Source organism: Ixodes scapularis, unplaced genomic scaffold, assembly GCF_016920785.2.
Source record: "Ixodes scapularis isolate PalLabHiFi unplaced genomic scaffold, ASM1692078v2 PGA_scaffold1__304_contigs__length_218370807, whole genome shotgun sequence".
Taxonomy (NCBI): domain Eukaryota; kingdom Metazoa; phylum Arthropoda; class Arachnida; order Ixodida; family Ixodidae; genus Ixodes; species Ixodes scapularis.
The window spans coordinates 200,227,723-200,371,901 of NW_024609846.1; the positions used below are offsets into that span (position 1 = coordinate 200,227,723).

A 144,179-nucleotide genomic window follows, 5' to 3' on the forward strand; every position below is an offset into this window, starting at 1 on the left:
ACCAGGCATCGTTGTGGTATATTCGTAATATTGTGGCATCTTGAAGAATCCGAACGTTCTGAAGGTGTTGCCGAAAGCTTGCGAGTGTGACAGCGCAGTCAAAGGCGACAAATGCGAGCTAGTACACACTCTGGCAAGCCCTTATTTTGACAAAGCACTTCACAGTGTCGCTCTCGCGTCCCGGTAGCTTTTCAATTGGAAAGCTACAGAAAAAGCATCTAGCCGGCGACAGAAAGCCTGTTTATTTTCTTTTCAAAAGTGGGCACATTCAAAAGAAAGTTAACAGAAAAGAGACAAAGTCAAATGAAAAGCTAATTACATTTTATATCCTCTGATGCCTCTTCTCACCAACCTTTCAATAGAAAAGCCCCACAGGTTTTTTCTAAGGGTGCATTGTCTCTTTCGCAGAGTACCACTTTTTTCCGTCCAAATAACAACTGCATCAGAGAACACTTGGCAACAGTAGCAGTGAGCTGCTCATGGCACAAACTTCCGCTGTCACTGGGTTTACAGAAGCAGTGAGTGCAACCGCCAATTGCCTCAACTGGCCGTTGCTAAACGTAAGCATTTGCGCTATACTTACCAAGATGTAAAAGTCGTTAACTTTTATTGCAGCATTCCACTAAAGCCTCAATCAAAGCAAAACGTCGCAGCGTATCGCAGGTCTTCTTGTTTTGTTTGCTCTAAGGACATAAAGAAAATGTAATTTGTTTTTTTATAATTATATTTATTTTGCGGATGAGGAAATTAAAGCTGCGAGCATTATGGGAGACAAAATTCGGAAAAAAAAAGCCCAGTAGTCAAGTTAAGTAAATGTGTAATCAAAAGTCCTCTTATAAACAAACTTCGTTTGTAAAGAGGTCCCGGCATAGACGCCGGCAATGAAGAATCTCTCAAAATACGAGTCTCGTTGAACGTCGTCGAAGTACCCTGCGTCGCGCCCGAGTCAGTGATTCATGTCAATCACACTCGTAGCATCACGTGACGTTGGTGTCAATGGTCCTCAGTGTCACGTGGCGCAGCGAAAACTTGGTATAATGTTCAAAACACAAGATGCCCCGTCGTCCTTGTTGCGTGGCATCAAGAAGGGCCTGTGAGTCTCACACAGTAGCTTATTTTCTTGGATGTGAGCCAGCTAAAGCTGTTGTCGAACCTCAGCAAATCTGCGAAGACAAGAGTGGGAAAACACGAGAAAATATCACCGCTAAATATCACATTTTTTAACGAAGGGATATAACACGCTCGTAACATCAAACATAATAGTTCTACTTCGATCGGTCGTAGGCAATGACCCGGGCGCTTACGTAATCCCTCTCGCTTCCGTACCCCAATCCAGCGCTTATTACCCAGCTAATGTTCCTCGGGTGTATTTGTTTCTGTCGTTAAAATACGTTTCTTTTTTGTCAGGAATTTTTGAACACAGATGCATTTTAGTTGGTTGTGTCGCCCAATACACGAGTATATTATTTGTCTAAAATTTTCGATCAGAATTACATTCGTATCTACGTACGTAAACAAATGACTAGTAACTGGATTGTGTAGGCATGCGTGGTGTTTCATTACGCCAAATAGAGAGACTGCGCATACCGAGAACCCATTCCACGGTAGCTCGCAGAAGGCGATTAATTGGATGGGCTATAGCTGCAAATATTTTGAAGACAAGGTTTTGCAGCCTTGGGGTTAAGACAAAAAGATTTTTGGTTCAAATGCATCAATCTCGTATCCGTTTCTACCAGAGATGACCGTTTTCTAATGCTCTACAATGTTGCCGTTAGTGCTGAAAGTGGTCCTAAAGGGAAGCTGAAAATGTTCTTGGAAAAAAAAAAAACGAGATCGAGATGAATTCTAGCGCATTTTTGTCCTGTGAATATCCCGAGCATTTCACCCGAACGTATCAATAGTCGCGGAAAACACCGAAAAACCAACTCCTGGTTGGGACGTTCTACCCAAGGCCTGCCTTGCCGCTTCTTAAGAAAGGCGTGCAGCGCCTTTTTCAGATCGAGTAAGGCTTGCGGAAAGAGCGGACATCTTCAGATCTCAGCATTTATAATACGTCACATGATTCCCTCCTCGCACCGATCGCGACGGGTGGGGGGGGGGGGGGGGGGGGGGGCGGGGGGGGGGCTTTGGCACTATTTTGTAAGCTCTGTTGTGGCTACTTGACGCATCAATCTGAAATATAATTTAGATATTCGTAACCCTGAAGGCCAAGTAAAAAATATTTAAGTGTTTTTTCTTCAAATAGTTTAGTTTTTTTTAAGAAAAATGGAAATTACCAAGACGGTCGTATTGGTCGCGTTTGCTTCATTTCTGTTAAAAAAATGCGGGTGAATGAAACAAGTTGTGAAAGAAATATTCGAGTAAAGAGGTATTTGTGTTAAATTAGAAAAACTTAGCACGCCTTGAATGTCCTTCATTACCAATGAGAATTGTAACAGCTAATACATCCACTGAACGGATCCCCTGAACTGAGACGCAGTACAGGTGAATCACTAACTTGTGCCGTTTTAGATTTATGAGCATGCGGGGCTAATAGCTGCGACTAAATTGCCACAAAATCTGTCTCTAAGAAAAACGCTGAATATATAAAAAAAAATATTCTTTTTCATACATCAACCGTGATAATCGTGATCACTGCTTCCCTCACTTGTCAGTTCGGGTTGTGCACGCACTATCGAGGTATCACCAGTGCGGAACATCCAATATTACGGAGTTAAAAAAGCTCAGCGAGGCGTCGTGCTGTTCTTGGTGTGCCACCAGTGCTGTAAACGGTACCTCAGAAATGTACCTAAGATGCAGTTACAGTTATTTATCTAAAAAGAACCTGAGCTACGTATCAAGACAATCAACGAAGAATATACCTAAGCAGGGTTTGTACAGGCTTGAAAGAAAAATATGAAAGGTATTTACAACACCCTGCAATGCCGAATTAGACCGCAGCTCTTGAGGAAAATGAGGGAAGGGTACTGAGGGGAGGGTATACCGCTCCTCCCCCCTCCTCACTTCCTCATCCTCCCTGCTACTCCTCCTCCTCCTCCTCCCCTCCTCCCTCCTCTTTCTCCTCCTCGTCCTCCTCTTCTCCTCCTCCCCTCATCCTTCAAGCTCCTCCCCTCCTCTCCTCCTCCTCATCCCTCATCCTAACTCCTCCTCTTCCCTTCCCCCATCCTCTCCCTCCCCCTCCCCTTCTCCTCCCCCCATTCTCCACTACCTCCTCCTCCTCTCCGCTCGATGCATCATGGGAAATTTCCCATAATGCACCGCGCGAGACTTTTGTGACGCCACGAGGGTGCCGCGCGGTGCATTACGGGACATTTCCCATGATGCACCGCGCGGTTACGCCGACGCCGCTCAAGCGGGAAACGGGCGCCTAAGAGCTGCGCTCTAAAACGAGTAGAAGGTCGTGAACACGCTATTGAGGCGGTAATACATTATTGCACTATCACAGTAATGCCAAAGGAATGTGCATGCCTTTTTGTTGTTATCCGAACCTTGTTTTATTTATTTTGAGGTCACGTGGGGGCGGTAAAGCATCACGTTTATTTGTTGCGAGTAGTGAGGGACGCATTTCGTTACTTCCTTTCAGTAGTACCTAAAACGCAGCGCGCAGTCGACGATCATATGCCCTCACATGCTCTAGAAATTAACGTGGTAATTCTGCGGGCACGGCAAGCAAATAAGACCACCTGAATTAATCTCCGAAGAAAGGTAAAAAGTGCAGGCGAGCTGGTGAATGATATCCATAGTAACCCTGAGACGTAGGAAAATAAAAAAAAAAAAAAAGTTGTTCTGCCCGTTTTTTTTTTTCCTACGTCTCAGGGTTACTATGAATTAATCTGGATGTTCTTTATCTCTAAATAAATGTGCCCCTCAGCTCCGGCTTAGGGCGTAAATACTTCCCAGCCCTTCTTATATTTTGGCCACAGCGAACAACAAGTACCTGAAAAAGGAACTTCAACAAGTTAGCAGTTACTGGTAAAAGTACATAATATACAAGCACAGATACAGGTAAATAAATGTACCTAGGTTTCTTCCTCGGTACAACAAAATTACGTAGTTACCGATTTACATTTACTTGTACCAAGGTACTTTACAACCCTCCGTGCCACTAACCAAAAGTACTTACAAGTTCCAGTCTTCGAACATGTGACGATTCCCGTCTCGGCAACCTTCCCAAGTCCTTTGATCCTCGAAGGCTTCACAACTTCCGTGACGTTGTCGTTGACCTGTTCTCCAGCATCTTCTTCTTGGTAGAAGACGCCGAAGATGACGTCCTCACCGAAGAACTCCCAGGTCAGCTGACTTCCCTCCTTGTCCACCTTAACCGGAACGTCCAGAGAGCTCTGTCGGTCCACCACTACGAATGCGGAAAGGGTCCCGTGGCCGACGTCCTCCTGGAACGCCGTGATGCAGCCCCCTGAAGGCTTACTGAAGGACCGGTAGTACTTTTGGGGCACCTCACCGCCGTCTACAACCTGAAACGGTTAATTCATCATCAACATCTCTCATTGCGCCGGACACCATACAGCTGTCGGCAGCGCAGGCTCAGAACCAGCTTACATTCATAGGCTGCTAAGACTAGCAACCTTAGAATGGAACGTAATATCGCGGACAATATGAGCTGAAACTGCGCTTCAGCCTGTGCACGGTACTACCTGCGCCACCTGTAGCATCGTTTCGCAAACACGGCGCACCCTGAGGTCGAGATAGATTCTCGCTCGCGCTCACTGCGCCGTTGCGCTCTTCCGGGCCGTCTGCTATAGCGAAAATATTTGCCGACGGAACCACCATCACGATACGTGTCCCGTGCAGCCCAGTGTTCACGTTTTCAGCTAGCATGCATTTCAGTGCATTTCAAGAAGGCGTCGAAGTGAAAGATGCGTTGTCACGCTCGTATCTCCTCGAGAAGCACTGCCTGACGGAGCTGCTGATTTATTTTACTTCTGGGACAGCGTCTTTCTCTTCCCACAACTCAAGTGGCCTGTTTCTGCATAATAAATACTCTTTCAGCTTGATTTTGTGAAGGCCGTACATATCGCACACAAGAATAGCAACTAAGATTGTAGTGTGAAAGGGCATTACTGGCTCGACGGCGTGTTTCTATAATTTAAGGGGGTCCTGAAACGATATCGGGTTGGAATGTTCATGATTTTACAGAGGGGTACTGGTCCACGTCTGACCCAGGAATACTCGCACGTACCGTTACTAATTTAAAAGCCTCTTGGTCGCGGTGAAATTGCCAAGATAAAAGGGGTCTATTTCTTTCAGTCTTGCCTTCGCAAAGCTCGATGACGTAATTGTGGGGTCAAAACCACCCGCCTGACAACAGTCGAGCGCGGCTTATAGACTGGACACGAGAACTGCGTGAGGGACTCGACTTCGGCTCGTAACAACCAAGGCCCGTTCACACAGTTGCGTTCGGAGCGACCACTACGCTTACGAACGAATGCGGTTGGAACGACGAGTTACCATAGCTACGAAGCGCCATACGGTCGTATCGTTCGTGTTCGTTCGCAACGCAAGGAAATGAGCCGGGCTGAACTTTTTCGTTACGTTCGGGAAGGACGGGAGCGACAGACCAATCACAGGTCGAGGAGAGCTTGGTCGAGCGCGTTGCATACCGGTCGTGCCAGGCTCATTCTGTCTGAAAACATGGCGTCGGTGGTGATCGTCGCTGTGGACGGCGTGGTGAAAGCTCATCGTTCCGCGTAAACGCGCTAGGCTTGACTGTGAATTTCTGTAGTGTGTCGCTATGATTAGAGTGCCTCAATGTTCTTCTGTTTAGGGTGATGCCATCGTTTGTAGTACCCGATGCCGACAGCACGCGCTCACTGGAAAAATACAAAGAAATTGCAGGAAACAAAATGGCGCCGTAGCGCAGTCAGCGCCACGAGCGCGTGCAGGGACACGCTCTTTCACGCGCTTCAGAACAAAAAATAAAAATAAGCGTTAGAAACAAAATGGCCAGATGTCATCACCCCAAGCAAAGTGCACATGAAGGCACCCTAGCTATGATAACCCAGCACGTACTAAAAGGAACGATCTACCTACTCGTGCGGCGATCTCGTGGCGGCACTCTCAAGACAGCAGAAACGCCCGAGCCGTCGTGTTTCTTTACTTCGACTACAGTGGTGCTTTCTTAGCATTTGTGTCCTCGAACATCACCCGGATTGCTTTTGTGGCGCATTCCATGCGTGTGCTCAAGTTCAAGGTATTTCTGGTGCGTACCGTATAAAGGTAGCGACTTTTCACGCGTTTTCATCACCCGAGAAAGGCGATTAGTGTTAGCAATCCTGAACGTTCGCAACGTCTCGCTCGCAACGTCTATCAGATCACAGAATTATATTTCTACGTTGCTCTATCGCTGCTAAGATTACCTTGCCTTTTATAATCGTAGAAAAGGCGTGTGGCGAGATTTGTACTGTTGGCAAAGTCGTGTATTAAAAGTCGTGATCGTGCAAGACGGCGTACTGCATCTTTTTTTTTTTTTTAATGCACTAGCCTGCAAGCGTATCCTGAGAAATAAAAAAAAATAAGGTTTGTGGTCATAGAAGATTGTCTGTCTGTTTTCTGCTACGCAAGTGAGTGGCAGCGCGTCCCCTTCTTTTTAGAGGCACCGCTGAAACAGCTGACGGCGGCGGAGAGGCGGTCGCCGTGCTGCCGACGCGCTGCGCTTGTTGCAGGCTGCAGGGTTGCAGGAGTGGAAGCGCGGCGCAGAGCGGTCGTTCCGGTCACAACGGACGCAGTCCTGGATAACGGGTTCGTGTCAGATGTCTGAACCAGACTTTACAAAGCTATTGTAGGCGCACAGCAGATCTTCGTGACTGTACGCCGTAGCCGAAACCTCCGGCTGCTCCGGTGAGGAGTCTGAGGACCATCCTGTTGAGGACCTCGCGTCGGGCAGGAAACCGTCCGCCATGTTTTAAGCGTAGCTGGGTTGCTTCCTATTGGCTAGGAGCAAGAGCTGAAGCTCGTTTCTCATTGGCTGTTGATTCGTGTGGTTGCATGCGGTTGCATGTGTGTGTACACGTCGCGTACAGCTGTCGTTGAAGTCGCAGCGGTTGCATTCGTTCGTAAGCATAGTGGTCGCTCCGAACGCAACTGCGTGAACGGGCCTTCATTGCCTCGGCAGAGACTCGGTATAGTGGCTCGTGTTCAAGCACTGCGGTGATGACAATAGCTTAACTCTAACAATGCCTGGAGCTCAGCACGCGTTTTGTACTTTGCCGACCCAAGCGCGTGGCTATGATTAACGTTGGCGGCATAAGATAGGGACCAGGCCACGTGACCGCTTGTTCTCGCTCCGAGTTGGGGAGAAACGATGCTCATAATTCTGGAATTTATTTGCCGACTGCAATTGCTCAGAGAGAAAAAACTAAGGCAAGCTTTTTGGGTTATTAGCGTTATGGAGTGATTCTGAGTAGCATTTAGCTAAAGTATAAAAATCGGTTCATGGCCACTTTAAAGGAAAGCTAAACTCCCTGAGAAAAAAAGAAAGGAAAAGGATTGAGGTAAATTTTGACGTATTTTTATCCCGTGAATCTGAATATCGCGTTCGTCTTGCCCCAAGATATAACTAAACGCGAGGAAGCACGAACAACCTCCTTCCAGTACTGCCGTCATAAGCGGTATCCACACGAAGGAGAACTCCGCGGACGGATGTCGTGACGTCAACAACCCGGGAAACTCCGTCCTCGGCTCCGCCGCACACTTGCGGAGCTTTCGTGCTAACAGTACGAAGCCTCCGCGCCTCCGCCACGAAGGAGGACGGCGCCGCGAGGCATCAAAAAGGGATGACGTATGTCTCACGTGACGCGCGCTCCGCCGAGGAAAGGGGCGGATTTTTCCCTTATGTTGTGGTATCCATACGAGGGAGAAATCCGTCCCTTTCCTTTGCGGAGCGCGCATCACGTGAGACATACGTCATCCCTTTTTGACGCCTCGCGGCACCGTTCTCCTCCGCGCCTCCGCCACGGAGGAGAACGGCGCCGCGAGGCGTCAAAAAGGGATGACGTATGTCTCACGTGATGCGCGCTCCGCAAAGGAAAGGGACGGATTTCTCCCTCGTGTGGATATTCCATTACTGGGATCTTTGGGCCACCAAGCGCGTGTTGCTCGTGTGGGAGCGCGTGCAACTACAAGCTTACCAGGTGTATTTCCTCGCACTGATACCAGCCGTGACGTTTCTTTCTGACCTTTTTGAAAACAGCAAGAGTGCAGGCGCATAGCTTTGATAGGCGCTGAAGGTGCGCGACAGCGAAGATTTCGGAAAATTCTAATATGACGTCACGTCCAGAGAAATACGGGCTTCGGCGGTACTTCAAAAATTATTTTCTGTTGCCGCCGTGCATAAAATTGAAAAAAATAAGTTTGATATTCGTGATCCTAGAGGCCAAATAAAGACGATTTAAGTGTTTTTCCTCAAATACAGAACCGCTTAAGTTTCCCTTTAAGGTACGTCGAGCGTCGTACCACTGACTGAGAAGGGCGGGACGCGTCTTTCGAACAACTCACAGAGTTATTTGAATGCACGCTAGAGGTTCAACTGGCGCTAGTGTGCTGTCTCAAATTGAAGCATACAGCAACCAGTCGGAAATTGACTTCCAATTATGGGTGATTTCAGATAAGATCGACCAAAGGGTGGCTGGTCGATAATTTGAAATCAACTGTTTTTTTTTTATATCCTACTGCCTAGTGACTGGTATAAACGAATCCACGCTTAGTTTAAAAAAAATTTAGGGACAGGAAAAATCGTAAGGCATGAAGAGGTGGAAAGTTGTATTTACATGCACTGATGGAGGGGGCATGTTTGAAGGGGAATAACTAAAACGATAAAATGAGAAAAATTCTAATACTTTTTAAAAAACTAACTACGGGTACAGCTTGCTTGTAATATATGGTAATTATATTTATACAAATTATATCTATTTTTTTTTAAATTTGCCAAACATGCCTGCCCGAACGACAAATAGCAGAATTGGGAGGCCTGTACCTAATTAAATAATTTAATTGCCATCATATACATTTCAGATACCATTTTACTAATATATGGCTATTATTTAAAAAAAATATATGGGGTATCTGAGTGATACGATAGTCGGTATATATTAAGGCAAGCATGGGGAAAATATCAAACCACGAAAAATTCCGATTCAAATAAAAAAAGACACTACCTTCCATTTTTTTTTAAATGTGGGTATCCTGTCATACTCTATTTCGGCATTCGTTTCTATTGAAAACATGTGGCATTATTTGATTGAGAAGGAAAACACAACTTCCCAAAGTAGGGCCCTTTTTCAAAGCCTACACGTAGCAATGCCCTATATGAGAGCCGACTCTGAGTTTCATTTTCATAAAACTAACACACAGCTTTTATATATTTTTATTCATATGAGGCCATTGATAACTATAGCAATCGCTCAGACAGTAAACGTGAGGAGAAACTACTGTGTACAAAGAGCTATCATATTACGAACTAATGATCCGAGGAAAGATCCTGTAGCCATTGGCCACTGGGAACTTTGTTTACTTTATTTTCCCACGACCACTATATGCATCTCTCTCTTCCCCTTTATCTCCATCTCTCTGTCTGTTATATATATCCCTGACCTATATCTAGGCTAAAAACATATTCAAGCATTCTCTTTCTGCATGATAGTGTTCTGTGGCTAGCAACAATCATTTCCACGCGAAGATTACGATTATGGCGCAATAGTTGACGGAAGTAGCAGGCGACACTCGTCGCTAGCTCTGACGAAACATCAAATACAATCTCTTTTCACATTTCCCTGCTCGCTGTCAAGGATGAGGGGGTTCGCTTGAACCAGCAAAATATGGCCGCCGATGCCTGTTTACTAGGGTGGCTAGAGAGTTGGGTGTGTCGAGCGCGCCGGCTCTCCCATGCATCGCCGCGGCCGGTTTGGGAAATCACCGTCAGGGGCGCTCTAATCAGCCTGTATGCTAGGCGCGCGCAGCTGGCGCAGGGATTTCCGTGCGGCAAGGCGGGTAGCGACGAGTTCACGCCCGCTTTCTTCTGTTCTTTAGCGCTTGTGTGAGTTTATTTCAACCGTTCCTGCATGCCCGTCCGTCAGGTGACACGTGAAGACCATGGGCATTGCCCCGTCAACCTCCGGCGTAAAGAAAAAGCAGAGAGCGAAGCACTGCTTCGTTCCAGGATGCACGACAGGCTACAGGTCTGCAAAAGAGAAACACACGTTGTTCATCGTCCCGAAGGGCCCAGTCCTCTTTTCTCAGTGGGACAGGAATATTTCGAGGGGATACACGCATCTTCAGGAAACCTCTGTGGTGTGCGCACTTCACTTCGACGAGCGGTACATCGAGCGATACTTCTCTTAAATATCGCTCGATCCCTTTGAGATAATGCTGTATGAGTGATGCTTTGGGGCTCGTAGCGTCCTGCTGAGCACGTCTGCGGCCAGTGTTAAGAAGTACTTTAAGTACATTGTACTTAAATTAGATTTGGGAAACTTGTACTTTACTTGAAGTACATTCTCTGAGTATGTACTTGTACAGTACTTTAACTTAAAACATTTTTTGTGCTACTTTCCGAGGAAAGTACAATTCCCGACTTCAAAGCACATTCCCCAAATTGGTTTTGTTCAATTTGTATCACGAAATGACGCTTTGTCAACGCCGAAGAAATACTGGGAGGGATATTCTACTCTCACCAGAAACGTGAGCAGACGACGCATCGCTCCGCTTGTTTGGGGGCGGCGTTCCCGTAGCTTTTTAAACTCTCGCTACTTCTCTGTCCGACAGCGCAAGCAAGGATATCAGGAGAGCAAAATTAATCATAATGTAGCACCTGAGACTGCATGTGGTGCGAAAAAATTTAATTTTCATGTCGAAGTAGAAGACAACATAGGAGGGCGTCACAATGTTTCAAGACATTCTCTTTTGTCTTTTCCTTGTATTTGAAAGTTCCTTAATTTTTTTTTCGCACCCAAATCTCAGGTGTCACGTTATTATTAATTATCACCAGCTCGCTTGCACACGCATTTCTTTTTTTTTTTTTATTTATTAAGGAGAGGACATTTTTCTATGAGAGCTATGGGGCTGACGTCATGCTCCGCCCTATTACATTTAACCCCTTTGGGTGCAACAATCCAATGCAAGGGGCGCCAAATTCAGAAGAGGGTCTTCTGAATTTGGCTCCATTTCTGAAAAAGAAAACTACTCTGTGGCTACTTGACTTTATCAAATATTCGCCGCTGTTTTTGAGGTCATGCACCCTTGATTACCCAGGGCAATGCAGACCAATTAAAAAAAAAAAATCACTGTATAGGGGAATGAAAGGGCATCATGAAAGATTGTGTTAAAATAGTCGTACTTTACCTTGAAAAGTGCATTGTACTTATAGTACTTTACTTCAAGTACGTTGTTCCCAGTGTATTTAACACAAATTTACTTAAAGTACATCACGTCTTATTTACTTTGTACTTTAATTACTTGAAGTATCTTTTAGGTGTATTTTACCGAACGCTGTCTGCAGCCTTATTTTATGAAATCCGAATTTCGGTTCAGCATGCATTTTTCAACACGACTTTATGAAGCTCGCCTATCGCGTCGTCACCAGGAAGGAGCGGGCGTCAGTGACAGATACGAGCCTAGGAATGTATGCATGCATATACAACAATAATCCTGTGTGAAAGAGGTTGTGTAAAAGACGTAAATAAAATTTAGACTATTTTTCGTCTTCAGCGGTGGTTTCCATTCGCAATCCCCGTTTTTAGAGTATGCGTGAGAGAATTCACCAAAAAGCACCGGTATTGGTGAAATAAATAAACGCCAATAAACATCCGCCGATTTTTGTTATAAATAAACACCCTATGATGTATAATATGTTACTTCGCTCACTTTCTTTAAAATCGATTTTGTATTTCATTGCTAGTTTTCCACATTGCATAAACGTGTAAAGTGCCAAAAAAGCATTGTTTGCTTTGTGTCATGACAAATTTTCGCGTTGTTTCTCGCCAGACATGTCTGCTCTTGAATCACAGGGGAATTGCTCCAGAAGTATTCAGCGTCTTCACACATGTTTTAATGTTAAAGTGCCTGCGCCGTTCAGCGTCGATTCATTTGATAAACGTGACACAGCGGCTTGCAACGCCAAATTTCGTCACGGCTGCTGATACCTCGGCGGACGTTTCACGTATTTCGAAAACATAATACACAAGAGAAAATTAAAAAAAAAAAATTGTCCCATTTTTTTAATTTTTTATATTACATTACCCCGAGAGCGTTGCGGTGAGAAGAGAACGACTTCAAGTGCGCATTTAGCTTCGTCGACGCTCCAAAATCGGGTCGACTATCGAATCCAGGTTTATCAGAGTTTCATTATGCCACACCAATTAATTTTGTAAAAAAAACAGAGCCGACAAGTGGCCGCGAAAAGGTCTGCACCCAGCGCATTTCGGCCCCAGCGCAGCCAAAACGCCACTGACGCCGCGGTCGGATAGCATACAGGCCTACCGAGGCGCCTCCTGGCGGCAGATTTCCCTTTCGGTGCCGCGCGGCGGCCGCCGCTCGACACACCCAACTCTCTAGCCACCATATGTTTACTAAGCGGTTCTGCCTTTCGCCATCCCACTCGCTGGCGTCTCGGGCGATAATATCAGGCACAAAGAGAGACACCGACAGACAGCAGAACCCCCAAATACTCGAGCCCCGCCTAAATACAAGAGAGCGTAAACACTGTCGCCATTTAACCTAGGAAAGGTTAACATGGCGAAAGTGTTTACGCTCTAGGTAAGGAAAAGCACGGCGTGTGGTATCAGCCGCATTTTTATACAAAATGCAAGGTGTGCCCTGCGAACCGGTCTGCTGCCCTAGAGCACTTCACGAAAGACGAGCTACAATGTTCGCGCCAAGGTCCCAACCAGAAGGACGTCATCTCTGTCATGCTCGACGGGGAAAAAACGCTCCTGCCGAAGCGCTTCCAGCCACTCTCAATTCGAGTGGCCTTTCGCTTATAAAAAAGCAAGCATCCTGATTCCGGCGTTGGGCTCACGAAATTTGATTCCTTGCGCCCTAGATGGGTCAAATAAATCCCTCACCAAGAAGTGTGCCTTTGTGTGCGCTGCGTCAATTATTACCTTCGTATTGCCGCTGTAGAGAACGTTACAGGCTGAACATTCAACACTGGCGAAATGAACTCAGCATTTCTGTGCGACCCAGCAACAGAACTGTGCCTTCAAGGAGACTGTGATCAGAGCCCAAAACACCCGTCTCTTACACTCGAGGAACTTCATATCCCAGAGGATGAAGAGATTGTGCTTACAACATGGGAGTCCGGCGAATTTGCGAAAAAAAGCATTGGACCCTGAGAATTTCCCAAAAGTCGTTCAGGTAACGGTTTAAAGTTGGATATTTCACAACCTTATCCGACAAACGCGAGGTAAAACGATCTACAATGAAAAGCAGTGCATGCAACACGGGAGCACTGTCTTTCATTTTGACTTTGCTGAAAACTGGACCATCGCGCTTCCTGACAAAGTTCAAGCTTACCACTGAAAAAAAAGTTACGATAGTTACATGTGTAGTGACAACAAGAAAATCTACCAACAGCTTTGCTATCATCAGTGAGGACCTGTGTGACGCCTGCGCTCACAGGTGCTTGGCTCTAGAAAAAGTGAAAGAGTGGGTTAAAGACAACGTTGCGGTATACTCGCACGTAATGCATGTACGTGACGGGGCCGCCAGTCATTTTAAGAATCGCTACCAGCTTCACCAGTTTGCACAGAATGATCGCCCCCAAGCCCAGAGGTTATTTTCTGCAACTGGACATAGAAAATGAATGCGACGGAGTTGGCGGACTCGTGAAGCACCAGGCCACGCTGAACAACCTGAGAGAACGTTCAATAAACGCAGCAATTCAGACGGCCAGGACAACGGTGAGCGTTCTATCCGAGAAACTGGGTGCGTCTTGTGTATCTGGACTAAAATAAAATTGTTCGGTATTGTCAACACAAAAAAGAAAAAAAAAAAAAGAAGAGCGGTTGACGGTGCGCGTTTTTCGAGGCATTCAGTCTTGGCACGCGTGGCGGCCGTGCAAGTGATCAACGTAAGGAACTGGTGACCTATATGTAGCACCGACAGTCGGATCTGGTTAGAAGAAACTTTATTTACTGGGTACATCAAGGAAAGCCGTAACGTAAAGTGCCGAACTTGATTCCCCAAGGACTCGTCATTTTGAATGCAGGGACATCTTATTTATCTCAGTTTTCTTCGCGGGGTATTTATCCTACTGTTTTACCTGGTAATAACTTATAATATTTATCTGATCACCATGTGAGAATCACGAAACGTTATTTTCGCGTAGGATGATATATCTCGGCTTGCCATGATGCATTCATACACCGAGAGTATCGAAGCTCTTATACAGTCCGGCGCGGTGGCACCCGTCACCTGAAATGGTTTGTCCCCGGAAATACATAACTAACCTAAACAATTTTAGTATTCTAGTTTTAGTTTTGTATGTGGAGGTAAAGTTGTTTTTTTATTATAAATATAAAACATACTAGAATGCAAAACTTCACTGCATCATCTTTTCTCGAATCACTAGTCTCTAATATGATACCTCTTTGTACGCTGTATGTAAAATGCTGTATATAGTTTCGCCTCACTTTTACTGTGTGACCGATTGCTCTAGTGGTCAGAGACCGCATCTGCGTAAAAATATATAAAAGATGTGTGTTAGTTTCCTGAAACTGGAACTCAGAGTCACTTCTCGTATAGGGCATTGCTACGTGTAGGCTTTGAAAAAAGACCCTACTTTGAGGAGTTGTGTTTTCCTTCTCATTCAAATAATCCAACATGTTTTTAATACAAATTATTGCCGAAATAGAGCATGACAGGGTACCCAAATCTAAAAAAGAAAATCGAAGGTGTTTTTTTTTTGTTTCTTTTCTATTCCCATCCGAATTTTACGTGGTTTGATTTTTTCCCCATGTTTGCCTAAATATATACCGACTATCGTATTACTCAGATTCTCCATATATTTTTTTATATAATATACATATATAAGTAGAATACTATCTGAAATGCGTATGATGGCGATAAATTTATTTCATGAAATACAGGCCTCCGAATTTTGCCTTTTGTAGTTCGAACAGGCATGTTTGGCAATTTTTATAGAAATAAATATAATTTACATAAATTATAATTATTACATACCACAATCAAGCTGTACCCATAGTTTGTTTCTAAAAAGTATTAGAATTTTACTATTTTTATCGTTTTAGTTATTCACTTTCAAACATGCCCCCCCCCCCCCCCAATTGCACGTTAATGCAACTTTCCGCCTCTTCATGCCTTACGATTTTTCCTGCACCAAAATTTTTTTTCTGGTCAAAACTAAATGTGGATTCGTTTATACCGGACAATAGACAATGGCATATAAAAATATCAGTTGATTTAAAAATATCGACCAGCCACTCTTTGGTCGATCTTATCTGAAATCACCCTTATGCTTCTCTATGTGAAAAGCGAGCGCATTTTTTTCCTGCGCTTGATTATAAGAGAACGTTTCACAAATAATTCGTGCTTTTAGGTAGATTGGATTATTTCTCAGACACGCAGACGGAATAATTGGTCATTGACAAACTCCTTATTTCAGGTTCATGGCATTACAAACGGTGCTAAAACGGCTTCGTACGTGTATTTGTGTGCACTGTCGGGAACTGTTAGCGCGAACAAGGCGTTGACGCTTTCCAGCATGGGGATATACGTGCCGAACAAACTAAGGACGTTTCGAAAACCAAGAGACAAGGCAAAAACTACGCAGTAACACTGGATTAGTAGCTCCTTGTGAACGCAGATGATCAAAATTAATTGAAGGCCACGTAATGAAATTCGTTTCGCAATAAATAAATACAGTTTATTCTTTCTGCTAATGAATATGTGCGAAAATTATTGTTCTGCATTCAAAACATGACCCGCCCGCTCAAAATCTTTGAATATTAGGAGAACCAGAGACCAGGTGCCCGATAAAAGCTCCCCGGCATAGGAAATAATAATAAAAAAACAGACTTTCATTGCCCAAATAACTTTCGTTTTTACGTTTTCACTGCTTTTTAACCGCTTGTAAAGATGCTCGACGCGGCCATTTGTTTAGTGACAGGGCGTGCATCCCAGGAATGCTGGAGAGACTTCAACACACTACGTTTGCCCGTTAACGTCGTTTTACATAACATCTGCCCGGAAGTTGACTTGAGCTTTCTGCACATTGCTTTCGGTTGTTATTTTGCCTGGAATCGTCGCTCGTTTTTACATACCTGCTATGGAACGAAGGTTTGGGCCCGAAATATAGCGAAGTTTAAAACCGTTCACTTCTAAACAAAATGCTGTAGCTAAAGCAATTACAATCTTTGCAATGTTAATAAAAGTACATACTATTCGGTACAACCCCAATGACAGAAGTCATCTGTGTTATTTTCCGGGGAAGAAACAAAATGCACGCCCGTTTTTCTACATGAATGCGCAGGAGCACCGCAAAAGCAGACTGGTAGCTGTCTGCTTTAATTTTCATCCCGGAAATTATATAGACACTTGCGCCAGTCAAACCTTTAGCGCACATTATAATAAGCCTATGGAACGAGCGGACTCCAGTAGGCGCTCCATGCCTTCCACCGAGCCATAGCCTCCTATATACTGACAAAGCCTGGCAGATCGCCACGAGAAGCGGCCGCCGAAATGGAAAAGTTGGATGCGGCAGACAACAAACTAGAGGAGAGCCCCGTGACTGGTACCGCGCTGCGGCGAGACGCGAAGACACACTTCTCCCGAGCGAACAAGTGTGTTTCGGGTCCTCGCCACTGCAAACCCTGTGCGCTGACGTCCAGGATCCCCTAGAAGTGGCTCTTTGATGCTCTGTGCTACCAGATCCTCGCGCTCCAATTCTGCGACCCGGCACTCTGTGGCTCTGTCGTCGAACTGCCAGCCTTTGTGAGTATAGAGGAGGCTATGCCCGAGCATTGCCTGGGCGCTCGAGGTACAGCGTACTAGAATACTTGGGTAGTGTTGGGACCGGAGGGGCTTGGCAACGGGAGCTCGTGAGGGCGCGTGTATTGACAGTTCGTGGCGGCGCTGTAGTCGAGTGATCCAGAAAAAATAGCACAGCCCGCTTTTTTTTTCTTTTTTTCACTTTGAGCGATGCACGTGTCGGTACCACGATTTTGTACGCTCCGTTTCACCTTATGTTGTACCGCAGCGAAGGCTAGAAGCGCGAGCTAATAGCCTTGGCAGCTGCTTTTAGTGCACAAGAGCTTGTGCCGCCGAGATGTGTCCTAGAGCAAGGAGAACGCGCATGTAGCCTTTCCTGCGGTACAACACAAGGTAAAACACAGTTTTTTTGTTTTTTTATAGGGCACATAAAAAAAAATCGGTATCTTCAATTTTTTTTTAATTCTTGCGGCAGGCAAAGGGTTAATGAACGGTTTAATGGGCCATGTTGCAATTGCAGCTTTAGAGGGAGTCATTATTAAAGGCCAACCCAATTTAGAAAGTTCGCGAACAAGCAACGAACTTTGAGCGAAAGCAACAAGGCGCTCGTTTTTGTTGTGTTTGTCCGTCCCTTCTTGTTTTCCTCCTCAAGCTTTATTATCTCTACCAACCCGCTCGTTCTTTCCTGAGATATTCATCGCTAAAATTTTGCCTTTTTTCGTTTAATTAAAAAACCGCGCTCTGAGAGCGCGAATGAGGTTATTGACGCGTAGAAGAATGACACAGGTTGTTTCTGTACCCTCGTCACTAACTCGAAAGCGTGTCTTCGGTGGCCTCGCCGGCGCCACACATCAAGACGACTAAGTCACTATTCTACGTATTATTTTCACAACGCGGTTTCGGAATCAAGCGAAGAAAGGCAAACTTTTACGATAAATTTCGCGAACCTCGTTGCCTTTTCGAGAATTGTCAAAATTGTGCTTGCCTTTAATAATGACTCATGGTAAACTGCAATTGCACCGTGGCCAATTAAGCCGTTAATAAACAAAGTTAACTAACAGATTTTGGTTAATTATTAAACATTGCAACGGTTATTCACCCATTTATTGTCCACCGAGCCGAAGGACGGTCTCCACATATCTGCCACATCCTTTTTTTTGTAAAATATGTAAATAGCTGTAAAGAATAAAACAAAAACACCGTGTATGTTTGCGTGAACCAGATACGCCCCCTGTGGAAACACAGGGGGCGTATCCCCTGTGGTTCTTTGAAGACCCAGCTCAGGCGAGACTTATCTGGTTGTTAGGAATCAGCTGTCGGTTAAATGTATTGTTATGAGCGTGTAAGTTTCAGGTGGTTTACCCTCAAGAGGATAATGCGCTGCATATTGTAACCATGTATGCGCTGCACATTTTAACCATTATTTCAATGTCGTGCTGTAAACTATTACAACTTTTTCCTTGCCTGATCGACGTGTGCTCATGTTCTCTGCTCAAAATGATGTGAAATAGTTGCTTGTTTTCTTTGAATCTTATAAAGCAGTACTTGTTCAGCCCACGTTGCCTCAGTTCTTGGACTGAAGTGCAATGTTAAAACGGGTGATAAAAATTGTCACGGCTTATAAGCCCGTGGTCATTGGATGGTCGAGGCAGCCATGAAGAAATAGAAGATTCTCACCCCTTTGCGACCGTCGCTTGGGTGGTTCGTCGCATAAATGAACACAAGAATGAGTGGCAAGTAAAGCGAGCTGATTAAGGTCAAGAAAAAGAAGACGAACAGAAAAGAAGACAGCGAAGTTAACCTGGGGTATTAAAAATATACTAAAACAATCTCGGACTTTAGTAGGTACCGTTTCGTTGCATTATAAATTAAGATAGTAAAAAAACACTGCTTCTGAGTTTTAGATATCCCTTTCAAATATCGAATGTTTGGCCTTTGCGACCAAGGAAATGGGCATTTCATTTAAAATGCTCATATATCCGACAAACCGAAACCGCTTCTTTAAAGTCGCAATTGTTTTTATGTAAAGGAAGGGTAATGTAGCTTGTACCGTCCAATACATGCATTGAAGCACCATGTTGCTAACGATCGTGCCGCAGCGTAATTGATGCCGCGGTACGACCGCTGGCAGGTCGTAGCTGTATCGGAAATCCTATGTGCACTTCACCAAAGCGGCACCAAAGATTCATATTTTCGCGCGTGCAGCCGCGCATGCGCACACCTTCTGGATAAGGCGCCGGACACGACACGTTTCACGATCAATACCACGCGCTTCAGGCGAGCCCCTCCGGTCCCAACACTACCCGAGTATTCTAGTACACTGTACTCGAGGTGCACGAGACTCCTAAGCGTTGTCGGAGGTGCGAAGCTCGCGCTAGAGGCCAGACAGCTCAAGTTCCTCCCTTACCTTCTCAACTTGCAAGTGATTGGACTAGGAGGCCTTCATGTTTTCTTTGCTTGGGGTGATGACATCTCGGCATTTTGTTTCGAACGCTTATTTTTATTTTTTGTTCTGAAGCACGTGAAAGAGCGTGCCCCTGCACGCGCTTATGGCGCTGACTGTGCCACGGCGACATTTTGTTTCCGGCGATTTCTTTGCATTTTCCCTGTGAGCGCGTGCTATCGGCATCGGGTACTACAAACGACCCGATACCGAAACGAACCTTAAACAGAAAGCCATTGAGGCGCTCTAGATTGGACAGTCTGCTCTTCGAAAATGGGCGGCCCATTCCAACAGCAACTGACCACGGCATTTGTCGGTAATCAGACGAATGATAACAATGAGCGTTGCTCGATAGACCATGAGTACCGGCGTTTAGAGTAAGGCGGGGTAAAATGAGACACGGGGCAGAATGCATCATCGTTACTATAGCGCCACCTGTATTCGAATCTTGCAATGTAATTAACTTGATACTTGGCCGACATGTGCCAGCACTTCCCCGCTTTGCGTCATGTAAAATCTGCCGCGCTTCTTGAGAAGACGCTAGCGAAGAAACATGCACAGTTATTGTTATGAGTGGAGGAACCGCCAAATTGTGAAATTCTACACTTGCGTTCTTTCCGAGACGTTCACTCCAGTTCAGAACACCTACTGCACCTATATAAGTTCTTATTTTATTTGCAGCTCACGCTAGCTGTGAATACAATTTTATCACTCCAGGTTTTGTTGTTATGGCGATAAAATTTTTTAATATGAGTTAATGCAGGGGGCAAAACGAGCCAATATCACCATCAACAGGAGTATACTGGGTTTTGGAGGGTTTAGTATTTGCTGCCGAGAAGGCACGTAGCCAGGATTTTTTTTTTTTTTTCCGGGGGGGGGGGGGGGGGGGGGGATGCCATCCATGACAAAAAGCTGTATGAGAGGAAAGGGGAGAGAAGGTCCCAACAAAATGAAAGGATATTTTTTATTTTTTTTTTTTTTTTTTGGAGGGGGGGGGGGGGGGGAGCCGGGTTCCATGCTCCCTCCCCCACCCCTTGGCTAAGTGCCTGCTCCCGAGCTTTTCTTTATTCCCTTATCGTCTAGGATGGTCAGAGGCTTCATGATGCGAAAATGACACGATCAACGTACTTTAAAGTGTGGATATTCAGCTTCAGTTTATTCGCGCTGCAATCACACTTTCCAACCAGCAAAGAAAAAACAAAAAAATCTTGTTTAGCGAAGGAGATGGCATGGAGACCGTTCGTTAACTGAATAAGTCGTAAAGTGAAAGCGTTCTGCAAACCGTGCGAAAAGCGCCAAATCTGCCTGACAGTGTCTGGTGTGCAAAAAAATATGAAGCGAAACAGAGCCCGGTTTTGTGTGGACCAAATGCACGGCGTGCAAAGTGGGGGATCATGAAGATTGCGTAGGATCATAAGGAATATTCTTCAAATCTACCAAAGCTTACTAGCTGTATCGTTCTGCCCCGGGTGATGGGGTAAAATGAGAAATTTGTGACATTTTATTGTCAATGAATATATTTTAGTTCTACTAACTCTACTCCAGTCAGTTGTACTGACCGCAATTTCAAGGCGTCAAAGACTTTCATATAATTGTTTTCTCAATTCCCAATAAGAATAAAACAATATATCTTTCTCACTTTTGTCTATTTTTACTACGCCTTACACTACATACCGGCCATAACTATGAGGTGTGATGAGGCGTTGGTGTCTTTTTGTTTCGTGTACTGCTTTGTTACTCTTTTTTATCTCATTGCAATCCGTCATGTTATGATGAGCTACTGATCATATAACGTCTCTTACTGACCATATAACGTCCCTCTCTTTATCTAACCTACCTAGCTAGCTTACAGTGTTATAATTGTGTTTACTGTTCTATTTGTTTTTGTTCTATTGCCACCCCCTTGTATAATGCCCCACGGGCCCTCAAGGAAAATAAATGATGATGATGACGGTGTGTTCCGCATGTCTCCTACTCTTGACAGTTGAGCTACCTTCGCATTTTTGAGTTGTTCATTGTGCTTTAACTATAAGGTGAGCCATTGCGTCCTATAGTAATATGACCTTTTCATTTGTTTCATTACATGTCTTCAGTCCATTTTACTTAGTCGTGGACCATCTTGGTAATATATACCAGTAAATTATCATCACCTGGCCCATAAGAAAAAGCCCTTATGATAGTCTTGCAGACGCGTACACTCGTGCTTGAAGTGTGCACGTGCCAAAACGGTTGGACATCACATATCTCTTGAAGAGATATTTGACCCACGATAGCCATATGTAGTATTGCGAACACTATGCGCTGAAACAGTTTTTCAAGATCCATTGGCGCTCCTGCCAGTTTTTAAGAGAGAGCTGTGATCTGAACTAGGGATGGAATGCGAAGTTGAGGTTCAATTCTTCAGGCTATTTGACAAATTGTCAAGCTCGCTTGCAACGTTGCGTTAATTGCATTATCATATAATAGAGCTTGTGCAGAGCACAAGTGGAGAAAAATGGAATGTGTTTCCCCTACTATTTTCCGCGGCGGTACTTCCATATAACTCATACTCACAACTGAAGGGCACCTTGTGTTGCCGTCCGGGTCAGTCATGGTACCGCCCCAAAACACCGGCAGCTGGTCCGCCGGGATTTCCGCCAGGAGGTCCTCCTTCCAGCCTTCTACAATTTAAATTAGAGACAATATATTATTTTTTTGCAAATTATATCAATATGTCCAAACTTGTGCGCTCAGCTTGGCGGTCGGGGAAACGATGGGATTCTGCGTTTTATTTATTTATTTTTTTTTCTCTAAGAAGAGGGAAGGATGAAATTTGAGATAACTTTTTTTTTTATTGAGTTACATTCACACCGAAAAATTCCAAGATCAGGAAACAGCACCAAGTCCACAAAAAATTATAGGCTTATGCACCGTAGCCTAAGAGAGGACCGGCACTTGATTTTTAAACGTTAACATTACACAGCTGCACAAACTGGATACTTCTAATGGCGTTGCATAATATGGATGTTTTCTTCGTAAATGATAAACCCATATCCCAAAGACACTCGCCAACCATCAGGGTACTATCGCGGACAAACACCGCTTCGGCCTGTGCACGGTACTAGCTGCGCCGCCTGTCGCATCGCTCCCTAAACACGGCGCACCCTGAGGCCGAGATAAATTCTCGCTTCCGCTCACTGCGCCGTTGCGCTCTTCCGGCCGTCTGCTAGCGAAAATATTGGTCGGCGGAACCACCATCACGATGCGTGTGCCGTGTAGCCCGATGTTCACGTTTTCAGCTGACGTGCATTTCAGTGCATTTCAAGAAAGCGCCAAAAGTGGAAAATGCGTTGTCACGCTCGTATCTCCTCGAGGGGCAGTGCCTGACGAAGCTGCCTTGGCCCCCAAAAGGAGCCGATCTGAATATCATCGAAAACGTTTGGAGGCGCATCAAAGTAGCCATGTCACGGCGTCTCCTCCACCGCGCCACTGCCCACAAATTGTGGAAAGCAATGAGAGGTGAATGGGGAGTGGCTTCGGGGCTGAGCCAGACTTCGTGGCCGCGCTTTTTGATTTCTTACCAGACAGGATGAGACTCGAGGTCGCGGGTCATGGGAGATTTATGCGGCACTAAATGATTTACTAAGTTTTACTGCGCCCCAGGACCCCCTGAACCGGACTTCTGCCGACTGAAACGAAGCTTGACGCGAAGTTTGCGACACGCAGTTTGACGCCGTTAACCACGAATATTTTTGTGTAGTGCCTCCTTGATCCCAATCTTCTTGTATAGTGCAGCTGAACTTCCACGCCGACTATTAATTTTTTGTTTCTGACATTCTCCTCTGCAAATATTTTTTCGATTAAGTTTGAATCTCCTCCTCCCAGCAAATATATGACTGTTTGTTGCACTTTCTTAAGACTAGGAATTTGTAAACAAAAAAAAACTGGTGTCTTGTCAGCAACTTGTTTTGTTGGAAACAAACACGTGGGCCCAGTAATACAAAAAAAAAATCTTTTTGAACCTCTTCAAAGCAATCAAGGTTACAAAACCTTCTTAGTAGCATGTATGCTTCCCATTTTTTTAAGCATATGTGATGAATGAAAAAGAAAAAGAAGTAAATACCTTGGAGCCAGGCTAATTCCGGCTTACAGATTTTGGCCTACATTTTATTATGTCCTACCTTGTGCATGCCCCTATAATCAAACAAGAACAACCTAGGCCACGTCTTCTGGTGTGACTTTCAAGAACGATAATCGCAGCTGAAATTTAAGACACTTCAATATTTTTTCTTCACCAGTCAGCGTTTTTTTCCATGGGATTCTGCGCGGTAGAGTAAAGTAATCAATTACAAAAGAGGGACGACAAGTGTAATATTTTGTTCCATCCCCGCCGCCCTACCACACACACGCCCGCTGTCGCACAAGCCGTCTCGCTTGCAGACGGCCGGAAGAGTGCAGTGGCGCCGCGAGCTCAAGTGAGAATTTATCTCGCACTCAGGGTGCGCCAAGTGTGCGGAGCAAGGCGACAGGCGGCGCAGGTGGTACAGTGCGCCTCTCGGAGCGCTGTTTCACCTCATATTGTCCGCGATAGTACATTGTTTGCTTTTTGTTATACTTCAATTAAAATAATGTATTTCTGCAAAGTATGTTTTAAATTCAAACGTGATAGTCTTTTTACGCACGCATAAAAAAATGACGAATTTTTGCTACGTGGAGACAATGCAACGTTAGGCGGTAACGGCGCTACTTAATCTAGCAGTCGCTTGCTATCCGAGTCTTCATTTTCGGCCAGTATCGCCCGCCCGCCCGCTTCCCTATCTTGCAATGTCATGCTCCATCGAAAAGCGAGGGTTCGTTATCGCCTGGCTGCGCGCGCGCTCTACGCTTCTTTGTTTTTTACGACATCGAGAAGGGGGGCGGGCGGGCGGGCGAGACTGGGCAATTGTCTGGCCCTGATTCCGTGCTTCGGCCGTCGAAGGGCAGGACAGCTACCGCCAAGATGCGCTTGGATAAGATTCCGAAACCAGAGTACGCGTCAAAATTGAAGGGGTTTTCAAAACATGGCAAAATGCTCGGCATGCTTTATGCTTGTTTAAAATTGTTGATATAGGGGATAATGGTGATGCTCAGAAAGTTTTCAATTAAAACTAGGGCCGTATAATAAACAAACAAAATGTTACGTTGTTAAAAACAAAAAACGACATTTTCTAAACGTTTTTGTTTTTTTCTAAATAGGTTCTTGGGCCTATTTAGAAAAAAATAGTCATGAACCTCTTTTCTGTGCGATGCTTAGTTTTTGCACGAGCGATGTGGCCTGCGTTTTTCTAGAACACCCTCTATATACGTGGTCAGGATCTCGATGAATAGATGGGTTTAATACAATGAAGAGAAATTGACTGTGATGGTGTCGCCAGTACGATAGTTGGAGCAACCGTCCGAGCACACCTAGCTCTTTATCGTTATCCAAAAAAGAATTGCAGTTTCTTGGCCAAGCATGACTAGTTTCGGGTGGGTGCCGATGAATGATGTAGGAAATTTAGCCTTTTTATGTTTTTTTAAAGATTTTTACGATGTGTATTCTGATATCTTCCTAACTTGTTTGTGTTGTTGCCGGTAATATATACCAAGCTGCAGCGGAAATCAAGTTCACTAGTAAGTAACGCTGAGTCTGTGTCTTCTGTGTCCGTCGTCTTGTTGCGCTTTTTAACCATTACACCTCGAGCGTTTCCGCTGCAGTACGGGATGCCTTTCTGGCCGAGCCTCACTTCGTCCTTCCTAACAGCTATCTGCCCGTTGAAGAAGGGCCGGTCCGCCGCCCAAGCAGCGAGGGGACTTGGCGGTGGTAGCGTCTCAGTCGGGCGATGCGGACGACATCCCCAGCTTTAGAGCGGTTGTTCCGGGGCGGAATGACGTTTTGATAACATAGACCCCGTTATTATGGATACCCCACCCGCTATATGAACACGGTTTTCGGGAACAAACTGGGAAACTACATGCATTTTTGCGTCGTTATGATGGACAATTTTTGGGGGGAACCGAGGTACCCATATTAAGGAGAGATCACGGTACTCAAAGACTGCGTTATTTTTGCATGTTTTACGATAGCAGAATGTTGTGATTCACCAAGAGAAAATAAAAAAGCAGTCTTCCTGAAAGTGATTCCCCTGGGGAACCATGTAACAAAAAAAAAATCAATAGAAATAAAAAAGCTTCGCTCTAATTCCGTACGCCAAAGTTCATTCAACGTCCACTCCCCTTGATCCAAGTGCAAAAGTTCCAACACGAGCGGTACAGCTTCGACCCTCATCCCTTTTAAATGACCGCCGCGGCCATGACCGACCAAAGCACTGAATATTCAGTTTTATCTTACTAGATTGTTGTCTCTGTCGTTCTTGGTGTTAAACGGCTTTGTTTATTGGCCTTGTTTTATTTGAAAGATGGGTATCTAAAGCTGGTGTAATGGCCGGAGTTTCCCATCAGTGCAACCGGAGCCTCAGTGGTCGCCCGTCCTTGCACATCGGCGGCGATATGCAACTTATCGTTCGTCAACAATGTCATTGGCGCATGGCCCAGAAATAAACTGGGTCGCGCCGAGGCCAATCGCAGGACGTCGAGGCTTTCTTTAAAAAACTGGACCGGGCGAATGTAAGATATGTAGGCCGCCCTTCGGGAAAGGAAAATAACTACCGGTGTTTCTTTACCAGAAGATATTAGCTAAATCTACACGTGTTATATATGCGTCGTGGAGAGAGAGAGAGAAAAAAAAACGTTTCTAGGCGAAATAGCAAGTGTTGGGTGCAGGTCGTTTTGTGTACCGTTTTAATAGCTTGTGGAAATCATGGGGGAACATTGATAGCGCAATTCGGAGACGTCTTACAATTTTGTTTTAGTTTTTAAATTTTACAAAAATACGAAGCTTGTTTGAGAGAGTGTCCAAATGAAGTCCCTTTTGGGAAACTTTCGGTGATACTTTAGTTAGCGCCGGAATAAAAAAAAATAGTGCACTTGTGTGAGAATATGTTTTAACAATCCTGCAATGGCCTTCAAGCAGAGCCGATAGTATTCATAAACAAAAGAATGCATGCTTGAATGAATAAATAAACACAGTTCCTCATGAACTGGAGGAGGCAATGTACAACGTCGATTTTATATAGTCATTTAACTTACCAGTCTAATATTTAAGGCGGTTCGCATTTATAGCCACAATTCAGTGTATGGTGAGGAAAAATAAGGTGATCATTGACGCGGCAAACACCTTAACTGTTGTTCTAGCTCGCTGTTAAAATGGCAAGTCGAAAAAGCGACTATTTACACCCATATAGATACAAAACAAATAAATACATATCGTACACATAGCTGAGAACATATATGGGTTGAGGTTAAGTTAAAAGTTTCTGTTTTCAAGATTTATTTTCCTTCACCAATAATTGTTTTTTCGGTGCATGTTTTGGGCGGATCCGAAAAATAAATATGGGTTTATAGTGACATACCTTGAAGGAATTCAAACACGGGCATGGGATTCACCAACCCGCAGGGAACATAGGCGAGATCAAAATACTTTGAAGATGTCCCAGTACCAATAAGAGGAGGAAACAAGATAAGAGTTATTGCCACGCGCGTCGCCCAGCGAGCGCGAGTGTGGCCGATTGGTTACCGTGCTTGGCTATCGCGCGAAGGCGCTAGGTTTGACCTCAGGAACCGGACTCCTTTTTAGAGCGCACCTCTTAGGGGCCCGTTTCCGGCTTGAGCGGCGTCGCCGTCGCCGTCGCCGTCGCCGTCGCCGTCAGCGTAACCGCGCGGTGCATCATGGGAAATGTCCCATAATGCACCGCGCGAGCCCCCACCGGGGTCACGTGACCACCCGAGGTCACGTGACCCCACGAAGTCACGTGACTCCCCTGAGGTCACGTGACCCCCTCCTCGAGGTCACGTGACCCCCTCCTCGAGGTCACGTGACCCCCGCCGATGTCGCGTGACCCCCCGATGACGTCACCGGCATCCACATCGTCATCGTCATCATCACTGATGACGTCACCGGCATCCACATCGTCATCGTCATCATCACTGATGACGTCACCGGCATCCACATCGTCATCGTCATCATCACTGATGACGTCACCGGCATCCGCATCGTCATCGTCATCATCACTGATGACGTCACCGGCATCCACATCGTCATCGTCATCATCACTGATGACGTCACCGGCATCCGCACCGTCATCGTCACCATCACTGATGACGTCACCGGCATCCACATCGTCATCGTCATCGTCACTGATGACGTCACCGGCATCCACATCGTCATCATCACTGATGACGTCACCGGCATCCACATCGTCATCGTCATCATCACTGATGACGTCACCGGCATCCACATCGTCATCGTCATCATCACTGATGACGTCACCGGCATCCGCATCGTCATCGTCATCATCACTGATGACGTTACCGACATCCGCATTGTCATCGTCATCATCACTGATGACGTCATCAGTGACGTCACTGATGTCGTCACCGGCATCCGCATCGTCATCGTCATCATCACTGATGACGTCATCAGCGACGTCACTGATGACGTCACCGACATTCGCATCGTCATCGTCATCATCACTGGTGAAGTCATCAGTGACGTCACTAATGACGTCATCGGTACCCGCATCGTCATCGTCACTGATGACGTCATCAGTGACGTCAGTGATGACACACCGGCATTGGGGGTCACGTGACCCCCAAGGTCACGTGACCCCCCCCTGGTTAGTTTAACCCCCCCACCCAGTGCCCTTCCCTCCTCCTCCTCAAGAGCTGCGCTCTAATTCGGCGTTACAGGGAGTTGTAAGCGACTTTTTTTATATATTGTTTCAACTTCACGTTCTCGTAAGTTCGAGAACCTCGTCGTCCAACCTGAGTTACGAACGTTCTGCGCCGAATGGTCCAGACACCGACGCGGGTACAGAAGGTGCTCAACGTGGCAATCCGCAGTGAGTCTCGCGGTCGCGCTTGATTGTGCTACTTCCGACGCCTCCGACGCTACCTCTTTGTATATTTGTTTTCGGCACCAGCTCGTCAAATTAGACGTTTAGTTTCTGTTCATTCGTCGCCTCATCACCTGTCATTCGTGATATGTTCGTGGAGGTGCGGGGTATGAATTGCCCATGTTAACATCCCTTCCAGGACTCGCAAGCCAAGTCCTATTTCAAGCCCGGCCAGAAGACTTCTCCTCGAAGAACCCCAAAATCAAGGAAGCCGTCGCATCCAGGGACTGCCCCCGGAGTTTGATCAACTTCCAGAAACATCGAAGAACGTCCACTCAACCACGAAGAGCCAGCCCTCGCAAACTCCGGTGACCCCTTCCGTTGTTTTTCTGCCTGTTGCTCCATGTACGCTGACACCCTTCAACGGCGACGTCCATGAAGACGTCGAAGATTGGCTTAAGCATTACGAACGCGTGGCACGCCAACTTGGGTGGAGAGGTGAACAGTGCCTGCAAAACCTTTACTCTGCCTTAGGCTTTCTCTTTGTTTTATCTCACTCAGCTGCAAGGCACCGGTTTGAGAACCTTAAGGCTTCCTTTACGTCATGGGATACCTGTAAGGCCGAACTCAAGAAGACTTTCGCGAACCAGCACCGTCAAGAGCGAGCGGAAGCCCTCCTGAAAACAAGGACTCAAGACCCCAACGAAACGGTCACCAGCTTAATTGAAGACGTCCTTCGCCTGAGCAGCCGCGCCGACCCTCAGTCCATCGAGGAGAAGAAGCTGCACCTCCTGATGTGAGGCGTGAAGAGCGACATCGGCGGCCTTGTTGTCCGCCGAAGATGCCCTGTTGTCGCGAGCGAGCCACTACAACCGACTCACAAGCACGCCTGTCGCTTCGACTTTGGCATCTTCCCGCCTCGACCACAGCGGCATCGGCGCTCACAACCGTCGTGAAAAACTGTCCGTGACATTGTCAGGGAAGAGTTCCTGAAAACCCAACCCGCCGCTGTTCGCTCCGCTTCGATCTCCACCGCCGCGGTAGTGCGGGAAAAATTCCAGAGAGCCATCCAATTAGAGGCTCCCATCAACGTGGCAGTCCCCGAGGATCCCACGCTAACTTACGCCGCAATGGCCCGACGCACACCGCCTCCTCCTCGTGTCTATGTTGCGACGCCCCGACGTCAGCCTCCTGCACCGCGGGAAGACTGACGCCACGACGACCAGGTCCAGTACGGCTTCCAGGAGCCCCGTGCACCCCGGAAGACCGGCGTGTGGCGAAAGGCCGATCAGCGCCTTATATGTTATCACTGCGGTGAGGCCGGCCACGTGTACCAACAATGCTGCTCCCGCCTGATGGGGCTGAGAGGGTCTGCGCCGAAGTACCCTCGGCCACGCCTCTCAGAGCGACCAAGGGATATCTAAGAGTACCTGCGCCGTCCGCCGTCTTTAGTGAAGGGTCCTTCCCGGGTATCCCGCTCATCATCGCCCCAACGTCCAACATCGCTCTTTCGTCGGTCCCGCCGAGAAAGCTTGTCCACCCTCCGTCTCCGGGAAAACTAAGTGCGGCAACGCCTGGAGGTGGCGTTACCGAAGACGACCGAAGTAAAGAGCCTCCAAGAAAGCCGGAGCGCTCCCACTCCCCCGATGCCACACATTGTAACGACGCTCTTGCAACGGTGCCCAACAACCTAAAAGTTTTTATCGACGGCCACGACGGATCGGCCCTCGTGGACACCGGTGTAGACTACTCAGTCTTGAGTGGGAGGCTCTCTCGCCGCCTGCGAAAAGTTACGACGTCTTTGGGTGGACCACAGATTCGAAACGCCGGATGACACCTTATTACGCGTGTCGGAAGGTGCACTGCCCGAGTCAAGATTTATGGCGAGATGTGCCCTGTGAAAATCGTAGTTCTGGATTTTCTGTGTGAATATGGCGCCGCCATCAACCTCGGAGAGAACAGATTAACGCTGCGGACACCTGTTACGCCTCCAGAGGAACCCAAAACAACGTCAGTCGCCGTCCCAGTCGCAGCCAACGACATGAACCCGCCGACGCAATCAAGTGTTGTTATACCCGTCATGACCGAAGCAGCTACTTGCAGCGAAGTTTTTTTGGAAATCAACGTTCAATTACTCCTGGAAATAGGAATAGTCGTCGCAAGGGGGGTAAGTGAACTTCAAAATGAACGCAGTGTGGCCCTCGTGACGAATGTCTGACAAGAAACGCAACACCTCGCGAAAGGTGCCACTATGGACCACGGCACATATTAAAGATCATCTTCGTTTTCTTGCCCTTCCTAGGCCTAAAAAGACGCGGTAACCCAACGTTATTAGAACCAACTCAGTTCTGGAACTCCGCTCCGAGGGGGGGTCCCTTTACGTGGCGCCTGTTAGAGGGCGCGCGCTCCGCATTATAACTCGCTGTCATCATCATTGACAGCGCGCTTTTCGGCCGTTGCACCTGGCCTATTGAGCTTACGGATATGCGTGGCGCTTTTTCTGACAGTAAGTAGCAGACGACTTTCAAATTGTTTCTGCTGCAGTTGGTAGTCACATATGGGAAATTCTGATACTTGTTTTAACCAATAAAACATTGAATCTGTGTTCATGTTGACTCTGAACCCCATTCCAAGTGTCGTCTGCTGTCAGCGCAAAATAATGATCGCGCGCGCGCGAACGTTCCTTCGGTCGTCTGCAACCGCTGCGACGGGAACGTCCGCGCGCATTTCACGCCTCGGAAAAACAACGCAGAGAAGCTCCAGCTAGGCAGAGAATCAGGCGTGCTGAACTTAGCTCGTCCGTCAAATCAGCGTGTCCAAGATAATAACGGAGACAGAACGAAAGCAATGCCCCCAACGCAATCGAAGCGTTCGGATACTTACGCTCGTATTGGTGTGCTGCGATCACGGCCAGCAATGGAATTGCCTTGGTAAGACGGCGCATCTACTATTACAGTATGTACAAAGTTGCCCTGATTGTAGCCACCGGATTGCGGCGCCGACGAATTTGGGTTGTTCGAAACGCTTCGCGCTGTCAGCACAGCTAAGGTGGCGGCGTTTTGAAATAATACAAAGCGTATGCCATCATGGTCGTACCGCTTATCATGCTCAGGTTGTATTTTTACAGGCGAAAAGGCGAAAACCAACCGTAAACCATGCTGGTCGCCGAGGAGTCGGGTTGGGACTCGCAAACAGTTGCAGCGGTTGGCAGCCGCGGAGCAGTAGCAGACGAAAATGCGCGGATTAATGCGCCGGCAGCGCCACCTCGCCGCAAAAGAATCGGACACGGTTTCGGACTCCCTCCAATGTAAGGCGTCTATGGAAAGTTCCACAACTGAGTTGATAGAGTAACGGTGGCGGTAACCATTGAGCTAGCAAAATATAGCTACTCCGAGGCTCCGAGTTTATTTCCTTTGTGGCACGAAGCCTGTAGCTTTAAAGCTAGTATTGCAAGGCTTCAAAGTCGCTCCAGCTCAGATATAAATACAGCAGCTGCTCGCGGAGTATGCCCACCCGCGTTCGTCTCAGTTTCGGCATAGTTGAAGGTCTAAATCTTCGGCGACATATGGTGAACGGGCCATACAAACGCTAGAAACAATGCCAGAAGGAGCGCCAAATTAGAGTGCTACCGATCGGACTGTTTTGGCTGAATACAGCCAACAATATTTATACTCATTTTACATGTATTTTGCTTGGTAGAGCCGGCTTTATATGTTTTTACCTTAATTAATTTTTGTAAACAAAAAGTGCTTGCTAGGAGCATATATTTTCTGTTTTTAATACATTTTTTTTCTGACTATTACGCTCGTTGGCCGCATTGGCGCTGCAAGCGGGAAACGTAAGCGCGCTGCGCTGCGTTGCGAAGCCTCTATCTTACCGGGTGTCTCAACTAGCAACCAGGTTCTTTGAATCGACTGCGAAATTCGGTTTCTTAAACTATCGCGCTACGACTTTGTGCATTGTTGCCCCCAGATGGTGCATTCTTCTTTTTTTTAACATTTTTAAAGAGCAAATTTACCCGATGAAAAAGTAAAAAAAAAAAAAAGAAAGAAAAAAATTTAACTTCCATGGAAACGCAGTGAAGCCACCGGCCTTCAAACAATACGGCGACGTTTCGTACAGGAGACAAGAGATGGCGCAAGCGGTCGAGACGACAACTGCCGAAACGAACGAGTATACGGCTCCGAGAGAAGCGTCATCAGCCGACAATCTTTTCGACTCAAAAGCAGCCCAAGTTTCGCAGCCGGCAACAGCCGAAATATAAAAACAGACGCCGTAACAAAAAGGAACTGCAAAGCAGACGACATCAGTACCCCGAAAAGAAAAAAACAGTCAAAATATCCCGACAAACCCTTTTTTTAATCGAATATGTGTCAACACATAGTGTTTTATTAGTAAGGATGATAAAATAATGTACTGGCAACTGTTATCAAAAAAGCACGCGCCGCTTTTGAGTCGAAAATATCGTCTGCTAATGACGCCAGCTCTCGGCGTCGTATGCTCGTTCGTTGGCGGTAGTTGGCGTCGCGACCGCTTGCGCCATCTCTTGTCTCCTGTACGAAACGTCCCCGTATTGTTTGAAGGCCGGTGGCTTCACTGCGTTTCCATAGGAGTTAAGCTTTTTTTTTCTTTTTTGTTTTTTTACTTTTTCATTGAGCAAGTTCGCTCTTTGCAAATTTTACACAAAAAAAAAGCACCACCCGTGGGCAACGCTGCACAAAATCGTAGCGCGATAGGTTAAGAAACCGAATTCGGCGGTCGATTTAAAGAGCCTGGCCGCTAATGGGACACCCGGTATCAGCCGTCGTCGCCAACCTTGTTGCATTTCGGTCCCCCAATTTCTTAAGGCTCTGTTATACTCCGACGTATCTCTTGGCGTCTCAGCGACGTGACGTCGGCGAAAACCCAACGCTCTCTACTCCGGCGTCGTGGCTATGGTCTACTATCGTGGCGTAACCGGCGCGACCGGCGGCGTCCGACGCTGCGTGACCGCCTCGACGCCAAAATGGAGCATGCCGTATTCCGCGACGGCCGCGCCAGCGATGCCGGACAAGGATGCACCACGTGCTGGCTCCCGGCAGCCCTCGCGCGGGAAGCGCGGCGAATACGAGCAATAGCAGACGCAGGCACCGTAATGACCACTCCGTGTGGCGTCATTACGGTGCCTGGAACGTGTCTCCGAATGGTGTGCTTACCGTGCCCAAAAAAGTGGTCCCTCGATTTCCGCCTGATGACGTCATAAAAGTGTCATGATTTCGCCGGTCGCGAACCTGGCGGCGTTCAAATAGCTGTTGTGAATGTGGCAGACGCCTGTTCTGCTGCATGTCGCTCTCCAACGCGGCAGTCCACGGAAGCAAAAGCAGCCGGAAGTTGGGACGCCTGGAACGCCTTGACAACAGCGACACTCACGTTCGCCTGTGGTTTTCACCAGCATTTCTACGGCCAACCGCCAGGATCGCGACATGCAAGAGCATGACTTTCCGGCTTCTGTGACGTCATTTGTTGCCACTTTGGGACCACTCTTGATGTATGGGCGGGATAGGACGCTAAACACACCAGTCGGAGACGCGCTCCAGGCACCATAGCGTCATGTTTGAAGAATCGGTGTCGGTCGTCGAGAAGCTGATCGAGGGAATTTGTTTTCACCCGTGTGTCTACAACATGAGGAAGCTTGAGCACCGGGACACGGACACGAAAGGCAATGCTTGGGAGGCCATTCGAGAGCTGTGCGGTCTCCGCACAGGTAAGATATTTCGCTGCTCCGCACATATCACGTACGTCTGTGCTGATTGCAGTGCTGTGTTCCGCTGCTGTAGCAGACGCGATCATATTTTGTAAATTGCTTAATGGGGAAGCTTTATATGAAAACGCTGAACTCACCTTTTGTGATTAACGTGGCGTTCGTGAACGGATAAAAAGAGAGCGTATACGCAACGGAGTTTCTTGGTTAGGGATAATTCGTCGTGGTAGTTGAGGGCTGGGTGAGCGCGGGCAGAGACTTTGCGCTATCCACTTGTGCTTGTATAGATTGTAAACAAAATGTAATGCCCCAAAGAAAACGTGTAGAGATGAAGGAAAGCGTGCGCGTAAGCGGCGGCTGGCGAACGACGAGTGGGCCCGACTTGTACGTACACCGACAGTGCAAGCGCGAGTTTTCGTCGTGCAAGATACGTCCACGCCATCGCTCGAGCTTGGCGCTCAAGAAGCGCGAGAATTCTCGTCTGCTGTTCGAAACATAGAGGTTCGAAACCAAACGGAGCCGGAACCGGCGCACTCATGAAGCTTTCGTTTGTCTTATTGAAGGAGAGCTCTAATCCGGGGTTTCTCGACTTTGCCCGATTTTTATTTTTATTTTTGGGCAAATGTTTTTATGTTTATTTGTATTTTCTGAAAACACAGAACCCTTGTTTTAATGCGCATCACATTCCGGCAGTTCCGGCAGTATAATAATGAGATAATTGTGGTAGGTTTACCAAAGCTTGTTTCTTTTTTACGTCTAACGCGCTCCAGACTTTGAAGAAACAGAGAAATATCTAGCATATTGCTTTATTCGGAAATGCTTTTAGTCCAGCGGATTGTGAGGTTACGTGTCCCGCACCATACTCAAGTTCCGCGTTCCGCGCGGAATATAGTCCTATTTTTCTACGACTTGTTTTCAAGTAAAGATTATTATTATTATTATTATTATTATTATTACTATCACTGCCATCAAATCATCGCTATTATTATTATTACTATCATATTACTATCAAATTGAAATCTGCAATGAAATAATTAGTGATTATTATTTATTATAAAAAATATTATTTACAAGCAGCCTCTTTGGTGAGGATGTCTCTTTTGGAGCGAAAAGTGCGTACGCCCTCAGCCCAATCTACTCACCTCGGCCATACAGATGCAGCTTGTTCGCAGTAGCCTCGCTCAGGAAAGGCCGAACCAACCTCCAGAACATGGGGAAGATCCGGGGAGCTGCGTTGAAGTGCAAAGAACTCTTTTACTGGGTGTCTTTGTCATTCGCCCTTTCGCGCCGTTAACCTTGTGCTTGTGGCACGAGTGGCACCTTCAGCGCACCTTTACTGTTCTTACGTGCTTCAAGTTCTTCTATCATTGATTGACTTTTGACAACGCTCAGCAAATTGTTTCAGGTTATTTTTCGCTAATGTTTTATTTATATACCTCAAGGCGCCTTCTGGGATGCCTTGCATGAGGGGGTGGGGAAAAGAACATGATACAGCAAAAATAAACATATAAACGTAATATCACGCGTTATAAGCGCCGAAGAAACACGGACCAAGATTTGAATAACAGACACGCGGGGAGTTATTAACTCGACATTGGAAACAAATAACAATAAAAAAGGCTGCAAAGTGATTCCCAGGTCATTCAAAATGTATAAGCTCTCACAGTTTCCTAAACGCCTCAATATCTATGTTGGCTAACTTCAAATTGGGTAGGTTATTCCATTTCGGAATACTGAGTAATAGAAGAAAAAAGGCAGTTTAACAATATGTATTTCTGAAGTACTGTCGTGAATTTTATTAAATAATTACAGGCGGTTAATATTTCCCCTGGAAGCTAATAAAGTGAGACCAGTATTAGCTTTTAAGACGGAGACACTCCTCACAAGCAAAAATCGTTTAGAATGTTTCGGGTTGATTTAATTTGCACGTATTCTAAATTATAAATTGGATCATCTTGATGTGGATGCCATATATAATGCTTACTTATTCTAGTTTAGGTCGAAATATTGTTTTGTACGCGAATAATTTTGTTGCATTTGGGAGTGGATAGATGTCGGTTCCGCCTTAGGAATTGACTTAATATTTTTTGTGGGCAATTCTAATGAGGATTTCGATATGATGATTTCACGATATTTCTGAAATATGAGCACCCAGGAACTTGTATATTGCAATATATTTTAGTTGATGATAGAAAAATGAATAATATAGAACAATGAAAAATGTAAACTCGAACAAGATTTGTTCGAGTTTACAATGACTACAATTTGTTTGCATTCTCTGGGGTTGATATTCTTCTGCCAATGTGAGCACTAGGCCTATAACCTTTTATAGGAGGTTATGGCGTCAAGGCCGTTTTGAAAAATATGACAGTCCATTGGGTTAGCAATTTCCCCATAAACACCACAGTCGTCCGCAAATAGCCTTATAGTTGAGTTAATTGAGGAGGGAAAATCGTTCATTTAGATGTGAAAAAAGGGGGCCCAAGAACACTGCAATGAGTAACTACTAAAAGTTTCAAGAGTAGTTGGTGGTGGGGAACGTTATCAAATGTTTTGGCGAAATCTATCAAAATAACGTCAGCTTGAACTGAGAAATGATTGGTAAACAAAAGGTTTGTGATAAACTCAAATAATTGGGTGGTAAATAAGTGATGTCTTCGAACCCCATGCTGCTTGGGAAAAAAATGCCACATCGGTACAGGCAGGAAATGACATTTGTATGAATAACATCTTCCATGAGCTTGCAGGAACTGTTGTTAACAATATGGGCCGATTGTTATTGGATTGGTTATTGAGAACGAGCCTGTTGGTTAATAGATACAAAACTTGAAAGTATAAAACAGAGAGGACGAGGACGGTTTAGATGTCCTGTTCCCGTCCTCGTCCTCTCTGTTTTACACTTTCAAGTTTTGTATTGGATTGGCTTTCACCAGATTTTAAAATGGGCTTCACTTCCGAGAGGCCCCAGGCAAATGGTATTTCACCAGAATCAAGTCTATGCTGGAAACAAGTGCTAAGTTTATATGTGCTGGATACATTATCAAATCAATATTTTTTTGGCGGGATGCCATAATTTCTAGGGCACTCTTTGACGGCAAGTGTGAGACTATTTTAGAATGTCTTCGGGACGAAACGAATTCCAAGGACACGTGGGCACTTCATATGAGTTGTGAATGCGAACGCATGAATGGTTTTCTTACAACTCGATTAATTCGTCTGTGGTGTACTGGCGTGTACGGCCACGTTCAGCTACTGCCGACGTTTCGGTCGCCGACGGCTTAGGTGCTTCAGGCGCCGCCATGTTCGTCGGCGCCGAGCGGAGCAGAAATGGCCGCAGTTCCGGCTACGCGTGACATGAGAGCGCCGGCCGAGCGCGAGCCACGGAGCACTCTTGAAACGGGGCCAATCGATTCGCTGCTACAGACTGCAGGCTTCGCTCCATTGGACAGAGGAATTTAGGTGCCGTTTGGTGCGGCTTCAAAAGCTAATACGCCGGTTCGCTCCATGGTGCAGTATATAAAAAAAAAAGAGGCATAGATATTTTGTAATAAGATGTACGGTGTGATAAGAGTGGGAACGTTTAGTCAGTAAAGACGCTGGCAACGAACGAATTCAGCAAAGTGGCAGCCTTCTCATCACTAAGGGTTTCGTCTTGTTTATTTACAAAAGTAGGGGTATTTTTGAATTATTTTGGATTAATTACGTTCCAGACGCTTTGAATATTGTAACTGCCTTTTGCGTTTATACGCCACATTTGCACAGTTTTACAAAACAGTGATTTGCTGAGGTAACCGTTCTTTTCGCGTTTGCAAATAATCTTTTCTTTTTATTTAGCATTCGTTTTATGTTGTTAGTGAACCAAGGAAATACACGATCACAAATTCGTTACATGTAACACTAACATATTTCCAGGTGTCGGAACACTCGTCAGCTCTCTAACCCCCCCCCCCCCCCCCCCCCATAGAAATAGATTTCAGTGCCTTAGTGTTCATTTATGTTATGTGGATTGTTATTTTATATATAAATATGCAAACTCCTTGTGTAATAGGTGGCATTCACTTGACGTCACTCAGTAGGTGAGCTCGCATCGGCCGCCAGGGTCGCCATCTTCGAGGTCTCTTTTTATATCACGTAGGTGTCAGGTGTCGTCTAACCGGAACTTTCAGCGTGGTTTAGCAGAGTTTTACAACTTGACTAAGGGTCTTCTTGGGCGAGACTAGGGGTTCTTTCTATACATTGGTGCTTTTAAAGCGCCGTAGGAATTTTTTTTGTGTTTGTTCTAATTCCTTTTCGTTTGTCACTATTGTACTTGTCCACCGCGGCCACGTTGTTCCATTAGCTCCATGCAGCGCTCCATGTCGCGCGTCGTGCCCACGGCAGTAGCTCTTTTGCAAGAACTGTGACTTTTCTACTTTGGTGCTTTTGTAGCAACGTGTGACTACTCTTTGTTTTGTTTTGCTAGCTTTTCGTTGTTGTTTTTTTTTTTTTAGCGGATTTTCTTCAGTACGGCCGTGTAGCTTCATCGCCTCCGTGTCGTTAAGTCGTGCCTTCGGTGTTCGTTCCTCTGCAGAAACATACCGTGCGGCTCACCGAGTGCGCAGCTAATGGAAAATGCGCCGCATTTTTCATTACCGGTTACAGCAACTGCGGCCGTTGTAACCGGAGCGACCGGAACAACCGATGTGCACCGCGCGTACACACTCCTCTAACCTCTGCAACAAGCGCAGCAGGTCGTCAGCACGAGGGCCGCTTTTCCGATGCCGTCAGCTGTCTCCGTGGTGCCTCTTCGAAGTTATAAAGCTGTCGTCCGCTCACACTGGTTAGTCACCACTTTTGGAGTGAGGAAACAGTCCACTTTCGCAAAGTTTCCGTCAATTGGCTTTTTTCGCGTGTGGTAAGAGCACCATACAACCACGCAGTTCACTATCGCCGAAACGATTTAAGTATAAAACGCATGGAAGCGATTTGGCGAGGGACGAGACGAGAGACGGCGACGCGCTTCGCTGTCCATCGGTTATTCGCGCGACGAGGCAAACCGCATGAAAGCGACGGGAGCAAGTGACCAAGGCCAAGAGCGACGATTTCTAGAAATCTAAAAACCGAGCGACGCGACGAGATACCGTGAGAAATCTCCGTCGCTTATTTGCCTCATCGCGCGAGTGATAAGAGCCACAGCGAAGCGAAGTGGGTCGTCGTCGCTTGTCTCATCGCTCGCACGCTGGCTCGTCACTAGTCTCGTCGCTCGGTAAATCGCTTACATGCGGTTCAGCCTTTACGCACAGTACCCGGCGGCAACAAGGAAATTAAAACGGCCCACCCCCGAGATAAACTTTTTTTTTTTCTGTTCAACGGATTTGCTTTAACGATATGATATTAACCAAGCTGCCCAAGCCAGTCAAACCGCGACCTCGAAGGTGGCGGATTGACGGTGGCGCTCCACGGCAAAATCGAACCTACAGGCTCAGTGAATACCACCTACACCATTTTGGGCCTTCAAGGAAGCTAAATGATAATGGTGGTTACCAGAAAGTAAAGATTTAGGAAAAATGTTTCGAATAATTTCATAAATCTATAATTAGTAACGAGCCAGGTTTCACTTGGAGGCCACTCGTTATCAGACCAATGGTCTTTGCAATTCGCTACTGCCGTCATCAAGCATTTTACATTGGTACGCAAAAAACTAATCGTTTTTTTTTTCGGAATATGTGAAGGTCGTTTTATTTTCTGTGATGTTTTGACATTGATTATCGCGTGGCCACTCATATTTTTTTTTATAATATTGACAGATATCACGTATTCGGGAACAGTGGGAAGAAATGAACCCTGGTCAAAAGCTTACTGGACAAAAGCTCACCGGACAGAAGCTCATCGGACAAAAACTCACTGGACTAAAGCTCACCAGGAGAAAATTTAATATGTGTCTTAACACGTGTGCGGGCAACTTAGGTTCATGCGTGAAACACTAAAATGCAACGATAAATTTAATCTGACAGACACATGGTTTGTTGCTTAGAGTAGGAACAAGTTTATTTATCGGTTGGTTAAAAGCGAACGCAGTCTCCCACTAGCTCCAGCAGTCTTTGTAGAACTGGGTGTACCTAGAACCCCTCGAAAATATTTTTCAGACGTTTCTAAAGGCGCAAAGGAGTTTTTCGCACACGCTTCTCTGGGGTTTCACCTCTACGGGCTTGTATCGATGCCGTGGCAACGAACGCCTAATTTTCCTGTGGGAATTCAATCAGGATCCAGACGCTTGGGTGGGCGTGGCCGACAAATTTCTGGAACCGCGTATTCCATCCTTCGCAGGTGTATGTCCGGTCTCTATCTTGAAGATTGGCGTCGTACACATTCCACCGTCCCCGGGGAAACTCCGGTCGTCGTCACCCCACAGTCAGGCAAAGGGAAGAATTCGCTCTGGGTGCCGCCGCAGAAGGAGCAGAAGCATAACGGAAGGGGCCGTTGACATACGTGCAATCAAAGTAGTCCAGCAAGTCCCCGATGCCACAGGTAGACTTTTCCCTGATGTAGGTTAGTCCCTCGGGCACCAGCTGTGGTGGAAGTAACGCGAGCCTATCCAAAATTCCACACAGCTTTCTAAATTGGTAATCTGTCCAAAGGGCCACACTCTCGTTTCTTAAAAATATTTTTAAAAAATATTCAGTGAAACAAACCTTGTATCATTTTTGGAACACACTCTACGTAAAGTCCCGTCCCGTGAGCAAGTTGATATTATTTATTTTGATGGCTCTAAAGCTTTTGATTTCGTAGATTATAAGTTATAACTCGTCAAATGTTCAGCGTTGGGCATGACTAGCTCGTTTTGCAGTTGGTTGTTTAGTTATATTGGTGGAAGACCTAACAAAGTGCTCTATGAAGGGTGTTTTTCTGCCTCTAATGTTTTAAATACTGGAGTGCCTCAAAGATTCAACCTGGGGCCGTTGTAATCAAACATTTTTGTAAATAATTTGGTAGAAAGTGTGCAGCATTCAAAGGTGCTGCAGTTTGCAGACGATGTTAAGATTTATCGCGAAATTAATTCAACTACTGACTGTATAAAGATGCAAGACGATGTTCAGGCATTTCTAAACTGGTGCTTAAAAATAAGTTAGTACTTCACCCCAGTAAGTCCAAGGTTGTTTCCTTTACCCGTAAGACCAGCTGCGTAGAGTATCCGTATACCATGTTAGGTTCAGCTATCGCGAGGTCCGATACTATTCGTGACCTGGGAGTGCTGTTTGATTCCCGCCTTTCGTTTACTGAGCATGTTTCGAAATTTGGGAATGATTCTTATCAGGTGATAGGCGTTATTTCCCGAATGACGCGGAATTTTCGTACTTACGCTAGCATGACTCACCTATTTCGCGCCCTTGTTTTGTCTAAACTTGAGTTCTGCTCAGTCATATGGAACACCATTGGATCGACTCAATCATGTATATTAGAAAAAGTGCAGCGTCGTCTCGTGCGTATTGTTTACGATCGATGGATTGGGAGGCGCATTTACTTTGAATATGAATACTTACTTAATATTCTTGACCTGGTACCCTTGCATAAAAGAAGATTAGCTCGAAACGTGACTTTTTTGCATAAGATAGTAAACGCTACAATTGATGCACCTTTACTTTTAAGTGCGATTTCTTTCAGTGTTCCCCAAAAGCGGACCAGATTTTCATTTCTTTTCCACCCCTAGGACGTTTGTGTCCAGTCCCCGATGACACGCCTTCAGCTCCTTTATAATTGCGATAGGAGGGATCTAGAATTGTTTTCACCCCATTTTAATTTTAGAAGAGCATTGTTGTCCGCTTGACAAACATCTGTGCTCTGTCCTCCATTTGTTCTCCGTAGTTTTATTTATTTCCTTTTAGCTTTTCTAAATCACGTCTTGCTTGTTTGTTGGTCTGTATCTGTTCTTTTATTGTTTGTAATATGTGCGCACTAATAAGGCCTCGAGCTGTTCGTGGGCACATTAAGCAGAATAAATAAATAAATAAAACTTCGCAACATACTGGTTTGTATATTACAGTTTTGCTTCAGTTTCCTTTTCACAAAACCTTGAGATAATCCTTGATTTCAAATACATTTACGAAGCTCAATGTTGTAATGAATTTAATCTTCCTAGTCATTAACTTCAAGTATTAGCCTGAACCCCAATAAAACCCATACATTAGTAACGAAGAGACATTGTGCCTAACCTTTATGTACGTGTTTAGCGTGACATAAGCACAATGAAAAAACGAGGTCGACAAAGGGTGACTTCACTTTTTCGATCACTCTTCGGGTTCAAAAACTTCGGTTTACGAAGTTTCTTAAGCGAGGCACAACGGTGCTTCGGCATACCACTAGTCAAGCAAGCTTGATCTTACCAGCTCCACTCAGTTTCAGTGACCTAAATTTTGGTCCCAAATCGTTGCTTTCTTTGCCTGTTGTGGCTTATCTGTATACACCTTTGCATAGAATGGGATGCCAGTCCTCCTAAATATGGTGCAATGTCCATCGCGTCCGCACTTTATTTCAGCCCGTGTTTTGCCCGGGGTAGCCGAAAAAAATAATGAGGTGAGCTTTTGTCCGGGTCTGTCAAAAAACGGGTGAGCTTTTGTCCGGTGAGCTTCTCTTCGGTGAGCTTTTGTCCGGTGAGCTTTTGTCCGGTTACCGGAAGGAATAAGCCTAGTAGAGCGTCGTTTCGTGTTGCGGCAGGACCATCTCTTGAAGGCCATACTCACTAAATATTGAAAGAAACTCCGTGCACTGCCGAGGGTTTGCGGACTCGGGTACGGGTATAAACGTTGACCACCTCATTTCAGATTGTTGAAGTCGCCAGCAAAAAGCAGTGATGATTTGGTTCTTTTTTACAGGTCCAAGTGCATGTTACAATGAAGTATTAAACTCTGTGCGACTAACAGAGGGCAGATGATAACATACACCTGTAAGTACACGGCGAACATTCAGTTGAATTCGAATATCTTACATGTTAGGAAGAGAAGAAAATTCTACTTGGAAACATGACATGTACTTCTTAACAGCAATAATCATCCCACCGCCCTAGCGAGTTTTCTATCTGTACGGAAAATATTATGTGATCTGTTTATCATTTGTTCATTACCTTCAATACCTGGAATTAACCAGGTTTCTCCACCAATAATTATGTCAGACTCGCTAGATGAAGTAATATCTTCCAAGTTTCGCTTGTTTAGATAAGATACGTCTAAAGTTCAGGACATCAAAATAAATATTAAAAACAGCAGGGATATTCGAGGTGTTGCAGTTTACAGTCAGTAAGTTATTTGGTCTAATGTCTTGTTGGCGCGTGCGAAGCGAAACAGCAGAATCACTGGCCAAGTCTGTGTACCAGTTATTTGGTCTAATGCCTTCTTGGCGCGTGCGAAGCGAAACAGCAGAATCACTGGCCAAGTCCGTGTACCAGTTATTTGGTCTAATGTCTTCTTGGCGCAGTACCTCCCGCTTTCACTTAACTGTCGGGCGAAATTCCACAACATTTGCCACGCGAAGCGCACCTCACGAACATCCTCCGAAATCTGACACTTGAGAGAATTTTTTAACTTAAAACTATTGGGAATTGCGTAGGGATTTCACAAAAATCGGCCGAATCGATCCTGGTCGCTTTCGACCCAAACGATGAGTTCTTTCAATTTCGTCCTACTCCATTACAAGAATGTCCTGTTTTAAAAGGTTAGTTCACAAACTTTAGTTAATTATTTAACTTCAAATGACGATAAGCCCCCTACATTATGTCCGCCTGGCCGTATAACTAACCTGCACAAACTGCGTAAGTCCGTCTTCAAATAGGGACTTCTTGTCGTTGCTCCGAGTATAATGACCATGACCGCGGGGGGTATCGACCTTAAGGATACGAACGAATCTAATCACTGTGGCACTCGTTGGTTGAAAGGGTGGCCGGGAGCCATGTGATCCCGTCCTGTACTTATCATCCGCCACGGGAAATTATCGTTGATTCTGGGAACTCTCGAGCGTCAGATGTGCGACAAGGGTCTAAGCCACAAGTAGCAGAAAACTAGACAGCGAGACTATGCAAAAACTCGCAAATACACGCAGTTGTACTGTGTCGATTTTTTGGCACATCGACACAGAATCCTCCGTTTTCTGCCTAAGATAAAGTGCATACTAAAAACTAGGGGTGAACGAGTAGTGCCGCTTCATTCCTAGCTTCAACACCACAAAAAGTCGACGTGTCCTGGGTGAACCACACAGTGCTATTCAATTCGAAGCACTATAGGCACACACTAAAACAAAGCCTGGGCTAGTCAATTTAGAAATAATAGAGTTGTTAACTTTTTATTAACTTGTTGGGTATAGATACATTAACAGCTTGCCATAACCATGCAGATATTTGTCAAGTCTAAATTCGTTATTGAAGTTTAGTCAACTAAAAATGATTGAATCATTAAAATTAATTCACCAAACCAGCTCCTGGTAACTCTGCAAAAAGTTTCGTGACAAGATACATGTTCTCTGGCGGGTTTTCTTTAAAATATGCCACCAAAACGTCCCGACGTATCGGTAGTTCACTCCTGAGTCTAGAACCGCCCTTATTTCACTATTTCTGTATTCTATTAAGTCGCGGGAGGGTCACCACCATGACTTACTGACTTATAATTTGTTGCTTAAAAAGTCTCACCGTTGACGACGAAAGCTTTCTTAAGCCGCTCTGGGTAGTGTGCTTCGAACGTGGACATGAGGTCGGTGAGAAAGTCCAGTACTGAAACAGACAAAGACAAAAGACACCCTGAGCATACTGCGGAAAAAACGACAACACTCCAACCCCTGGGACAGTAACCCTTGTTAACAAAGATTTCACATTTCTTAATAATCTACATTTTAGCAATACCAATTGTGAAGTTGCACCACTTCAAAAAAATATTATTTACTTAATTTGCATAACCTATTAATGGTGTTGCGTTAAATTCGTTGCGATAAAACAAGCCTCTAAAGATAAACAGAAGGTTCAGGCGCAAACGAGCCAGTGATGGTGGAACATTATTCAATAAAATCCGAGACAGGGACCACAAGGGTCAGTCAAACAAGCACGAAGTCTCAAGCACAGCTGAATGTTATTTGCCAAACGATTCTCCTTATATAGGCTTCAAGCTCCTCAAAAAATAGAAGTGACAGAGAGAAAGAAAAGCGGAATACGAAACACTCTTTCCACAATAAACAGAGAGGCAGTGACCACCGTACGGAAACGGGCGGCGGAGAAAAGCTCACCGGAGAAAAGCTCACCGGAGAAAAGCTCACCGCAAAACCGGCAGATGCGGAGAAAAGCTGATCGGCCTTTGAGCGGATGCGGAAAAAAGCTCAGATTTTTTTTAACTTAGCGGATTCTGCGTCAAACGTGGCAATTTATCACAATTCGCATTCGTCACTTCATTAAAAATATGTCATCTCTTTTGTAATAATCTTTAGGTTCATTGGGCATATTTACTAATTCCTCAGAAATTGGTAATCACCCTATCTGTATATTAATGAAGCCGCAAGTATAAAATCGGAACATCGTACACAAGTGAAAAAAGACAACAAATTATTGACATCTGAGGGTGCGCCGTCGGTAGCGTTGTCAAATAAAGAGGTTTGTTCTTTGTGAGCTAATATGAATAGCGGTGTGTGAACCGTTTCAGCTCCAAATATTGTGCAGTGCCGAATAGATAAGTAGGTATTTGTGGATGTAATCAGTGTCGGCTACGCTGTTTTCTTTATATTAATTTCACTAACAAAACTTTAGTTGCGAGAACAGCTTCGTCCTGCCACTTTTGTCTTCAATTGGTCGTCGTCGTTTGAGCTCGGTTTCTATCATGCATAACGTTTACACACTCGCCCTATTCACTACCTTACAGAAGACTAGTTCTTATATAGGTCACGAGTAACAACGGTGACAAAGTGCAGCTCTGAACGTCATGGGTGGCTCGCCGTAAAAGGCACACAAAGGCAACGTGTGGAAACACCAGCAGAAACGGCTGGAAAACGTGCTTGTCCGAGGAAGAAAGAAGCCTCAATTTCCTACTGACCGTTTTATCCTGCTTTCAAAGTTTATCAAAAGCTTCAAAGAGATTTTCAGGTACCGCGTTGTTGCGCATGCACTTTCGAATTTTCGGCATTTACAGTTTTGATTTTTAGGTTTTAGGCGGACATTATTAAGTTTTCGATCTTTTTCCTGTCCTTCAAGCTCATGAAGTTTTCAGTTAGGCTTTTGTTGCCTAGAGAGTAGGCCATAGATAACACTCGCCCGCAATAATTAATTCGGGAGCAATGTACCCTATAAGCTTAAGAAATATTACAAAAAAGGACATTTTCTTTTTTACAAAGCTGACGAAGAATTTTAATGATAATAAATTTATATATGTTACGCATGATCCAACGACCTCCATATAAACAAAAAATTGGTGAGCTTTTTCAGCATACGCTTAATGGCAGGTGAGCTTCCCTCCGCATCCGGCGATTTTGCGGTGAGCTTTTTTCCGGTGAGCTTATCTCCGGTGAGCTTTTCCCCTGTGAGCTTTTCTCCGGTGCGCTTTTCTCCGGGATTCTACGGAAACAAAGCAACACAGAAACCTTTCCATAAAAAAAAAACCGAGACGCAGTGACCTTCGCAAACTTTTTTTTTTTTCACACAAAGTTTTAAAGGTAGGGCAGAGTTAAAGAAACAGAAAACAATCTCAAATTTTTATCAAGAAACACTCAAACACGCACAGCATTTTGCTGACAGCACGAACTAGATAAAAAGAAGTAAAAAGAAATACAATAAAACCAAAAAAAGAACTGACCTTAAAAAAAATTGAACCCAGAAAATAGCAACCATGCCATACGTAGGGAGAAGTTTGACCGAACACCGAAGGATCAAATTTGAAGGAATCTTCTCAGTTTTGTGTCTAAAGTGAGAGACCCCTCTTTACAGGATTCCCACAAGTTCAACTAGAATCCTCTTTCAAACGTTATTGACAAACTTTTTTTCTGTGGGGACTATTGAGGTTGATTGCAAGAAAGGCAGATACTTATTACTCTCAATTACATGCTTTGATACTTCCGAGTACGGAACTTTGTTTTCGACGCGTCATTCGCTCCTTTTTTTATGCTCTTTTAGTTTTCTCCTTCTTATCTAGATTGCACTGTCAGCAAAACACTATGAGTACTTCAGTGATTCCAGATCAAAACTTGAGACGTGTGTCCTGTTTTTTTTTTTGTTTTACGTTGGTAACTGCTTTTGTGAAATTTAGTGTAAAAAAAGTTCGTGAAAAGTGGTGTTCAGTGGAGGTCAGTGCTTCTCGCTTCTTTTGAGGAAAGGTTGTTTTGTTGCTTTGTTTCAAAACGGTGGTCACTGCCTTTCTGTTTAGTGTGGAAAGAGTGTTTCTTATCTCTCTTCATCTTTCATTTTCTTTCTTTTTTTTAATTTTCATTTCCATTTTTGTGAATCTTGAAGCCTATATAATCAAAATCGTTTGTCAAATGAACCTCATCTGTGCTGGAGACTGTTCGTCCTTTCTCGTCCCAGTCAGGTTGTTTTAGTAAATAATGTTCCTTTAAAGATATTTAAACGTTTATTGACCTGCACCAAAAACACACACAAATGAACCATTAATGTTATTCTCTAAATGTAGCTTGAAATGTTGCTGTTAAGGCGAGACAACGTGGAGCAAATATGCTGGGAGTGGGCTACGAAGTTTTATACAATTATTGAATCAATACTTTATTTCTCAACATAATTTGATGCAGGCTGCAGGGTTAAAATGTAAAAAAAAAGATTTGAATACACAATTGGCGCGGCTCCACGTTAAAGGGGCACTCAAGTAGATTTTCAGATCGTGTATTTATGGTAATAAAGCAATTTACGGGTTCTAAGCGCACTAAAATAACAAAATTACAACCATGGGTGGTCGATATCTCTATTAAAATATATTCAAAGATTGTGACAAGCACCTCTTGTGCGCCTTGGAGCAGGCACCATCGGGCGCCGTCAAGAGACGTATTCAAACAAGAATTACTCTATACACCTTTTACACCCAGATATTTTAAGTTTTCTTTTTTTTTATAGTATAGTGCACAAGGCGCCTAACAAAAGTAATATTAGATACATTGGAATTCTCTACGCAATTGCCTATTTTAATCGGTAAAAGTTTAAGGACGTAGGCTGGACCCGAAGATTCCCCCCCCCCCCCCCCCCCTTTCAAAGGGAAAATAGTGCCCGTGGATGTCTATTGCTGTGAGGTTTGCTTGGACGTCTCTCGCCATTTAGATCTGGTCATTTTTAATGACTAAAGTCCAAGAAACATTATGCTATTAAAAACAGGCTTCTGCAAAAAGTAGCCGAGTGCCCCTTTCACTTTGCGGGCGCAGTTCACTGTCAGAGCTCTGACGCCGCGCCCCGAGCAACGAACGCTGCGTGGAGAAATTCCACGCCTGTCTGAAGTGTATCTGCTCCATGGAAACCACGGCTTGTGTTCGGGATGCAAACTCGAATATTACGTTCCTTCGCATAGGTAGGCTGAAAGCTACTTGTTTAGTGAAATAATTCAGCTAAGCCGGTGGCAAGATAATCTATGACAGAGAGTATACAGCGTGAAACCCTTCCCCTTTGCAACAGAGCTTTTTCAAAACTCCACCGAGCCAGATTTGTGGACACCGTTACTTGGACACGAAGTGTTTACTTGGATCCGAGTCCTCGGCGAACGCCGACGCAGCCCTCATGTCCAATACGTGTTCAGAGTGCGTGTCTAGAAAATGGCGGATACGGATAACTGGCCTCGCAGTTACTGGATAGCGGTGGTTTTTAAAAAAAGCGTATATTAGCGCTTGTTCGTATTTAGTACGAGCGGGATCATGGCCACCGGCGATGTTGAGGTAAAAAAAACTGACAACCCTCAAATTGCATTTTTCACTCAAGATTCGAAAAAAAGAAAGCATAAGAAGAAAAACATAATCATGAGCCCCTGTTAACATTTTGACAATTCCTATGGCCATGTCTGATCTTCCAACGATTGCTGAACAAGATGCAAGATGCAAACTGACTTGCCCGCTTAGTAAAAAAACAATTGATAACTAATCTTCTAGCGAATTAAACATAGTTGACATAGCGTCGAATTTCTATTAAACATCAATTTTCAAACTTTTTTATGTTATCTATTTTAGAATACGTGTTATAGCTATTGCGTGAGTGTTTAGAAACACAACCAATGTAAAATATTCAAGAAATTATTTATATGTAGCATTGTGCCATATCGCACCAACTATTTCGATAAAACAATGGATTCACTTTGTTCTTTGTCACTCTCTCCCCCCCCCCCCAAAAAAAAAAATTAATGTGACACGGTTTAGGCATTTATTTGTTTTGTTTTTTAATCTAATGATACATTTTAAACTATTAGGCTGGTGCAAGGTGCCGAAGATATAGATTTTAATACTGATCCTAAGGAGGTCCTAATACTGATCCGAAGAAGTCAGGTTCCTAGGAAATTTTATGCGCATGGCAAAAAACGAATTCACGCCATATGAGCGTGTCCGTAGCAGAACCACGTGCTCGTAGCAAAGTCTGTCCTCTACTCGGTTTCGCCTGAAGTCCGAACGCAATCAACGCTTCAACTAAACGGGCAACTCAAACTGCGCAAACCACGAAATTTTAAGCGGACCATGGTTTTTTTTTTTTATTTGTTCTGCGTTAATGCACGATGATCCCAACGAGCGTGGATAATCCCCTGTGACATCACTCTTTTATTTCGCATCTCTGTGCTTGCATTTCGTCTGACTTCAATTTGCGTTCTGATGTAGGAGCAAAGGGTGTACATATTGTTAGAAAGCCCTTCCTTCAAGTCCTTTCTTGGTCTTATTTGAATGTAAAAGAATGCATGATTAGCGTAACTGAAAGATGGATTCATTAAAAAGAAACAAGAAACGACACGTAATAGACACGACAATGACGAAAAGCCGTTTTGAGGGTGCATAACCGCATAATGTAAACAGTTCAGTATGAACAATGAATATAAAGAGGTTGTGGTATCGTACATCGGGAAAATGGCCCGCCTTATTTTTATTTTATTTTATTTTATTTTACTTTTTGAGGGGGGGGGAAACAAAGTTTAGTGGCGTTAACCGTTCCTATCCTAATAACTGTCTTTTGATCAATATAGAAAGCTGACATATCTTACTCTTTGGCACTGGGGAGTTAATAAACAAAACGTGTTCTAGGTAAGAAGAGCCAGAGCATCCGTTCAAGATGCATTATTCCTAGAGCGTTCAGGCTGCCACACGCGGGAATTGACGTACGACAGTGGTATTTGATGGCTGCTCGCGTCGCCCACTCATGCCCCATCTTGTTGTGCACGGCAGGGGACACTAGAAGCCGTCAATCTGAAAGGCCGAGGTAGTAACTTTGATGATTATTTAACACGAACTGTATATCTTCCAGCATTCTGGGAAGTACAGTGTCAGTCTTTATTTTTTTATGATTACCTCACATAAAAACGTGGTCTTCTGTACGCTTTATATCGCCAGTTTTCAGCTCTCCTCTCCCGAGCAATGACTCAGAATTATCTAAGGCCGTTGAAGCCACATGCACACCTGTAAACACGGGCATGCACCTAATTCTCTTTCATACTTTGGTATACTCTCATGTGCGGGTTGACAAAACGATATGTAAAACCCTTAAAGGGGCCCTCCAACAGTAATTGAGCGTCGACTTTTTTTTTGCGGTTTCTACGCGCTAGTGGACCCGGAAACCCAGGGGACAACGAAAGAGTTTGAAAATATTAGCGCATCATATTTTAATTTGACAACTCGGAAACACCTCCTCCGACGGTGGCGCCGCGAGGCGCCGAATGCGCGCGCAAAACGGCGCTCCCTTTCACTCTACGTCACATTCTTTGGGTTTCGTGATTGGCGAGAGCCGCCTCAGGAATTTTGAAGCGAAATAAAGTATATCACACGTTAACCGTCATTATTTTTCAAACAAGTCATTTTTACAGAGCTAATAAAGTTGCAAAGTAAAGTTCAAAAAGGGCGAAAACAACGCCTTGTCGCTCATACGCGCCTCCCAGCGGCGTCCGCGACGTACCATCGCGAGCAGACGACAGGTGGTCCGTGCAGACAACCCGCATCGTATTTTCACTTGTGCGCCCCCGGTCCCGGTCAACTAAAAGCAGTAAGAGGAGCGAGGGGAACCCTTATTTTCTTTTAGTGCTGTGACAGACTTTTCACTGTTCGAGTGAAATGCGGCGACGGGACCCAGCTTATATCGTGCCCAACGGGAACGCTCCCCAATTTGTACCTCCTAGTCGCCGAGGCGGCTCCGGTGGCGGAGTTGCGGGAGACGAGTCTTCCGCGGCTGTCGAAGCGGATTGAGGCAGAGACGCGGCGCTTGCGTGGAGTGTCCTCGTACGGCGCGACGCCCAGATCCGCCCTCAAAATCCGATAATCCCGGGAAATTCATCGATGATGGCAACCCGATCCCAAAGCTACGATGGTTGCAACTAGGCCTAATGGCCGACGAGCCGACCGGGCCGACGGGCTATCAACCAAACTCGCGTCCAATTGGCCAACCGCTTTGCTCCAATCGCTAAACTGTTTCATTTTACGTCATGAAGCGCAATGTTTTGCTTATTAAAAGTTGTTTTCTGCAAAATTTAATTTGCTAATAACTCGCAAAATATTGCGAATTTCTGTAATATTTTTTTTTTCCTGAGTGTTCCTGCTTTGATGGAGCTCCGTTTCAGCGCGAACTTCAAACCTGTCAAAAAAGTGTTGGTGGGCCCCTTTAATGGTCACGAGCCCTTAATTTTCGCGAATCCCGCGAATTGAAAAATCGCGCAATCCGAGGGCACACAAACATTTCGGTCCATTTCGGTTTCAATGCAGGCGCCTGGAATTCGCGAAATTAAGTGGCCGCGATAACGTCCTCTGTGACCGATTCGCAAAGAATAGAAGCCACGAAAATAAAGGGTTTTACACAATGTAAAATAAATAATTTATGAAAACTCTCATACAAGGAACGATGCATGCCTTGGTGAGTCTAGAGGAGTAAGCACATCAAAGATAAGGTGATAATGTAGTGATTGCGCAGGCGAGCTGGTGGATGTTAACCATTTTGTTCTTAGCCCGAGACTGAGGCAGGAAAAGAGGAAAGTTTCGAAGTAGAAGAAAAATGAATAGTCGAAGACACGTCTCTAACACAGCTAAAGACAAGTTTATTTGGTCACCTTCTTATATACACTCCACAAACTTCACCACAGCACCTTCCCGATCTCGAAAGTCAAAAGATAACAAAGGTCTCACATCTTTCCACCACAATTGTCAAACGACCTTGACGTTTTCCACAAAGCAATGAACAATAGCTCCCCTCATCCGGAAGACACTTGTCTGAATCCTTCGCGTACACAGTACACTCTCTCCCTCTACTCTCCGACCCATAATCACAAAGCATCCCGGTAACAGAAGATATCAACCATGTTGAATATACCTGAGACTGGGGTAGAAAAACATAAAAGTCGAAGAAACAGAACGGGACAGGACGACGTCGTCCTGTCCCGTTCTGTTTCTTCGACTTTTATGTTTTTCTACCCCAGTCTCAGGTATATTCAACATGGTTAACATCCACCAGCTCGCCTGCACCCTTACTATTGTATCTCAGAAGATATCAATCCACGTGATACACAAAGGAAGAAACCACTTACACCTTCACATTCAACAAGCACTTCACAAAACTTTCAAATCCGCAAGAATGATTTTGCGCTGCTGCTAAGCTGTAACGACACCTGACTAATGCAGTTGCCCATTGATTTCATTCTTATTGTTTCTTTTACAACCCTTTTGATGTCGTTTAACTCCCTGTGTATTATCTCTGTTTCAGACCAGTGGGGTATACAATTATTGCATTCTTGAACATGTTTCGCTATTTCCGAATTGGCAACGTTGTTTTTGACATTCCTTTTGTGTTCAGTCAATCTGTCATTTATACACCTTGACGTCTGCCCCACATATTTAAAGCCACATTCCAGGGGGATTTCATATACCACTCCATTACCACACGGAATAGACTTTTCTCGATGCGTTTTTGCGCATTCCCTTACACTTTTGTGGAAGGGTGTGAGCTTGTTCAACTTATAATCCGAACTAAAAACCAGATCTACATTGAACTTCTTGGCACAAGCCTTTAAGTTGTGAGAAATTTTGTGATAAAATGGAATTACTATAGTTCTATTTTTTGGCCTTTGCTTTGATTCTCCTGTACATTTGTTTGCGAATTAAACGGATAACTGCTTCCTTACGAATTCATCCTCATAACCAGCACCGTTTAGCCTTCTCCACTGTCTTTCTACCAATTCGGCCAAGAAATGTGTACATGATCTTTCCATTGCATTTGTGATTAAAGACTTTACAATACCCGCTTTCACTGTTTTTGAATGGCAACTCTTTTTTGACAGCAGCGGTTTTACGTTTTCTTTTCCATATTCCCAACATAGCACTTTTTCATTGTGAATCATAAGTTCTAAGAACTGCAGTCTACCATTCGTAGGTCGTTCGACCGTAAACTTCAGTTCCGGGGCTGCCGATCTGATCAATGCTTCCAGAGTTTCAGATAATCCCTCCCGAAAAGAACAGATCAAAATGTCATCGACATATCTTTTCACAAAACAGGACTCCTGTTCACAAAATCCAGGCGGTCGGTGTCGTTGATGATGTGGTTGCACATGAGAAGGGGATCAAGCCTGCTTCAGGTATAATCAATGATAATGTAGTGATTGCGCAGGCGAGCTGGTGGATGTTAACCCCTGGATTTGTCAAGCGGTAGCAGTACTGGACCGGCTGGGATGTCGACTGGCGGAGCTGGAGGCCGAGGTTGCATATATCGGCATCTGCCTTCGAAAAAGATTCGTGGACCCTTCTGCATTCAAACACCTGTCGGCATCGGGGGGCCATTGGAGCGGAAAGAAGAGGATCCTCAAGGCGTACAGAGAAGCCTCAAGTCACCGGATCAAAGAAATACGCAGCGCTTCCGAAAGACTTTGGGAGCTCCTGGTGGGAGGTGATTTCAAGCGGCAGAGAGACTACATCCTTTGGAACAGCATCAGGAGGACAATTTTCGACCGAATGTGGTGTTCTGGCGAAAGCATGTTCTGGATAGTATTAAGATGAGATCTCAGGAGGGAAGGGCTAGAGAGTCACGGTTTTATAGTTTTTTCGATCGGATGTGTGGATCGTCTGTTATCAACCCGGGTGGCGTAATGTTGTCAGGGAAGACGCAAGAAGTCTTGGAAAAGGGGCCGAAGTTTTGTATTGATGTAAAACCGTCAAGGGTGGATGTTTTTTCATCCATACAGTCGGTTGCGAGAGGAGTCAGGCATGAAGAAAAAGCGGCGTTTATTGAACAGGCTGTTGGCAGAATGGAAAACGTAATGGGGAATGAATACCCAAATGAGAAAAGGAATTTTCGTGTCGTCAACTCGGTTAGAAAGGAGTTAGAGGATCGTTCATTACAATTGCTACAAACGGATAAATCCGGTAGGTTCGCGGTTATTTCAAAATCGTCATTTCAAACGAAAACAGGCGACGCGATGGAATCCTTGTTTCATGAATGGAGTGGAAACATCGGAAAGTTAAAGAAAAATATAGTTTCCATTTTAGAGGAAGACGAATTTGAAGATGTAGCAAAGACTATGTTAAATTTGTCGAACTCAGCGTTGAGCGTAAAATTCTTCCTTAAGGATCATAATCCGGAGATGCCACTTAGAGTAGTGATCAATGCGAATGGGACTTGGCAGAAGGTAGTCTCCGTGTTTCTTCAAAAAGGTTTAAAACATGCAATTCTAGATAAGTCTTTGTCACTGAGAAATTCGAGTGAGTTGATCACAATACTCGATGATCATCATGGAAAGGAAGGAGATGTGTTGTCAATGGACATCAAGGATATTTATTACTCATTAGAGAAGAGCCGGCTGATGGAAAGGGTAAAAGGGGTGCTTGAAATGAATTTGGTGAGGTTCCAATCGCGGTCAGGCATTTCGGTGTACAGTTTTCTTGCCATTCTTGATTATTACTTGCAGTCAACGATTGTAGAGTATGAAGGGAAAAAGTATTTACAGAAAGAGGGAGTATGCATTGGGTCGAGTGTCGCACCGGCGTTAGCGGAAATTTACCTTAATTCTTTGGATTGTATTGTATCTTATAGATTGCAGGAGATGACGTCGGAGTCCTGTTTTGTGAAAAGATATGTCGATGACATTTTGATCTGTTCTTTTCGGGAGGGATTATCTGACACTCTGGAAGCATTGATCAGATCGGCAGCCCCGGAACTGAAGTTTACGGTCGAACGACCTACGAATGGTAGACTGCAGTTCTTAGAACTTATGATTCACAATGAAAAAGGGCTATGTTGGGAATATGGAAAAGAAAACGCAAAACCGCTGCTGTCAAAAAAGAGTTGCCATTCAAAAACAGTGAAAGCGGGTATTGTAAAGTCTTTAATCACAAATGCAATGAAAAGATCATGTACACATTTCTTGGCCGAATTGGTAGAAAGACAGTGGAGAAGGCTAAACGGTGCTGGTTATGAGGATGAATTCGTAAGGAAGCAGTTATCCGTTTAATTCGCAAACAAATGTACAGGAGAACCAAAGCAAAGGCCAAAAAATAGAACTATTGTAATTCCATTTTATCACAAAATTTCTCACAACTTAAAGGCTTGTGCCAAGAAGTTCAATGTAGATCTGGTTTTTAGCTCGGATTATAAGTTGAGCAAGCTCACACCCTTCCACAAAAGTGTAAGGGAATGCGCAAAAACGCATCGAGAAAAGTCTATTCCGTGTGGTAGTGGAGTGGTATATGAAATCCCCCTGGAATGTGGCTTTAAATATGTGGGGCAGACGTCAAGGTGTATAAATGACAGATTGACTGAACACAAAAGGAATGTCAAAAACAACGTTGCCAATTCGGAAATAGCGAAACATGTTCAAGAATGTAATAATTGTATACCCCACTGGTCTGAAACAGAGATAATACACAGGGAGGTAAACGACATCAAAAGGGTTGTAAAAGAAACAATAAGAATGAAATCAATGGGCAACTGCATTAGTCAGGTGTCGTTACAGCTTAACAGCAGCGGAAAATCATTCTTGCGGATTTGAAAGTTTTGTGAAGTGCTTGTTGAATGTGAAGGTGTAAGCGGTTTCTTCGTTTGTGTATCACGTGGATTGATATCTTCTGTTACTGGGATGCTTTGTGATTATGGGTCGGAGAGTAGAGGGAGAGAGTGTACTGTGTACGCGAAGGATTCAGACAAGTGTCTTCCGGATGAGGGGAGCTATTGTTCATTGCTTTGTGGAAAACGTCAAGGTCGTTTGACAATTGTGGTGGAAAGATGTGAGACCTTTGTTATCTTTTGACTTTCGAGATCGGGAAAGTGCTGTGGTGAAGTTTGTGGAGTGTATATAAGAAGGTGACCAAATAAACTTGTCTTTAGCTGTGTTAGAGACGTGTCTTCGACTATTCATTTTTCTTCTACTTCGAAACTTTCCTCTTTTCCTGCCTCAGTCTCGGGCTAAGAACAAAATGGTAAAGATAAGGTGTTTACATTTTTTTTTAATCAAGAGCGAAAGCTACGTGCGCATACTAGTCCTTTTATAAGCATATATGTCACTATTGAGAAGATCATGCAAGGGTCCAGTTGTGCAAGGTAAAATAAACTCAACATGCCAGCGGTATATACAGCTCTGTCAAGATTAGCAGCTATCTGATTTTATACACGTCCTTCCTCGTCCGATTTCACGGTTTAGCGATGATGAGCACTCATAGCTATTTTATCCCCACGTCGCGAAGCAAGATCAGATACTGTCTATTTCAAATAGACCATGAGGATGCATTAAAAAAGACATTTACAGGGGTATAAGCCATCTGCTAAAAGTTGACGTTCTATTTTTCTTTTACCACGTGTGTGACGTCTAAAAACTGTCTATAAGCTCCATCGTAAAGTGCGGCAACTTTCTTACCCGCCTTGGAAGCGATGCTCCGTAGGCTGTAGTTGTCGAAGTCGAAAATGTACGTCTGCGTTTCGATCGGCTTGCCCAGCTGAAAGCACAGAGAAGACGTTGGTCATTCAGAACTGGTTGCCCTGGACACGAGCCACTACAGTGATGCATAGACGGAGAAGAAAACACTTTGGTCAAGTTGGAGAACTGCTAGTGTACCGGGGCACGTTATTTATTTCGGCACCTCAATAAAAGGAGAAAGTATCATTTCCCACGTATTACGATGATACATTTCACCTTACAATGAACCTCAGCCGACCGGTGTGCCATCACAGCCAATCAAGCGCTGTGGCCATATCACGTAACTACGCGCCCCGCGTGTCGCTGCTCCACCTACGGAAGTCACGCGACAATCACATGACACGATATTAACATTGAAAGACCGTAGCATCCTTGCGGTACATCATCATAAAGTTGCGTTCATGCGGCAGAAACATATATATATATATGTGTGAACGGGTAACCTGGTGTATTTATTCATTTTGTTATTCTTAAGGCCAAAGGCATTACCAAGGGGAGTGGGTTGCATAGGTAAAAAGCATTAAAAAAGAGCAAAACACGCGAAAATATTGTACGTTAGTTGGGGTTTCTTTAAAACAAAAGTTTAGCAGCGGCAGTTTGGAAATTGTCGATATCGGAAATTTCGGTGATGGCTCGTGGAAGCTCATCGTTCACGAAGACATTGATTTCGCCTCATACTGTTCCAGAAAGCCCGAACTTGACTTTTTTTATCAGGATTATGCTTCCAAACCCTGAGAGACTCAGTTGTGAGGGGAGTGGACGCCGTTCCTGAAGACATTTCTGTCATCAGACCCCATTTCAGAAAACACATTAATTATGTCTTAATAGGTCCTTTTCAGAGGTCTGCGCCATCCAAGCACCTGCTGCGAAAACTATCAAAGTCCACCATCCTTTGGCCACGTACTCTAAGCTTGTATAGGAGAGGGGGGTTGCGTTAGCGTTCCGTGTCAACTCGGTTCAGGACGTGTCAAAAACGAGTGCCGCATCAGCGTTCAGCGGCGACTCTCATTGAATCACACACCTCGTGCCCAGGAAACGGCGATCGCAAATGTTGCTTGATGGGGTGATGAAAAGTGTCTATGAGGTTCATCGACGGATTGGACAACGTAATCCCCACTCCCTCGAAATGTCTGTCTTCATTGAAAAGCTATAACAGCTAAAAGTATACGTGTTCATCTTTTTCTTTGCGTTCCCCTCCTGCCTTCAAATTTTACCAGCAGAGAAACCACCCGGACAGAAATGTCTTTATACGCCACTGTTCCGCGGCGTCCTTTTATAAACCTACGTGTCACCGGTGACAAGACCCACAGTTGACGAACCTTCTCGGACTGCGCCTTGAGGTCTTGCTCGATTACCTCGAAGGACCTGATGACGTGTTTTATCATGTCTGTCTTGGTCACACTCATCAGCATTCCTGCGCAAGGGTAAACATCGTACGCTGAAACGTCATCTTGAGATTACTAGCATTGGCGATTCAATGCAAGAACAGCTTTACTATTTTGTTAAGTCGGTAGGAGTGAATCTTAGCCGCAATACCATCACTCTTGTCAAGCATGTGATAAACGGTGCCCTATATTCTTCGCATCAATGCCTTCATTTTGTTGCGGGTTTAGAATAGCAGGACAAGCTCGATCCTTCCACAAATTCCTAGATTCTTTCGACCTTACCAGAGCTAGTACTGGAGAGGAGATAGCCACCAATCACGGAGAACAGAGAGCTTTCTGGGAGGGGCTTTGGCTATCCTTAACCGGTGGGACTAGATGGTAACCAGTAACACGCCTCGGTTTAAGCTGGTAACCGCTTAAATAGTTGTTAAAACCTAAGTGGAGAGCAAATCGTCTGCTGCTGGCGCAACGGTTGCGGTGACGTCAAAACGACCCCGAGTTTTGATTGGCTTTGATTGAAAAAATAGTGGGTAGACCTAGATGCCTTGAGATCTACCCACTATTGTTCTTTAGTCAGCCAATAGGAGCTCGGCTTTCTGACATCATCGCAACCCGTGTACAAGAAGCAGACGAACTTGCATTCTGCATAATGAAGTCTACCCGCATCTTGACGCCCCAAAATAAGAAGCTGAGGGCAGGAGTTCTTGAAAAATTGGGCTTCTATGCATGCTTCTGAGTGCAAAGTAGCGCGGAGTACAAAACTGCAGTCAGAAACTTTTATCCAAATATGCCTCATAAAAATTTGCCAAATAGTTTTGTTTTATTTATAAAATTCTTCCATGCCTATATTTGATTTTGTTTATGGCCCCGAGCTCGGACTACCTTAAGTATTAGCGATTGTGTGAAGTAACACAACAATACAGCACTTATAAAATAAAAGGAATTGAACGGAAAGTTTTCAGGTGTTCTGTGGCCTTCAACACTGTTTTTTAAAGTCAGACCAATAAGTAAGTTATCATTTATCAATAAGTTCTGGAAATAATATTCGTCTTTTTTTATCTCCGAAATTCGCGACTTTTAAATCATTGTTTTTATATAAATTACATCAATTTCTAATCGCCACTAGGAAATAGAACTCACCATAGAACTGGCTGGTTATCAGCCTATACAGGTGTAATTATTGTAATTGTTAACTAATAAATAACTTACGTGACTTACTGCAAGCATAAAGCAACGAGTGTAATGGTGCCGAAAGATGTGTTTAACTAAAAAAAGGCATTTCTACGGTAGACACAAACTTTGATATCAACTTCAAAATAGTTTGCAAGGAAGTAGCAAAGTTTAACAATGACGTCACTTATGTTTAAATAATATATGTTGCCAGGACAAATTGATTTCGCACAATCGCACGATGTAGGACACAAGACATATTTTTGAAAACATTACTCAGATATGTAGTGTTGTTTGTAGTTCAATAAATATCTCGTCTGCTCTATTCACGACTCAAGTGGCGTGCGTATAATCCCCGTTTCTTTGTTCCCCATCTTCGCCGCGATGCCGCCGAAGTTTTCGCTGCATGCACACTTCAAGAGGTGTGCGCTCCTGAGTTCTAAAGGTCACATCCTTCGCATCAGGCGCCGTCGTCTTTTCTGAAGTCGGGAATACTGCGGCTCTTGGTCGAGTGTCACGTACCAATGGAAAACCAATCGTTTTTAAGCAACACACTTCCCAGTTTTCTCCCTTCTCAGTCCTCCTCCTCTCCTTCTTTACAAAGTGGTCTCTGTGTCGGTTTTTCTTTACCTAATATTTCACAAGTAAACTATTTTTTCCGATTTATAGTTTGCCCTTTTCTTCCTGCTCTTCCTCCTAGATACTCGCAATCTACATGCGCCTGGAAATACGCTAAAACACAACCATACACAAAAAAAAAGACAAACAAAAAAGAAGAAAAATTTGCGTAATTGGAAGCACACAATTAACAAGTTCGAATGCAAGCGATTCGGCTTAAATTACACAAGATAGTGAACAGAACGCAAGGGCGCAGTGAGCTGGTGCCACATCAAACATTCTCGGGTTTTTAACTAAAATATGATGTACGCGAAATATTCTCCCAGACTAGAAAAAACACGCACAAAAATGAGACATCGATTTTGATTGCGTTTTTTGCGTTTTCTTTGTGTTTTCTCGTCGTTGAGTGCAACATGAACTTACTGAGCGGCTCCCCTAGTCGCGACACGTAAAAACTGCAAAAACATCCTTGAGGCGCCAGCGAGAAAATACAAAGAAGTTGCATTTCGAATCAAAAGAGCGGTTCCCAGCGCCGCGAAAGCAGCCGCGCAGTATTCTTTTTTTAACTATTTACTAGACAAGATAATGTGTCCCCTCCTCAAAGCGCATGCTCAGAAGGAGCACTCACAAATCCCCTGACAAGAATGATCATCCTGGTAGAGTCGCATTTACGTTGCGAAAGTAACGCTCAGAAGTAACGGACTCGTGCAGTCAGGCCGCTCAGTAAGTTCATGTCAGGTATGGAAACTTTTGGGCGGAGGGATCAATCTAAACGGGGTGGTTTGTCCAGCTTGGTTCCCCAGAGAGCCTGAAGCTTATCTAACACAAGGCTTGCGGGATGACTTCTTTACGGCAACTTTCTTGCGCGATCAAATGAAGCCTAGATGACAAAGCCTTTGATCCTTAAATGTCATCACTGGCGAATCCACGCAGTGCCAATTAGCCTACGTGCCAGCAACGCCGCGTTGTGCAGCGTCTGACGAAGGGCGCGACGCTCGCACGCGGCGACGCCAAGGCGGTTTCGTCTGCCACCTTGGGGCGATCCTTGTTGAGACGTGCATGCCGCCTAGCCCTCGGGGTGGACCGGGGATTCCCTGAGGATGTCGTCATACGCAGGCCTTGTCTTCTAGCTGGCAGTCACCGAGCACGCCAAACAAGGCGGGCAGGAGTGCTGCGCGAGCATTCCGCTTGGACTCGGGTAAAATTGGTGTTTCACCGACTAAACACGAGCTCGAGCCAAACGGTAACAGAACGTTTGGCTACCTCAGCCCAGCGCTGCGACAGAAACATATGTCATGTTTCTGGTACGCTATGGTTGGAACTCCGCCACCATAGGGTGCTCAAAATCTCTTACGAGAGCGTCAGCCGTATCCGACTCGGCCCTTACCCTTGAGGTCGCACCCTCCGAAGGGTATGAGCCAGACGGGGTGTCCTTCCCGGTCGTGTCCTATCATGCCGCCGGGGTAGTACTTGCGGAGAACCTGGACACGGGAGACGGGGAACAGAACATTTTGTAGATAAATGAGGTCTTATTAGGTATGCATAGAGGCAAAGGGAATGACCGCTAGGTAGTCACGACCAGGTTGCGGTTTTCCGTGATAGCTCACAACCTAGCGAAAAGACGTTGCGTTTTCGTGGTAATATGCGCGCTAGAGGCTCGAACGAAGCCCGAAAGTTATAAGAGGAAAGAAATAAGTGATAAGAAGTAAGACCTCTAAAAATCATCCAGCTTTGAGCGACAAAAAAAAGCATGCCGTTTGGACGGAGATGTTAAGACCAAACTGTTGGAAACCTCTTTTACGCGCGTGATCAGCCACAAAAATATGTTTGTAAACAGGAGGTAGTGGGGATTACTAAATGCTGTTGGCAGAGAGCCGATTCGTTTTGCTAAACAAATAGTCAGTGTGAGTGACGTCAACGAGAGTCCTAAAACTGACTACAGATAAGTGCTCCCTTTAACATACGATGGAGCCCAACGGACGCCATCGAGCAATCCCAGCGAATTAGGTGTTCAGACCGCACCACGTGGTATCGGGCAGTGCATGTCGCAGCTCTCAGCCGGAATGGCGTGCCACTCGCTCTTACCGCACGATTGGCTGAGAAATGGACGAAACGCCCCGCTGCGATTCACCTAAGTGTGGAGTAAAGTTTAGGACGGGAAGGATTCTGGTTGGTCACCTGCTTGTGATGGCAATTAGAATACACGAATGGTTTTTGTACGATATGTTAATTCAGAATTAAATTTTTCTTTTTGGGCAATATTTGAATTGATGGTGCGAGTCTTTTTTTGTACAGTGTGCAAATCGAACGTGCAAGACTTGCTTGTATGGCGTGCGAATTGAGAAAACAAGTGTTGATGGTAAGATATGCCAATGGAAAGTGCATGCCTTGTACGATATGCGAATGTAAAGCGCATGCTTGTGCAATAAGTGAATCGAAAAGGCAAGTATTCTTTGTACAATATGCAAAATGAGGGTGCTAGCTTTGCTTGTACGATCTACTAATTGAAAGCTCGAATCTTCATTTGGCGATATGTGAATTGAAAGTGCAAGTCTTGCTTTTACGATATGCTATTTGACAGAATTATTTTTTTTTTTTTGTCCGGCATGGCCATTTGGATGTGGGAATCTTGCTCGTACGATATGCTAACGAGAAGCTCCAAGTCTTTATTTTTTTGTTCTGCGCTGCTAAATTTTTGCAATCTAGGACGAAAAAGGACGAAAATCACACACGAAAGGCGCCACTAACAACTGGTTTATGTTTCCTTCCAAAGAAGTATAGACCATTCCATTTAGCGCTCTCTGGGCGGCACCATTTTGTTCGACAGCAGCGCCCTCTCCATACATCCGGGAAATTCAGCGGGTTCGGCGGGGTAAAACGAGAGAGAGGGCACGTGCCCGACTCCGCTAGCAGACGACAAAACGGGAGGTTGCCATTCTCTATCTTTGGGCTGTATCGGCGGGCTGTACGGAACATCGAACTCTCGCTCGTGGCGGCCCTTGTGAAGGGGTTCGCGTTCTTAGAATAGTTATGGCTACTCCAAAATCAGCCTAGAGCTCTCTGTTGTTCTACTTCGGTAAATGATCAACTGACATATCTTTTTTCCGTTACTTAAATAGCAGTTGAGTCAGCCGGCAGTACTACCCTCAACTACTGCGTTTATTGCGGCAGGAGAGCACGTTTTTATTTATTATTTTAGACATCCACTCATGGTCGCTAAAGGCCTACATCAGTACGAACTTTGTATAGTAAAAAAGGTACAACCACCGGATTCACTTCTCGCCGGAGAGACCGGCCAGTCTGATACAGTTTTCCCTATTTTTTTTTTTTTATTTGCACTCAGATAACAGGACTCTGTCAGTCTTTTTTTATCTAGCATAGTAATACCCGATAACTGGCATACCAAAATCTGCGCATCTGCGCTTGAAATTCCCAAAATGATGCGATTTTAAACAGAGTGTGTACGCCGGCCGGATGCTAGGTACTGCCCACTCGGCGGAGCAGACGATATACGGGCGAGACGGGGAGGGCATTTTTTTTTTTTTTTTACCCTCTCTGCTATGACCCTAATGGAACGGTCTATAAAAGAGGGACAGACATAATCAGATCTAACGCAGTCATGCAAGTGTAAAGACTTCTCTTGTTCAGATCTTGGCTGCAGCGGCCAATGCAAGTTTCTGATACCAATCATGATGCGGAATCTTTTTTAGCAAGTCTATTTTATTTTGTTAAGAGAAAGGATGTCGCATCATGATGGGTAGTGGACACGGGCATTAGCCGCTGCAGCCGAGCTCTGAACAAGAGACGTGTTTACACTTGCATGACTGCGTTATATCTGATTATGTCTGTCTTTCGTTTATATTTTCAACGTGTTTTCTTTCAGCCGTGCTTCTTTGGAAGGAAATATAGACCAGTTGTTAGTTGGCGCCTTTCGAGTGTGATTGCCTTCCTTCTTCGTTCTAGATTGTAAACTTTAGCAGCGCAGGACAAAAAATAATAAAAGAATCAACTAGGCCAAGCTCAAGCTTTATTGTGCAAGTCTTGCTTGAACAATATGCAAATTCAGAAGAGCCTGATTCTAGAGCTCTATCTTCAGTAATTTAGTTTTATTTTATAAATTACATAATCCCTATGTATACTAAGTTCGTTTACCGGTACCCAAAACGCCCTCAATAAGAATCTCTTAACCATTTGTGGATGCGTAAAATTTCGTAGCATGTTCTTAAATAAGATGCAAATTTTTATATTCTGCCTGAGACTTCTAAGACATACCAAATTCTGCACATCTAACGATTTTAATGTTCGAACCTGAGAGGGTGGGGGGGGGGGGGGGGGGGATAAATGCTCTGAACCAGGAATGCGACTACTCACCTCGGGAGAGTCGGGGCCGCTCAGAATGTCATCGGCGCCATACTGCTTGCGCCATTTCATGTGCTGCGTAGATCGTACATATTTATTTAAATAAACTCGTTCTTTTTTAAGAAATCCTGACATGACACATTGAGCTTAACATTCGCAAGGGCTTGCGAGATACTTCTAGGATTGCGTATACAGTTCAAAGTGCATATATTATATACCTTTTCCCAAGTTATCAATAACACAAACGGGTGTACATAAGAAAAGCAACAAAAAACTTAGGGAGGGTGGGTTAGCCCTTCTCCCACCTCCTGGAACGTTTTCTATAACATTTTAAAGCCAAGACTTCAAAGAAGCGTTCAAGGACAAATAAACAATCACAGAAAAAGAAAGGATAATTTTATCAAGAATTATATTAATTAGTAATAGTATGTTCACTATAAGGCGAGAAATTTTTAATTTTAATAAAACGCGTGGCAGAGCTTCCAGTCCTGTACTTTATTGTTATGTTCAAAAGCGATTCGATGAGCGATACCAGCCGATATCAATGATAAACCCGTGATGTAACTGGCCCGCGACGCAGCCGACTCATGATGCAAAAGATATTTTAGGGAAATAAAAAAAAATCTAAATGAAATGCTTCGTTGCGATTGACATATCGGTTCTTAAAGGTATATCGGTTCCATCAGGGCTCATAGTACAAAAAATTTAAAAGCGCCGAAAACAACAAGGACCAAAAATAAGCAAGACAACACAAGGCCTTGTACCTCGTGTTGTCTTACTCCCTCTTGGTTTTGTGAATTTTGGTGATTTAACATTTTTTTACCTATGGACCAACTAGCCCAATTAACCACTTTGCCGTAGAACATTTCATTGTTTCTTATTAGGAAATTAAAACAAATAAAAAATTAATTGCATGTTACACCAATGACACGTTAAAAAGGCACTTGATTATTTTTTATAGACTCTTTTACAAAATCCTAGCTTCTACGAAGAGTTAATATCACACGGGGTAAGGCAGCCTTAAGAGAGGGCTGAAAGGTTTGTATGTCTATAAAAAGTGACTTTCCTATGCTTGACAGAGTAAGAAAAAACTTTGAAAGACACTAATGCGGTCAGGGCCGCACTGCAGGCGCGTTATTCGGCCAGGGACTAATCGTCGCGATAAGTCCAACAAAACAACTAAACTTGTACATTTAGCTTTAATTATGGATGTTAAACTTGATGTGAATTAGAAGCTCGGTGACCGCAGTTCAGAACCACTAAATAAATAAATTAAAAAAAGCCTACGAGTGCTTGGAAAGCGACGTGGACCGCAAAGGGACCACTTGTCCCAAGTTCAAGGCTGGCTGGGAAAAAACGCCGATAAAATTAAAAAAAAAAAAAAAAAAACGCGTGGGCGCGTTGAGGTGGGATGTATTTTTGGGACTAAGAAAAAACAAAGTACGAAGCACCAAATCGTTCTACAATTGACTGATTTACTGGTTTTCGATGACTCTTAGCAAGTTTCTATTTAGTGCCGTTCGTTTATTTTGACTCATTAAATAAATTGTCATTTATTTAATTATCCGTCTTACTGTGACGATTAGCCGCCAACATTATGCCTCGCTGGCCATAGTAACTAACCTGCACAGACCGCAATAGTGTAGCTTTCGCTGAACTTTTAGGATTATTCTGCAGAGCCTAGAAGTAAACCCTGTATATTGAACCCGGAGTGCAAAAGCTATTTTAAAGATTAAATTATACTTTCTAAACTATACTACTGAAATTTCGGTCGGTATTATCACTTGCTTGATACTACTTCTAAAATTATAAATTTTCAACTAGCACTTACTATCATGTTGCAAACGTTGACTGACATGATTCTACTTATTATTTTGTGGAGCTTTTACACGTCTGTGGGATCGGTGGCCGAGTGGGCTTGCGCACACCAGCTCGGAGCCCGTGGAGCGAAAGCTCGCTGCAGAACCCAGGGATCCTGGGCTCAATCCCCACCCCTGCCCGTTTCAATCTGAATGAGCATGGTACGGGCGCCCGGTCGTGTGTCACCACTGCGTAATGCACGTTAAAAGCATCAGGCTACCGGTCGTACTGCACTGGCTAAATATTTCATCTACAGCCGAGACAGCAGACGCCCGTTGGGGCTGGCTTACTTCCGGCTGTGTAAACGTACACAGAATAATATTATTATTATTATTATTTTAATTAACGTTTGGTTTGCTAAAACAAAACGAAAAACGGGTTTAAAACTTTCCCAATATTTAACGGATACAACCCTAATACCGCAATTACTCATACCTGGTATTCCAAACACCACGCGCAGTTCTACACATGTATTGATTAAGAATACTGATAAGTATTATTTCTCAGGGACCTTATTAAGCTGAAGCTCCATGCTGTCCTAGCAATAAATAAGGAATGACAATAGGTAGAAATTATAAGAGGTATACTCGTCAGTCAAACTACTGTTCCCCTTTTCGGAAGTTTGCATATGCATCTCTCCCCCCCCCCCCCCTCCCCCCCCTCCCCCCCCCAAAAAAAAAAATAAAAGAAAGGCGAAAATTGCGTAGTGATTTTTAACCCATATTTGGTGGTTGTACGTGCCAAACCAACGAAGGGCATCGGGCAGGCTCCAGCAGAGGACTGAAGATTAATTTCAACCACCTGGGAATCTTTTGACGGGCAACCGAAAGCTCGGTTACACGGCGGCTTCCCCGCAATGAGCCTCCGTCATACTGCGGGCACCTCGGCCGGGATTCGAACCCGCCACCTGGGGAGATCACTAGGCCGGCGCTTTGCCTGGGAGCCACCGAGGCGGCCGGTGGTTTCCAAGTGGTGCTTATTATAGTAATAACTCGGAACGTGAGAACGGCAGGGAGGAGCTTCAGCTGTCCCGACTCCAGCGCCAGCTCCCTACCTTCGGCAACGCTTCGGTGTTTCGTGCCATAGCCTCCTCTATACTTAGAAAGCCTTGCAGTTCGACGACGAAACCATAGAGTGCCCGGTCGCAGATTCGGAGCGCGAGGATCTGGTAGCATTGAACATCAAAAAGCCATTTCTCGGGGAACCTTAACGTCAGTGCACAGCTTTTGCACCGGCGAGAATCCCAAACACACTTGTTCCCTCGGGAGAAGTCTGTTTCGGCGTCTCGTCGGAGCGGGGCGCCAGTCACGTGGTTTTCCTCTCATCCGCTGTCTGCCGCTCCACCTTTTCCATTTAGGCGGCCGCTTCTTTTGGCGATCTGCCAGGCTTTGTCAGTATATAGGAGGCTATGCTCGTGCACACCAAGCACGCACGCGCAGCCGAAGCACGCGGAATAAATGGCGCCCGTGCTGGAGGCCGAGCGTTCAGACGCCACGCCCTGAAGTTCTCATTCTCTCGGCTACTATAGGTTGCCACATTTTCTATTGACGCTTTATCGAAAAGGATATAACTGTTTTTCAATAATTCTTACAAAAGGAATTTCGTGAACTTTGCTAAATTATAGGTGTCTGTTACCCACGGAGGAAAGCAAATGTTTTGCTTATCTTCCTTCTTTTGGCTGGAATGAAGCAATTGCAGAGAAAACAATATTGCAAGCGCGTGGAGGAGGGAGAACAAAAATGTATCAAAGATGCTGAGCAACAGCTGAAGTCAATCAGTGATTTGTGGTGTGCTTCAGGTGTTGATTTTTCTAAAGACAATGTATGGGACAGACGCAACATGTGTTGTAAACCTGAGTTATAGTTTATTATTCCGCTGTCAAAGGAACATTTTTTTTTAATCGTGAGAAATTGAGGAGCGCTTATTGTGGGTTATAGGATCCCTTTCATTTACACTTTTTTGGGGGGGATATTAATGCTAATTTATGTCGGGTTTAAGTAGGAACATGACCATTATCCGGGTAAAACGGAAGAAAAAAAGTAATGACAGAAAAGAAGAGAGGTCAGCCTGGGCAGCTGGTCTCAGCCGGTTACAGATTAATGGGTACACACCTCACGCAACATCTGTTCTGCTTTGTTGACGTTGAAGTCTCGAGCTGCAAAAAAGAAAGAAAACATTAATGAGCTTCAGTTTTGACGAGCGAGTAGGTCAATTAAATGAAGATGACAAGTTAGAACTTCTCTGATGTAACCTTGCAAGATTACAGCCTCAGAAGCAAGACGCCCCGTAATAAAATGGCCACATCACACTCTGAACTATTTAATCGTTATTGGTTACACTTAGTCTCCTAGCCAGATTTTTTTAGAAGTGCGAGCAAGAAAGATGGAACGAAAAATAAACTTTAAAGTCTCTTAAGTTAAATTAATGTCACTTCTGCCTTTATCCGGCTTGGTGTGTTTCGATACTTGTAATTTCTTAGTTAGTGAGCGGTTAAAAAAATGATTGTAGGAATAAATATCTGTTGCAAAGGTTTTGCTTCCTAGATGAATGTCCATACACTTGTTCAAAAGAACCAGTAAGCCAGTTGAAAGGCAATTGGTGACTGGGCAAAACAAGACGGAGTGCGAGGTGATTCTGACAGGGCAACTCCATGCTCACATTTGGGCAGATAATATTAAAGTTTAAGGGCTTACTTTGATGTTCCAATTGTGAGAGATACTTCAGATAACTCGCCTCTATTTTTAGGAGAACTCAGCATCTCAACAACATCACAGAAATGTTGTCGAAAGAGCAGCTTTGTCCTTCGTTCGCACCTGGGTAAAAGCAGAAGCTCAGCTTCCCGCCACGAGTCGAGAACAAAGAGAGCTATCGGTAATTACGTATTATTTACCGCTGCAAAAAAAAAAAAAAAAAGCTTTAATGTTAAGAAAAGGAGGAGCGAAGGAAGAGATAATTTGTTATGTCCTGCTGTGGGCACAGCTGGCTATAACATCGGGAAATGCTGTGATGTCGTCTGCCTAGCGCCTAGCAGGCGATCACAAACTGGAAGAATATCTCCGAGAGGAATTAAAGTTTGAAGTACACCGCGCCCGAGCGTTTTCTCAGTCTTTTATACGCAATTTTATCACTACGGCCTCGTCTCTGTTGCCCGAGTGATAAATTTAGCGCACTACTGCGCTTCCGACACACTCAAAATATTTATAAAGAAGTACCGATTTAGGGGTTTTCGATGATGTTGAGCAAGTTTCTAATGTAAACCCAATGCCTATTTTTACTTATCATAAATTTATTTCACAACTTTGGGCGAATTATTCGACTCATCGTGACAATTAGCCCCCTATATTATGTCCCGCCTGGCACTATTTCTCACCCGCATGAACCACATAAGTGTAGCGTTCACCGCTTTTTTTAAACATATATCTTAAGGTGAAAAAAAAAAAAAACACTGTGTAGAATGATTAATTGTAGCTACTATATTCATAACGTCAACTAGAGAAAGCATGAAACATGCTAATGCCCATCTTGTTGTCTCTCCATATCTTACCACGCGTGGTCATTAATGTGGGAGACTGGGAGGGGGGGGGGGGGGGGGGGACAGCGAAGATTTTAATATCTTGCGCCTTCAGATGCCGCGCAAGAGTGCGACACTGGGGAGTACACACTTATTTATTTATATCGATACCCTCAGGGCCAATGGCATTACAGAGGAGAGTGGGTTGTATTCAACAAGAAAAATTATACAATGAATAACTTAAGGCAAAACACATATTAGTTATGAACAATAGAAATTAGAAACAGCTGTTTCAAACAAATCATCCGCCTGGATTATGGCGATGGAGGTTCAAATCCAGAAAATTTTTGGGAATGAAATATTGTTGGAATGTGTTCGTGATACATAGGGTGGTACACCTACTTCATGTGAGGAGACGTTGGCTGAGGAATGAGTTAGTGTGAAATACTTTATGGTAGAGACACAAACGAGCTATCTTTCGGCGTGATGCAAGACTAGGCAAAGATAAGTTAGATTTTATAGAGGTGACACTTGCAGGGCGTTGATAATTACTGACGATAAAACGAGCGGAACGATTTTGCACAGCTTCCAGGGGGCTAACAAAATTTTAAAGGTTCGGGTCCCAGATAGACGACACGTATTCAAGCATTAAGCGCACAACTGTTTTATAAAGAGTTAATTTCAAAGTGCAGGCAGCTAAAGAAAAATTAAACACAAAATCGGCACTTCTTTTTGGCTTTTTACTTCGAAAGGACATCGTCCGAGCCTTCGGCACCACCTTTTATCACTAAGGTTTGTGCCCCGGAGGAGCCCCCTTTACACGACACATTTAGTTGCAATGGCGGCCCTTCGATTCCAAGAGGAAGACGAAAAAAAAATGGCGATCGTTCGTTCGAGGCTATTAGTGTTGTGCAGTGTACACATTGGAACATCTCGAACTCGACTGTACACATGGTATCGCAAATTTCCTGTCGGTGAGTATATGGAGAGGAATTGAGGAAGAGGAGGAGAGCGCACGGGTGGACGTCCTCGCCCGCTCTGGTCTCCTCCCCTCCCTCGGCTTCTTTCCGTATAGACCGACGCACTGCTTCCAAACAAGCCCGCGCTCGCCCACAACAACCGCACGAGCGCAGGACCACATTCGATGAGGTGAAGCTTCTGAGCATGCGACAACAGCGCCACCGCAGAGGCTTGACGTCACAGCCGCGCGTTGATCTATGCGACTTACCTCGGAGCCACCTCAGAAGGTAGCGGTCGTCGTGCTTGTCGTTCAGCAAGTCCCTGACGGCTCCTTTGAACTGGAAGGAAAAACAAAATATGGTATAGTGGAAGAATTTCTAAGGTATACTTTCTTAAGACAGCGCAGGTAAGCATGAAGCACCATTAAAACAACTTGCACGACCCTCTAAATTTTTGTAATCATTAGAGAGGTTTAGAATAGGGCCCCCAACGTCTGGGTGCCTCTAAGAAATCTCGGGGACCCAAAAGCAACCACGTTAGCCCTGCCGCCCTATATGGTTGGGTTTTTGCAGCGCAGCTCAGCGTGCTTACGTTACCTGTTTGCAGCGCCAATGCGGGAAAAATGCGTAAAAACGAAAAAGAAAAAATTAATAAAAAGCGTAACACATATGCGCTTAGCAACTACTCTTTGTTTACAAATATAGTGGAGGTAATATCATATCAAGCCGGCTGAAACACGAGGCAACCTAAAATTGGTATAAATATTGTTAGCTGCTTTCACCCCAAACAATCCAATCCGTGGCCTTCTAATTTGGCGCTCGCATCAGATTGTTTTTTTTTTTTATTTGTGTGCCGCGTTGACCGTCTGTCGCCGAACAATTAGGAGTTCGATTATACCGAAACTGAGACGAACGCAAGCGAGCATAATCTGCGAGGAGCTGCTTTGTTTAGATCTGAGCTGGAGAGACTTTAAAGTTTTGAAAGACTTGTTTTTAAGCTACAGGTAACCTGCCACGAACAAAATCCGCTCGGAGTCTTAGATTAACGAGGCGTTGCCATGTAAACAGTTAACGTGTCTCATTATTTACAAATATAGTTAAGGTAACACCAAATCAAGCCGGCTGAAACATAAGGCAAACTAAAATCAGTATAAATATTGTTATCTCCCGATATGAGACTGCACTTTGATGCCTACAAGACAATGTTATTTCTGTGATGGACTTTTTTTTTTTCATAACTTCACTTTTATTAACGCGCAAAAAACATAGCTTGTATATGTTCATAACCCACACGAAGAGGTTGTTCCCCTACCGTTCCTTCTTCATTTTTCTCGATGTATAGACTGTCGGTGTACTCCCATTCCGTTGTTCAACCGTCTAAAGTACTTAGCTGTTATTTTCGAGAGTGACATGACTTGGAATAGGCATCTAGTATTTTTTTGCAATAAACTTCGTGGCTTATCCTGTTTATTTTACAATTCACGTTCTTTGCTTCCATTTCCGATTTGTAAGATGATTGTTCATGCCCTTCATACAATATTTGCAATATTTGTAGGCATGGAATTAGTGTATTTTACCATTGTTCTTCTACCTGGCGTGCGAAGGTTAACTCTATTTTTTTTTTTAAATGTTCTTCAGAGCATGACTTATAAGTTAGACATTCCACCTGAAGCGAATCTGTTTTCTTTTCCGCAATTTCCTTTTTTTGATGCATTGTTTTTTCATTTCGTTATTCCTAGGCACTTTCGGTAAAATGAATTCTTGCATCATCATGTACCCGTGAGAGTATTCGGGCACAGTGCAGCGTTTTCAATTCCTAGATGTTGTGCTCGCTTTGGTGGTTTTCGTAGAAACTCTTATGTTCCTTATATCTTTATTTTTTGCCTGATCAGATATTTTCTTTGACGTCGAAGCGTGCGCTAAAATTGTATCTGCGAAATAACTTTTGGTAGTTAATTTGTTTTCTTCGTATTCTTATTAGGATTTGTCTTTTGGTTTCTCCGCTTATGTTGCTGGCTGCCGGGTACAGCCAGACAAGTCCCCGAGACTTGGGCAGACCCGACCCTTATTTGTATTTTTATCTGCAATAAAGTTATTATTATTCTTAGGCGTAGTAACCGGCCTTGCGTAATCATGGCATTCATTCTGTCAAATATATTTATTATTATTGTTATTATCATTATTATTATATATGGACTTTAAAAAGATTAAGTGCTCTCACTCACGCTACGTTGACGTCATGTGTTAGTGTTTCCCTAGCGAGAATTTTCGCGTGTACCTAAACGACGACTACGCTTAAAAGAACATTGGTGTATGTAAACCTGAATGTTTTAATAGGGCAAACTTGCGCCATAATGAAAAACAAACCGTACAATCTGCAAAGGCAACGAAAGAGTGATTCGATGGATGTAGTTGGTCAAAGTTTCCTTTAAGCTAGTAAATTCTCTATTCTCCCAAACAGAAACACGCAATACGTTTCAAGATTATGCTTGAACGTTGTAAGAGATTATCAAGACATAAAATCAGGAAATAGGCTAGTGGGGCTTAAACAGCGTGCATCTGTGTTGGAGCAGCGCGCGATACCAGATGGTCCCACGCACGCGGCAATGTATATATGCCTAACCGTGATTTCATGCAGGATTATCTTACCCTACCTTATTATACATTGAAGAAAGGCTACAATGATAATCTAGAAGCTTCTGCGCCCCCTATTCCGTAAGGTTCTCTAGCCGACCTGTATGACTTCAGTGACCATCATCGCAAAGCAGCCGCTCTATATTCCTTCGAATGCCCTGCATTCGCTTCTCAGATCCGGTCGTGAGTAGGTCGTCACAAATGACGCAACGTTGGGGCAACTAGAACGAAGGATCCACCTGTTTTGAGGGCATCGTTGCGCAGCTGCAATTCCGACCGCCCGAAGGAGCTGACCATTTCCCAACTCCATTCCGTCTAGTCTGGGCACTTTGCCAACTAAATAATCTCTACACAACACACTAATTGACAGGGTGTAAATCAGCTTGTCCCGGCGCTAACACCTCGTATGTGTTACAGCAACAGCGAACAGCTTAAAATTGGGGTGCTGTTCATTTTAGCAGTATCCTAGAATTATTTTTGAGGAGCATGAAGTCTACAAGCGATGAGCATCACACTGAGATCTCGCATACGAAGAAAGAGCAAATACAGATGTAAACAGTCTTGTACGGAACGGCGTTCCAAGGAACGGCGTTCCTGGAACGCGTTCCTTTTAGGAGGAACGAAGGAACGCCGCCGTTCCATTTTGCATCGCTGGAACTGGAACGGGAACGCGTTACATTTTTACTGGAACGGAAAAAGGAACGGCGTTCCTTTTATCGTTCAGTGGGGTAACTTTTATTTTGTTTTTAAGAGGGAACTTTCTGAAGTATAAAAAAACATCTTTACGGAAATATTGTTTTTAACTCGTTAACTGTTTAGTTACTTATCTTCGAATTTATATTGTGTGGTCCTCTCTTGGTAACAGTTGTTTGCAGGACAGCTAGTGGACATCAATGATTCTTTTTTGAGTGCCCGAGACTGTGGTACAGAAAGCAATACTTTTAGTCGCACGAAAAGATACAAAGAGGGACGTTTCAAACTCAGCTACTTTATTTGCTTCCACGAATCCTCATACACCCAAAAATCTAGGGCCCACTACAGCCATTTCGGAACTTTCATAAAGAGACATGCAGTTACAACAAAATCACAGGTTACCAGACATCGAACGCACCCTTGTATCCCGAACATTGATCACTTAAACGATACACACAAATTAGCCTTTATTCCTTCTCCCCTTGTCCCCCACCTTCAAACTGAACAACGAATCAAACCTTCACAAGGAACTATTTGTAGTTTTCAAGACCGACCTTTCAAAAAAACTAACCACTTCTTCGCTTCTTCGCATTTTGGAAAGCAACACCAAGAAGCAACTGTTGTTAAGTTTGAACAAGAGACTTCGTTATATTGAAACGTGTGAGGTTCTTGTAAAAATCTCATGCAATGTAGGGTAACAGCATATTTGACTCGTCTGAACCGTTCACCAAAAACATGAATATGGTTTAAAGCAGAGATTTTTCAACTTGAATTTATCAAGAAATAAAGCCTTAATTACACTTGTCTTCTTCTCCTGGTGCCCTTCCATCACGACATATAAATTCAGATGTTCCCATTGGATGGGATAAAAAAATGGAAACTTTGCTTGATCTAACCAAGTATGGTAATCAGCAAAATACAAATGTAACGAATAAGTAACGATACGTTCCATTTTTTTAACTGTAACGGGAACGAGTTCCTTTTTCACAGATGGAACTTGTAACGGGAACGCGTTCCAAAAGTCAGAAGGAACGAGGAACGAACTTTCGTTCCTTTTTTTGTGGAACGTGTACAACACTGGATGTAAATTACGCTCTAGAGACACGACCCTGTTGACTGCTTTACCGCCTTTTAAATTCGACAATTCAAAAACAATCATTCGCTGGTGACCGTTTTAGCAGTTACAAAGGTTACTGCTCTTCTTTGCTATGTAAGTTCAGGGAATGTGCTTACCTCCTAGTGAAAAGCACTGGTACTGGCAGTAATTATTGAAGATAGTCGCTAAACAGTCCTCATTAAAGCTGTTTCAAGCGGATGTCAGTGTGGGAAACACCATTTAAAAAGGTGTTTTGCCTTTAGTTTGCCTCATTCCCCCTTAGCGCTCTTTTCCCCAACCTTTTTACACCTTACAAAGGTAAGGGATGATCCATGACATAGCATCCAGTTTAATGATAACTCAGAACGTCCTGTTTGCTGGTTATTGCTTGAAATTCGGAGCACAAGTCTGGCTCCTCCTTTCGCAGGAGTTGTGGTGACGTCGGAACGTTGACCTCTGATTGGCTCCGAGTTCTACCCACTATCCTTCCATCAGAGCCAATCAGAGCTTGGCGTTCTGACGTCACCAAGACCCCTGCAAAAGAATGAGACGAACTTGCGTTCCGCATAGGTTTACTGAAAGTCTCGTGATGGGTGTAAAACACTGGAACACAATTTCAACCGCTTAAAGAAACACTGACCCTAGAAAAAATATCTGCTTTTTTTTCTACCTAAATTAAGAGAGGCATGTCTCAGAAATAATGTTCCCGAAAAAAAAAAAGTTTTCCTTACTATTTATGTTATGATACGAAATTCGCTGGACCTCAGTGTTGCCTCAGAGCGTACACCAATTGGGTGCAAACCATATCATCATCATCGCACGAGGGTAGAGTTTCGGCTTCGCCCGCAAATCGAAAAATTCGTACTGTAACACAAATAATGGGTTTAAAAAATTTTTGACGCACATTATTTTTGAAATTTGCCTGTTCTAACGAGGTAGAAAAAAATGTTTACCTAGGTTCAGCGTCTCTTGAAGGGTCTAAATTGTGTTTGGGGTGTATTGCGCACACCATTCTGTCATTTGGCACTTTTGCTCACACCACATGACCTAAAGGTAGCTTTCTTATCAGTACATATTCTCTTAAAGAAATTGTAATTATTACAGTTCCATTCATTTTATAGACAGTCAACTTACAAGTCTGCTAACCCAGGTTGTCAGTGTATGCTGTTTTATTACTATTGTTTCTGTTTTTCCTTTAGTCTTTCTGTATTAAATTGCATCATATTCGTACACTCCCCCCCCCCCCCCCCTTTTCCGTCCTTCATATTATGTAATGCCCTTTCTTGCCATTAAGTGAAAATAAATTGAATAGATATAGGGCTAAATCAGAATTAACTGTTGGTCGGTCCAGTTGTTATTCATGGCATAGCGTTCTCTCAAGACCCTTTGTTCCTTCTTGTCCTCGTGTATAATTTTGTAACGAAGCAAGACAGAGGGCACCTGAAGTTCGTCGTTGCAAAAAGAACCGCCACCCACGCAGCAGTTTTCTCTATATTGATCGCAATGCAGTAAAAGCTGCTCAAAACAACGCCCTTGGGAGACAAAAAAAAGAAAAGAAAAATTGCACACACGTGGCAAAGTAGTTTTGGTTTCTTTGCTGCACGTTCTAAGACAATATCATCTATCCGTGTTACTGCAACGTATAAACCACGTCAGAAACGGACTTTTTCGTAAATCTAAAGACGACGGCTTACGATCCCGAAACCGCCTAAGGCATTACGAGGAAGTTTTCGGCGGAGTCCTGCTGGTTCGAGGAAGGTAGGCACGACATCGGCTTCCGTGTTTTGGTGTGACGCGGTTCAAAGCGGCACGAGGCAAGGCTATACCAGTTCTCCGGCACTGACGGATCCTGATACCTCTCGTTTATTTCGAGGCGGAGGCACATAGTGCTCAGTCCCGTCTTCAGCCAGGTGCACATCTTGCCACCGGCGGACCCATGAACGTGAACAGATGAAAGCAGCCACGAGAACGTGCACGCACGCAAATGTACACGCACGCGCGCAGTGCTTACGTGTTAACAGTTCGGATTAAGATTGATAGGGCAGACGAATGAGACGAAGCAATATAGTATCGTTTCATAAGGGTAGATATAAAAAAAAAAGCTCCCGTGCAAAGAAGTTAGAGGTAATAGGCTTGGTCCAAATCCCGGCTGCAGCGGTGAAAAGTAGCGGAGTTGAAGCGAGAACGGCGGTCGATAGCTTAATTTTTTCGTTGCTTTTTGCTTCTGTCCTTGCTTTTCAGAGAGAAGCTATACTCCGTTTCACCTTCCGTCCGAGCACAGCGGACGCTAGGAGCCACCCCAGCCAATGCGGCGTTGAGGGAGTGTCATGCGACCTTGAGCTCCCTGCGTCGCCCCGCCCCACCGGCAGGTCACGCGACTTTCTCCCGGCGCTGGATCGGCTGGGATGGCTCGTGGCGTCCACTGCGCTCGGACTGAAGGTGGAACGGAGTATAAGTAGTCGTCCTCTGCCGTCTTTTCTTGGAACTCATAGAGTAAGGACCCTTGTATACGTACATTTTGTGCTTATAAGACGTAGAACTATACGTGGCTGGGTCTCCTTTACTCGTGGTGTATCTCGCTCTACTGTGGTCCTTTACACTGTAGAGGTAATTTCTAAAATCAACGTAGAATTACTATAAATGCGAACCAATAATACGCGGGATCTTTTTAATTAATTTCTTGTTCTAGCCTTACTCTCGCGTTTATAGCTAGAAACGCATCGTCGAATTTCAGTGCGTGCAAGCTGGCGATACCCACGAGGTGCGCGGAAATAAAGCGATAGCCGAGTTTGTTTGTTCCTTCTCGCTTTACTTCTCTTTGCAGTCCTCGTCAGGCATAAAGCAAATCTCGAAACCACCTCATTTCTCGTGAGTTAGTTATATCATAAGGCCGCCATTGCCTAGGCATCCTACAATGAATTGCTGCCACGCACTAATTAATTTTGATCGTTTTTTACGTATGTATGAGTGGGAGAGAGAGTACCATTTTTTCACGCAATGGGCGCACAGGCTAGCTTATTTACCGCAAAATCAAACGTGAACAATACAAGAAACAAAAATGACCGCATCTCCACGCGGTGAATGATGTTGATTGGCGAAAAGCTCCGGTGGTGTTGATGCTACTGATTTTTTAGCTTTTGACCGCAGCGCCCTCTCCTGTATAGTCGTTAAGCGGCTTCGTGCAACGTTTCATCCATGACATCCCCAGCTCTTGAGTTACTACCACAGCTCAGAGCCCCCTACTCGTCCCGCAGTCGTGGCCGAGTGGTTAAGGCAATGGACTAGAAATCCACAGGTTCAAATCCCGTCGACTGCGCAAACATTTTTTTTATTATTTTTTTAAGAAGATAGATAGGATGGCAATCGATGTGAGCACGGACGCCGGACAAGGCTAGGCCCTAAGGGGCTTCGCCCCTAAAACAAACTGGTCGCGGGGAACACCGGAAGCCCAGACGGCATCAGTTGAATCCTGAGGCTACGGAAGAGGCATTGGGGCACCAAGAAAGAATAAAAGCGAGAAATGGTGCATCTTGGTTATCGCATCCGAGAGTCCGGAAGAACATTGATCAGCGGGTGGCCTTTGAGAAGATCTTGCCGAATGATTAGGTGAAGCACGTAACGTCACTTTTGCAGTCTTTTCCGTGAAATTTGGTGGTGCGCCGCAGTTCGTCGTTTTATCGAAGCCCTCGCGTGTGTATGGAGTGTGCGTAGGTCGTCGATCAGCCGCCGATAAGCAGAAATGGGCATTTCCAAGTCATCTTTGAATCGACAGAGGCGACGTACGGTCGTGCACTGATTCTAAAGTAGATTCTCTAGTTTCCACATAACTTATATATATATATATATATATATATATATATATATATATATATATGTATGTATGTATATATGTATGTATGTATGTATATATGTATGTATGTATGTATATATGTATGTATGTATGTATATATGTATGTATGTATGTATATATGTATGTATGTATATATGTATGTATGTATATATGTATGTATGTATATATGTATGTATATATATATGTATGTATGTATATATGTATGTATGTATGTATATATGTATGTATGTATGTATATATGTATGTATGTATGTATATATGTATGTATGTATGTATATATGTATGTATGTATGTATATATGTATGTATATATGTATATATGTATGTATATATGTATATATGTATGTATATATGTATATATGTATGTATATATGTATGTATGTATGTATATATGTATGTATGTATATATGTATGTATGTATATAGGTATGTATGTATGTATATAGGTATGTATGTATGTATATAGGTATGTATGTATGTATATAGGTATGTATATAGGTATGTATATAGGTATGTATATATGTGTGTGTGTGTGTGTGTGTGTGTGTGTGTGTGTGTGTGTGTGTGTGTGTGTGTGTGTGTGTGTGTGTGTGTGTGTGTGTGTGTGTGTGTGTGTGTGTGTGTGTGTGTGTGTGTGTGTGTGTGTGTGTGTGTGTGTGTGTGTGTGTGTGTGTGTGTGTGTGTGTGTGTGTGTGTGTGTGTGTGTGTGTGTGTGTGTGTGTGTGTGTGTGTGTGTGTGTGTGTGTGTGTGTGTGTGTGTGTGTGTGTGTGTGTGTGTGTGTGTGTGTGTGTGTGTGTGTGTGTGTGTGTGTGTGTGTGTGTGTGTGTGTGTGTGTGTGTGTGTGTGTGTGTGTGTGTGTGTGTGTGTGTGTGTGTGTGTGTGTGTGTGTGTGTGTGTGTGTGTGTGTGTGTGTGTGTGTGTGTGTGTGTGTGTGTGTGTGTGTGTGTGTGTGTGTGTGTGTGTGTGTGTGTGTGTGTGTGTGTGTGTGTGTGTGTGTGTGTGTGTGTGTGTGTGTGTGTGTGTGTGTGTGTGTGTGTGTGTGTGTGTGTGTGTGTGTGTGTGTGTGTGTGTGTGTGTGTGTGTGTGTGTGTGTGTGTGTGTGTGTGTGTGTGTGTGTGTGTGTGTGTGTGTGTGTGTGTGTGTGTGTGTGTGTGTGTGTGTGTGTGTGTGTGTGTGTGTGTGTGTGTGTGTGTGTGTGTGTGTGTGTGTGTGTGTGTGTGTGTGTGTGTGTGTGTGTGTGTGTGTGTGTGTGTGTGTGTGTGTGTGTGTGTGTGTGTGTGTGTGTGTGTGTGTGTGTGTGTGTGTGTGTGTGTGTGTGTGTGTGTGTGTGTGTGTGTGTGTGTGTGTGTGTGTGTGTGTGTGTGTGTTACTTTTTTACTTTTGTCTACGACACGAGAATTAATTGCGCAAAACACCTGAGAATTTTTAGAATCAAACCAAATTACTCAGCCGTACTTCCCCGAGACTTCAGAATAGGATATGTCGTTCATATCGTCATGTATGGAATTTCAGTATACGCTAGCACGGGTAAGAGAAAAACAAACGTACGTGTGCCTGTCCCCCTCAAACAGACCTCTGGCTAACTTAATGAAGCAGCGAGGAGAATGTTGGGAACATTGCACCTGCTCGCGTCGTCTGCCTAAGAAGAGAAAGCGAGGAAGAGGAGGAGGGGAGAGTTGTAGTTGGACCGCAGCCAACGCTATCATGTAAGTAGGGTTCGGAGTTTTCGGTTTAAACCGATAAAAACCGATAAAAGTACGCCGAATCCAGTTTCGGAAATTCGGTTTTAACCGAAAGAGGTCAGTTTTTAGGTTCAGCATTTTTAATTTAAACCGATAAAAACCGATAAAATTACGCCGAATCCACTTTTCTAAAATTCAGTTTTAACAAGAAAAGGTCACTTTGACCTTCCAGTCGTACCGCAGAGCCGTGGCGAAAAAGTGGAAAGACAGTGTCTATCGAAACGCGTCCGAATGTATAGGATACACAGATGCCATCACGACGCTTCGGTTTAATGTGCGCATCATCGATCGGAACGTGAAGTCCGAAATGTCCGATGACTTCGCCACGTACGAGCGTGTTTTCAAACTCGTTGTAAGGACGACTGACTTGATGCAAGCTCTGCATGTTGTGTTGTGCTTCGAAACGTCCCCCCGCGTCTCTTTCGGCGGCCACAATTGGTTCATTGGCCGATTTTGACTCTGGCAGCGCTTCATCTCCTTAGCCTGCCAGTGTCCAGTGTTAGCATTGAGAGGGCATTCTCAAAGCTCAGTGTCATATTAACCGGAAAGAAAGAGTGCGGATGAACGAGGAGAACCTGCGAAAGTACATCTGTGTGTGTACTATAATAAGATCACGTAATCCTGATGTACAGAAGGTGAAGTTTCATGTTTTTTGGGCATAGGCTTCATATCTGACTTGTCTGTACTTCTGTTGTTTTTTTGTTTTTTTCTTTCACAGTTCCACACATTTGTCAAATAAAGTGTCCATTTCTTTTTCAATGTTTCTGTACCGTTCTTTGAGTGATCACTAATATCAGAGCTACAAGGACCATCTGATCCGGTATCCGTTGGTGTTTATTTTATATTCACCGAAAAAAGCCGATAAAATTTTTTGGGCATAAATATACGCCGAAAGAAACCGAAAATAGAATTTTAAAATAAATACCGAAAAAGATACGCCGAATTTAGAAAAAATCGAAACCGAAAACGCGGAACCCTACATGTAAGCGAGCCAATCAAGAAGCGCCAGAAGTAGATGCTTAAAAGGCGCACGTTGTATTTGCGCGTTTGCTACACCAATAACTCTAAGTGAATGCGGCCTCATCCCGCGCTTTTCTTCTGCGCGTGACTGACTCAGTCGTCTGCGACTGGTCAGCTTCGCGCCGCTGACCAATTAGGGACGGCAAGGACCTTCGCTGTCCCGCTTGGTCCCACCATGCAGCCTAGGGCCCCAGATAGAGCAACGCTGGACGCGGCTCGGGTTTCGAACGCTAAGGCACAAAAACCTTACCCTGGAATAAGACCGAGTAAATTGTGGAACACGGCCAGTGCGAAACGGAGCTTAGATCAGAATTTTGGACGTTTTATCGCGCGGCCGTATTTGGTCATCTGGGACGCCGCCCCGCGCACATTTTTGGGGGAGTGCGGTTTCGTGGAGATTTTTACCGTTTTCGCTGGCGTTAAAACCTTAAAACAGCACCCGGGGTTAAAACTGCGCACGAAGAAAAAACAAACGGTACGCCCTAAGAAATCGTGTGGGCTGAGCGTACTGCGGCGTATCGCCGCGATTTCCGCAGTCCCACGCGCCCCAAGCGCCGTGCGGTGTCGAGAGTAGAGCGCCGCTCGCGTCTGCGAGCGAGGCAAAAAAAAAAAAAAAAAAAGTCTGCGTTTGTTTTGTTTTATGGGCGCCGCCATGTTTGTTTATGTTGACGCCATGACACAGTATGGGTGCTGCGCTTTTAGCAGAACTCCGTTTTTTTTAGGTTTTTTTTTTTTTTAGAAACTTGCGCATATCGTAGTGCAAGAACGTCAAAAATGCATAGTCACGAAGCTCCAACATTAACACCGATGCCGAGAGTGCCGTAAGAAGCAAAAATATCGTTTCATGGGCAGCCCCTTTCTTCGCGAGAGAATATTTAATATTTTTACTGCTGGGATTTCGGACACTGGTCTATAGCCGCCTACGCTTCTACCCACTGTCGCCCTCCAATCGGAAGGAAGGAAAGCGTCGTCCGCTCCTCGCGCAGGGTCTGGCGTTCGGCATTCCAACGCCCGACCAAGCGCAAGAAACCTAGCCGATGACCAACAATGCAACTATACAAAACAATGGGACGTGTGCAACGGCAATGAGCATGACGTTGCACTTTATGATCCCCCTGAGCAGATCGCATCCTTGAGATCTAATCGCCTTCTGAGTTTCTTTATTCGCTGGATTCATTCTATTGTTTTTGTCATGACCGGTTATTTCCATGTTCTGCAGTAAAACAAACTCGCACACTCCTTTTAGAGTGAAGTGCGCGCTTGACTCTGGACGGCATTCGGCTACAGTAATATACATACTTTATTATATTAGACGCGCATTTGGCTTAATTCGAGTCGTCGAGAAAAGAAAGAAAGGAACGAACTAGGGAACTTTTGCCAAATACACTAGAAATTGCGCGCACGCAGTTCAGCCAAGGCCACTCAATGGTGTAGTTGAGAAGGGATGTTTACGCATAGACACGAGTAAGCGGAACAAATGCAGAAAGCGGTGCCGCAGGTCACGGGAGAGATATTTTTCTAACCTTGCGCGAACCGGTCCGAGAATCTTAGAGGATATGTTTGTCTTTTGGCGGTATAAAACGGTTATTCCGCCCTTGAATATACGTCATTTATGACGAAAGGACGCCTTTCAAACTTGGCTTACGCTGATTTTTTTTTTCCTACATTAAATTACAGCGAGGCTTGGGTAAGCTTTGATATAATATACGTTGTTGATGTCGCTCTTAGATTCGAGTCCACTTTTGTTTGGACGAACTGAAACTGAAGTGGAGTTACATGAGCGGGCAGCTGAAGCAGTCTGCAAATTAAACCGATTCGCGAGAGATCAGACAAATGAAGACTCTACAATGTTAAAATGGCGCCTTTTGGCGAGCTAGTTGGTTCGTGTCTAGGGAAATAAATAAACGGCGCAAAGGACGAGGACAGAGGCAGAAACAAGTACGACAGACGGAGCGCTGACTTCCAAGTGCTTATTCGGCGCAGACACAGCAGTATAAGTAGCAGTAATCGGCTCGCGACCATGAAAAGTAGATTAAACGCGACCATCCCAAAAATATAATTCTTTATCTGGTACTAGAACTGAGTGCATGCTTATGCAGTCATGACCTTTCTTTTCAATAAAGTAGGCTTCCACGAGTTTTCTTTCCGTCACTTCCTTTGCTCTTGCGAGAACACGCGAGCCTTCGTAAATCAGGAGAGCAAGCGCACCTATTACAATGCACTGGCAGATGGGCGCCTGAGTTTTTTATCGAGAGAAAGTGTTCCCGGGCCCTCAGGATGAAACATCGCCCATCGTCGCACACTGATTACTGCTGGTTATACTGCTGTGTTTGCAGCGAATAAACAGTTGTAAGTATGCGCTCCGAGTGTGGAACTTATTTCTGCCCGAGTCCCCGTCATTTTGCGCAGTTTATTTATTGTTCAGATAACGTAGATTTTTAATTGATTTGTTATTACCATCAATGACGTCAACAATTGTTTGGAACTGTAATTTTCTGTAGGTTAATATAATGACACTATTCATGTTCGGGTTGCGTATTGGTATTTTTCTGATTATTGACTCATTATACTCGCAGAACTATGCGGAGCGCAAGTTTGTCTGCTTCTTGCACAAGGTTTGCGACGATGTCAGAACGCCGAGTTCTCATTGGCTGATTGCGAACAAAATAGTGGGTAGACCTCGAGGCATCTAGCGTTGAGGTCTAGCAACTATCCTTTCAATCACAGCCAATCAGAGCTCGGCGTCCTTCTGACGTCACCGCAACTCGTGGGCAAGAAGCAGACGACTTGGTCTTCGCATACCGACGCGTCGAAACGCCGTTTTAGTTACCCCAAAGACACGAGTCAGCGAAAGAGAATAAAGAAAGGTTTCTTCACAAATGTTCAGCTTTCTCGCAACTGTCCCTATGCCCTTTTATTTCGTTTACTTTTCTAGGTCTTTTATGTTGGTAACCTTTCCCGGTACTGCGCCATTGGGGACGTCGCAAGCGAGTAGAGTTACCATCAAATTCTCCTGAGCTACCAAGTTTCGAATTGTCTCTTGTTGGCTACAGTATCTTTACAGAAATTAAGACAAAAAAAAAACGCACCTGTTCCGCAGTACGTTTTTCTGAAAAGAATTTTGCGTTGCGCATTGCGTGAGCGCGCGAATTCGGTGTTTGCTTAGAGTTACGAGGAAAATTAAAACGCCCCGTCCTTGTGCGTTTTCTGTGAAATGAGGATCAACACAGTCCCCCCACCGAGTGTTTCACCTCGACCTTGGGTGATAATAAAGTGTATTCGGGCCGTTCACGCAAAGCGTTGGCCTCGATAACCGAAATTAAGTTGCACGCTATCGTGCCGGTACTCGAGCGGTAAAATACAAATTCAGGTAAACGGGCCAATAGCGCTTGCAAAACTGGGTCATACTAAGCAGTTCGGGCAATTGAGTGCAATCTGTGCGAGGCAGTTTTCTGTTTTGTTTGTTTCTTCGCGTGACGTACAACGCAGATAAGGCTTTTGTAATGGAGATTTTCAGTATTGCGTATAGGAGCAAGATCGAAGCGTCGTGGGCTTGCGTTAGCGTAGCGTGGTCCACGATGCGAATGCGCGTCGTAGCCATGCCAAGCCGGGACCGCAGTTCGGGCTTTGCGTACGGACAGTGTGGAACACGCAACGCACACGGACACGCTTTCTCGCGTTCGTTCATACATGCAATAGTAAAACTCGCTAATATTCGTCGCAGCAAAGGCACCCGATATCCTCACTCGAGAAAAAAAAAAGGGTGTAGTTTTACACCCATTCGTCCCATAGAATGCAACCCAAGACTTAAGTCTGGCGTACAGCGCACTGTCGTCGAACTGACGGCCCAAACGTTAACGAGGGGCTCCATAACGTTTCGATATAACTTACTGAACAGCTAAAGTACGTACGAAGGACTACAATAAAGATAACCACAAAGTCTTTCAATAAAGCCAAAAAGAATATGTTTTTCTTTTTTTATTTAGAGAGGAACACGTACCTGAGCTATTTTACCAAGTCGTACCACTCGGCCATCAAGACGCTCGTAAAAGCTGGTACATTCGGTTCGAGGTCAGTGCGCGGTAATTTTCACAGGTATTTTGGGGGTGTATTATGTGGAACAAGAAGCGTAAGTACTACACCCCTTCTTTCTGAGAATGAAGGCCAGTGCGCGGCTGTGACGTCACACTTCCGTGGTGTCGCTACTGTCTGCACTGCGCATGCGCACACGATTCACCTCGCGCGAATCTGGGTTCTGTGCACGCGCAATACTCATGCCAGGTGTGGGCGATTGCTTGGAGACAGCGCCTTTGCGTATGCACGTCTCAGCTGTGCATGGGCGCAGCTACGAATCATCTGAGCCTTTAAATGACATTGAAAAGTGAACAAATACAAAGCTAAGTTAGGGACAACTTGACTTTCTACACCCTCCGACAGTCCAGCACCGCTGTGCTGCTTTTTTCGGTTCTAGAAAATGGCTCTTTGGAGCCGAAGTCGTGGGGAAAAACCCCTATAATGAAGACCTGCTGTCATTTGCGGTTCGAACGCAATACGACCTCGTAGAACGCGGTCGTACAGCGTTCCACGCGGCGGTGTATGCTTGCGAAATACCTTTGATTGATACATTTCGTTTCTTGTACATTAATAAGACACATAGGAAACGTTGGAAAGCCAAAGGGGAGTGGTGTAGTGGTCAGCACACCCCACCGGACATTGGGAGACCCAGAGTTCCAAATCCTGGCTCCGCCGTTTATTTTGGCTTTCGGCAGGTTCCTGGAGGCTTTGATTCTTTGATTCATTAAATTAAGTAAGGTTCATTCTTATCCATATGTTCGTTTATATATATATATATATATATATTTATATATATATATATATATGTATATATATATATATATATATATATATATAGTTTTTATTTATTTTTTTGCATAGAAGGTTGTTATTCTAATTAATAATATCATGCGAACATATTACGAATATTTTCATAAATTAAATAGAAAATATTACTGCGTGCATGTTTTGGTGCGAAATTGATGGCTGTGTAATGTACCATAATGAAATATACTTTGTCTCCCTTACTACTCACACACCTACGTCTTTAGCCTTATTACGGTAGAGTGTTTTTAAAATAAAAAAGAATATCAGCTTTTTCTGATGTACTTAATGTATCTGAACCCTTCAAATCACTCGTAAATACGTAACAAAACTTATTGGGTAATTTAGAACAATATATTAACCTACCAAAAACGTTGTTTATTTTGCAGCCTCGTTTCAAACCTTTCAGAAACAAAGTATGTATTTTACCCCTTGGGGCCAATTTCCACAAAGTACGAAGTCTCCTTAAAATATTTAGAAAAACAACGTCATAGTAAAGCTGTAAAGAGAAGTGATCAGATCAGATAGGGGCATCCGATTTCTCCGTCAACGAAATTATATCTCGAGGTAATCACAATGCCGCTTGGTATATTCCGGAGATCTACAGTAGCTCAACTGCTAAAACCGAGTGGGTACACCACACACACACTGTCAGTAACACGTTTAGCAAAAAAGACAAACGCAAAATTAACTTCTCCCGTCGTTGAGAAAATCTTTAGCACGGTCATGGTGCCGTCTCTGGGGCCTTCGTGGTGCCGTCCCTGGCGTCTTTTATAGCGAAAGCATTAACATTTCCATGAAGCAAAGCCAGCGGCGTCTGTAACCGCAAAAAAAAAAAAAAAGAAAAAACGCGAAATAAGTTTTTATTTTTTTATTGGCTGAGCAAAGCGGCTCCTAAATCGCCATTGGCGGCCGTTCTCGTGCTAGGCGTTGCAGGAGGGGGTTCGCGGCCGCTTCACGACAGCGCGCTCGGCCGCCGCTCCGCTGACAGGCGTTGCAGGAGAGGGGCGGGAAGGGGGGGGGGGGGGGGGGGGGGGTACTGCGGCTGCTTCACGAGAGCGCGCGCTCCCCCGCAAGCTCGGCAGTAGCGAGATGTGGCCGTTCACGCCATTCATGCTTTCGCATTCACAACTGATATGGTTGTGAATGCTTTCGCATTCACAACTCACCTAAGCACTTCTTATAAGAAGTTCTTAGGTGTCCTCGGAATTCATTTTTTGCACTCTGGGTGAGCTTTTGAAGCTGGACGGACCAATAGGTGGAAGAATTGGGACACTGAGATTCCTTATTTATCCGCACGCTTTAAGAGATAGATCCACGCGTGGGACGGGAAGCCGACTCTGAGCGACTGTTTGTTGTGGCCGCCCGATACAAAATGGTCGAGCAGATTACCCGTCACATATATCCTGAAGGCACAGACGTATTAAAATATTTTGATTCGACACGTGCTTTCCCCGAAAAGGTTTTGGCGGACCCCTCAGGCATCTAAACAAACTATGCCGTGCCTCTCGCACCATTTAGAAATTCCTCAAGTGTATATCAAACCTCGATAAAAAAATAATAATAATTGTGGAACTTTTTAAGCCACATAAAAAAAATCGAATACGTCAAGACCTTCCAAAAATCCCGGTAGGCCCCACAGACAGATTTTCAATATGGAGGTAACGTCAGCGTTTACACGAGTCACTGACATCAAAGTTCTTGTGTGCAAATATATTGACTTCTGGCTCAGGCAGTTTCCCTCGCGCTCCTTTTCTATCGCATGATTCCTGCAGCTCTCTTGCCACTTTATCGTGGCCCTACAGTGGAAACATTATTAAGGCGAAAGCCTTACATGTGTGTCATCGTCATTCGGCCTTCAATGTCACGGAGCGAAAACACGACGACGACACAAAACCTTCAAAAACTCCTTGGCGACACGAAAAGTATTAAAAACGAAAGGTATAAATTAAACGGCACCAAAAGTGCGTCGTCAGAAAGCGCGCTGTCTTCGGAGGTTCACAGTCACGTTTGTATCGTCGCTTGGGCTGTTGCCTTCAAGTCGTCTTAGGGATAACATAGGGGACCCTGTGAAATTTGACGTTAGGGTGACGATGAATGTGTCTCCGGTCATTGGCCGCAAAGATAAGTAATGCTCACGCACCTTTCCTTTGACACGTCAACCTATTAGGCTGATGACAAATGAAATGTGTAAACCGGCCGGCCGTATGACAAGTGAAATGTGTAAACCACGTCCAAGGCGCAGTCCACAAGCTTCTTTATGTTTTGGACAGCACGTGGAAGCTTATCTTTGGTAAAGTGACTAGACGTCCCGATTTAGGCGGGACAAATTCCGCTCCTCCGTCCGTGGTCCCGCCCGCGTCCTGGTGGGACGGCGATTTGTCCCGCTTTGGCTCCTCCGAATTCCGAAGAGATAAAAAAGGGGTTAAGCGAGAGCATGCATCAGTGGAGCTCTTGCTTTCTCTCAGAAATGAACATGGTATGCTTTGAACTGGTGCTGATGGTTGATTTGCGTGTGATAAAGGAACAGTACTACAGACATTGTATTTACAAGAATAACTACGTAATTACTGAAGTAATATTCCAACCAAACGCATTCCACTGGCACGCCAGACACTGTGAAAACTGCAAAGAAAAGAAAGGCGCACGGTTTATACGAAATTCTAAAAAGGTGTGATTTTACCCAAATTTAAAGCTTTCAAATCCCCCCCCCCCCCCCCCCTCCTTCCCCCTCAGAGGAATATGGCCACTTTAATATTTAGTAACTTTATTTATTCGCGGGCCTAATTGTGCCAATTGGTAGAGGAATACAAGTGGTACAGTCGTCCTCGAAACGAGCGTGAACACGCCGCCGTCGACCGATTGGTACTGCCAGCTCCAGCTAGCGGCGCTTCCACGAATCACGGCGAGAATAAGCGCCTGCGCAGAAAGAGCGGATGCGCTCTTACGAGAACGCACGCTACCCGCTCTTGCATGTCACTTTGGATAAGGCAGGGCCGCGCTGTTCCATATATTTATAAAAAAAATTGCGCGATCAGTGCGGATGCGACCTTCCACGCGCGCTCCGTTCTTCTGATCTTGCTTCGTGCGCTATCTTTTCGTTAACGCGAAACTGATAATTTTTTTCTTATCTTTTTTTTTTTTTTTTTTTTTTTGAGGCGCGCAGGTTTTTTTTATGAACTCGCGAATTGTTTTGATCTGTATTTTAAGAACCACACCATTTCAAAAGAATATGTTTACTTCTAGAAAGAGCTTTCTCAAAAAAGAAAGAAAAAAGGAAAACCAACAACCCGGTTGATCCTTTTTAATATGGAACCAGTTTCAAGACATCTAGCACTTCCTAGATTGTCTTTTGTGCGTCTTTGTAGCGGGTCATGTCACTGCGCGCCCTGAGGGCGCAGATTATTTGAAAGCAGAGAGTGAAAAAGCTCTTCGACGATATCGGTGCGTCCCCGTAGTCGGTTCCACTCGGTCGGCTTCCACAGGTTGTCGGCGCGTGCACTGTGGAGGGATTGCTTCGCCAGGTGCCACTTCATAAGCTCCAGATGTGCTCGATATTCTTCATATCAGCGCCTTTTGAAGGCCATGACAGCTGTCTCACGCAACGCTCCTCCAGGAGCGTCCGCACTTTGCCGGCGATGTGGACTGGCGAGAGGTCTTGATGAGAAAAAAAATAATCCCCGTCAGAAAATGGGCCACCGAGATTATAGGGAAGCATAACGTCACCCAAGATGTTGCAGTGGGACCCAGAGGTCAGCCTTCCTCCAATTCTGTACAGTGGTCCAAGTCCTTGGTAGAAGAAACCTCCCCAGACTTTCACAACTGACTGACCACTTTCTGCCACTTTCTGAAGAAACTCGGGGTCATATCTGCAGCAGTTCGGCCGCCATACACGTCGCTGCTGACCCCAACGAGTCGTAAATGTGGACTCATCAGAAAAAAAAAAACGCTCCTCCAGTCTGCAAAGGTCCAAGAGCTGCAGTGGTCTCTGGCAAATGCCAACCGCATTCCCTTGTTTTCTTTGTTGAGCCGAGGCTTTTGGGCAGCTATCCGGATTTTGAGCCCAGACTCTGAAAACCTATAAATTGTCAACGTGCTCACCTGAAGGTTTCAGGCATTGCGAACATCTCAGGCCGACAGAAACGGGTCGACTGCCACGGCGGCCACAATCGTCTCATCCTGGTCGGCTGTTGTCACACGAGGACGTCGATTTTGCGGCGCGTCCGCAATGCGGTCTTCGTTGTTTTAGGCTTGTATTATGCGATTGACGGTTTTCAATGGCCGCTGCACGAAATCGACGATGGCTTTTTGGCTATACTCCTTGAGGCACAGGTCTATAATAGGTCTATAATCCGGCAATGTTCGTCTTGGGGTGCGCGTGACATCGCAACAGCAGTTTCCTGATGAATAAATTTGGCGTAGGCGCCCCGTTTTTGTGCAACTCAAACACATCCTCATTTCGAAACGATTTCATTAGATAAAACGTCTTCACTGATACCGACTTCGCGACCCAATCATAACGTCCCCGTTTCCTACTTCCTTGTCAAACAGATATATTTTATACCATCAAGAGTGAATATCGACTATGCCGAAACGCGCTAACTACACAGCAGGATTTGTCGCTCAAAAAGCGCAGTCCGCGGCCGATTGCTTATCGCAACCAGTGCTTCCAACTATCAATAAAACAAAACAGACGGGCCGCGGGCGGTTTTAAAATTCCAGAACGGGGGGTGATACACGCTATCGCAGCAGCGCATCCGTCCTTTCTGCGCAGGCGCTAATTCTCGCGTGGAAGCGCCGCTAGTTGGAGCTGGCAGTCCCAATCGGTCGACGGCGGTCTGCTCACGCTCATAGTGAGGACGATTGTACAGTCCCCCAGGACGTGCGAACTGCGGCTGAAACGCATTGCTTTGCCATCTGCCGGCGGGTTGCCTGGTTTCGAGATCACACAAAAGCGCATGCGCGTCCTACTCTGCCTGCAAACATGTGTGTTTTCCCACTCTTCTGCTGCACAGTGCCTAAAGGGGTGTCCAAAGAGGACACTACAAAACGCACGACTCCGACAAATAGTGAAAATTGAAGCGGACGCGCCCGCTGCAATTTTCACGATTTGTCGGAGTCGTGCGTCTTGTAGTGTCCTGTTTGGACACCCCTTTACTCGGAATTGGGCGCGTGGTACCGCCTCGGAGATAGCGCTGGCGGCTGACGAGCGTCTGCTACACATTCCGAAACCCGAGATACCGCCTGGGGCATTGCACCGCATTTCGCCGTGTCAGCGCACTTTGCTTTATAACCAGTTGAGTTTATCGCTCAGTTGAGCTGCCGTGACTTCTTGCTTTATAGGTGCCATGTCAGTAAGCTCTATCTCTGAGGCGGTACCACGCGCCCGATTCCGAGTTAAGGCAGAGTAGGACGCGCATGCGCTTTTCTGTGATCTCGAAACCAGGTGACCTACCGGCAGATGGCAGAGCAATGCGTTTCAGTCGCAGCTTGCACGTCCTGGGGACATTTGTCCCCAGACTGTACGTCAAAACCAGGCGCCGTCTGGCTAATGTTGTGGGAAAGCCTTCGGTAGTGAAGAAGTCCTCAGAAGCAATCGTTCTTTCGGTGCGCTTAACATTTTTTTTTAATTGCTATCAGTGTAGTGTGTGAAGCTTTTCTGCATCCGGCAAATAGTCCGATGTACAAGCTTAAGGCCTGCAAACTTCACGGCAAGGCGCCACAAAACGTTCAAAGCTTCAGCGCAGGAGGCCTATATACATTCTTGGGGGAAATCGCCGGTTTGAGTGCTTTGGGCAAATAGCGGGCCGGCACACCCTGATCGTAGGCACGAGCCTCTCCCTTGAAAGCGTGTAAAGGTTGGTTCACACAGGATCGTTTTCTTGCGTTGCGTTCCGTTACGACAGCTTGCTTACGCCACAAGTCCCCGAGATATCGGTGTGTCGTGTTTAGCGTTGAAGGAGATAGACTGGCCCGCGAAATTTGATACACGAATGTTTCGGTGACTGTGTGAACCAGTCCAGCCACGGATCGGGGACACATGTGTTCATAGCGGAGCCCCTCGGAGCGTGATTTCAAACAAGGTTGATTTTTAAAACAGTCGCTATAGCTCTTGCACAGTGCAAATGAAACAAAAACTTCATAACACACTGCCAGCACAGTATACGTTGATTTACGAAGGAAGAAGCCTATGACAGATCAAGACATATTCAGTGGACAAGCGTCCCATTGCCCTGGGAATCGTTTCAATAGAAATTTGATGCATGGAAGCGGCTTACCTGTTGGAGCGCCACCTCCTGCTTCGGACTCAGGTCGCCGATATGCCCACTCATGACGGAACTCCTTTTCAGGCGCACGCCGTGCCCACCTTAGATCCAGAAGGGAACGCAATCCAACTGCCTGAGACTGCTTTCGTTTGCTCGGCGAACTTGCACTGCGGACTTGCACTGCAAACGTGGCGAGGTGGATAGGTAGCAGTTCACTTTATCAACACGCTCGTCGTGACGAGGCGCACGCAGTGTTCTCGCGCAGGTGACGGGAGCGAAGTAAACGACCTCCGAGGCCCGGCGGATTCTTTTGACGTGTGCTCCTCCCGAACCGGCACGATTTCCTCCTCCGTTCTCGGCCTCGGCGACTGTCCGCGATCTCCTCTCTCGCCCCCCTTTCCCTCTTACATTGCGCGCGCTCGCAGTCTGGCCTCGCGCCGTCGACCGCCTTCCCTAGCGGCGTCGGAATTCTGATAAAGGCTGCTGAAAGTGCGGCGTCGGGAGCGCGTTCCCGTTGCGCCCCGGGATCAGAACCACTCTGGCCGAGATGTTTAGGTGGCGCCCTCTTATGATGTCCGCTTGTCACGTCACCACTCGAATTCGCCTCGCGTACACACATCATCGAACTACAAGTTCGCTGATGTGTGCAAAAATAACGATGGCAGCTTGGAGTTATCGCATTCTTAAACCAACATCCTCACAGTTGGTATTCTGGTACTGCGCTGACTTCCGGCAATAAAAAAAAAAAAAAAAAAAAAATCACAATAAAGACGTCACAGGAAGCGTTCGGACAATCGCGAGAATCGCGACCACTGCACCGGTTTCGGTCGCGCATTTCGCTAATTCTCCGTTTCGCTTTAATTCCGACCAAGGGGTATTCACACGAGGGAGAAATCCCGGGGATTTCTCCCCGTCGCGCGCGCATCACGAGACGAAAACGCGAGGCTTCTGCGCATCGCAAAGCCTGACGTTTTCTTCGCGGGATGCGCGTGCCATGGAGAAATCCCCGAGATTTCTCCCTCGTGTGAATACCCCTTCCAACACTGCGATCCGATCGAGCCAGTGAAAGAGACCGTGCAATGATTTTTCAACTTCTTCCTCCTTAGCATACCTCCGCAACACAAAAGCGACATGAGAAATCACCTAATCGTGACGTAGAATTCCACCGAACGCGACGACTTCAGGATTCTACAGATGCCAACGTGCTTTTGAACGCAGAATGGTACTTGGTATTTGCAAGTTATGATAAGTGCTGGGGGGGATCGGTGGCCGAGTGGTCTAGCGCACACCAGCTCGGAGCACGTGGAGCGAAAGCTCTCGCTGCAGAACCCATGATCCCGGGTTCAATCCTCACCCCTGCCCGTTCCGATCTGGATGAGCATCGTACCGGCGTGCGGTCGTGTATTACTACTGCGTGGTGCACGTTAAAGACCCCAGGCTAGCGCTTGTACCGCACTGGCTAAATTTCTCATCTACAGCTGGGAGACTCGTCGCCCCTGTGAGGCAGACCAAGTTCTAGGCTGTATAAACACACACACAACCCAATTTTTTATGATAAGTGCCGTCACGAGACTCTTTGTTAGGGTGATCACCCGTCGCGCGACTCGCGGGACTGTCCCGCATTGAGGGCTCGTATCCCGCGTCCCGCGAGAAATTCGAAAATCATCAAAATGTCCCGCATTTCACATTGTCGCAAAAATTCACTCCGCAACTCATGGCGCTGCCGAACGGCGCGGTACGGGAAAGCGCGGAGGTCGCATGGTAATCGTGTGAATCGCAACGATACGCCATTTTCTTTCCAAGCATTGCGGGAAGCGACCTTCGTTCTTGCAAGAGATTCGACGCGCATGCGCCGTTGTGTCTCTCCCTTTGGTGGCCAAATATCGTAAGAAAAATTGCTCGCCAAAAGTTTAAATATGAAATATTGTAATAATTTTCAAATTGCTGCGTCAATGCAAAAAGGTTGCTGTGGATATTTTTTTTTTTTTTTTTTTTGTGAATGCATTGGGCGAAAGGGAACATAATGTAAAACATTGTGTATGACCATGTTGATAAAAGTAAGCGTTGGCAGGAAACAATAATTCGAAAAAGATTTCCTGTTTTTTATTTCCATTTTGATTTTTGTGCTTTCAACTTCGACACTTTTAATAGCATGTTTGGCATTAAAACGAGTATATCAGTGGGAGTGGAAATTATTTGAGCTTAACTGCTGCAATACAATTATCAGGTGTATAAACAGTGCAGGATAATAAATGTCTTAACAGAGCCTAGGTTCGTTGTGTGCGTGTTAATATATTTCTTCTAACCTCCCCGTGTCCCGCATTTCGCTAGGAGGAAGGTGGTCACCCTACGCTTTGTCCACGAACACGAATTCAAGCATTCGTAGGCGGATCGATCGTTGACGAGCGCATACGTCTGAGTTACGCTCTGCTCGTTCGTGTCCAATGCGTGAGCTGGGTTCGGCTGAAGTGCCTAGACTCCGCGGCTGCATTGCAGGGAAAAGGCGTAGAGCTTTCCAAGGAAAGAGTTAGAAATATTCCGCTATATCTTCAAATTCAGCAGGCTTTGGGTTTTCTGCCCCAGAGACCTCTATTGTAGTTGGCTGGATCGCGGGTCGTGAGCCGGTCGTTGGCACCACCGGCGGTCATTGCTTGACACGAGGCGATACACGCAAATTTATGGGAGAATCACACGAAACTAAAAATACTGAAGCTTGTACGCGGTTCTCGAAGGCGAGCATTTTATGATGTCCTTCGTTCATTATATCGCGTGTTTGGAGATCGAATCATCATTCGGCAAGCGTTTGAACGCCGGTGATGATGATTTTGGGGGTTAATGGCGCAAGAGCTACGAGGCCATCTGTGCCAGGCTAAATTAATAATCGATATATCTTGGAATGGGTTCCACAAAAGTGCAAGCTGAAACATGGTAAACGTGTAGTTTGTGCAAAAAGGCAATGCTAGCAAGAAAGTATATTACTCAGCTAAAAGTGACTACGGGATTCTCTCCCTGCAAGGAACTCAGGAACTCGGGAAACTAAGGAAAATTAGGAAAACTCAGGAAAATTAATGTGACGCTTCGGTTCCAGACCGGGAGAGGATTACAATATATGTAAAACACTAATAGTATCCCTACACCGATAACAGAGCGGCAGATCTCCCCCCAAATTAGGTACTTATGAGTGATAAAAGAATTCCCACTAGGTTTCATGAAGACGACGCTTGCATGTAAGGTTTTGCCAGGCCCGAAGAGCAGGCCTATAGTAACGTGGAGCTTGTTTTAGCATTTCATGTCTCATTCGATTTACCAACAACGAAAAAGCAAAGACTTTACTAGAGGCTTTGATTCCTGATATGGTTAACAGGAAGACGAACGGCGAAAGCTACCTGCAGACCCTGTAAGTCTGTCGGCCTTCTCTTTGCCTTCTGTGCGAACGTGACTAGGTATCCAACAGAATTTTATGCTTTCACCGTCATGTAGAGCAGAGTTGAGTTTACACTGAACTTGCTGTTCAAGCACGTTTTCAGTATCTTTAAAATTTAAAATAGCAACAGTCAAACGTTGGAAACCAACAAACAAAACAGCCTTTATTATTTTCTTATAAATAATGTATACGTCAATCGGTATTGATACTTCATAAAGTTCTGCAGTAAACATGTTGGCAATCGAATTAGTTCGGTTAACTTTAGAGAAGCGTTCTGAATACACAGCGCAGTCAACAAAAGGTCAAGTCTTGGCGCCATCTGTTTAAACATAAAGATGGCCATTGTACATTATTTGTACTAAACAAAACTCTTGTTGAATGACAGCATGGGAAATGCAATCAAGCCACCGGCAGTCTCTGCCAGGGAGGAATACCGTCGTCGGCTTTCCGGATAAGACCGACCTGTTTCAATGATCGATGTAACGAATTAGAAAGATGCTCAATGCGGGAGCTTAGTGGTGTCACGATATTTGGGTTATTGTTAAGAAGACCAGGAAAAACACCGACATTCTAAGTTAAGAGTAAGTTGGATGTTGAGGGTCAGTCAGAATCTTGTGAAAATATGTTAGGCAAAGATATGTACGTCGTTTGTTCAGTGATTGCTTGTTAGGTTCTGCATACAGACTGAGAACAGGGGATGTCCGGAAATGGAGTACAAATAGTGGCCTCTAGGCTTTTAGCAAACAAAAAAAACTAAAAAGGAAACAGAAACACCCAAGAAATTTGTTACCATACCGTACACTCACGGGTCTCTCACAACATTAAAAAACACATGTTGTCAGAGGATCGCAGCGCACTCTTCACGTGTAAAAAAAATCTCTAAAAATTATTCAAAAAGTTAATGGAGAAGATAGCCAAGGGGAAAGAAATGCAAGAAGAAACACGAAGAAAAATTTGTAGCATGCGAAGAGAGCGTAGCATACTAGGTTCCACTGTCTTGCAGCAAGCCTTACATTGGGCATACAGGGCGGTGCATAAACGATAGATTAAAAGAACGCAAATACAAGCTTTCAGCAACACGAAAACCACATCTAAAGGCACACGTGCATAGCTGCGAGGGATGCGAGCCCATCTTTAACAAAGCGGCGGCTATCAAAATGCACCCTGACCGGTTGTGACGGGAAGTGGTCGAGGCCTTCCTCCTACAGAGGGGCGACAACAATGTGAGTCAGAAATCTCTTAATTTGAGCAGAAAGGAGGAATGGTTTCTCGAGAAGGAGGTAGGAAGCCTCGGTCCGGAGGGGGGGGGGGGGGATGAGTGAGCGTGGCCTTGAGCCGACAGGGGCGCTGTGAAGGTCACGAGGGCTATGCACGCCTGAAGAGAGAACGAACTTATAAAATTCTTACGTGTTGAACGCCGCCCGCGTCTGACGTGCTTTTGTATGTCCCTTGTCTCCTTTTGCGTTTGCATGCGAAGATATTTTATCGCATATTCCAGGTCAAGGTGTAAGATAATACTCGTCAGGTGAGGACAGCGCGCTCCTCGCGACGTGCCCGATAAAGTTCGCCTCTTCACTCTCTCTTTCTCTCTCTCTCACTACGGTTTCAAGCGGCGCCGGCAGGTGACTCGTCGACCGGTGGGCACGGCAAAGACGGCTCGTGCCGCCTCATGCTCCACACGCGCAGAGCTCCAGGGAGGTTGTCGCACGTGCAGAAAGACCACGTTGTACCGGGGTGTCATGGCAACGAGATAAATTTTTTTCGCTCTTACACAGTTTCGCCGTTTGGCCGCCGGCGACACTGTCAGCCGGGGGCATGGTGGCAGCGGAATGATGCAGCCTTTCTGATTCCTGTCGAACAAACGCTATCTGATTCCTCGCGCCGCGCGTTCAGCCCCGCCGTGTCCTCACCTAAAGAGTGTATTTTACACCGTGTTCCAGGTTAAAATGTTTTATCATGATTTCTTCCCGCATAAAAGATCCGGAATCCACGTGACTAAGAAGGAAGGGAAACGAAAGACGTCTATACACAGCTTGCAGGTGTCACCATTGCTAGGTTCTGACGGTTTTTTCTACTCACTGGTTCCCTCGAGCTCCTACTTCGGCGGTATGAAGCTTACACGGGGAATCGAACGCTCACGACACATAAAATTCCGTCATGGCCGCGAATGACGTTACGGGAAAGCCATATATATATTCGAGACACCAGAAAAAGGGACAACACCTAGCTAGAAAATATTTAACCGGACGGAACAGGTCCTTTCACGAGAGAGCGAAAGAGAAAAAAAAAATGAAGATAGTGAAGAGATTGAGGTAGTGGAGAGAATCCTTTCACGAATTTTGTTACTCTGTTATGGCTTCCGAGATTACATGTCGGCAGTTGACGCATTTGAACAGTTCTTCCGGTGATTCTGTCGTCACCTTACCAGCGTGTTAACCACGTCGCTCAGAACGCAGCCTTCGCAACCGCGTGAAGCAGATATTGTGGGTTTAAGAGCGTTCGTCAGCACCACAGTCCTTCTATCGCTTTCCCGAAGGAGGTCAAGATTTTACAAGCTCGCTTACCCCAACCCATCGCTGCAGGTTTGAAACGTAGTGAATAAAAATCCAGGCAAAGCATTTTGAGTCCAATGCTCGCGTGCTGAAACCCGAGCGGTGTCCGTTGAGCTGACACATGGCACTGCACGACCTGCTTTATACACTAGTTAAGCCTGGTTCAGACAGTTGCGTTTGACTGCGTTCCGGCTGCGAGAAACCAGGACATCCTGGCTGCTTATATCGCGTGCAAGATTATTGATTCCTAGAATTGGATTCCACGCTTGATACGAAGCACAAATGTGCCGATGACTCGTTTTTGGTTCTCGACGTAACACAGTCCAACGCACTCAGATGCAAGCGTCTGAACCGGCCTTTACATAAGCGCTCTCAACTGTCATGAAGTTAACGATCGTTGACATCTCCCAACTGTCATTGAGATAAACTGAGCTGTCCGGTGTTACACGCTAAATAAGAGTTGCATAGGTTTAACTACGACGTGGGCTTACCAACACCAGTCGAGATGCGCGTGAAAGGACACGGTTAAAACCGAAACAAAACCAAAGCTGATGTCACATTACTTTTTTTTTTCTAAATAGTGATGGAAATGAATTACATGCACACTTTTCATTACTTATAAACGCTTAAAACTAAATAAAATTAACTTTGTTTATAATAAGTACCGACAATCAGAATGCTTCACACAAACTTAAGCGAGAGAGACAATACAATATTCTTATTCAGTGTTGCCAGGTCTACTGATTTGTTAGTAGAACTACTGGTTTCGCACCGGGTTTACTGATTCAGTGAAAAAACAAAAATCTACTGACTTTTTTTTTAGTAAACATATTAAAATTTATTACTTCGCCCCTTCAGTTCCCAGGGTCGCCCATCAAAGGAAACACATATTCTCCAAAAACTAAAAAAAAAAACAAAAAAAAACAACGAAGAACTGATTCGATGGCCCAGAAGCCCGTCCTATTCGAGTGACTTAGCCGTGTATTCATCTATCTATTCACCCAGAGCAGGTAGGACGGTGACATCCGGACCAGAGCCATATAGGGGGCGAGTTTGGCCAGTCTATGACCTCGCCGCCGTACACTCTTAGCCGGGTACTCTTTACTAGAGGGTACGTTTTTGCAAATTTGTACCTTTGATTGTAGGAGTTACAATGTAACCGCCAACTCTGTACCCTCTACGCAGTGATCTCGTGAAAGCTCCCATATAAATGTTACAGTAGTGTCTGACGTACACAGTTTTTTTTATTCAAACTTTAAAAATGTAGGCGACCGTTGCGTCAGGGCTTTTTTCTTTTCTTTACAGTTGTTTTTAGAAAAGGCGGTAATAGCTACGTGGAGGCCGTCTTCACCGTAGTTTCGCGTGGTCGGCCCACATTATACGAGTGGGTAAACGTCACATTATGTTCACTAATTAACCAAAATTTGATAATTAACCTTTCAATGAATGGCTTACTTGGTCATAACGGGAGGGATGTTTACTGCCTAACCCGATTGAGGCCATTCGTGCAAAGACAACGATCTTTGAGATATCCATGGTCAAAATTTTGCCTTCGCTTGATTCAAGACCGCAAGCTGAATATAATCCGTACGAAAGTGATACTTCTGCCCCTCTGTCACTATCATTTACGTTTGACGCCGGCGCGTCCAACAAAGGCATGCGGTCGAGATAGTTACGGGGAAGCCAACTGCGTCACGCTTCTATGCACCATAATCAGGCGCGCCTCTCTGCGTGCGGTTTTCAATCAAGCGCGGGAAGCAAACTTTTAAACAAAAAATATCTCAAAGCTCTTTTTTTTTTACGAACTGCCTAAAATGGGTCAGGTTTTAATAATTGGTCCCGTTAAGACTGCAATCGCGACGATTGAGCAATTAATTCAAAAGTAAATCAACATATGTTGATTAATTAGTCAACAAAATGTGACGTTTATCCCCTCATCTAATGTCCGCCGAGCCCCACAAAAATCCGGCAAAGACTGCACTCCCGTAGCAATACCTCCTTTTCTTAAAAAGACCGTAAAGAATAAAAAAAAGCGCTCTGTGTATAGTACAAACTTACGCATACCTTCCAGCAAGACATCTTCGCCAATTTGAGACCCTTTTTGAACAAAACTTTTGCGCAACAAAATTAAACACGAAGCACGTTCCTCGCCCGAAAATCTGCCCTAATTTAAAGTGGTTTATAATCAATAATTTGTGACCCTTGTCATTTTTAGGCTTACATAGGCTCGCTGATTTGCTAATATGGATGTCCGGCATGAAAGTATGCGCTTTGGCAGCTTAAATAATGCCACAAATGTTGAGAACTACTCTCTTTATTGTCAAAGCCGTAAAGTCATTACAAAGAATGAAACACACTGTTCGCGACGATGTTCCAAAAGGAATTTACTTTTATGCAAGTTAATGTTCGACATAGGTCGCACAGGTCTTCATGGTCCCAGCTTACCCACTAATGCAGTCAGTTTTCCGTTCATTAACCTTCGGGTTGCAGTGTCCTTGGGCAAAAACAGTTTTTGCAGCAGTATCCACGGCTGCGCAAGAGCGAGAGTTCAGTGGATGTTCTTATTGTAATAGATGCCAAGGCACATCACAAGGGCTTTCTCCAGTGTGCACGGATCACTCAGTGAAACAAGTTCTCCTGGTTTTCCGCCGTAAATCACAATCTTCTGTGCTGCTTCGTATATGTGAGGGACAGACAAAGTGGGTTTGTCCGGCACCTCTGCCTGCGGTGTGAACAGACAAAAAAGAAATTAACTGACCAAGTTTATTAGCGGAAAACAAACAGCGCAAGGACAAGGACAGAGTAGAAGGCGGTAAACACACACAGCGCTGCTGAATAGGGCCTGTTGTATTAGAAATGAAGTTCAGTAGTGTTGACGATTGGGCTAGTTGGTCATTCATATTAGCGGAAAACAAACAGCGCAAGGACAAGGACAGAGTAGAAGGCGGTAGACACACACAAGCTTGGGAAATTTTTCATATCGTTGGTGTGCTGAACCTTTATCAATATTGGTCTGACAACATATGTGTATTTTGTCTCACGTTAAAAGTAATACAAGGGGACATTGTCTGACTTTATGTAATAAATGTTTGAATCTCACTAGTTTGCCAAATTAAGGCGTTCTATGCACATTGGTCTCAGTGTTGATTAAGAAACGACGGAATATATTCGCATATATTTGTAAGGATTAAACTGCAAATATATTTGTAAGGATTAAACTGTAGTCCCATGAACTACGACAGGTGAACATAAAGTACAAAGCGTAACTTCACTCCTTTTAAAGATGGAACATCTAAAGCGTGCCCTTAAGTTTAGCTTTGTAAAACCCGGGAGGCATTCACTTGATCGAACGACGTTTTGGAGAATGAAAACGAAACCACGACGTTTGATCGTATGGCGCTTTAGTGAATGATGGCGTTGATATTAGCGAATTGGTCTACTTATAATCATCGACAGCTTGGATTAGCTTATGTACCGCCTTGTCTGCCGCCACGAAGCGGCGCGGACGAGTGGTCAATAGATAATACGCGCCCAGTGATACACGCGGGACGAAACGTCTCTACAACGTGCCGCCGTCTACGAAAAGGAGTAAGCGGTTACATCAACAACTCAATGTATTTTGTTTTGTTTTAAGAATCCTTATGTGTGTTGTTGCGAAGCGCCGTAAAAGGGTTTTTCGCATGGGTTAACGCGCGTCCCAATAATACACGCGCGACAAAACGTCCGTACAGCGTGCCGCCACCTACAAATAGCTTATTCGCTAACCGTCATTCGCGAAAACGTCAATTCGCTCAAATGATTCCGATTCGCCAAAGTGTCATTCGCTAAAACGTCATTCACTCATATGATATGGACCCCTGGTAAATAAGAGCTTACACAATCGAAGGAAACATAGCAAATAGAACCAAGCGCCAACAGAAGGTTTCGCGCTTTAGTCAAATAAAAGGCTAAATCTGTGACATATGCGCGTATGCTCCTGCGGTTGGGAATCGCAATCGACACACTCTTCCAATATAGCCTTGCCAATCGGGTTTGGAAGGAGACCATCTACTTACCAAAAGTCCCCAGGTGCCCATGCGTTGAAGGTGTGTGCTGCTGACAATACCCGCATTCCAAGTGCGGGGCACTGGTAGTGAGTGACGCGGATTCTACAAGGTAGCCAGCACACTCGCAGCCTTCCTCTTTGCACCGTCCTCTTACGATCCCAAATACGTCTCTCTTCGTCAAAGCCGCCATGGCGACCTGAATAAACGCGAAGCATGAAGCTGTGATGCAGATTCAATTCTGCGTCTAGTATAACATCATTCTCACCAGCCAAGCGTCAAGCATACCTTGGGAAGATTTGGCGTCTTAGAGTAATCCAGATGAAACAGCAGCGACGATTTCGGAAACGAAATAATGCACGACAGCCGCGCGCGGTCACAACCGGGATTCCTTCAAAACCGAAGCGTCGGCGGTGAAGGCAGTGAAGGAGCCTGGAGTCTGGTCACTAGAGGTTACGTCTCTATAGTTTCGGAATTCGTTGAACTAAAAAGGTTGGGCTCCTTATAATGCATCCTCTCTTGCTCGTGTCGTCCCCTAGCTCACTCCCCCTCACCCTTTCCAAGTTCCCTTTTTGAGAGGAAAGGAAAATAAACAATCGTGGACAGGTTACCGGTTCTTGTCCAACGTAACCTTTTAGGGGTTACAACACAAGAGTCGCAACGTAGCTGCTAAATATGGTTCTAGAAAAAAAAAAAAAAAGAATCGTCGTTTTAATTTCTGATGCAACAAAAAAATGTATGAAACCTTTAAGAACGACGCCGGTAACTTCCAAAATAGAAGCTTCATTCGTCTATAAGTAGCCATAGAGGGTACGCCGTTAAGAGTGTAACGTCCCTCTCCCGAGTGAGCCAATCAGCCTGCCGCGCAGAGTGAGAGGCCTGAGCGCATGCGCGTGAACTCTCGGCTGCTCCCAGCTGAGCGGTGAGGGCTGCCATTTCATTCATTCGCCCGGCGGAATGCAAGGGATCGACATTTAAATTTCGGTTCTTTCCTTTTATTTGGCAGACTCTGGCGAGAATATGATATAATGTTATTCCTCGGTGACTTGGGAAGTTAACGAATCAAGTTTCTCCACGTTTGAACGCAAACTTTGAGTCAGGCGAAAAAGAAATAAGCCCGTAGCAGACAGCGCGTAGCCTCAAAAGTGCTCCACGCCGACAGCGTTGCGTCAAAAACCTTCCACAGCCCAGCAAGGAAAGACGGCAGCTTGCAGAGGACTTCCATTGGACATGTATGCGCGCACTTGCCGGAACGTCTTGTTTTGGTTTCGTTTCAATAATAGCGACAGGTGGATGTCGCACTGTCGCCCCCATCTGTTGGTCCCAACAGTGGCTCATCCGAGATTTCAAAAAATAACCCTCGAAGGGGCGCATCGAATCGAGAGGAGATCAGTCACGCGCCCCCGATCCTCCTTTTCCTTCCTCTTCTACCCAATCATTGGTGGCAAATCTCGATCCGATTTGCTACGGTCGCATCCATTTAAACTCAGCCAATGCTGATAAAAAAACAAATTTGCGGTGTCATTTTATTTGTCCTTCCTAAAGAATTACTCGATAACTGATATTGTTTTTCTTGATTATCATTTCTGTTTATTACCATGTTATTTGTTACTCTATACCATTTCCCCGAACTGTGGTTTAATGAATATAGCAAAACATGGCAAAACACAGATTTCGTAGAATCTACCGGTGTTTGTGCAAATCTACTCACTTTTTGGGGATCAATCTGCAGACTTTCTTTTTCTCCGTCTGGCAACACTGTTTTCATTGGCAGCTAAGTGATTTTTGGTGTATTTGATTTAGTTGCGGGTGTGTTTATGGGGTAGGAGAAACAGTTTTTAAAGTAGCGATAGGATAGGCTTGCTTGTTGCATCTTCTTCGTTGGTGGTGTTGCGCGCTAAAGGCAAGAGGCACACCCCATCGGGGTTGATCCTCGAGGTTTAGAGCCCTACTGTAAAGCATTTTTGGTCTTATACTAGTGGTTTTATGGGTAGTAGAAAACAGTTTTTAAAGTAGCGATAGGATAGTCGGGTTAAAGCAGGCTTTTTAGGTAGGGTCACGAGACCGAACCACCTGCACATTTGAAACTTTTGGCGGGCGAGTTGGTGGTGTGGGCAGAGGCGTACCCAGGCTTTCTTGGTTTTGAGTTTTGGTGGGATGTTTGTCGTGGGGTCACGCTGTGTGTCGGTACACAATGGTGAATACGCGACGGAAGAAGGATGCGCAGCCTAAAGTAAAAGAAGGACCCGATGTAGAATGTGAGGAGTGTGGCCGTTGGTGCTGCATGATAAAGACGGAGTTCAAAACTGTAGCAGAAGCCGAGGAGAGCAGCATTGCCTGCCGGAGCTGCGAGAAGGTAGAACTTGGTTTTAGGAGTATAGGAAGTGAATGGGCGGATACGGTTCAGGAGTTGAAGCGGAAGATAGGGGTAGAGTGGGAGAAGCGGGTACAGCTCGAGGCGCAGGTGGGAGATTTGATGAAGAGGGCCAAAGCGGATGTGGAGGAGATGACCAGGGAATGGGAAAGTAAGGTAGAGAGCGTGGCGGGAGAGCTGACGCGAGAACGGGAACAGCGAGCTGAACTTGAGCGACGGGTGTAGGAGCTTAGACAGGGGGAAGAGTGGAAGGCGGAGTTGAAGGAGCATAAGAAGTGTGCGGAGATGGTGCAGCAACTGACAGGAGTGGTTAATAAGAAAAAGGGGGAGGTGGCAGAGAAGACAGCGGTGGAGGCGGCAGACATAGGGGCCAGCTGAATAGTGACGAGGTGTTTGACATTGTAGGAAAGGAGCCTGCACAGCTGTATAGCGCTGCATGCAGTAGAGCAGGGTTCGAGGGGGGCAGCAGAAGTTGAACGGATAACTGGAGGGAATGAAGACAGGCAGTCGGGGGTTAAGAGGGTACTGGTAGTAGGAGACTTAAACATAACAAGGGCTAGGGAGGGGCTGCTGGACAGGGTGAAAGGGGATGGGAGGGTAAATGTAGTGGCTGAGTCAGGAAAGTGCATGGTAGACGCTATGGCCAAAGCGAAAAAGGAGGTGTGGGAGAACAGGGAGGGAGAGGACCTAGTGGTAGTACACGCAGGACTAAATGATGTGTTAAAGGGACGGAGCCAGAACCTCGCCAGGCAGATAGAGTTGGGGTTACGGCAGCTGAGAGAGGTCTCCGAGACTTTGCATGTGCAAAGATGCACCGTCCCAGAGATCTGGGGACAGTCTTTGCAGATAGAGAAGCAGGTGGTGGAAGCTAACCGGGTGATAAGGGGGGTGAGCCGACGATTTTGGTATGGAGTAATGTAAGTAAGCAGGGTGGTGTACGGGATTCGCCCCGACCCTTTTACATGGGGCATCCACTACAGCGGAACCACTGGGGTCACGGTAGGCGATAGGATTGGACGTCACATCGTACATCTTTTGGGGGGTTCCGGAGCCCTGAGGGTGCCGGTGTGAGTGGGGGCCAAAATATAGATACACAGGGGAGGGCTGCGGAGGGTGAGAGGAAGCCTCGCAAGACTAGGAAAGAGAAACAGCTTAACATAGGGTTCATAAACATGCAGGGGGGCAGGAACAGAATAAAGTGGGAGGAGATTGAGGAGCAATTAGAGAGCGAAAACTTTGCAGTGTATGGATTAGCAGAAACACATCTGAGGGATATGGAAGAACCACCATACATACCGGGATATCATTGGATGGGATGCAACCGGGCCAATGGGGAACGCAAGGGAGGGGGATTAGAGGTTTTAGTTAAGGGTCAGGTATGGGAAAGGAAACGAGAGTGCTGCAGGGAACACATGTGGGTCAAAGGCAATATTGGGGGTCTGGACACAATCCTGGGTTTTGTTTATCTAAAAACAGGGAGTGATCCAGGGGAGGAAAATGCAGAACTTGAAATGTATATCAGGAGACGTTAGGGAAATCGGCGCTGACAATGAAATACTTATATTGGGGGACATGAATGCACATTTGGAAGACTTTGATGGACATACAGATGCAACAGGGAGGATATTAGAGGAGTTCTGCGAAGCTCTTGATCTGGTATTAGTTAATGCTCTGGTACAATGTGATGGAAAAATAACACGGGAAAGAAAAAACTCTCACTCGACTATTGACTACTGTTTAATGTAGCGTAAGATATTGTCACGGGTGGTGACCAAAAACAATAGATAAACAGGAAGAAATAAGCGTTTAATGTGGCGAACTTGTGCCAAAAATAAAAGAGTACAAAATATAATAACAGAACGTCGCGGGCGTCGAAGACGGCGAAACCGCAGGATCGAGCGCTGGGGCGAGACTGACTCGGCAAGGTCGCGAGCGGCGTCTTATCTAGAGTCAGTCACTATCTCGAAGATTCGGCGGAAAAGGTTCGAGTGTAGCGCGCTCGGGGCGAGAATGAACACGCACTTTCTAGAACAACATAAGCAGGGATAAACGACAGAAGTTATGTCTGGAGGAAGAATAAAAGAAAAAGTTCTAGAAGTCCGTGACCCTGCGCGCCGGCATTATCCCCCCCTTTAAAAGCGCATCGTCCGATGCAGCACAAGACGAAAAAAAAAAATCCAAAACAAAACGACAGCAGAATCGTTAGCCACAGTTCACAGTTCAGAGTTCACAGTTCACTCGTCGACAAGAGTAAAAAGTTCCATCGTTCGTAATACGGCTTCAGCCGGACGACGTGCACCACCTCGGGTTTTTGTTTTGACGTTTTGCAGATGGGGGGCGCGTTCCGTCGGGAAGGACTTCGTAGTTCAGATCGCCGAGCCGTCGGATGATCTTGTAGGGTCCGAAATAGCGTTTCAGAAGCTTCTCGCTGAGACCGCGGCGCCGTATTGGTGTCCAGACCCACACCCGGTCTCCGGGTTGAAAGTGGGCGTCACGCCGACGAAGATTGTAGCGGCCGGAGTCGACATGTTGCTGGTCTTGAATTCGTAGTCTGGCTAGCTGGCGGACCTCTTCTGCCCGTTCAGCAACCACCTGGGCGTCATAGCTCCCGTCGTCGACTGACTCTTGCGGCAACATAGAGTCCAGCATAGTCGTCACCGCCCGGTCGTACACCAGCTGGAAGGGCGTCACTCCTGTGGTCTCTTGCACTGCTGTGTTGTAGGCGAACGTGACGTAGGGCAGCACTTCGTCCCTGGTCTTGTGCTCCACGTCGACGTACATAGAGACCATGTCGGCGATTGTTTTGTTGAGCCGCTCCGTCAACTCGTTGGTCTGCGGATGGTATGCCGTTGTTCGACGGTGTTCCGTGTGGCTTAGACGAAGGATCTCTTGGGTCAACTGTGCCATGAACGATGATCCTCGGTCTGTGATCAGTACTTCGGGGGCGCCATGCCGGAGGACGATGAACTCAATGAAGAACTTGGCGACGTCGACCGCAGTCCCCGACGGAAGGGCTTTCGTCTCGGCGTAACCAGTAAGATAATCAGGTTCCGCGGTGAGTGGTCTTCTCACCGAGCCGGGAATCGGACTTGCACTGCGGGCCTTTGGGGGGGGGGGGGGGGGGGGGGGACGCTGCACGGGCATGCGGTACCCAGCACCTCCACCAATATGTCACGGGTGGTGACCAAAAACAATAGATAAACAGGAAGAAATAAGCGTTTAATGTGGCGAACTTGTGCCAAAAATAAAAGAGTACAAAAGATAATAACAGAACGTCGCGGGCGTCGAAATCGGCGAAACCGCAGGGTCGAGCGCTGGGGCGAGATAGAGCCACGGGCGAGACTGACTCGACAAGGTCGCGAGCGGCGTTTTTTCTAGAGTGAGTCACTGTCTCGAAGATTCGGCGGAGAAGGTTCGAGCGTAGCGCGCTCGGGGCGAGAATGAACACGCACTTTCTAGAACAACATAAGCAGGGATAAACGACAGAAGTTATGTCTGGAGCAAGAATAAACGAGAAAGTTCTAGAAGTCCGTGACCCTGCGCGCGGCAATATACAACAAATTAGGAGGCATGGAAATAGATGAGGAAGGCACAAAAAGTCTGGGGAGCGACCATAACAGAATCAAGATCAGATTTGGCACAGTAAAACCAGAAATGCAAAAGCAAAAACAAGAAGGTAGGAATAACTTATATAATAAACAACTACAGGAGGTACCTAAGCGAATCGAGAACATAGGATCCATGCAATCGTAAAGAGAATGGATATATGAAGACTTGATTAGTGTTTTCAAAAAAGAGTTAGAGAAATATCGAATCAAACAAGGAGTAAGAAAAATAAAACGCAAGCTCAAATGCTGGTAAAATAAAGAGGTTAAGGCAGCAATATCGAGACGCCAGGCGGCATCTAAAGAACACAGATGGGCAAAGAAAAAGGGGGCCACACTAGCCGAAGTAGCATCGAAAGGGGAGTAATTTCAGGAAAGAAAGCGGGCGGCATCAGCATTAATACAGGCCGAAATTGGGAGGGCAGGGGTCCAGTGGATGATAGAGATAAACCAGAAGGATAGGCATGCGGCAAAAAAGGTTCTGGGAACACATCAGTGCGAAAGAAGACAGAGGGGTACCAGCAGACACTAACCACACAGGAAGGGACAAAGGTAGAGGGGGAAGAGGCAAGAGATTACATTAGACATACAGTCGAGGCAGCATTTTCGGAGTTAGAATCAAATCAGGCCGTGGGGAATGGTAGCGTCTACACAACACAAGAGGAGGATCACAGTGAAGAAGAGAAAATGACCACTGGGGAGTGGGAAAAAGCAGAAGGAAGCGTTCCGGCTGGAACTGCGACAGGTCCAGCCGGCGACAGGTGCGACAATGAGACCGATACAAGTTCTAGGCAAAACAAGCAAATTGAAACTAAGGCAGGTGATTGACCAGATACTTATGGGAGAGGAGGTACCCAGTGACTGGAAATGGAGCAGGATGAGATTATTAGATAGGGGCAAGGGAGACAAAGACACTATCAAATCATACCGACCAATCACAGTGACTTCAGTAATATACAGGTTAGCTATGCAAATTGTAAAAAGAAGAATGGAAGAATGGGCAGAGAGGAAGCAGATTCTAGGGGAGCTTCAAAACTGTTGCAGGAAAGATAGACGACTAGATGATAATTTATTCGTAATCACTCAGTGCATAGAGATAGCAGTGACAAGTCAAAGGCCATTATGGGTCGTATTTTTAGACATCAAATTGGCATATGACAATGTGAATCAGGAAAAACTCTTTAACCAACTGAAGGGATATGGACTAGAAAGAACCATGGTTAAGTTTCTAGAACGGGTTTATACGGAGAATAAAGTGGCTATAACATGGGAAGCCGAGACTTCCAGACCAGCAGCAATATAAAGAGGTCTTAGACAGGTTTGCCCATTGTCTCCCCTGCTCTTTACAATATACCTCAGTGAGATGAAAAAAGGTTAGAACGGTGCAACCTAGGTTTTGACCTGACTTACATGGAGGAAGGACATAAAGTAAATCAAGTATTGCCAGGGTTAATGTATGCAGACGACGTTGTACTCGTATCAGAAAGTCGTGAGACAATACAGGAACTGATTAAGATTTGTAGCACGGAAGGGGACAATTTAGGACTAAAATTTAGTAGGGACAAGTCTGGTATAATAGTTTTCAACGGTGAAGAGGGGGAACCCCTGGAGATACAGGACACACTGATAGAACACGTAGAGAAGTACAAATATCTGGGAGTATGGTTAAGTGAAGGAAGACGGTATCTAAAATACCATGAAGATATTGTAATAAAGAAGGGGAAACAAGATTCGGCTATCATGAAACACAGGGCACTGTGGAACTATAATAGATATGAAGTTGTTAGGGGTCATGTCGTATTACATCTGAGACTGTGGTGGAAGAAATCGGAAGAACTCTCAGTAGAAGGAACAGACACAGAGAACGTCTCAAAATTGAGACGTTCTCTGTGTCTGTTTCTTCTACTGAAAGTTCTTCCGATTTCTTCCACCGCAGTCTCAGGTGTAATACGACATGATTAGCTACCACCAGCTCGCCTGCACTCTCACCGTCTTTTCACATTGTTAGGGGTGTATGGAAGGGAGTCATGGTGCCAGGACTGTCATTTGGGAATGCGGTATTGTGTATGAGATCAGAAATCCAGGCAGGTTTAGAGATACAGCAAAGGAGTGTGGGTAGGTTGGCATTGGGGGCACATGGGAATACACGAAATGAGGGAGTGCAGGGGGTGGGGCATCTTTCGAGAGTAGAGAAGCGATCAGTAAAGTAAGATTTGAATAAAGACTAGCTGAAATTGAGGATACACGGTGGGCAGCGAAAGTGTACAAGTATCTATATATGAAAAGTCTAAACACTAAGTGGACAAACCGAACCCGCAAGCTGAGATTTAAATACATTCAAGGAGATGGAGCCGACCAGAGCGTATCAGTAGAAAAGCGAGTAAAGGAAATAGAGGAAATTGTGGGAAGAGAGAATGCATAGGGAAATCAGCTTTAACAGTATACAGGGTACAAAAATAAGAAATAAAGGAGGGACAGCTGTATGATAATTCAGTGGGGAGCTCTTTGTTGTTTTCAGCTAGAACGAGGGCGCTACGAACGAAAACGTCTAGGGTTAAATTCCAGGAAGTAGACACTCTGCGCGACGTACGCAACCGCGAAAGAGAAACCATAGAACATGTATTTTTAAGGTGCACGGGGCTTCGTCCCACCCTCTTGGGGGGGGGGGGGGGGGGGGGAGGGGGGGGGTATGACTACGGATTTGGAGGGGGCACTGGGTTTTCCGGACATGGATGGACGAAGGGATAGGGAAAGGATTGCGGTAACTAAGAGGAGATTGGAAGATTGGTGGAAGAGATCTAGGGAAGGATAAAAAAATACAGATAAAAATAAGTAATAAATTTAAAGTAAAAGAGAGGGGGGGTGTTATAACGAAATTCATACAAACTTGCAAAAAAAAAAAAAAAAAAAGAAGGGACCACAAAATGTTAGACTAGGTGGCGCAAGCTGCCGCCCGTTACAAAGGGTATAGCCATTACCATCCATCCATCCATCCCAATTAAAATCGCCGCCCTCGCCGAGCTTTGGTTCTCGCGACGTGCCGTGTTCGTTCCAGCGGCAGCTCTGGCCCCGAATCGTACCCCTTGCGACCATATTTGTTGCCATGATACTTTCTAGATACCTCCCCCAATATTCCGCAAATAGTAGGTGCTTCGCTGGCGCTGGGCCATGGGCGGCGATGCGGCGGACGCCGCCCATCTTCAGCTGGGAACCAGTCCGGAATCTTCCGCGGCTGGTGTTGGGCTTATGCCAATCCAGGGAACCAACCCCCTTCTTAGAAGACACAGAATTATTCGACCACCTATAAGCCACATGTACCCGACCTTAAGTGCAGAGTGACAACAATCAATCAGTCTTTATTTTTGGCCTTATAGCCAACCGCGCCCATACAAAAAAACTGCCAAAGGCTGCTTGACGTGGTCTGTGGTCCGTTTGGAGATTGGCAGCAAAACTAATTTTAAAGAAGAAAAGAAAAACACGCTGAAAGAGTATTTACCAAAATACCAAAATCAACATGCATATATTTACCTAAAATACCAAGGTCGCACGCAAGTGCACAAACCAGAAAAATATACGCAGAGCTTCTGCTCATAATATTCTACAAAATATAACTTTCTGAAAGAGACATACGGTGAATACAAGTCGCAGACATCCACCCCTTACCCTTGTCCTTATCTCTCTCTCTCTCATTGTTTTGTTTTAATTTGTCCCTCCTCTTACCCATTCCCCAATCCTGAACTGACTCGCCCCGATTTTAGGAGTGGCCAACTGTTCAGGTCTTCCTTTTCAATAAAACGCTTACTACTATACTCTGTTTCACCTTATGTTGTACCGCAGAGAAGGCTAGGAGCGCGAGCTGATAGCGTTGGGAGCTGCTCTTGACGCGCGAGAGCTTGTGCCGCCGAGATGTGCCCTAGAGCAAGGAGCTCGCACTTGTAGCCTTTCATGCGGTACATCATAAGGTGAAAGAGAGTATACTACCAACCCTTTTCGAGCGCCTCGAGCGTGTGTCACGTTCTCTGTTCTCCTGCCGTCCTCTTCTTTTTTGTTATTCTCATTCCTTGATATGATATTGCAGTCTTCCTCATCTTTGATTATTCAATTGAGCACAGCATTCATCTGCGTCATCTTCCTCGTCGCTTGTTCAGCCCACATCGTAACACCTGGATGTGTTTTGCCAGAAATGCGACTGGTTCAGTTTGTAGACGCTTTATAGTGGCCTGGTATGTTATGGAGTTCTTTAGAGTTCCCTGAACAATGCTGTCTGGGTGTGGAAACTAATGTTGTGCTTCATAAGAGCTTTCGTTTTGGTTGTCCCTTGGTGGCCGGCATGTGCAAGGGACATTGCTCGTTGTTGGAGAGCGGCAGGTGAGAGGAGGCGATTGCCTTTCAGCAGCAGACCCTATCTGTAGGAAAGAGCTCGTGTTCTATCGATGTAAGATCTCTGAGCACTGCGCTGCTCCAGTGGGTAGGATTCTCGAGGGCAGCAATTACTTGCTGTAGATGTGGATCGACAGCGGTAGCAGCAACCACTTCCGCAGAAGTCATGGCGTTTTAAACGCGGTGTTTGGCAATGAAGTTGACATATGCATCGGAGGCGCGAGCCAGATTAGCATCAGCAGGGCAGTTCGGCAAGATGGGGCGAGACAGGTAGTCCGAAGGACTGCTAATTCCACGTGTGTGTTCCACTCTAAAATTATATTGCTGTATCCTTAACCCGATACGCTCCATTCGTGAACATGGAGAAGCTCGTGGGTTCGTGAGGATGGACAGTAGTGGTTCGTTGTCTGTGCGAAGGAGGAATACATAGAGATGAAAATGTTATGTACCCCACACTACTGCAAGCAGTTCACGTTCGATCTGACAATTCTGGGGTTCAGTTGGAGTCAAAACGCGACTGGCATATAAGCGACGATCTCAGTACTCCCCGCCTCCTTTTTGAGCTAGGATGGCACCGAGGCCAATAAGAGATGCGTCAATCGTAAAAATAATTTATTTTGTGTCGTAAAAAAAAAAAAAAAGCGAGGTTATGAATTTCAGAGAGGTTTTTTTTTTCAGGGCCTCCAAGGCAGCTTGCTCTGCTGGACCCCCTTCCCATTTAGCATTCCTTTTCGTGAGAAGTCGAAGCGGGAGTGCAAGATCAGCAAGGTTAGGTAGGAAGCACCCACTGTAGTTTACAGTGCCAAGGAGGCCTCACACTTCATGTGCGTAGGTAGGAAAATATGTCTTTCGTTTAAATGCTTAAAATTTTTAGGGTTTGCTGTAATGCCGGGAGCAGAGATGTGCCCAAAGAAGCAGAGCTGCTTCTGTGCGAAGAGGCTTTTTTATATTTAACTGTGAGGCTCGACTCTCTCGCTCTCTGGAGTGTGGACTCTGAGCAAGGCCGTCTTCTTATTTTATCTTGCCAAAGATGAGTATGTCATCAGTGGTGTTAGGTACGTATGATATTCCACCCAGAACTTGCCTAATGGTCTCCAGGAAGATTTCGGCTGCTGCATTGACTCCAAACATGAGTCGTATGTAGCGGTAAAGTTTACTGTGAGATGCAAAGGTAGTAACTACTCTACATTCATTGCGGAGCTCTATTGATGGTATCCGGCTTTTAAGTTTAGTTTCGTGAAAAGTTTTGGGCTCCATTCAACGCTGCTATTATGTCACCGATGGTGGGGCAAACATGTCGCTCACGAAGGACTGTGCGATTTGCACACCTCATATCAGTGCATAATCAAATGTCCCCTATTGAAAAAGGCCAATATGAACTCGGCTTATTGGAAATATTGTATTCCAATGAAGTTGATGGAAACCAATAAAAACTTATTGTTATCCGATTAACCCAATACGCACGATGGGAATTCATATCGGAGCACAATATCCCGATATAGTATGTGGTTATTGGTATACAACAGGATATTGGAGCACAATATCCCGATATAACTTGCGGTTATTGGTATACAACACGATATCGAAGCACAATATCCCGACAGAACTTACGGTTATTGGAATAGAATACGACACCGCGTGCATATTGGTGACCGACATGGACATACTGCGCGGCCACACGATATATAAATATCGGTCGTCGATCACGGGCCCAAAGGAGAATACAATATCGCGTGGATAAATCTCAGAACGAATTCCAAGTTACCAACATGAATTACGTCGGCATATACCGCGGACTAAGAGGATACGTAACACAGTCTTGATCACCCGTGAAGCAACATGTGGATATCGGTACGCCCACATATCGGTACGCCCACATATACGACATCGCGTGAATGATATTGTAGAACAGCAGGAGTTATCATACGGCAATACGAGAGAGAACGATATTGGAGGTGGATACACACAGAACACAAACGTTCCGCGTTGCAAACACATTCACATTGATCGAAAGCGCAAGTGTACGTACGGCACACAGTACACACAGCCTCGAGCGCTTGAAATGCTAGACAACCACCAAACCATTCAGAATAACTAGACACCCGCGACCTACCTTTCAATGAGAAAGCCCAATAACGACGTGCTCATTGGAGTGATCGTTTTCAAACAAATGTTTATGGCAGTTTTAATGCAACAAAAGTTAGGTTACCGATGTTGGAACCCAAATCGAACGCGATACGTGACAATGTCAGTTCGCACGATAAACTAATGAGGATTAATGGGCTTGACAGGTTACGTGCTTCTTACCCGCACATTTATCGATATTGACCCACCTTTCTGGGTAATCCTACGTCGTACACAAAATCCACAACCACACACGAGCACATTTCACCCACCACTCTTCGTCGCCTGTTTCGCAAGATTCACACACTGTAAAAAACGGCGGGAAAAATACGTGCATTTGCGCCATCAAACGATACGTTACAGACTCGTTTTATGAGAAAAGTTTCCATCGTCAACCCGCGCGCGCGAAAGCTCGAGTGCTCGAGCTTCGGAGGCAGTTCGAATTCCGAAGGGAGGCGAGCCGAGCAAGCCGCGAGTAGCCCATCGAGCCAGACAAGCAGCTGAGCGAGCCGCCGAGTGGCCGAATCCGCCGATCCAGCCAAGCCTAGCCAAGCCGCCGAGATTACGCGATTGCGCCATTGCGCAGCGACCGCGACCGCGCCAACCCAGCGAGACAGCGGCGATGGCGGGACCGACGGATAACGGCTCGTCAAGTTCGTCGCGCACTTTGCTTGTGGGTTCCAAGTGAAACCAACGCACTTTCAATCGCTTCGAAAGGTACGTATATACGACTTTATTACTTGCAGCATTGAGTGCTTTGGTATATACAAATCAATGTGAACACTGAAGGACTGAAGGGATACATGATGTTTTGAAATCGCAGCTTATTTGAACGCATGCGTCTCCTTGCTGAAAGCGTCTGGCTGTGCTCTGTTGCAGACGTCATTTCGACTGCGTGTACTCTGATGTAACTTCAGCCAGTGTTTACACTCATCTAGATATCACTCGGCTTGTTATTTCATGTGCGAAATAGACGTAGAAACCAGCGCCTCGTCTCTTTCGGATATTGAACCTCCAGCCCCCTGGCTCCCAGCGTGCTTACCGGCGCAAACCGTTCGACGTGTTGGATTATTGGGCTCGTTCGAAGAGGCGTCGCCGAAGTGTTACCGGAGCTTCTCTTTACGAAAGTCGCGATCGACGCTGGGCTCTGAGCTCGTATTTTTTTTTCCCCTGGTAGACTAAGAGTGCCGACCATTCATCTGTGGTGCCGACTGGCGCCGTACGAAGTTGAGAAAAGCTAGCGAGTCTGTCAGATTTTCGTGATGCCGCCCAACTGCTCTGCTACCGGCTGCGCTAAAAAAATAAGGTAAAAAAAAAAAAAAAAAACGTTTTATAATTTTTAAATTTTTTTTTTACCATGTTTTATTTCAGTCGCCGCAAAGTAAATCGCGGCCGTACGTCGGTTGACTCCCGATTACTGTCTCTACATCGTAGATTGTCTCACCACAATGGTGCCTCGTTGGTGTGATCTTATTCTGATATCGTTACATCTTGCTTTTTCATCTTGGCACACTTCTAGATGACCTTCTACACGTTGCACTCCTTGTCGACATGTCGCTGGTGTTAGAGACAAATCTGAAGTCGCTGTTTGCTCACTCCTTGGTGCACATATTTCATGTTCAACATCAGGTATCTGAAGGAGGCGCCATGAAACCCTGGAGTTTGTTTAGAGGTACCTCAACATACTGCATTCAAGTGTCGTTTTGTGTGTTATAGTTTCCTACAAAACCAAATTGCACTTTGTTCGTAATATACCCTATAACTGTTCACTACAATTAAAATTGCTATGAAACATTGGCCACGAGAGGTGACTCGGCCAACGCAGCCTGAAAATTCCTCGCATAATTTTTTTCATGGGTCATTTTGGACATTGACAAATTTTCTTGTGAATAATGAGTGTTATGCACATGTGTTCTACTTTTCGTACAGGTACTTCAGTTAGATAAACCCCAGCAAAGGCAGCAAGACAGTCTCATGGGGTCACACCAAGGATAACTGCATTCCTGCTCGAGTCCCGAGTCTTGTCACCAAACTTCACTGAACATAATGGTACATTCCCTTTCCTTAACCTTTTTTTCTGAAATGTGTTTTTTTTTATTGTTGCTTTTTTCTATTGAAAAAGGGGTAGTACAACGTTTAAACACCCAATGTTTTTTTTTTTTATTTCTGTAAAATGTGTAGTAGATCGTTTAAACACCTAAGCGTTCATAAATTGTCTCTGTACCAGACAATAGGGTGTCTTATACTCTGTTTCATACTTAGCGTGCAACGCTGTCAAAGGTACTAAAGTGGTGCGCATGAAAAAATAGAAAAAGTGTTACTTCGCGCATTTCTTGGACGAGTGGTAGAAGGCGCTGCTCTGGCGATATTGACGTCTCAGTGGCCGTGATTTGAACCCATTTTACGCGCAAAGCTTTTTGGTTTTTTTTTTAGACATACTTTTTGTGCAAGATTGTGCGCATTGACGAAGTGCATATTTCAGTTCCTCCTTCTTGATTTTTATTTATAAGTCGCCGAGAGGCCGGATTTCTACCATCTGGTCTGCCGCTTTGCAAGTGTTATTTGCCTCCAGCACCGAGTTATATTTTTCTTTCGTGCAGCGTGGAATGAGGAATCGCCCTGATAGCGGCCTTGTCCCAAAATTTATAATAAAACGTTAATCGACAATAGTTGTGGCCTGTACAGTTTATTTTGAAATAGCTGTCAAGGGTAGGAATCTCCCTCTCGGAGCACTTGCGATGCACCTTTAGGCGAATCGCGTTCTGTGTGAACTCGTCATGCTTGACGGTCCCCGTGCTCGAAACTTTCACGTTGCGAGGTCTTTGCTTCGGGGACGCCACCTTGCCAGATAGGCACTGCGCCTTGCACTTCGCGACAGTACAGGGCACACTCCAGTGTCGTTACTGGCCGTCTCCAGGACTTCACGACCGAATTCTCCGGGGAATGCGTTCTTATACTCCCGTACACATTGGCGATCATCTGCTTGCACTCTTTCAAGATTTTCGCACAACGAATCTTCGAAAACATCCGAGCAGGAAAGGTACTTGAGCTTGCTGCGTAAGACGCCATCTTCTCAAAACCAGCCAGTGCCGCACAACCCGAAAACCCACAGCGGCTGCCACACGGATGAACACGAAAACAATTTAAGGTGGTTTACATTATCTTTTCCTTTTTCTTGAAAAACATTTGTGCTCCGTTGAAATCATAACGCCAATATCAGTTACTAGCCCCGAGGAGGCACATTTTCCGACTTTTTAAGATTTTTCTGCAGGGACGCACTATCTTATGGGGCGAACGTAGGCACGGTCAGCAATGCAAACCGGTGCGCTAGCTTTGACTGCGTTGCACTCTATGTATGAAACAGAGTATAGGATCGCTTCAGACGGGGCAACCTTTCCAGCAATTTTGGGGCTGCTGGCGGGTTGTTCCCTAGTTTTCCCTAGATCGACACGAATTGCTGAGATTGGGTCCGGCTCGAAGCGGACGAGCAACTCTGACTACTCGGAGATGTTTGAAGCGGCAGCAGCCAATCAGGAATGCAATATTTTCACGTGACACCCCTGTGGTCGTGATGATGAGAACTGAGGACTTAGTTCTGGTTTGAAATGGATCGTTTTTGAAAATAAACTGTTTCAAAAAGACGAGTTAGTATTCTCAGCCCAATTTAAAGATATAAAAAACATGTTTTTAGGATATAACTGTGTGTCTAAATACTGTAAGAAAAATAAAATTTCATGATGATGATGGCAAGTCGTAGCAATTCGGTTGCTACATGTGAACGCGGGCGGCCCGTGTTGCTGGTGTTGCGACATGAAGTTGCTGGGCGAAATTGTTCCGTCTGAAGCGGGCTTTAAGGAACTGAATTCAAGGGCCGTGGAGCTCTGGGGGCAAGCCCACCTGGAAACATTTTTTTTTCTTTTTTGCCTTTTTTAGTATTTAAATAGATATATATATATATATACATATATACTTTTTTTAAGTTTTAACATATAGATGCATAATTTACACGCTAATTCATTTTCAGAAGCGCTTTTATTCACACTCTGTGGCTTTCTAGTGCTTGCAATAGCTTCTCGGTGAGCTAATGCCAGCTCTGCAAAGGGAGAGGGATCTTCCCACGCTTTGCAGGCTGTAAAGCTGTGGCTTGCACAGCTCTAGTGTGTCACACCTCGCTCACTGGCTCCATCGCGAAGCATAGGTGCTGGATGAGTCGCGCCACACCGTAAGCCCAAAAAACGGTTGGGTGACAAACCTGGGACCATTTGTCACTGCACTCAGCTATGGTATGGTGGCATGGTCGGGGCATGAAGCAGGGGTACAGCTTGGAAATGCTGATCTTCATGACATTTTAAACACATTTTTCATTACTTTTGTGTCGAGTTGTCAGCATTCTAAAGGTGAGAAAGCAAGCAGCAGCGACAGCAAGAAAAGAAAAATTTAAGACCGCTTTCACCAAGAATCAATTACGAGCACTAGAAAGGCATGGAGTGTAATTAAAACGCTCCTAAAGGTGAATTAGCGTATAAATTAAGTACTTGTGCCTCAAAAATACAAAAAAAAAAACCAATGTAAATATAGTTATAAGGATAAAAATATACACCAGGAGGACTTAAACCAAAACTACAGTCTGTAAGTTTGAAATTTGACACCTTAAACCACTTGGCCACCACCCAATTTCATTTCCAGGTCGTTCATCGAGGTATATGAATTTTGTTTGCAGCTGTCGGCTGCAAGAGAGATTGCCTTCTTTTCAATTACTTTACTATTCCCACCAAATATGACAAGTGATAAAGAATAGAACCTGATTTGGTTGGCCGAGCCACTGTGCTTGCATCAAGGCAAACTAGCCTGTCTTGCTGTGTTCATATTTTGTTTCATCATCTGTTTAGGATTCTGTTGTCGCTCATCAAAAGAAGAAAAAAAAACTGACTAATGCTGACTTATTTTGGTGTGCAGGTACCCTTGGCAGTAAACTCTGCTAAATGGGGCAAAATATAGATACTTTTTTTTAGCAAATATGCATCGTTTTAGCAAAATGAGCTACACTACTTGACTAACGTGAAACAGAACGAGCCTCTCCACTTGGGTCTTTTTTCATCTCTCGCAGACACTATTTCCTGCTTTTTGTGGTTTGTATCAGACTTTTGTATTCTGTCCGGCCAAAGCATCTGTGTTACACTAAGACTGGGTTCTTTAGGATATCTACAGGTATTCTTCGCAGCAAATGGCTTCCAATCAGGAACACGAGTTCGTTCTCGGCCACCGAGAGCAAGTATTTTCAAGGTGAGCTATTGCCCGCCTATGAGTTTTGTATTTCATTCCTCTTGAATGCCATAACTTATGTGTAGTGGTCTTGCATTAGTATTTTGTTGTCTCTCTTCTACAAAAACACCCAAGTTTGACTAAGACCAGGTTCTTTCTCATACATGCAGGTCTTGGTGGCAAGCACCAGCCAATCAAGGCCAGAAGTTTGCTCTTTACCGCGCATGGCAAGTGTTTTCAAGGTGAGTGATTGACGCCTATCTGAGTTGTGCGTTTCATTCCTCACAGACACTCTATTTCCTGTCTGTATAGTGGCCTTGTTTCAGGCTTTTGTGTCTCTGTCCGGCTAAAGCATCTGTGTTAGACTAATCTTTAGGATATGTGCAGCAATTCTTGGCAGCAAGTGGCTGCCAATCAGGAACACGAGTTTGTTCTCGGCCACCAAAAGCAAGTATTTTCAAGGCGAGCTATTGCCCGCCTATATGAGTTTCAGCATTCATCAAGGAGCGCAAAATCAAAGCCCGGGGTTGGCCATTGCAAAAATGTTGACTCGGAAGCGCATAGGGAGGAGCTTTATAAAAGTATCCACCTGCTTCTACAAGACAAACCAAAACTAAGAATGTGGGTTCCATTTGAAAAACAAACAAACAACATTGTCAGCCCGAATTAACTCGGGGGCGGCACTGAGCAAACAAGCCACGGTAGAGTATGCTTGGTTCAGGCGTTTGTAGGGGTGGTAGATAACTCGATGTTTTCTAAAAAAAATATTTTTTTTTCTAAAAGTGTGGTGGTCGAATATTCAGGGATGGGCATTGAGTCGGGATGTTAAGGTAAAAATTTCATCCACATGCCGGGATTCATGTGCCTTGTCCCCCTAGCGAGGGGGACAAGGCCTTCAAAATTGTGGGTTCGCAAAAGGGGTGCGTCAGTATTGACGTCTCATTTTACATCATTCGTCTCAATTTAAAACACACTATAAATGACATGCCTGAGATTCGTTTGGGTGTACTTCCTCTTAGCAAGTATATGGTTCTGTCTCAAAAAGGTCTAATCTGATGTTGACCGCTCCTCAGGTCTCCACCGACGATTCATCAGGACGAGACCCGACCGGGACACTAGGGAGGAACGGCTTAATTAAGCAAGGGAGGCTACATATACGACAGCTTCTTGCGGACAAGAAACGAAAATAGATAGATGGTGTGTGTTTCATTTGCTATGCCTTTTGGCGTGCACATTATGTTTGTTATGTTTTTTTAGATTCCTGCAGAGTTCGGTTTCAACTATTGTAAAATACCGAGCATGCGTCCAGGTCGCTGAAGCGCCTACCCTCTGATTCGGAACGATCCGCAAATAAGCAAAGGGCATACCAGACACCCATCCACCTGTTTTGAGCCATGCTCAAAATATTGAAAGAGCACATCAAGCGCCAGGTGCTGTGGCGCCGTTGCCACAATAGCGCCAGTCGCAGGGCTGACAGATCCGTGACTGGCGCAAGCCATGGCATGGCCTTTGGGAACCAGGGAATCAAGATTAAAGAAGTAGCGCAGAAATTGGAGGCGAGTGGTGAAGGTGAGCAGAGTTAACAGAAAACAAGGATGAAGGGAGTTCCGTCGCATGAGGCATCTGTGTCCCGTGCATGTAATTTTGAGTGTGCTGTAGGTGGCTACCCCCAAAACTTGTTACTTGGACGTAACTAATCGCAAACCTCTCTTGCAGTTTCCATGGCCCACAAGCCAGCCGGCGCCAGTTCATTCTCGTTCAAAGGTGAGGATTCTAGATTTTCTAGATTGCTCTGAAGCAGCAATACTGAAGCCAGAGAAGCGGTACGGCATATTTAATTGACAGAACGACTGGGGACGCTTTCACTGAAGCTTGTTTTGCTGCAATACACGTGTGTATTGCAGCAAAACAAGCTTCAGTGAAAGCGTCCCTACTCGTTCTGAGCTCCGTCAATTAAAGGTGCCGTACCTCTTGTCTGTCTGGCTTCAGTGTTGCTGTAGGCGACAAAACGTGTGCCCAGTTTTGTCACAAGAGGCATATTATGTCACGCACATGTAATTTTGAATTTATCGGGCTTAGTGTGCTGTAGGTGGCTGGTCAAAGAAATTGATACTTGGACGCAGCTAATCGCAAATCTTTCTGGCAGTTTCCACAGCCTAAGAGCCAGCAGGTCCCAGTCTGCTTTTCTTCAAAGGTGAGAATTCCAGATTCCCGAAGGAGGAATACTGAAGCCATATGACCGGTACAGCATTTTTAATTGACGGAGCTCAGAACGACTGGGAGCTCCTGCATTAAAGCTTATTTTTCTGTAATACAAGCGGGCGACATTGACACGTGCCCAGTTACGTCGCAAGAGGATATCTATGTCCCGCGCATGTAATATTGAATCTTTCAGACTTAGTGTACTTTACGTGGCTACTCAAAGTAACTGCTACTTGGACGCAACTAACCGCAAATCTCTCTTCCAGTTTCCACGGCCTACAAGCAAGCAAGCACCAGTTCGTTTTTCCTCAAAGGTGAGCATTCCAGATACTCTAGTTAGGTGCGAAGCAGGAATAGTGAAGCCAGACGAGCGGTTACATATATTTAATTGACCGAGCTCAGAATGACCTGTGGCAGTGGCATTGAAGCTTATTTTTCCACAATCAAACGCAGACATAATTTTGAATCTACTCGCTTGGTGAAGGATTGCTACTTGTCGCAAACTAATCACAAATTTTTATTTCGCAGTTTCTATATAACTACAGCTGGCAGGTGCTGTTTTCATTAAGGTGAGGATTTCACATTCTGTTTTCAAACATCAAGTTTTTGAATGAGAGTCCTAAACAATTAACTTTCTTTTGCAGTAAATGCCAGATCCTCCAGTTCAGGAATATGTTAAATATATTTGGTATGGATAAGTCCAGTGTTTTGCTTCTTTATTCACAATTTCACAACAGCAGCATTTTTTTAATTTATCACTCAGAAATGCACACAAGAAGAGACTGCGTTGCAGAGAAATGTTGCGCTGAACGTGATATTCCAACTCGTATATAGTTTTATTGGTAGCCGATATAATATATTGGATTCCAATATCCATAATACGCTGAGTATATTGGAATCGTAAACCCTTATTGGATCCCCATACGACACATGGGGATCCAATAAGGGTTTATACGGTATTGGATTCCAATATTTTCAGCGTATTATGGATATTGGAATCCCATAACAAATCCTTATTGTAATACAATACAATAAATGTAATGTTTTCCAATACACTGTCTATATTGTATTGCAATACAATAAAAAGATATTGTTTACCAATATCCATAATACGCTGTTTATATTGGGGTTTTCCAATAGGGTCCTCTCAATTTTGTGGTTTTGGCACACTGACGATTAAAGATATCTATGAAGTAGGTACTGATGCTTCTTCAGCAATGTCTAGGGCCAGAAACTGATTGATCTTCTCTTCTACTTTGTTTCGCAGAGCACCCGGCGTCGGCTGCTCTTTCTTTGCCAGCTTGTGTATCACTTTCAGACAATGTCCATCGGACAGCTGGGCCGCCCGGAGCTCTTCTCTGCTCACCAGGGTTCCCCACCACGAATCCGGTGTGATGGGCGCCGCATTGGCTAGTGCCACCAAGTCGGAAACCACCTGCATTTCCTACCCGAGAAGTGGAGCACAGGAAAACGTACCTGCAATGTGGTTAGTCACTCCGCGCATTTACTCGAAAGTGTACTTGTAGCGCTGCAGCGAAAAAGCCTATCGAGCGACACGTCCTGCAGGTTTTTGAAGCCCTTTGAGCCACGAGAGAGCCATGTGGTGAGTTTGAACGCGAAACGAAGCGCCTGCAAGCTACATGTCAAACGTCTTGAGGGCACAACTATTCCCTATGCACTCCTTCTCGGTTGTCGGGTAATTCCGTTCCACTCCGGTCAGCATGTGGCTGGCGAACGCCACTGGCTGAAGGATGCTGTCATTTTTCTGCAAAAAGATCGCTCCCAGACTGTAATCGCTTTCTTTGGTTTGTACGATAAACGGACAGCGCCAATCTGGAAGATGCCAACACGTATTCTCGGTCCCGGCACTGGACAGGTCAGAAAACGCGGTTTGTTGTTCCTGTCCCGAAAACCACTTTGTTTTCTTGCGAAGCAGTCGATTGAGAGGCTCCGTAATCTCGGCACACCGTCCACGGAAGCCTATAGAAATCAATCATGCCGAGACATCGCGGCAGGCTTTTGACGTCGTGAGAAGGATTGATTGATAAAATGGCCTTCTTTTTTTTACACGATAGCCCAGTCGTGAGGACGTGGGTAATCAGACGTCGCTCGCTGCTTATTCTCGTTTGGGCGCACCGTGCCGCTATCAACGACGAATCCAAGAAGGTTGATTATCGGCGTGGCCAACTGGAAGTTGTTTGGGTGAATCGTAAGTCCGGCCGAAAGCATTCGTTCGAGTATACTCCGAAGGTGTATAAGGTGTCTCTCGAAGGTTCATGAAAACACGGCCACGTCATCCATGTACGCCATGGCGAACTAATATTTTGAGTCACCGAGGACAACGTTCATTAAATGCTGAAAGTTGACGGGTGAATTGGACAACCCAAAGGAATTAACGTCGAGTGATTTCAAACAATCCTCTGTGGCAAATAAATGCGACTTTCGCACGTCAGCCGGATACACACTGATCTGAAAGAATTCCCGGCTTCAGTCGAGTGTTGTGAATGTGAAAACAGTTGCATTTCCGAGGACCTACACAACTGAGAAGATACTCGGAAAAGGATAACTGTTTCTCATCGACACTTCGTTAGGCGCTTGTAGTCTATACGAAGTCTGGCGGTGCCATCCTTTTTTCAGCAAGGACCACAGGTGAAGCCCAAGGGATTTTGGATATGCGTACTGCTCTCATATAGATCATTTCTGTGAGCGCCGCATCCACAAGTTAACGCTTGAGCGCACTTATGCGTCTCGCGTTGCACCTTCGGGGCATTGATCTTTGGTGTCAACATGGCGCCGCAGAAGATCAATTTTTCCCGACCGCTCCGTCAACATCGGAGGGAACGGCTCCAATAGATGATTGCGCCGTTGCTTCTGGCCATTGCTACATGGACACATCTGCACGGCCTTATACACGCTGTCTGGAAGTAAAGAAACTTGCCCCGCAAAATTCGCCGGAATTGTGTGGCCGAGAATACAATCCTGAGTCCTCCTGTCTCGAAAATTGTGTTAGCTCAGTTCCGTCTCTCAGCCGATAGCCGGTTGGAGAGAAATCGGTTGCAGCCCCCTCCGCCACGGTAAAAAACTCTTCCAAGTATCACAAGCGCTGGTAGCCCAGAGAGGTACATGAAGTGCTACCTTTGCTTTCTGCCGTGGAAGGATATTCGCAATCGCACAGCAGCGGCAGCAGATAGTACAGATCCCGACGCCACCTGCAAATTTGCATTTACCGTCTGAAGATTTATTATTTTCTTTTTACACAACTCAAATACAGAAGTATTCCAGTTGTCGTCCAGACTATTTGTAATAAAATTAAAAAGTAATATTGTTGCTAGGAATGCGTCATCGCCTCATAAGCCATGGCGCGCTCATGAGCTCGATGCACGAGGCCCGAATACCCGGGGTACGTATTACGCGGGCTTTGAATTTTCTTTTGTTTAGATATTTTGGTGGCGCCCTTTTGTGGTTCCCTCTCGTGATGTCATTACCTTGCAAACAACAAGTTCGATCGTGTTTGTAATTAGCATGGCGGAAGCTTGAAATTAGTGCACTTTCAAAGCAACGCTGCCAACACCGTCAAAATTAAAATTCTTACCTTCCTCTTTTTTCCATTCATGGGCGTACCAACCGGGGGTGCAACGGGGGCGCTTGCCACCCCCCCCCCCCCCCCCCCAGTTCTCAGAGGGGGGGGGGGGGGTAAGGCATGGTGTTTTGCCCCCCCTGAAACAGCCGCCACTGGGCAGGGCAAACGCTGGCCGGCGGCGCCCAAGAAATACCAAGGGCACCGCCCTGGGACCCGCGGGGGCATAGTTTTAACGCGCAGGCGGCACAAACCTTAGCAACGGCGCTCACGCCGGATTAGCTGGTTCGTGGAGATAGGCGTTGCCGCCGTCAACATAGGCAGTGGTTACAATGCGAGTTTCCGAAGCGGTAGCGTAATTTAGTTGTGAGATATCTGCCTCATACGTAGCAGACCCGGGTTCTATCCACGGTGTGGGCTTCTTTTTTTTTCTCGATCATTTCGTTTTGTAGAGACATTTTGCGATATTTCTGACATTCCTTTTTTACGATTAGCACTGAAAAAAAAATGTTGTCGACGAAACATCGCTGAACTAAATCGTATGGGACTCTATTTACGAATGTGCATGGGGGACAGCGGTGCTTGGGTTCCCGGCTACAAAGCGGCGTGTATGGGGGTAAAAGGGGGGCCGGCTAAGTGGGTTAATAGTTATGTAATTAGCAGCCGCACACTGTCGCCGCGAAGCGGTGTGAACGCAGGCGGAGGGGGGGGGGGGGTTATATACACGGCGCTGTCCGAATCCGAAATTTAAGTTCCCGCGCGTTGCTGAGCAGCCAATCCGGCGTGAGCGTCGTTGCTAGGGGGTCTCTCGCCTGCGCCGTAAAAGTTAGTGATGAACCGAATCTGCCGAACTTCAGATTCGGCGAAGTTCCGCACGTGCCGAAATCTAGAAAAAAAGTTCATCTAAAATTCGTCAAAAATTCGGCAAATGTCTGCGCGAGCGCACGAACGCGACGGGGCCATGGATCGCAAATGGACGCCGCGCAATCGCGCGGTTACCATCGTACAGTTTAGTACAACCAGCGGTTACGGCAAGGTGTGGAGTAGGCGACACGGTAACTGTGCGGTCGTGAGCTTTTGTGAGTAGGGTTCTCTTCAATACTTTCTGCCTCGAGAACAGAAGATCGACCAGTAATTTACGCAGTCCACTGCGCAAGCGACGAATGATGCGGTGCATTCTGGATAACGTGGTTTTCATTTGACCGTTCATTGATGAAACGAGGTAGTTGAAACATTGAGTGACAACTGACAATTACGCTCAGTGTTCGCAGCCCACTGCCGTCAAACGGGGCAGAGTCACGAGAGCTTGCCAGAATCTATGGGATGCAGGTGGCATCCTCGTCATAAAGTGATACATGTTTTCCCCCTTCTTTTCTTTCCTTTATACGCACTTTTATATATCGGTTTTGTTTTTTGACATGTGGTGGCGGGCTGGAAGGCGCTCTGCGTAAGGGTTTTCACCTTTTTGCCTAGCCCGGGCCGCACACCACCACATGGGCCCCTTCCAGTTTGTGCAAATAAAATTATTATTATTATTATTATTATAACAATCATATTTTCGGTCCACAAGTAGTTTGTGCCAAAACAGAATAATATTGCTTTTTAGTTCGCGTTATTTCGCGATTTTCATGTATGTGCATAAAACTAAACACAAAACTATCTATCATGCTCGACGTTGCACATCCGACATTCTCCTAACCCTCCCCATCGTCCTAAACGTCCGTGTGTGTCCTAACACCAGAAACCGGAATTTTAGAGGTTAAAAACGGCACGTTGCGAATATGGAGCGCACACTTTCATGCATAGCTAACGTCAAGTCACTCAAATAGAAAAACATGCATATTTACAATATTGTCATCTCTTCTGGTGTAGGCTCAGCAACCGTTGCATTCGTTTTCGCGCACGAAACGGCGACTCCCAGAGAAAATAAGAACGCAGGGATTGCCTTTATTTTAACAACGTAAACACACTTGCAGGCGTGCGCTGATGAAGTCTCAAAATCAAAACTCCGGTAGCGTGATTCGTGACTGCGCCGGCTACTACCCAAGCTCGTTTTCACGCCACTTTCTGGAAGCAAACACTAAACTTGCAAGTAAACACACAAAAACGACACCGATACACTTATCTTGCAGAATATCACCTTATTTGGTAATTACTTTGTCAATAGGCATTACATGTTGTACTTAAGTTAAGAAAAAAAAAACATAAACCTTTTTTCGTGAAAAAGAACTAAATATCAACATTAAGTCTGGAAAACAACTAACGTAATGCCTGTTCACAAAACTGGCGATCGCCAACAAATAATTAATTACCGTCCCATCTCTCACTCACCAGTGTTCAATCTAAGCTCATGGAGCATATACTTTGCTCAAATATAATAAACTTTATTGACTCTCATAACCTTCGTTTTGAACATCAGCACAGATTTCGTAAATCTTACTCTTGCGAAATCCAGCTAACCGCCTTCCTAACAGATATTTATTCAAGCTTCGATTCGAATACTCAGACCAACTCCATTTTCATTGACTTCTCCAAAGCATTCGACAAAGTGCCACACCAACGTCTTTTAACAAGGCTTAACGATATTAATATTCATCCATCTGTTGTCAAGTGTACTTCTGAATTCCTAATTAGCCGTAAGCAATATTCCTCCTTTAACAACGTAAAATCTCCCACCTCTACCGTAAAGTCAGGTGTCCCCCCCGGGAACCGTACTTGGCCCCCTTTTGTTCCTAATATATACCAATGATCTCTAGCTTAATATAGCTTCTTCTGTGCGCCTGTTCGCCGACGATTGTGTCATTCACCGACCCATTCTTTTATACCATGATTATCATGCTCTCCAGGAAGACCTTGAGTCTGTAATTCATTGGTGTGAAAAATGGCCGATGACGTTAAACTTCAATAAATGTAGATCCCTATCATTTTCCCGCAGTTCGCGCGCTACACCATTTCCGTATTACCTAAATAATACTCAAGTAATAGCATGCTCATCTTATAAATACGTGGGTGTTCATCTCAACTCTGACCCATCATGGACTAGTCACATAACTTCTGCTATTTCTGATACTAACCATTCTCGGATATTTGTGCCGTAACCTCAAACTTGCTACACGCTCCGCAGAGCGACTAGCGTATGCTACTCTTATAAGATCGAAGTTAGGAAACGCCTCATCTATATGATCCCCATAGCAGTCCTACCTTGCAAATAATCTAGAATCCGCCCAAAACAGACCCCTTCGTTTTATTTATAACAACCACTCACCATATACCGGCATATCAGAATTACGCCAATCAGCTAACCTTCATTCATTTTCCCTTCGCCGCCAAATATCACGCCTCTCTCCTCCATCGAATTGTTTATCACAATAGCGACTTCAAATAATAACTGCTATCACCTCCCCATCGTATTTTCCCGCGTCTAGATCACCTATGTAAATTACGTCCAATTCGATCATCAACTGTTTCTCACCAGATTTTCACACTACCACTGGCCATCGAGGATTGTAATTCACTACCTCATAACATCGTTTCTATAAGTTATTCTACTAAATTTGTTGAGGCCATTACGCTCTCTTTATCTAATCTACCTCGATAGCTTACAGTGTTATAATTGTGTTTACTGTTCGATTTGCTTTTCTTCTATTGCTACACCATTGTATAATGCCCCACGGGCCCTCAAGGAAAATAAACGATGATGATGATGAACAGTGTATTTTTGCCGAATCTTTAGAAAAGTTGTGTTCCGCCGAATCCCAAGATTCGGCAAAAGTTCGGCCCATCACTAATAAAAATATGCGACCCGGGGGGGGGCGGGGTTGGTCCCCCCCCCCCCCCCCCCACTCAAGAAGAAGTTGATACGCCACACTGTTTCCATTGATAATGAATCCTTTGCTGACGTCGTAGTCAGCATTCGGCCAATCGGGGCAAGTCGACCACAACCGCGCTTTCGATGACGCACATGGCCAATAAATTCTGGTCGAGCAACCGGCAGCGCTTGTTTTTCCTGAACCCTAACCAAAACACGCTCGCAATATTTTAACGCGACAGCGTTAAGGAGCTCGTGTCGCAAAAAAGCCGACGTTGGCGGCGTAATGGGAAAATCCTGATTGGTCGATAGGGTTATGACGTCACAGACACGTGACAGCGCGCAGAAATTTCAAACAACCCACAACCTTCACGCCAAGCGTAACGTCACGCGTGGGATAAAAATAATTAAAACATGACATGTAATGCGAATTAAAATGTCGTCGTATGTCTAAAATGATTTCACCTTTTAGAGTAATTCATTTGCCTTAAATAAATTTTTGAAGAATTTAGGCCAAACCCACAAACCCATCGGTTGCGAGCCAGATAGGCCACGTCCGCCGCACTTCCGGTTCACTGGTAGGATGAGCTTGAGAAGCGAATGAGAAGGCGATGCGAACGGGGCCCGATTATTGGGATTCACACACAATAATGTTCGCGAAAGTCTTCTTTTATTCTATAGTTATCGGTGAGCAATTATTAGTGAAAGAGTTAAGTATCGAAATTCGATCAAACGGCGTTGACCGATTCGATGAAATGGCATCGGATGAAACGGCGTTTCGATAAGATGTCCGGTACCCGAAACTTACTTATGTCTAGATGTCTAACATGTGAACGTGTTCTTATAAAGAAGGCGAGTCGACATTTTGAATTACACACACGTCGCGGTCGTGTCGTGTAGCAGCCGATGAGGAGAGGCCGATCAACCTATTCTGTCCAATCATGACTGTATGGGAGAGGAGAATTCCATAACTTCAAAGATAAACACATCAGTCTCACGTACGGGCTTTGCTAAAACGAGAGACTTTTTTGAATGTTTCACTATACCCTTTTCCAGCCTTGGTCACTGCGCAGGCGAAGGGTAAAGGGCACGGAAACACGTACCGGGACAAAAAGCACTTCCTCACAACGCATTTGGTGTGTTAAGATTATATCAGCGGACGTAAACACCCGAAGAAAGATATCGAACGCCGTGGCGTTGATGCGTTGAGGTGTCGGGGATGCTCGATCGGCGTGATCGGCTCATAATCGCCGCGCTTCCTTCGAGACTAAAATGAGCAAGGGCAGTCTTGTGGCTTAACTTTATGTTTATTTTCTTTCTTTATTTTTTTTTTGCAGGAACTAATGTGACTTGCGAGGTCTCGCCATCGTCGTTCAATGAAACACTGTTTCATTGAACGACGTTTGCTCGAGTACCGGGCTCTTCATCGAACGGCGTTTCATTGAACGCCATATCATCGAATCGCTTGACGACGTTTCATCGAATTTTGCTTCTGATATCAAATCACTGCAAATATAATGACTATCCTCGTCATTTCTCGTACCTAGCATCGGCAGTGGGCTTTTGTGAAAATTATGTCATTTAGTTTCCGCCAACGTAGCCAAATGGTGATGAAAAAATTGAGTAAAGTAGTAAGCTGGGCAAGTTGGTAAACTTCGAACATGGTTAAATATCACACACAAAGAAACAAGGACAAACGAGGAAGGAACACAGAACAGAATAATCGCCTCTCTGTGTTCTGTGTGCCCTCCTCGTTTGACCTTGTCTGTTTGTTCGCGATATTTAAGCATGTTCAACAAAATATATATATCGCTCTTTTTACAGATACATATCGTCTTGACATAAATACTGACTATGCCCAAATTCGCAGCTGTGTTTTAAAATTGTTTGTCGTGCGGTCTTTTTTTTTTCGCCTTCGCGTTATTTTTTTTTCTTTGTATGAGCGCTCACCAGCTCTCTCAAGCATCAACCCTCCCATAAGGGCGAACAGGTTTGTAAATCGGGGTGACAATAAAGCAATTTTAATACTACCCCAATTGCTACTAGTTCAGAAATCCTATGCCAGTTGGGATTGTCATTTGGTGGGTCAAGTAAGAATGCTTGAATAGGGTTTACATTCGTACAGATAATCAATCAGTAAATCGGATATCCATTGAGTCGAATTCATTACGATTGGAGGAACGAGCTGGTAAATCAGGTCGAAATTAAAATACGGCAAGCATCCTCGTTCTTCGATTGGAGCAAACATTACGAGATACCTAACCCGCTTTAAACGACCAATTATCGAACTTCGCACCTATTGGTTCCAATTGACATAACTGATTAGAAAACTGCCATTGCTTGGAATAATAATAATCTTTTAATCAATTAGTTGAATAATCATTTAGTTGGCTCAGTCCCAACTGGATTTTATATATTCTAACTTTGTACGGCTAATAATAAACTTTAAAGACAATAGACCGATCTCACCAGCCAGTTTCGTTACCCAGCGCTGCCGCAATGAATCAAGGGAACTTTAGTCTTTCTGCAATCTGGGACAGCCTCGCTGTAGCTTTGCGACGAAAATAATCCCTGGAGAAGGGGAACAACAGGGACAAAGGACAAACATAAATCTCCAAACACAGCTAGGTGACTGGTGCGCGACCGGAAAAATCCGCCTGGTCCGGGTATCGAACCCGGCACCTCTCCATTACAGGTGGAGCGCTCTACCAACTGAGCTAACCAGGGGTTAGACGTTAGTAGAGCAAACGGGTTTTATCAGCCGCCACCAGTCGTACACCAACAAGGGTGAAGCTTGCAATTTAATGTTATGATTATAATGCAATTAAATGCAAAGGTTCAAGCGAGCAGCACAAGAATGACGCTTGCAGAGCACGAGAGACGGTACGAGCCATCTCGCGCAACGCCACCTGCCTCCTATAAACTAAAGTTATGGGGGAGTCAGGCATGCGTAAAACGGTAAATGAGATAGTTCTATTGAAACGACCCATAAGTTTGATCCGATGCAAATTATAGAAGTGTTTTTCGATTGGTTCTAATTACAAATTTCAGTTGGATTCTTTAACTACATGGTCATTCATCACGCGCTTTGCTTCATTTTAATCTGCCAATTTGTTCCCGAGTTAAGATATTATTTTCGGGTAAGACTGCACCGCGACTTCTACAATTTTATTTGTTTGTTATATCATGTGTCTGGTATAACGCGAAAGAATGGCTTCGTTTCCACAAAAAGAGGTCGAGCAGAGGACGGGGGCACAGTTCTGCGGATTACGAACAGCAAACATGTGGAGCGAACACTTTTTTCACTCTACGCTGTTTCATGTGGCCTAGAGACAAGTCACTGGCTCATGGGCGCTTTTGTGAACACCCTATTGGAAAACCCCAATATAAACAGCGTATTATGGATATTGGTAAACAATATCTTTTTTTGTATTGCAATACAATATAGACAGTGTATTGGAAAACATTACATTTATTGTATTGTATTACAATAAGGATTTGTTATGGGATTCCAATATCCATAATACGCTGAAAATATTGGAATCCAATACCGTATAAACCCTTATTGGATCCCCATGTGTCGTATGGGGATCCAATAAGGGTTTACGATTCCAATATACTCAGCGTATTATGGATATTGGAATCCAATATATTATATTGGCTACCAATAAAACTATTTACGAGTTGGAATATCACGTTCAGCGCAACATTTCTCTGCAACGCAGTCTCTTCTTGTGTGTATTTCTGAGTGATAAATTAAAAAAAAAATGTTGCTGTTGTGAAATTGTGAATAAAGAAGCAAAACACTGGACTTATCCATACCAAATATATTTAACATATTCCTGAACTGGAGGATCTGGCATTTACTGCAAAAGAAAGTTAATTGTTTAGGACTCTCATTCAAAAACTTGATGTTTGAAAACAGAATGTGAAATCCTCACCTTAATGAAAACAGCACCTGCTAGCTGTAGTTATATAGAAACTGCAAAATAAAAATTTGTGATTAGTTCGCGACAAGCAGCAATCCTTCACCAAGCGGGTAGATTCAAAATTATGTCTGCGTTTGATTGTGGAAAAATAAGCTTCAATGCCACTGCCACAGGTCATTCTGAGCTCAGTCAATTAAATATACGTATCCTCTCTTCTGGCTTCACTATTCCTGCTTCGCACCTAACTAGAGTATCTGGAATGCTCACCTTTGAGGAAAAACGAACTGGTGCTTGCTTGCTTGTAGGCCGTGGAAACTGGAAGAGAGATTTGCGGTTAGTTGCGTCCAAGTAGCAGTTACTTTGAGTAGCCACAAAAAGTACACTAAGTCTGAAAGATTCAAAATTACATGTGCGGGACATAGATATCCTCTTGCGACGTAACTGGGCACGTGTCAATGTCGCCCGCTTGTATTACAGAAAAATAAGCTTCAATGCAGGAGCTCCCAGTCGTTCTGAGCTCCGTCAATTAAAAATGCTGTACCGGTCATATGGCTTCAGTATTCCTCCTTCGGGAATCTGGAATTCTCACCTTTGAAGAAAAGCAGACTGGGACCTGCTGGCTCTTAGGCTGTGGAAACTGCCAGAAAGATTTGCGATTAGCTGCGTCCAAGTATCAATTTCTTTGACCAGCCACCTACAGCACACTAAGCCCGATAAATTCAAAATTACATGTGCGTGACATAATATGCCTCTTGTGACAAAACTGGGCACACGTTTTGTCGCCTACAGCAACACTGAAGCCAGACAGACAACAGGTACGGCACCTTTAATTGACAGAGCTCAGAACGAGTAGGGACGCTTTCACTGAAGCTTGTTTTGCTGCAATACACACGTGTATTGCAGCAAAACAAGCTTCAGTAAAAGCGTCCCCAGTTGTTCTGTCAATTAAATATGCCGTACTGCTTCTCTGGCTTCAGTATTGCTGCTTCAGAGCAATCTAGAAAATCTAGAATCCTCACCTTTGAACGAGAACGAACTGGCGCCGGCTGGCTTGTGGGCCATGGAAACTGCAAGAGAGGTTTGCGATTAGTTACGTCCAAGTAACAATTTTTTTGGGTAGCCACCTACAGCACACTCAAAATTACATGCACGGGACACAGATGCCTCATGCGACGGAACTCCCTTCATCCTTGTTTTCTGTTAACTCTGCTCACCTTCACCACTCGCCTCCAATTTCTGCGCTACTTCTTTAATCTCAATTCCCTGGTTCCCAAAGGCCATGCCATGGCTTGCTGCGCCAGTCACGGATCTGTCAGCCCTGCGACTGGCGCTATTGTGGCAAAGGCGCCACAGCACCTGACGCTTGATGTGCTCTTTCAATATTTTGAGCATGGCTCAATACAGGTGGATGGGTGTCTGGTATGCCCTTTGCTTATTTGCGGATCGTTCCGAATCAGAGGGTAGGCGCTTCTGCGACCTGGGCGCATGCTCGGTATTTTACAATAGTTGAAACCGAACTCTGCAGGAATCTAAAAAAACATAACAAACATAATGTGCACGCCAAAAGGCATAGCAAATGAAACACACACCATCTATCTATTTTCGTTTCTTGTCCGCAAGAAGCTGTCGTATATGTAGCCTCCCTCGCTTAAGCCGTTCCTCCCTAGTGTCCCGGCCGGGTCTCGTCCTGATGAATCGTCGGTGGAGACCTGAGGAGCGGTCAACATCAGATTAGACCTTTTTGAGACAGAACCATACACTTGCTGGGAGGAAGTACACCCAAACGAATCTCAGGCATGTCATTTATAGTGCGTTTTAAATTGAGACGAATGATGTAAAATGAGACGTCAATACTGATGCACCCCTTTTGCGAACCCAAAATTTTGAAGGCATTGTCCCCCTCGCTAGGGGGACAAGGCACGTGAATCCCGGCATGTGGATGAAATTTTTACCTTAACATCCCGACTCAATGCCCATCCCTGAATATTCGACCACCACACCTTTAGAAAAAAAAATTTTTTTTAGAAAACACCCAATCATCTACCACCCCTACAAACGCCTGAACCAAGCATACTCGTACCGTGGCTTGTTTGCTCAGTGCCGCCCCCGAGTTAATTCGGGCTGACAATGTTGTTTTGTTTTTTTTCAAATGGAACCCACATTCTTAGTTTTGGTTTGTCTTGTAGAAGCAGGTGGATACTTTTATAAAGCTTCCTCCCTATGCGCTTCCGAGTCAACATTTTTGCAATGGCCAACCCCCGGGCTTTGATTTTGCGCTCCTTGATGAATGCTGAAACTCATATAGGCGAGCAATAGCTCGCCTTGAAAATACTTGCTTTTGGTGGCCGAGAACAAACTCGTGTTCCTGATTGGCAGCCACTTGCTGCCAAGAATTGCTGCACATATCCTAAAGATTAGTCCAACACAGATGCTTTGGCCGGACAGAGAGACAAAAGCCTGAAACAAGGCCACTATACAGACAGGAAATAGAGTGTCTGTGAGGAATGAAACGCACAACTCAGATAGGCGTGAATCACTCACCTTAAAAACACTCGCCATGCGCGGCAAAGAGCAAACTTCTGGCCTTGATTGGCTGGTGCTTGCCACCAAGACCTGCATGTATAAGAAAGAACCTGGTCTTAGTCAAACTTGGGTGTTTTTGCAGAAGAGAGACAACAAAATACTAATGCAAGACCACTACACATAAGTTATGGCATTCAAGAGGAATGAAATACAAAACTTATAGGCGGGCAATAGCTCACCTTGAAAATACTTGCTCTCGGTGGCCGAGAACGAACTCGTGTTCCTGATTGGAAGCCATTTGCTGCGAAGAATACCTGTAGATATCCTAAAGAACCCAGTCTTAGTGTAACACAGATGCTTTGGCCGGACAGAATACAAAAGTCTGATACAAACCACAAAAAGCAGGAAATAGTGTCTGCGAGAGATGAAAAAAGACCCAAGTGGAGAGGCTCGTTCTGTTTCACGTTAGTCAAATAGTGTAGCTCATTTTGCTAAAACGATGCATATTTGCTAAAAAAAAGTATCTATATTTTGCCCCATTTAGCAGAGTTTACTGCCAAGGGTACCTGCACACCAGAATAAGTCAGAATTAGTCAGACCTTTTTTTTTTCTTCTTTTGATGAGCGACAACAGAATCCTAAACAGATGATGAAACAAAATATGAACACAGCAAGACAGGCTAGTTTGCCTTCATGCAAGCACAGTGCCTCGGCCAACCAAATGAGGTTCTATTCTTTACCACTTGTCATATTTGGTGGGAATAGTAAAGTAAATGAAAATAAGGCAATCTCTCTTGCAACCGACAGCTGCAAACAAAATTCATACACCTCAATGAACGACCTGGAAATAAAATTGGGTGGTGGCCAAGTGGTTTAAGGTGTCGAATTTCAAACTTACAGACTGTAGTTTTGGTTTAAGTCCTCCTGGTGTATATTTTTATCCTTATAACTATATTTACATTGTTTTTTTTTTGTATTTTTGAGGCACAAGTACTTAATTTATACGCTAATTCACCTTTAGAAGCGTTTTAATTACACTCCATGCCTTTCTAGTGCTCGTAATTGATTCTTGGTGAAAGCGGTCTTAAATTTTTCTTTTCTTGCTGTCACTGCTGCTTGCTTTCTCACCTTTAGAATGCTGACAACTCGACACAAAAGTAATAAAAAATGTGTTTAAAATGTCATGAAGATCAGCATTTCCAAGCTGTACCCCTGCTTCATGCCCCGACCATGCCACCATAACATAGCTGAGTGCAGTGACAAATGGTCCCAGGTTTGTCACCCAACCGTTTTTTGGGCTTACGGTGTGGCGCGACTCATGAAGCACCTATGCTTCGCGATGGAGCCAGTGAGCGAGGTGTGACACACTAGAGCTGTGCAAGCCACAGCTTTACAGCCTGCAAAGCGTGGGAAGATCCCTATCCCTTTGCAGAGCTGGCATTAGCTCACCGAGAAGCTATTGCAAGCACTAGAAAGCCACAGAGTGTGAATAAAAGCGCTTCTGAAAATGAATTAGTGTGTAAATTATGCATTTATATGTTAAAACTTAAAAAAAGTATATATGTATATATATATATCTATTTAAATACTAAAAAAGGCAAAAAAGAAGAAAAAAAATGTTTCCAGGTGGGCTTGCCCCCAGAGCTCCACGGCCCTTGAATTCAGTTCCCTAAAGCCCGCTTCAGACGGAACAATTTCGCCCAGCAACTTCATGTCGCAACACCAGCAACACGGGCCGCCCGCGTTCACATGCAGCAACCGAATTGCTACGACTTGCCATCATCATCATGAAATTTTATTTTTCTTACAGTATTTAGACACACAGTTATATCCTAAAAACATGTTTTTATATCTTTAAATTGGGCTGAGAATACTAACTCGTCTTTTCGAAACAGTTTATTTTCAAAAATGATCCATTTCAAACCAGAACTAAGTCCTCAGTTCTCATCATCACGACCACAGGGGTGTCACGTGAAAATATTGCATTCCTGATTGGCTGCTGCCGCTTCAAACATCTCCGAGTTGCTCGTCCGCTTCGAGCCGGACCCAATCTCAGCAATTTGTGTCGATCTAGGGAAAACTAGGGAACAACCCGCCAGCAGCCCCAAAATTGCTGGAAAGGTTGCCCCGTCTGAAGCGATCCTATACTCTGTTTCATACATAGAGTGCAACGCAGTCAAAGCTAGCGCACCGGTTTGCATTGCTGACCGTGCCTACGTTCGCCCCATAAGATAGTGCGTCCCCTGCAGAAAAATTTTAAAAAGTCGGAAAATGTGCCTCCTCGGGGCTAGTAACTGATATTGGCGTTATGATTTCAACGGAGCACAAATGTTTTTCAAGAAAAAGGAAAAGATAATGTAAACCACCTTAAATTGTTTTCGTGTTCATCCGTGTGGCAGCCGCTGGTTTTGAGAAGATGGCGTCTTACGCAGCAAGCTCAAGTACCTTTCCTGCTCGGATGTTTTCGAAGATTCATTGTGCGAAAATCTTGAAAGAGTGCAAGCAGATGATCGCCAATGTGTACGGGAGTATAAGAACACATTCCCCGGAGAATTCGGTCGTGAAGTCCTGGAGACGGCCAGTAACGACACTGGAGTGTGCCCTGTACTGTCGCGAAGTGAAAGGCACAGTGCCTATCTGGCAAGGTGGCGTCCCCGAAGCAAAGACCTCGCAACAAGAAAGTTTCGAGCACGGGGACCGTCAAGCATGACGAGTTCACACAGAACGCCATTCGCCTGAAGGTGCATTGCAAGTGCTCCGAGAGGGAGATTCCTACCCTTGACAGCTATTTCAAAATAAACTGTACAGGCCACAACTATTGTCGTTAATGTTTTATTATAAATTTTGGGACAAGGCCGCTATCAGGGCGATTCCTCATTCCACGCTGCACGAAAGAAAAATATAACTCGGTGCTGGAGGCAAATAATACTTGCAAAGCGGCAGACCTGATGGTAGAAATCTGGCCTCTCGGCGACTTATAAATAAAAATCAAGAAGGAGGAACTGAAATATGCACTTCGTCAATGCGCACAATCTTGCAGAAAAAGAATGTCTAAAAAAGAAAGAAAAAAAAAAAAAAAAAAAAACTGCGCATAAAATGGGTTTGAATTACGGCCACCGAGACGAGACGTCAATATCGCCAGAGCAGCGCCTTCTACCACTCGTCCACGAAACGCGCGGAGTAACACTTTTTCTATTTTTTCATGCGCACTACTTTAGTACCTTTGACAGCGTTGCACGCTAAGTATGAAACAGAGTATAAGACACCCTATTGTCTGGTACAGAGACCATTTATGAACGCTTGAGTGTTTAAACGATGTACTACACATTTTACAAAAAGAAAAAAAAAATTGGGTGTTTAAACGTTGTACTACCCTTTTTTCAATAGAAAAAAGCAACAATAAAAAAAATAACACACTTCAGAAGAAAAAGTTAAGGAAACGGAATGTACCATTATGTTCAGTGAAGTTTGGTGACAAGACTCGGGACTCGAGCAGGAATGCAGTCATCGGTGTGACCCCATGAGACGGTCTTGCTGCCTTTGCTGGGGTTTATCTAACTGAAGTACCTGTACGAAAAGTAGAACACATGTGCATAACACTCATTATTCACAAGAAAATTTGTCAATGTCCAAAATGACCCATGAAGAAAATTATGCGAGGAATTTTCAGGCTGCGTTGGCCGAGTCACCTCTCGTGGCCAATGTTTCATAGCAACTTTAATTGTTGTGAACAGTTATAGGGTATATTACGAACAAAGTGCAATTTGGTTTTGTAGGAAACTAACACACAAAACGACACTTGTATACAGTATGTTGAGGTGCCTCTAAACAAACTCCAGGGTTTCATGGTGCCTCCTTCAGATACCTGATGTTGAACATGAAATATGTGCACCAAGGAGTGAGCAAACAGCGACTTCAGATTTGTCTCTAACACCAGCGACATGTCGACAAGGAGTGCAACGTGTAGAAGGTCGTCTAGAAGTGTGCCAAGATGAAAAAGCAAGATGTAACGATATCAGAATAAGATCACACCAACGAGGCACCAGTGTGGTGAGACAATCTACGATGTAGAGACAGTAATCGGGAGTCAACCGACGTACGGCCGCGATTTACTTTGCAGCGACTAAAATAAAACATGGCAAAAAAAAAAAAAAAAAAATTTGAAAATAAAAAAACGCGTTTTTTTTTTTTTTTTACTTTATTTGTTGAGCGCAGCCGGGAGCAGAGCAGTTGGGCGGCGTCACGAAAATCTGACAGACTCGCTAGCTTTTCTCAACTTCGTACGGCGCCAGTCGGCACCACAGATGAATGGTCGGCACTCTTAGTCTATCAGGGAAGAAAAAAGTACGAGCTCAGAGCCCAGCGTCGATCGCGACTTTCGTAAAGAGAAGCTCCGGTAACACTTCGGCGACTCGTGAGCGTTAAACAACGCCTCTTCGAACGAGCCCACGAATCCAACACGTCGAACGGTTTGCGCCGGTAAGCACGCTGGGAGCCAGGGGCTGGAGGTTGAATATCCGAAAGAGACGAGGCGCTGGTTTCTACGTCTATTTCGCACATGAGATAACAAGCCGAGTGATAGCTCGCCGAGTGTAAACACTGACTGACGTTACATCAGAGTACACGCAGTCGAAATGACGTCTGCAACAGAGCACAGCCAGACGCTTTCAGCGGGGACGCATGCGTTCAAATAAGCTGCGATTTCAAAACATCATGTCTCCATTCTGTCCTTCAGTGTTCACTTTGATCTGTGTATACCAAAGCACTCAATGCTGCAAGTAATAAAGTCGTCTATACGTACCTTTCGAAGCGATTGAAAGTGCGTTGGTTTCACTTCGAACCCACAAGCAAAGTGCGCGACGAACTTGACGAGCTGTTATCCGTCGGTTCCGCCGGGTTGGCGCGGTCGCGGTCGTTGCGCAATGGCGGCGCAATCTCGGCGGCTCGCTCAGCCGTGTGTCTGGCAGCGCATGCGCTGGGCGCGCTGGGCGCGCCGGCTCGCCTCCCTTTGGAGTTCGAACGGTTCGAACTGCCTCCGAAGCTCGAGCTGCTCGAGCGCTCGAGCTTTCGCGCGCGCGGGTTGACGATGGAAACTTTTCTCATAAAACGAGTCTGTAACGTATCGTTTCGATGGCGCAAATGCACGTATTTTTCCCGTCGTTTTTTACAGTGTGTGAATCTTGCGAAACAGGCGACGAAGAGTGGTGGGTGAAATGTGCCCGCGTGTGGTTGTGGATTTTGTGTACGACGTAGGATTACCCAGAAAGGTGGGTCAATATCGATAAATGTGCGGGTAAGAAGCACGTGACCTGTCAAGCCCATTAATCCTCATTATTTTATCGTGCGAACTGACATTGTCACGTATCGCGTTCGATTTGGGTTCCAACATCGGTAACCTAGCTTTTGTTGCATTAAAACTGCAATAAACATTTGTTTGAAAACGATCACTCCAATGAGCACGTCGTTATTGGGCTTTCTCATTGAAAGGTAGGTCGCGGGTGTCCCAGCTAGTTATTCTGAATGGTTTGGTGGTTGTCTAGCATTTCAAGCGCTCGAGGCTGTGTGTACTGTGTGCCGTACGTACACTTGCGCTTTCGATCAATGTGAATGTGTTTGCAACGCGGAACGTTTGTGTTCTGTGTGTATCCACCTCCAATATCGTTCTCTCTCGTATTGCCGTATGGTAACTCCTGCTGTTCTACGATATCATTCACGCGATGTCGTATATGTGGGCGTACCGATATCCACATGTTTTCACGGGCGATCAATACTGTGATACGTATCCTCTAGTCCGCGGTATATGCCGACGTAATTCATGTTGGTAACTTGGAATTCGTTCTGAGATTTATCCACGCGATATTGTATTCTCCTTTGGGCCCGTGATCGACGACCGATATTTATATATCGTGTGGCCGCACAGTATGTCCATGTCGGTCACCAATATGCACGCGGTGTCGTATTCTATTCCAATAACCGTAAGTTCTGTCGGGATATTGTGCTTCGATATCGTGTTGTATACCAATAACCGCAAGTTATATCGGGATATTGTGCTCCAATATCCTGTTGTATACCAATAACCGTATACAATATCGGGATATTGTGCTCCGATATGAATTCCCATCGTGCGTATTGGGTTAATCGGATAACAATAAGTTTTTATTGGTTTCCATCAACTTCATTGGAATACAATATTTCCAATAAGCCGAGTTCATATTGGCCTTTTTCAATAGGGCAGCACCTAAGTTCGAAAGGATTTCAAATCTGTTCCCATTTTTACCAGCGAGATTAACACCGGAAATAGTCAATTATGACAAATAAAAATTAATATAGTATAGCTTGTGTGTAACAAAATAGTCTTTCCGATAAAAAAATAGAAAAAGCTGTTTCCTACAACGAGGCACATTTTCGAAATGATTACAAATTATTCAAAGGCGTGGGATGCTCTGGTCATGCAGGGAGGGGGCAGTCAATGAAACGGCGGTAGATGTGTTGGAATTCGATGAAAAAGATTTGATAAAACAGCTTTCGATGAAACGGATTTCGTTAAAACGGCCTTCGATGAAACGGCGCTCAATGAAATGTCCGGGCCCAAACCGTAATGTATGTAAAGTAAAAAAGGAAAAGCGCCGATAGTAGTTGTTGCAACGAAACATTAGCAGGGGAAACTCGCGGTCCAGCATACGCTGGTTACTTCTCGGAACACTTTGGTGTTCCTGCACTCTTGTCCCATTGAAGCTACAAAGCTCTCGCTGGAGCGCGTGCTTCTGCTAATCTAAAGCGCCCCCCCCCCCCCCCCAAAAAAAAAAAAAGAGTATTTACTTGCGTGTGGCAATACCAACGAGGTAGATTGGCTTAGATTGATAAACCGGAAGTTCGGAAGTGGCACCACCCCGGTTGCCGCTATGTTGTGCGCAAAAGTGACCACTCGTCACGTGACCTCCCAAGAGCCGTGACGTCACAGGTAAGATGGCAGCGCCCAGAGCTGGCGGATGCGAGTTTGTTGGTGCGTGGTAGCCGTAATGTGCAGCTGCTTTCTGACGACTTCGGGCTTCTTCGTGCTCGCTGACGCAGGTATAATGTGAAAATGTGAAGGAATGAGACTTTATACCCTTTTGGCGCAAGATCGCTCTGGACCATCTGGATATTAACACCTGTGAGACAGCATCAGCCGTATCGCCGTACAGGTGGTC

The 144,179-nt window shown here is 45.0% G+C and overlaps 1 protein-coding gene across 1 annotated transcript; it reads right to left on the minus strand.

Annotated features, from left to right (window-relative positions):
- Positions 1-221: 221 nt before the first annotated feature.
- Positions 222-98,063, minus strand: LOC8039543 (SEC14-like protein 2). Its single transcript, XM_040223610.3, has 13 exons — positions 98,019-98,063; positions 93,200-93,367; positions 71,279-71,348; positions 68,651-68,694; positions 64,692-64,754; positions 61,708-61,801; positions 58,467-58,561; positions 57,088-57,166; positions 44,745-44,825; positions 35,236-35,322; positions 21,956-22,062; positions 4,124-4,472; positions 222-1,163 (listed from the first exon to the last, which is right to left on the minus strand). The coding sequence occupies exons 2-13, from the start codon at positions 93,251-93,253 to the stop codon at positions 1,081-1,083; spliced, it is 1,206 nt and encodes a 401-aa protein (XP_040079544.1). The 5' UTR covers positions 93,254-93,367; positions 98,019-98,063; the 3' UTR covers positions 222-1,080.
- Positions 98,064-144,179: the final 46,116 nt, after the last annotated feature.

Coding starts and splice junctions, on each gene's coding strand:
- LOC8039543 (XM_040223610.3), bottom strand. CDS start 93,253: ATGAGTGGGCATATCGGCGACCTGAGTCCGAAGCAGGAGGTGGCGCTC. Junction 68,695..71,278: donor CCTTCTGAGGTGGCTCCGAG/GTAAGTCGCATA, acceptor TCTTTTTTGCAG/CTCGAGACTTCAACGTCAAC. Junction 35,323..44,744: donor GAAAGCTTTCGTCGTCAACG/GTGAGACTTTTT, acceptor ACTTCAACGCAG/CTCCCCGGATCTTCCCCATG.